The 144179-nt window shown below is 40.2% G+C and overlaps 1 protein-coding gene across 2 annotated transcripts; it reads right to left on the minus strand.

Moving 5' to 3' along the window:
- Positions 1-19528: 19528 nt before the first annotated feature.
- On the minus strand, positions 19529-98594 carry GPR149 (G protein-coupled receptor 149). Of its 2 annotated transcripts, XM_089672638.1 has the most exons (5): positions 98441-98594; positions 97239-98041; positions 80612-80804; positions 65600-66060; positions 19529-24934 (listed from the first exon to the last, which is right to left on the minus strand). In XM_089672638.1, the coding sequence occupies exons 1-5, from the start codon at positions 98472-98474 to the stop codon at positions 24365-24367; spliced, it is 2061 nt and encodes a 686-aa protein (XP_089528764.1). In that variant the 5' UTR covers positions 98475-98594; the 3' UTR covers positions 19529-24364. The 2 variants fall into 2 exon arrangements, with proteins under 2 accessions (XP_089528764.1, XP_089528763.1); XM_089672637.1 differs by having other exon boundaries at positions 97239-98572.
- Positions 98595-144179: the final 45585 nt, after the last annotated feature.

Consider the following 144179-nt stretch of genomic DNA (forward strand, 5'->3'; position numbering starts at 1 on the left):
CCCTGTGCCCTTGCCCAAACTCAAAAAAGCCTATGAAAAAGGTACCAGGAGCATCTCATGGGCCCCCCTACTGACCCCGGGCCCTCGGGCAGTCCTCGAGTTTCCAAATGGTCAGTCCACCGCTGCTCTGGACTATGCTGGTTATCGAGTCCTGAGTTAAAACTAGCTAAAGAATGCCAGACCAGAATAGACAGGGTTAACTAAAACAGCAGGAGCTGAATATAAACTGTATTACAATAAACAGGTTCACCTACACTCAGGGGCGGACTGACAACTCATGGGGCCCCCGGGCAATAGGGGATCATGGGGCCCCTGTGTCCTTGCCCAAACTCAAAAAAGCCTATGAAAAAGGTACCAGGGGCATCTCATGGGGCCCCCTACTGACCCCGGGCCCTCAGGCAGTGCCCGAGTTTCCAAATGGTCAGTCCGACCCTGCTCAGGACTATGCTGGTTATCGAGTCCTGAGTTAAAACTAGCTAAAGAATGCCAGACCAGAATGGACAGGGTTAACTAAAACACCAGGAGCTGAATATAAACTGTATTACAATAAACAGGTTCACCTACACTCAGTGGCAGACTGACAACTCATGGGGCCCCCAGGCAATAGGGGATCATGGGGCCCCTGTGTCCTTGCCCAAACTCAAAAAAGCCTATGAAAAAGGTACCAGGGACATCTCATGGGGCCCCCTACAGACCCTGGGCCCTTGGGCAGTGCCTGAGTTTCCAAATGGTCAGTCCACCCCTGCCTACACTGGAAGGTGACCACCCAGCTGTCTGACAGTATACATGTGAAATAATAACAATAGAACAAAGATACATATGTCACAGGGATCTAGACACACATTAAAAAAGCTGTGGGCAGCTCCAGATTAACTATTAGAACACAGGAATACTTGCCTAATAGTCTCTGCTGGTCTGGCCTGGGTGAAATACATCAGCTCCTGTGATCATTGTGACGAAATGCAGGTCTCAGACCACCGCCCTCTTCACCCACTTGTGATAAAGTCTGGTCAACCTCACAGCGCACTGTCACTTACACCACAATGCTCCGCTGGCTTGAGAGTTCTTAAATATGTAAAGGGCGGGGCCACCCGGGGACAACACGTGTGTGACCCCGGCCCTTGTGATGTCATCATCGGGGCATGCTGGGTCGATGATGTCTTAAGGAGCTGGGGCCACACACATGATTTCACTGGGTGGACCCGCCCCTTACATATTTATTTAAGAATTGTCAAGCCAGCAGAGCAGGCAGACGGCTGGGAGCCAACGTTGGGAGTGGAGCCTTTTTTTTTCTTTTTTCAGGTACCGGCGCAGGCATCGTGATTGACATCGGTTCTTCTTCAGGGGTATTGTTTTATTTTTCTTCTTTTATTAAAGGATTTGTCAATGGCTGTCTCCTGTCTGCTTTCACACTACACTTTTTTTTGTGTATGGGAGGAGGTACCATGTACCCTATACTCGTTCACATGGCGGGGCGGGATCTGGGGGGCCCCTTGTTAAAGGGGGCTTTCAGATTCCGATAAGCCCCCCATCCGCAGACCCCCACAACCAACGGCCAGGGTTGTGAGGAAGAGACCCTTGTCCCCATCAATGTGGGGACAAGGTGCTTTGGGGGTGGAACCCCAAAGCACCCCCCCATGTTGAGGGTATGTGGCCTGGTATGGTTCAGGAGGGGGGGCGCTTGCTTGCCCCCCCCTTTCCTGACCTGCCGGGCTGCATGCTCGGATAATGGTCTGATATGGATTTTGGGGGGGGGGGGACCCCCACGACATTTAAAAAAAAATTTGGCATGAGGGTTCCCCTCAAAATCCATACCAGACCCAACGGGCTTGGTATGGATGGGAGGGGGGACCCCACGTTGTTTTTTAAATTATTTTTTTAATTGCCGCCAATTCTTTCTTTTCCATTCAGCTGTCAGTGGGGAACCCAGCTGACAGCTGAAACATTAATGCATGGTTTTCACTACTAAAATACCGCATGACTTGATAAAATAATTAATGCGGTATTTTAATAGCATTTTTTGGTGAATTCTAACTTTTTTTTTTAATGCTATGCGGTATCCTACCGCATACTCGGATGCGGTAAGATGCCACTTAGTGATTTGCGCCCAGTGAGCCTCTCACCGGGCCCCCAACTGACCCTGGGCCCTTGAGCAATGCCAAATGCCTGAATGGTCAGTCTGCCCCTGCTGTACACACATTGTCACCACAGACAGGTACAGTGGGGCAAAAAAGTATTTAGTCAGCCACCAATTGTGCAAGTTCTCTCACTTAAAAAGATGAGAGAGGCCTGTAATTGGCATCATAGGTAGACCTCAACTATGAAAGACAAAATGAGAAAAAAAATCTAGACAATCACATTGGCTGATTTGGAAAGAATTTATTTGCAAATTATGGTGGAAAATAAGTATTTCGTCAATATCAAAAGTTCATCTCTTTGTTATATATCCTTTGTTGGCAATGACAGAAGTCAAACGTTTCCTGTAAGTCTTCACAAGGTTGGCACACACTGTTGCTGGTATGTTGGCCTATTCCTCATGCAGATCTCCTCTAGAGCAGTGATGTTTTGGGGCTGTCGCTGGGCAACACAGACTTTCAACTCCCTCCAAAGGTTTTCTATGGGGTTGAGATCTGGAGACTGGCTAGGCCACTCCAGGACCTTGAAATACTTCTTACGAAGCCACTCCTTCGTTGCCCGGGCGGTATGTTTGGGATCATTGTTATGTTGGAAGACCCAGCCACGTTTCATCTTCAATGCCCTTGCTGATGGAAGGAGGTTTGCACTCAAAATCTCACGATACATGGCCCAATTCATTCTATCCTGTACATGGATCATTCGTCCTGGTCCCTTTGCGGAGAAACAGCCCCAAATCATGATGTTGCCACTCCCATGCTTCACAGTAGGTATGGTGTTCTTTGGATGCAACTCAGCATTCTCTCTCCTCCAAACATGACGAGTTGTGTTTCTACCAAACAGTTCTATTTTGGTTTCATCTGACCATATGACATTCTCCCAATCCTCTTCTGGATTATCCAAATACTCTCTAGCGAACTTCAGATGGGCCCGGACATGTACTGGCTTAAGCAGGGGGACACGTCTGGCACTGCAGGATCTGAGTCCCTGGCGGCGTAGTGTGTTACTGATGGTAGCCTTTGTTACATTGGTCCCAGCTCTCTGCAGGTCATTCACTAGGTCCCCCTGTGTGGTCCTGGGATTTTTGCTCACCGTTCTTGTGATCATTTAGACCCCATGGGGTGAGATCTTGCGTGGAGCCCTAGATCAAGGGAGATTATCAGTGGTCTTGTATGTCTTCCATTTTCTAATTATTGCTCCCACAGTTGATTTGTTTACACCAAGCTGCTTGCCTATTGCAGATTCAGTCTTCCCAGCCTGGTGCAGGTCTACAATTTTGTTTCTGGTGTCCTTCGATAGCTCTTTTGTCTTCACCATAGTGGAGTTTGAAGTGTGACTGTTTGAGGTTGTGGACGGGTGTCTTTTACACTGATAACAAGTTCAAACAGGTGCCATTGATACAGGTAATGAGTGCAGGACAGAGGAGCCTCTTAAAGAAGAAGGTACAGGTCTGTGAGAGCCAGAAATCTTGCTTGTTTGTAGGTGACCAAATACCTATTTGCCAATTACAGGCCTCTCTCATCTTTTTAAGTGGGAAAACTTGCACAATTGGTGGCTGACAAAATACTTTTTTGCCCCACTGTATATGCAGAAATTTATCATATGCAGTAGAGCTCAGAGACAGGAATTCTTTTAGTTTGCATTAGAGCCTTAGAGTCAGTTTAGCACTTTTCAAAATATAGTTTAACCACTTGCCGATCGCAGATAGTCAAATGATGGCTACAATGCGGCTGGCCAGCCTAAGGAAATTACCGCCGATAACCGGCAATTGTCAGAGGACGGATCAGCACCGATCATCAGGGCACTGATGATCAGTGCCTTGATGATCAGTACCCAGCATTGCCACCCACCAGTGCCACCCATCTGTGCCCAGCTGTGCTGTCCACAAGTGCCCATCAGTGCCACCCACCTGTGCCCATCAGTGCCCAGCAGTGCCACCCACCTGTGCCCAGCATTGCCACCCATCAGTGCTGCCCATTAGTGCTGCCCAGCAGTGCCACCCAGCAGTGCCCAGCAGTGCTGCCAGTCAGTGCCGTCAGTCAGTAGCACCCATCAGTGCAACCTATCAGTGCCAATCATTGTTGCCCATCAGTGCCAGCTCATCAGTGCCACCTATCAGTGCCGCCTATCAGTGCCGCCTATCAGTGCTGCCTATCAGTGCCCATCAGTGCTGCCTATCAGTGCCCGTCAGTGCTGCCTATCAGTGCAGCCTCATCAACGCACATCAGTGAAGGAGAAAAATTACCTGTTTGCAAAAGTTTATAATAGAAACAAAGAAAAACTTTTTTTTTCAACATTTGCTCTTTTTTTGTTTATAACACAAAAAATAAAACACCCGGCGGTGAGTACATATCACCAAAAGAAAGCTCTATTTATGTGAAAAAAAATGATAAATATTTCATATGGGTGCAGTGTTGCATGACCGTGCAATTGTCATTCAAAGTGCAACAGCACTGAAAGCTGAAAATTGGCCTGGGCAGGAAGGGGGTATAAGTGTCCAGTAGACAAGTGGTTAAGAATGAAATGGTAAAAAAACACACAGATATTACAAAGTAACAAAGTGACAACAATTCAAAAGAGAAATGAAAAGGGAGTTTGAGGGAAACAATGTCCTGGTTTCAGCAAAGGTGGTACAGTGGCTCTCTCAAGTCCAGTTAGATGTTCCTTGGTTTGATGTTAAACAAGAGCTGTCAAAATGTGGAATCATTCCACTTTTCTTCACATCAAGGGAGTGTTGACAGAGACCATCTAACCAATCTTCTGGTCTAGGGGGTGGTTGCTGGGATGTCACCACATTTATGACCGTATCATGGCCTTCCCTTACACACAGTTTTATAATACTATTATTATCTTCTAATATGTACAGGTTGCATTCTGGAAACTGGTAGATTATTGTTCAGCATTATACTGTATTTTGTGTCCAGGGATACCAAACAAAGAGTATATTAAATGGGCCTGTCACCCAGGAGGTAGGAGACTGCTATCTGCCCTTCTGTATGCTCTAGTTTAAACATGTATGACCTCGATTTGATATTCCCCATTCAAATATATACTTAATAAAGTGTCATGCTTCTGTCTGATTTTATGAATTCTGTGTAGATTTTGTTAAATTGTGAACAGGGCAGAGGTCTCTGAAAGGTCGCCTCTGACCCTGACTACCTTTTTTTATGATACCCATTAGTTCTAGGTAGTCATTTTATGTACTCTTAATGGATTTGATTGTCGCACATAGTACAAGTGACAGAACTGAAGGATTTTGCTATAGTCTTATGATAGGTCAAAGGGAAGTGTTAATCCGTAGATTTTTTATGGTCAGCAGAAATTAACAGACATCCTGTCAGAACTTCAATTAGATATTTACAGCTCTGAGAAATGCCTGTGTACTGGTGTCGGCTGTCCCTAAGATAGCAGGCTCTTTGAAATGTGACTAAGTTAAAGTGATTCTAAAGGCTTATTTTTTTTAAGAAAAAATAACAAACATGTCTATACTTACCTGCTGTGTGCAGTGGTTTTGCACAGAGCAGCCCAGAATGCATGAAGGTAAAAACCTCGAGCCTTTACAACCACTTTAAAGCAGAGTTCCACCCAAAAGGGGAAGTTCCGCTTTATTGACTGCTCCCCCACTCCCCGTTAAGGATTGGCAGGAGTGAGGGGAGTAGGGGGGGGGAGAGCGGGTACCCGAAATTGACAGGTACCAGCTCCCCTGCGCCTAGGTGATTGTAAGCGGAGGTTGTCCTCCCTCCCTCCCCGTAGTCTTCTGGGATACGTGACAGGTTCCAGAAGACTACAGGACCATTCAGAAAGCACAGCGCTACTCAAGAAAGTGCAGTCTGCACCCGGCTATGAAGCCGCAAGCTGTCACAGCTGGTTGCCCACACTGAAGATGCCATGCTGGGAGCACAAGACAGCTGGTGAAACAGGCTTCAGGGAGGACATGGGATCGTGGGACAGGTGAGTGGCTGTTTTTAAAAGTCAGCAGCTACAATTTTTCTAACTGCTGACTTTTATTTTTTTATTTTCCCTGGAACTCCATTTTAAGGCTATGGAGGTACATTCCTAGGTATTTTCAGATGCAATGTGTAACTGTTCTACAAAACCACCGTGGCTGGCCTATGGTTTAACAACATGGCTGCCAGACATAGCTGTTTGTGTGCCCAGTACGTGATATCACTGTAATCATGTGGCTCAGTTCCTATCTCTCACTAATTCCTCCTTCTGGGGTTTCTGCCTCAGACACATAGAGAGAGGAAGTGATGTACATAATAATCTCTGTGAACATTAAGCAGCACAGACGTCTACAGACAGTAGAGGGCAGCAGATCTTTACATGTTTATGGCCAGTTTTAGATTTACTGCAGTTAGCTTTTTATATTTGATTATATACCTATAAAGTGATGCCACAATGCCATTTTTTCTCTTTTTACAACACTGAAGCTTATGAAACAATTATCACTGGCAAACCTTCCCACTTATCAGTTTGAGTATATCTTAAGAGTGTTTGTCTAATTTTCATACAGTATCTGAACATAATGGGTAATAAAAAGGCTATATATCTACAAATATCTGTGAGATACTGTGTATGGCCATTTCAAGCATATGTACGGGGCTGTGTAGGGGTTAATTCCAGCATTTGTGAACACTCAATGAACCATGTATTACTGTATCCAGGGACTTGCTACATTGGAAAATGTTTGTACGCTTACAGTTTTTGTGCATTTGACTGAAAAGAAGTATTGCGATGGGGTCATGCAGTGAGCTGAAAGTGTATCGCTCATCATCCTTGGTACTAGATATTCTTGCATAGGGCCACCCTAACAAAAGAAAGCTAACCTCTAATCATCCTACTACTCAGGTGGTACACCAAGAAATAAATAAATAATATAACAATTCAACTTTAGAATGACTGCACTTTTTTCACTGGCATCTGTGTAGTTACCTAGCAACCTTTGAAATTAGTGTATTTAGAAGCAAATGATATGACTCACATCTATCTCTACGCTTTGTGAAATATAATGTATAATAGATGCTATTTGTCTAGTTCCTGTTAAATTACTTATGACAGTGCTTAGAGTACTAGGTACAGTCCCTTAGATGAAAACAAATACATATTTTATTCATATTTTTCACTTCCACCATTTTCCCTTTCCAGACATTCAAGATATTGTATTTTAACAAACATTAAAGAGACAAATATTTCTTGCATGTTGTAGCAATTACAGACTGAGCAGTTTAAAGCCATTACTAGCTAGTGCCAGCAGAACAGATGATCAGTTTGATGTGAGGTATTTTTGTATTATTACGCTCTACATTAACAACATTGTAGTAGTTACAGTAGAAGCTAAAAGCCAACGTGGTCCTTTTATGATTGAGTTTCATCATGACTATATCCTTGGTCGTGGTGATTTGGTAATATGTTATTGGATATCTATTCCACATGGCATGACGTATAAAGCAGATGCCTCCACAAACAAACGTATGCTGCAGTAAACACCTAGAGAGCATACAGAATTCTATTTTATGCATTCACTGTTGACATATAAGGATAATTTGCAATATGGCCTAATCTTATCCATCTGCATGCTGCATTTGCTACAGGAAAAAATGGGTCATTATGGTCATGGTGTATGAAAAATGATATCTTTCTTTCTGACAATTCAATTAGACATCTGCACTAACAAAAGAAAATAATGGTTTTAAGTTAACTAAACCTGAAAGGATTGTACTGGTGCTTTTTAGTTCATTTTAAAATAACAGATGGGGTTTAACCTCTACATTGAAGAATATGTCATAATGCACCTTTCACTCATTTTATACAATGCCCATTTTACAGAGGGAAGGAGGTCCCACTTGGCTTAAAGGATAACAGGATGTTTAAAAAACAACTAAGGCAGCATTCAGTAGAACGTGAGATGCCTTGCAAGCAATAAATAAGGACCTTTTCACCCTTCATTTATACTGTGCAGCTTATGCATAGTGCTTACATTCTGTAGTGCTGCTAATCCCATAGCAAGTGCTAACAGAGTCTAAAAATGGAGAGAAAATAAATACAGTATGTGGGTTGCCATTGCTGTCCATTTCTAAAAATGCTTCTTATCTTGCGGTCATGCTGATTAGAGATGAGCGAATCGAACTTGGCGAAGTGGAATTCGTTTCGAATATTAGGAAAAATTCGATTCGCACCGAATCCAAATTTTAGCAAACTTCGGGTGCACGAATCGAATTTTCCCCGATCAGCCGGCAAAAAGTGTCACTGCAGAGAGCTCCGCTATTTCTGACAGTTCTCTGACAGTTCTGACAGTTCATTTACAGCGGTTGAAACATTGTATCTATTTGTTTCCATTTAGGATACAGATGTTTTTATTCGGAAATAAATAGATACAATGTTTCAACCGCTGTAAATGTGAAGGAACTGTCAGAGAACTGTCAGAAATAGCGGAGCTCTCTGCAGATACACTTTTTGCTGTACTGGAATTCTTCTTCTTTTCATTCTTCTTCTTCTTTTCATTCTTCTTCTTCTTCTTCTTCTTTTCATTCTTCTTCTTCTTCTTTTCATTCTTCTTCTTTTCATTCTTCTTTTCATTCTTCTTCTTCTTCTTTTCATTCTTCTTCCTCTTCTTTTCATTCTTCTTTTCATTCTTCTTCTTCTTCTTTTCCTTCTTCTTCTCCTTCTTCTTTTCATTCTTCTTTTCATTCTTCTCATTCTTCTTTTCATTCTTCTTTTCATTCTTCTTCTCATTCTTCTTTTCATTCTTCTTCTTCTTCTTCTTTTCATTCTTCTTCTTCTTCTTTTCATTCTTCTTCTTCTTTTCATTCTTCTTTTCATTCTTCTTCTTCTTCTTCTTTTCATTCTTCTTTTCATTCTTCTTCTTCTTCTTTTCATTCTTCTTCTTCTTCTTTTCATTCTTCTTTTCATTCTTCTTCTTCTTCTTTTCATTCTTCTTCTTCTTCTTTTCATTCTTCTTCTTCTTTTCATTCTTCTTTTCATTCTTCTCATTCTTCTTTTCATTCTTCTTCTTCTTCTTTTCATTCTTCTTCTTTTCATTCTTCTTTTCATTCTTCTTCTTCTTTTCATTCTTCTTCTTCTTCTTTTCATTCTTCTTTTCATTCTTCTTCTTCTTTTCATTCTTCTTCTTCTTCTTTTCATTCTTCTTTTCATTCTTCTCATTCTTCTTTTCATTCTTCTTTTCATTCTTCTTCTCATTCTTCTTTTCATTCTTCTTCTTTTCATTCTTCTTTTCATTCTTCTTCTTCTTTTCATTCTTCTTCTTCTTCTTTTCATTCTTCTTTTCATTCTTCTTCTTCTTCTTTTCATTCTTCTTCTTCTTCTTTTCATTCTTCTTTTCATTCTTCTTCTTCTTCTTTTCATTCTTCTTTTCATTCTTCTTCTTCTTCTTTTCATTCTTCTTCTTCTTCTTTTCATTCTTCTTTTCATTCTTCTTCTTCTTCTTTTCATTCTTCTTCTTCTTCTTTTCATTCTTCTTCTTCTTTTCATTCTTCTTTTCATTCTTCTTCTTCTTCTTTTCATTCTTCTTTTCATTCTTCTTCTTCTTCTTTTCATTCTTCTTCTTCTTTTCATTCTTCGTCTTTTCATTCTTCTTTTCATTCTTTATCTTCTTCTTTTTATTCTTCTTCTTTTCATTCTTCTTTTCATTCTTCTTCTTCTTCTTTTCATTCTTCTTCTTCTTCTTCTTCTTCGTCGTGCCCCGTGACTGCCCAAATGAGTGAAGTGTGCGGTGATTCTAAGATTGACGGCACTCATCTGCATGTCATACTGACTGACAGTATTATTTCTCTTCCCCAGCAGACTCCAAGGGCATTTAAATTAAAGGTACAGTGTTCTGCACTAATATAAAGGCTCTCTGAAGCCTAGAAACCCTTTTAATAAGTTAAATTCGCAGCGAATAAATTCGCATCGAATCGAATTTCTCCCGCAAATTCGGCGAATCGGCCGAATCGAATTTTTGAATAATTCGCTCATCTCTAATGCTGATCCTAAGAACCCTTGAAATAATGTTGCCAACCGAAATACATATACGTTGCGGTTGGCAAGTGGCTTACTGGAGTTATGGCTGAAGCTTTGAAGGTATTTTTTTTTCCAGCCAGTGACTGGCTTTCTAATGAAAGTGGTCCTAATGGTTAATGAGTCACTGCATCGCTTCCGGAAGCTGCGGGAGGGGACTGTTTCTCACCAGTGGGCCCGAGCAGGGGCGGAATGACAACTCATGGGGCTCCCGGGCAATAGGGGATCATGGGGCCCCTGTGTCTTTGCTCATGGGGCCCCCCACTGACCCCGGGCCCTCGAGTAGTGCCCGAGTTTCCAAATGGTTAGTCCGCCCCTGGGCCCATGAACAATCTGACTAGTTGAGCGGCTGGCCATAGAGGTGATCAGAGACCAGATAATCTCTGATCGCCTCTATGGCTTTGGAGGATGTGAGTGATGTCATGTCACTTCTGGTTCCAGGGTCTTGTAAACAAGGCCATTTTTTTTTTTTTAAAGCAAAAGATATTTTTTTTTTTATTAATCTTTTGCTTTTAAAGGTAGGAGGAGTGATTTGAGGTCTTCTTGACCTCAGATCTCTCCATACAAAGGACCTGTCATCCCTTATTTCTATTACAAGGGATGTTTACATTTTCTGGTAATAGGAATAAAATTGATAAAAAAAATGAAAGGGACAGTGTAAAAATATAATTTAAAAAATAAATAAATAAAAAATGAAAGCGCCCCATCCCTCCATGCTTCCATGCAGAAGTGAACACATATGTAGGCCATGCCCACATATGTAAACGGTGTTCAAACCACAAATGTGAGATATTGCTATGAACGCCAAAGTGAAAGCAATAAATATAGTGCTCTCCTCCTCTGTAACTTTAATTTTTTTTACAGGTTTAAACAAGCACTACCTTTGGAGATTTTTAAGTATTGTAGTTTGTCACCATTTCACGAGCGTGCGCAATTTTAAAGCATGACATGTTAGGTATCTATTTACTCGGTGTAACATCATCTCTTCTATCTTACCAAAAATTTGGGTTATCTATGTCTTTTTTTGCATTTAAATTCATTAGCATGTATCTTTTTCAAGATGTGTTTGAAAAACCGCTGAACCATGTGACATAAAATATTGCAACGATCACCGTTTTATACTTTAGGGTCTCTGCAAAAAAAAAAAATAAAATGTTTGGGGGTTCTAAATACTTTTCTAGCAAAAAATACAGATTTAATCTTGTAAACAGTGCCAGAAAAGGCTTGTTGGTTAAATCCTGGGGAGCTCCAGTTAAAATAAAATAATTGGGGTCAGAGGGAAGAATGTACCCTACATTATTATTATTATTATACAGGGTTTATATACCGCCAACAGTTTTCTCAGCGCTTTACAATATAAAGGGAGACAATACAGCAAAGATACAGTTCAATACAAGAGGGTGAGGAGGGTCCTGCTCCTTGGAGCTTACAATCCAAGAGCGGTCAGTGAAAAGAATGCTTCGCTTATGGTAGTGATCAAAATGCAACACTTACAGAAAACTATAACCACAGTTGGGGCTGTGCTGTTGGCTCTGCCAAGTGGTATCAGCCCCAGAATTATGCAGGCCCCATCAGATAGGAGGGAAATCTGCCAAAGCTCAAGGAACCCCTAGCAACCTCTAAAGGAACCCTGGTGTTCCATGGAAACCTGGTTCAGAATGCCTGGGCTAGTGGCTACATGCTTTTTCCAATTCAATGATTCAAAAAGTATCGATGCCAGGATAAGATAGCCAGGAAAACTGGTGGCTTTAGAAGGAAGTTAGCAATGGCAGCTTATATCTCTCTCTCTGTAACTACAAGCTCCCTTGAATTTTAGGCTAGCTTTTGTTGTAAACCCTGTCCATCACTCATAACATAAGTAGCATTGCTAGAGGTCTTGCAGCATAGTTGAGGAATTGGTGGGGGGCAGAAGGTATTTATTGTTTGCATAGAAGCCCATGACTTAGCTGATAATATTTTTTTTTATTAATGGGAAATTATATTTTCAAGGTAACCAGTGCTGAGAGGAGTATGAAGGCTGACACTGGTGACCTCCTTATGAAAATGCTAATTGCATTGCTGCATCTTACTTTGAGACTCTGACCCAGAACAAACATGCAGATCAAAGAAGTCAGAACTCTGGACTTGAATCACTGACTCAATAATTTCTAAAGCCAGTGCATCAATATGACAGCCAGGGAGCTAGAATTTCCAGCAAAGGAGGTCAGTAATGGGCAGGATCTGGTTTAAATCTATGCCATAACTGCCATCCACTGACCAGAGTGATGCTGGCCTTACAACTGTAGAATTCTGTTTCAAAGTTCAAACCAGAAAGCATAAAAAAATCACTTGTTCAGCTATTTGATGTTGCCTTCATGCACTTGACAGATTGAAGGTCATTCAGAACCATATCAAAGTTTTTATTTTTGAAAAATGAATGTTTTACTTCCAGAATAACCTTGACAGGTGCATATGCACATAAGACTAGTTATGATTTTTCTCAGGTGAGAGCAAACACAATGTCTAGAAATTAATTTGGTCACATTGGATACAACAAAAATTTGCTGGTCTTTCAATGTTTTTGCTCACTCTGGTTGAAATTGTTGAATCATCTCTTTTAATTCAATTTTCTAATGAAATTGTGCAGATGTAAGGCCAGCTTAAATCTATTTAAATACACATGCAGGCATGCACATCTTTCTGTTTATGCACATGCATGCATGGGAGTGCATACAAACGCACATCCAACTACAGAGAGATATAGTGAATTATAAACCTATAAATCATTGGTTTTAAACCGTAATGCACTATGTATGCTTATCTATTTTGACCCATATCATTACCATTGGAAAAATGGGAATAATGATAAGAGCTGTTTCTATCCTATGTTATCTGACTGATTTAGTCCTGTAAGCTGCATGGTCTATGAGGTGGTGGAGTGGTTCTATCACTCTTTCACTGGTGGTCGCAATTTGATAAAGAGTGGAGCATGGAAGGACACAATATTGAGGAATTGATAGTACTACACTATGTTATATAATTTTTTCTGGAGGGTACATCTTCTGTGAAGGGGAGGATGTAAAGAGGAAGCTGTGAATTGAAGATAATTTTCTGTGGAACTTGTTACAAGACGATTTAAATATAGATAGAGGGTAAGAGTAAGAATTGCAGACAAATAGAAGTGAATACATGGTGGAGTGGATATGCATGGATTTTGACACATTTTGAGAGTGTGATTCATTTAAGATAGTTGTGAGTGTATTAAGGATAATGCACTATGTGTGTCTATATGCATCTCTTTAAGGGTACCAAGTTGAAGATGAAGATTTTGATGTGAGAATTGCACACTGAAGGATAGTTAAAAAGAAGGAGAGTTTACATATGGTTATATGGGATATTCACTGTTTGGACGCTGTGAAGGACTTTTGAAATATAAACCTGCTTTAACAAGGCTGTCACTAAGTTATAGTCACATTAAAGGTACTGGAGTCAAACACAGTGACTGTCATGTCACATTATCATACATGATTGTGCTCCACCCACACATCACCTTTTAGAACATGACTGCACTTTGCATTTTACCTAAATACCTCTAGCACATTAAACATGATATTGTCGGACAACAGTAAAAAAACAAGGTAGAAGCCCTCCAAATTAAAAGCCATTACTGAAGATTTAATGCATGGTTCAGCGCACGACAAACCACATGAATTCTGTCACTGATGCATTTCATTTGCAATGATCTTATTCAGCTTAGTAGACTGTACAAATATGCCCATTGGGAGTTAAATGCATCAGAAGGGCAGAGTTCAAGTGTTTTTTTCTTACACTGAACCTTTCATTAAATCTTCAATAATGTGTGGGTATACATATATGTAGTGGAGTGCAGGACCTTGGATCCTATGATGCTGTCAAAGGTGCAGTTGGGAGCCAATACACATAGGATTTTTGTCATATACTATTTGCAATTTCCATTACTGTGCCTCTTCAATGACAGTCTAATTCTATTCACTCCGCCACTTAAAGTAATGAGGCTGTGTACACACTTGTATTGCAAAGTACAATAGCAACTGGAATAGGATTGCTCTCATTGGGATAAACGCACTGCCCATATGAGCCAACTGCCTTCAAAGAGAATAGTTCAGTTAGCATTACTTTTCTTAAGCAGATTTGTACTCTCTCCTTAAGCAATTACCCTGACTATTCATGGCTATATAAATATACCTTGGCTTATAGTAGGTTTACTATAAAGCCTACAACCTAGAAACGTGGTGGTCAATTTGGTTAAAGTGAAGGTCTTAAATATGGTCCCTGACAGGTCCAGAGGGGCCCACACTAGCTTGACTTCAACCCCATAGAAAATCTGTGGGGTATTGTCAAGAAAAAGATGAGAGACAGCAGATTCAATAATGCAGATAAGCTGAAGGCCACATCAAAGCAACCTGGTCTGCATTAACACCATAGCAGTGCCACAGGCTGATTGCCTCCATGCTAAGCCACATTGATGCAGTAATTCATGAAAAAGGAGCCCTGACCAAGTATTGAGTGCATACTATACTGTACATGGACATACTTTTCAGTAAGCCAACATTTCTGTAATAAAAATCCTTTTTTGTATTGGTCTTATACAATATTAAATTTTTCTGAGATACCGAATTTTGGGTTTTCACTAGCTATAAGCCATAATCATCAAAATTAATAGAAGGAAATGCTTGAAATATATCACTCTGTGTGTAATGGATCTATATAATACACGAGTTTCACTTTTTGAACTGAATTACTGAAATAAATACTTTTTGATGATATTCTAATTTATTGAGATGCACCTGTACATATTTTTTAAGTGACAGCTGGCAGTTCTAGCTTTAAATTCACTAGAAGCCACCAGATGCTCAAGGAGGACAATGGCACAGTAGGCCGCACACTTAGGACACCAATAAAGAGTTACCTGTAATTATATATATATAGGGATTGATTTACTAAAACCAGAGAGTGCAAAATCTGGTGCAGCTGTGCACGGTAGCCAATCAGGTTCCAACTTCAGCTTGTTCAATTAAGCTTTGACAAACAAACTTGGGAGCTTATTGGTTTCTATGCTGAGCTGCACCAAATTTAGCACTTTTGAGTTTTAGTATATGAACCTCAAAATATCACTAAATATTTAGCTTTAATGAAGCACAAGTCTTTATTAGTCAGTATTATTTAAAGTATATTTGGTTTTTGCTTTTTTTCATATGATATTTTCTTTGGTTCTAATGGTTGTGGAGTGCACTGATGTGTGATATCTTATGAAGACATATTCTAAGGATTATATCTTTATAGCAATATTGTCACTTATGTCAATAAAGTAAAACAGAATTTTCCTAGCTGCATACATATGCGCTGCTTGCCCATCTGGTAGGACAGATAATACTTATTGTTTTTTCAACAGTAGTAATGTATGCCATATGTAGCACCCTCCAAAGTAGGTGCTAGGATTTGTATAGTTAGGTTAAGCATAGCTGTGTTTCTTAAAGTGCTACTAAACCCACAACAGTAAAATCAGTCTGTATATGCGGTAAAGCATGCTTGTTCTACTCACTGTGGAACCTAAGGGGTTAATCCTCTGCATTGTGTAAAAAGGCCATTTGATCCTGTTTTGTCTGCTACTCCTCTTGTTCAGATGTCCACCTGATAAGACAGACTGAACCCGTAGCCACAGGCACATGCTCAGTTTAGTGTGTATTGCTAGGGGGTTTGTTCGTGGGAGAGTGCATGTGATCAGCACAGGGCCAATCAGCACTGTCCAGGGGTTTTGCATCCTCCTAGAGTAGAAAGAAAACTCCTCCTGCAAGCTTTAACCAGTGCTCTGCTGAAGTCACAAGACTGCTGATGAGAAAAGGCATTTCGCAGTTCATATTTACTAAAATAATTGCATTTCCATATTCTGTGTACTGTGGGAGACCAAATATAGTGAATGCAGGGTCCTGGGTTTAGTAACAATTTAACAGAGAGACTGTTAGGATAATCTAGTTGGGCTCTCTGCTTAACAGAGTGCCATGATGGATTAGTCAGGTCTGTTCATGATGCTATGGAGCTGCTGAGTTTGCCTTGAGTTCTGCTCACCTTCAGGAAGCTACGGAAGCCTTCCAGAACCTGGGGTGTAACTAGGAAAAGGAGCAGCATGAATATGGATACAGCCCTGGACAATTGCAGGGGAGGACAATCTTATTGCATGCTGGGAGTGGTATTTATTTTCTTTGAGCACATGAGTTCGGTGTCTTTCCTGGGAGAAGATTGAACCGAGACAGGCTTGCCTCACCTGGCACTGGCTACCATGCGGGCCTCAGGTGGTCAACCTGAGGGCCTTAATTTAGAGAGAGTGACCCTGGCTCTACAGTATGTTGACTGAGGGAGCTGTCTGCCAAAGCTCTGTCCCAATGGAGGGTTTTGCTTGGAAGATTGGAAGGAAGCTACCATTCTGTCCCTGGGCCTTGTGAGTATGGACATTGAGGAATATGGGGACTCTGTGTGCTTGCTAACCCCTAAAAAGGAAAGGGAACACTGGCTAGTGTTCTGTAGAGCTTGTCCAACTGTTGCTACTGCATAGGACTTTGTTCATCTATGTTACTTTTGGGCTGTCGTAGTCTGTTGTAACTGGCTTGTACCTGAGGAGCTCAGCAAAAAATGGGACTTTGTTCTCTCTTAAACTACTTGTTGCTACAAACTAAAGAGAAGTCTGCTATCTAATTTCAGCCAGGACTTCAGTAGTGCTTAACTAAGAGATCAGCTAGATGTCCTCAGTGTGACTAGGTCTAATTTTGGATTATCCTACTACATTCCCCATTCCTAGTCCCAGTTCTACAATAAAACTTCAAAAACAAACATCCCCTAGACTGGTCATTGAAGACAATGAGCAAGTGTGTGTGTACCTGGCTGTGGAAAATACTTGGTGCCTTATGAAAGACATCTTACAAAAGGGCTGTCCTTGTTGCCCAGGTCAACCGATCAGGTTCCTTCGTACTTTCTCTTTCTGCACTAGAAATAGGGAAATGATTAAGTATAGTGTCCAAACTCTAAAGTGTAATTGTACTGATTGCAAATAAGCTCCTAAAGATAGGGCACTCTATGAAAAAATTAAAGTGTTACTAAACCTACAAAAGTAATATTAGTCTGTATATGCAGTAAATCATGTTTCTTATACTCACTGAGGAACCTAAGGGGTTAGTCATCCGCATTGTGTAAAAAGGCTGTTTTATCCTGTCTTCTCTGATTCTCCCCTTCTTTTACTGCCACCAATCTATCTGCCATAGTACAGAGCAGCAGTGGCAAGTCTGCTCTGTTTGGTGTGTATTGCTAAACAGTTTTTTTGGGGGAGGGTGCATGTGATCAGCACAGGGCCAATCAGCGCTGTCTGGTTAGAGTCAGGGGTCATGCAGCCTCATAGGACAGTCAGAGGAGAATGAAAACTCCTTCTAGAAGATTAACCAGTGCTCGGTCGGACACTGATAGAAGTCACAAGATTGCTATATACTGCTGATGAGAAAGGGTATTTAGCCGTTTATATTTACTAAGATAATTGCATTTCCATGGTTTGTGTACTGTGGAAGACCAGATAGAGTGAATGCAGGGTCCTGGGTTTTGTAACACTTTAACTTTGTCAAGGTAGTCTGCAGTAGTGTTCTACCTCCTGTTTCTCAGTATTGGTCAGAGAAGCCACCAATTACATTGAGAGGTCAATATCAAGACACAGGAGGGAGGAGAGTGTGGAGAAAATTGCAGGCTTCAAAGATAAATCTGTCTATGGGTATTAGATTGATGTTGGACTTACCTCCAACTTCAATAAAATAGTATTTTTTAAATTTTTTTATTATATCACTAGACAAATGCATGCAGCTGGCAGAGAAATCAAAAACTGTAACAGTGCTAGAAAAAAGCAAAACCATTAAAGTATATTTAAAGCCAACACTTTTGTATAGCAGTATTAAACCGCAAATCAAAAATGTAATATATTGCAGCTTACTGCTTACTCATTAGATGTGATGGCTACATTAGTAATGGTTAGGCTTTTTCCCCCTCTGTTTTCACCTGGTGATCTGGCCAGTAAAACTCCTCCTGTATTAGAGTGCCCCCCACTCTGGATGAAGGAGCACAGGGGGTATCTTTGTATGGAGGCCTGGAGGGTGAGGAGTGTACTAGCAGACTGAACTCCACCTAACATTTTATAAGCATTTACAGCAAACAGTTGTTTTTTTTCCTTTTGGGATAAAGGGTTTACACAAATAAATAAAAGCAGATCATTGTAAGCACCCCTGCCAGTGTGGAATGGTTTATCTCATCCCTGTAATTGACACATCTGCAAGAAAGCTTGTTCTGTTGAAAAACAACAGATCTACTGATCAGATCACCAGATGAAAATAGAAGAAAGCCTAAAAAATAGAACTAATGCACATCTAAGAATTGGTAAGCTGCAAAATAATAAATGGGTTTATTACCGCTTTAGGTTTTGTATAGAGTGGGAAATGGTTAAAACCCCTTTCAGTTTTTTTTTTATTTTTTCTGTGTCCAGTCAGATAGATTTCCCTTCACTTTCTGACCTAGAAAAAAACAGAAGAGAGCTTGAGAGAAACATTTCTCCAAAGTCAGGGAAATTGACCCTAAGACAGTTGTAACTGGAACAGACATCTCTATGGTAAGATATTCCCTCTATTCCTGCTTCAGTGACAACTGTATAATTTTGGGAATCCCTTTAATCCCCGTACACACGGGCCAAATAACAGGCAGTATCGGGACATTTGGCCCATGTGTACGGCAGCTAGTTCCGACAGCATCCCACCGAACATCCAGCTTCTGTTGAAGGGGCATGACCGAAAAAGGTCTGCTGATCCACATCCAATCAGCGCTCTCAGCCAATGGCTGAGAACGCTGAATGGTGTGTTTTGGCAGGGGCTACCCCCCTGTCAGAACACACAATCGCAGCAGGGAGATTGCTGCACCAACATCGGATTGTTAGTACAGGATCTCCTCTTTCGCTGTTCAGTTTTTTTTCTTTTGTTTAGCCTACTGGGTTTAACAAAAATAAAACTAATAGCGTGTACTAGGCTTTACTTTGTGAACCAGTGACAATGGTCATCAGTACAAATAGAAGAGGTGAATTTCCCAGCAGGAACATAGATAGCAATAATGCCCTAACTATATAACTATGTTCCACTAACTGTCTAATTACCGTATCTGTCTAGTTATGTAACTATCTATCTCACTATCTAAGTTCTAACTATCCTCCACCAAAATTCCTGAATAAAATATGTTTGCTTTAGACACACTATAAGATCTGTGATTTACAAAATATTTGCATTGTAGCATTGCTCATCAGTTGACATAACAGGCATCAAATATAACCACGTTTATGAAATGCACATACAATAAAGACATTTTTTTATCCTGGGAAATAAATTGACAGATCAATGCAACAACATGCAACATACTTCAATTATGACAATGTAGGATTATGGAGTGCTTTGTATAAATGTTTGAATCATTTTGTATCTATACCAAATAATTTTTTTACATTTCATAGCTTCACATAAAAGGAAATAAACACACCACACAAACTTTTTTTAGTGCAAACAATGGTGCTGATTTTTGAAAACTGGAGCAAAAGTAAAGCTCTTGCCCTTGTCAACCTACCAGGTGTCATAAATTTGGCAAGGTGTTTCACTGTTTGCTCTACATAACATATCAACTTCTGCATTCATAGAAACATAGAAAAGTGTCAGCTAAAAACCATTGAGTTGTCCATCGAGTTCGCCCATTTTTTTTTTTTATCTCGTTAACTTTTTTTTTTTTAGCATAGATCTATCCTTTTCCTAAGCATGTTTGAAGCTATTTACTCTTGACTGGCACACTACCTCTGCTGTACGTTTATTCCAAGCATCAACTACTCTTTCAATAAAATAATACTTTCTGAAATTTGTTTTGAACTTTCCTCCAGTTAGTTTAGGATCATGTCCCCGTGTTCTTGATTACGGTTTCCTGTTATAAATACTGCCCTCCTGAACCTTATACACCCCCTTGATGTATTTAAAGGTTTCAATCATGTCTCCCCTTTTCGTTCTTTCCTCCAGACTGTACATGCAGGGGTGTATTTACCACAAGGCAAACAAGGCATTTGCCTAGGGAGGCATTTTTCAGGGGGGCAGCACTACCCCTTGGAAGAAGGGATGGAAGAAGGGACACACATGGCATGATGACCTGGTGGGTTTCATAATGGTGTATATACAACCCGACCCTCATTCCTGGGCATGTCCAGAGCTGTGAAGGAAGGTTAGTGTCTTTCTCTCTCTCGCCATGGGGGGATGGTGGCTGGTGTATGGGGGGCAGTGGTAGTGGAAGGCTCTCTTGGGTGGGGATCTGGGGTGTTGTTGGTCAATGTCAGTCTCTCCCTGTGGGGGGGTTTGTGTTGCCTAGGACAGCACAAAACTTAAATACACCACTGTGTACATGTTATACATTTTCTTTGCTCATATTTTTAAGGGTGCCCCCATTATGCTATGTTTATCTAACTGTATCTATCACGTAAATTGAATTAGAGCATGAGCCATGCAATGATGTTTAATATGAAAATCCAAAATACTGGTGTTTTAAAAGGGAATTCAAGCCTAAATAAAACACCCTGGTGCACCCGGTCTCATTCTTCTCCACAATGTAAACACAAAGGGCTTACTGTGAGTTGCAGCTTAAAGAGGAGCTCTGGTCTTGTTGAAAGTCAGAAGCTACAGTGATTGTAGCTGCTGACTTTTATTTTTTTTGTAGCCTCCCTAGCGGCCTGATTATGTCAGTATTTCTGTGCTCAAAGAGGTACATTTTTTTGCATGGAAATGTGTATTTTTTTTATTGTAGGCCTGTAATTTTTTTGGAATAACTCACTGAAATCTGTCTGAACAAGAGTCTAGTAAACATCCCGGGTATGTTAAAATTTGAAAAACGAAATAATAAATTATAATTTAATAAATAATCATAAAAAATAATAATATAATAATAATACATTTAATTCAATAATATAATCAAACAAAAAACACTGACATTTTAAATATAGCGCCAAGTTCGCACATCACTGAGCTTAGTCGCAAAATCTTTTTCAGTGTCCGATGACGAATTTCCCCACGAATCATTATCACTCAATTCTGAAAGTGGTTCTCATTTACTATCACTGTTCTCTAGCTGGTCTAAAACTGCTTTTGACCTAAAGGCACACTTTTTGGATGCCATGGACATTTCTCAGTTTCCAGGCAGAAAGAACAGTAAAAATGTAGGCAGGGCACAGGGCAAAGCACTAGGGACAAAATGTATGTGAAATGGTTTGATACAGTAATGTTTTACTATGTCATTTTAGTGTATTTAGTGAATGTCACTTTTTCACATTTTTTAATTTTCCGCCGTTCCATCCCCGTACGTCCTGACGTCGCAGGGAACGGAACCCAGAAGACAGATGCCGGCATTGGCCGGAGGACATGGCCGGGGACGCTGCAGGATGGACATCGCGGGAGAGCAGGACAAGGTAAGTGAAGAAGAGATCCTGGAGCAGCACTGCAAAGTATTCCCGAGTGTAGCTCGGGGTTACCGCTTGTGGTGCTGAAACTTTACCCCGAGCTACACTCGGGAATACCTCCAGGGAGGTTAAATAAAATTACATTTACCAGCCCAGGGATCAAGTGCTGTCTTCACTCGAACAGGTTCATCTCCAGTCTTCGGGTCCTCATCACCACCATGTGGACTATGGAAAGTTGGCTATGACTTCCTGTTGACTCACAGCTGGCTTCTGACTGCACATGTGAGAGTCAAACTGCACTTTGTGAATGTTACTGAGGCCTCATTGGACCTGTGACATATCCCAGGAGCTTGTGGTCAGGGGGGAGCCAAACTTTTGCTCTGCCCACCTTGGCAAGCCAACTGAACGTGGCAGCAGGTTCCTGCCAAAACTAGGTACCCACTTCCTGAAAAGTGCAAAGGGGAAAGAGGAGGGTAAGTGGAACTTCTCTTTGCAGGTAAGGTTTTGTTTTAGATAATGTAATTGATGTTCTTTGACCCTTTCAATGTTTCATTACTCATACACATCTTAAAATGCATGTTTTTGTTTAAAAAGTGCCTAAAACCCCAAAATGATATATATGTTTTTTAAAGCAAAGGAAAGTAAAAAGATGGTAGGTGCAATATTAGTTTTTCTAAGCACAAAGACAACATAGGGAGATATTTTCTAAAACTGGAGCACTCAGAATCTGGTACAACTGTGCATGGCAGCCAATCAGCTTCTAACATCAGCGTGTTCAGTTAAGCTTTGACAATAATACCTGGAAGTTGATTGGTTTCTATGCAAAGCTGCACCAGATTTTTCACCTTCCAGTTTTAGTAAATCCCCCCAAATATCTCCAATTGTTTTGTAAAGATAATACTGTGTGAAGTAAATTAGTACCAAATATGTCAAGTCTTAAAATTGCATTCTCCAGAATAATGGCGAAAATCTATGATAGCCAAAATTATGCATTAGTGATACATTAAAGCCTTTATACTGTAGTCCATCAATTTAGAGTGGCTCATAAATGACAACCCTAAAATTATTCCTCTCACTCTGTCATTGCAGAAACAACATCTATATATACAATTCTCACCCTTGTCTTTGCGTGACTGCATTCTGAATAAAGTAATAAAGCAGACACCTATGGACAGCAGCCGTGTCAGTCTGGCAAGATGGTAGTATTAACTAGCAGATTTGACTAACCAATTGATGCTGAACTCCAGCTAACACTGCATAAGCAGTTACAGCAAATAGTTTTTTTTTCCTTTTGGGATAAAGGATGATCAATGTAAACACCCTTGTAAGAGTTCAGTAGTTTTTCTCAGCCCTCTAACTGCTACTTTGTCTGGACAGCTTGGTCTGGTAAAGGAAGTTGAACAATAACAGACTACTAGCTGGATTGCCAGGTGAAAATAAAGTAATTTAGCCATCAATTGGTAAGGCGTATTTTAATGAATTTTTGTTTTGGGGCTTAATACGGCTTTAAATTCCTATAGTGTAAAAACAGTAAAGTAGCATTCAATGTATATTCTCCATCAGCCTTTAACCTACAGAAAATGGTTGATCAGATCTCTGTCCACTGTTTCAGGATCCACTTAAAGATTATGTACACCCCACATTTTGTAATCCAGGTTTGTACCTGCTGTATCAGTACTTGTATGAAAAAGTATCCTGTTCTCTTTGTATTACTTCCTTTGTGTGAAATCCCTGGTGTTCCTGCCATTCCCTCTGCTTTCCTTTGAAAAACTGACCATGCTAGGCAGGAGAACACCCCATGGTCAGTTCTCTAGCTGTGCTGTGTAGTCAGAGTGTTCTCCTCTAGTGATCAAATTTGTCCTGACACCCCCTCCTCCTGTACAGCCTTCACTGGGAAGATCAGTGTCATTATTTGACACCACTCCCTTAATTTTTCCTAAATGTCTTTTGATGATTTCAACAAAAAATACTCCAAGGGAGTTGGAGAGTCAGAAGCAGGGAAGGAAAGAGGTGGTGTTGGTGGTGGTGGTGGGGGGGGGACAAGTTCAGATTAGATATAGCCTACATGATTACTGAACCCATGAAGATTGTAAGAACCTAAGCATATAAAGCATGTATATGTATATATATATATTATTTATATAGAAGAATAAGGTATTTTCTGAATTATGACACAGATTCCCATATTTAAAATATTTAACTTTTAACTTTTGTAAGACATTAATAGTGGGCTTTTAAAGAATTTCTTATTCTCAATAGGGAATGTACTGCAATCATTTGAGGATTAACACAAATGGCTCTAATACTAAGTCCTTATATAATATTTATTGAATGTTTGTTTCATTTGTACAATTAATATAAACTGTGTTTTGCAGTTGCCTAAACTTTAATTTTTTTAAACTGTACAACAACTGTGGCTCACATGCAGCAGAGGCAGTTGTCATGTATCCTACTGTCCAATGATGAGTTGTTCCTCTAATTTACGGTGTCACAGTATTGATATTGGTATACTCTATCTGGTATAGTAGAGAACACATATGAAGAAAACTGACATTGGAAGGCTCTACTACTGCAACAAAATTAAGTGCAAAGCTTGTACAAAGAAAATAAACATTTTGTTGTGTCTTTACTTGTATTGACAAAGATAAAGTTGTAGTTGGTGTAGTTATACCTATTGAAACATTATTATTATATATGTGGTATGTTTCAACTGTCCTCACAAGCTTCTTTTTTCCTGTAGACTTTGTTTAACAGCTGTATTTCCTCTTGATAGCTTTCTCTCTCCACATGTTGCCGCTTACTGTTTTGTCGGTGAGCCTCCACTGTGTCTGGAATAGAGATGTTTATATCACTGTCTGGATTATTAGTTGGAATGAAGAGGGAGTAGGAGGCAGATTCTCCCAGGTCGCAAGACACAAAGCGGTTCTCCTTGCGGGAGTAGCGCAGGGAAGGAGAACGAGCTTGAGTTGAGGATTGGCTTATATTGCTGATAATTGAGACAGTGTCCATGGCTTCTTCATTGTCACATATCTCAAGAACCTCTAGATGGATCTTCACATTTGTGTCTGGAAACTGAGTGGGAGAGTCTTCCTTGCTTGGCTCATGGCCCACACTTTTTGACCGATACACTTCTATCTTCTTTGAAGTAGGAGTAATCTTTTGACCTTCACTGCTTACTTCGTAAGTAGACAAAGAGAGGGTTTTACCAGTAGGTGCATGAAGTGACACTGTCCCTTGGAAAGCACATAATGGTATGGCCAATGCTCCTCCAGAGCGCTGCAAAAGAAAGTTGTTTTAATAACCAGCAATATACATTTGTTAAGCAGAATGCTAATGTTTAGTAAGATGTCAATTATAATCAATATTATGCAGTCTAGATGTTGAATGACCTACCAATCAATAGTTGGCTTACCTACAATTTCTCAGCTACAAACGGATTCTTTACGTTAAAACATGGTAACTGTTCATAAGTAAAGACATACAGTAGTTATTTTGGATATTCAGCCAACAGTGTTTTCCAATAATTTATTATTGAAAATTAGATGTAGCTTAAAAGAAGGAATAGCTATAGAAAATATATTTATTTTCATGTCTGGCACTCTACAATTGAAGCAGTTATCCACTTCTCTGGATACATTATTGACCTCACAGGTTTCCAGTGGGATGGGTGTCGCCAGATTTACCTTAGGCAACTGAGCAGTGGCATGATGCCACAAACCCAGCCAGATATCCTCAGATGAAGGATTTGGGGGAACATAGTAAGTAACCATTCTGAATAATTGAAGCAGATTACTATTGTATTATTATGGTAAAGTATATAAATGGTTGAAAGGTACAAACTGCTACTTTGCCATGTTTTTTTCCCTGCACCTAGTGCAGACATATATTTCATTCTCTGTCCATTATTCTGCGTGAAGGATGATTTGCAGAAGAAATGGTTGATAGCCATGGGAGTAAATCTATGGTATAGGAATGAAACACTGCTGCTCTGTTTTTTCTGTACTATGTTTTACTACCAAACTAGTGACCAAGGTTATGATATCTCTATGCCTCCTAAACAGCATTTTCAAGTGGGATATAGGTTGAAGGCTAAAAGAGCACTTACATAATAGTTGAAGTAGCTCTGGTTTTAGCTGCTTTCAGTATAGCTATCCTACTTCGGGTATATACCTTGTATAGTGTGAGAAAGAATTTCCACATCATTGCATAGCACACCTCAATTGTAATTAGCTATGCAGTACTTCAACTCAATTCAAATGGAGGCTGATGCGATCCTCTACCTGACTCAAGGGGATGTGAAACACATGTAGTAAACGGGTTTCTACCCTCTCCTCCTTGTAACAGCAAATTTTTGTTAATTGGTTGCAAGAACTTTTTGTACATCAGAAATTCAGGCAATGGAAAGAGCCCATTGCTGTTATCTACAGTAGTTACCACCTATGCTGCCTGGCAATCACAAGCGTGATGGTACCAATTTCTCCCCCTTGTACTGTTCTCCTCTTTTCATCATCCCACCTCGAAATCCTACTAACTCCCCCATTGAATTGTACAAGCTTAGCCATTAAAGTGAACAGGGCGAGCAGAGGGTTAATCTTCTTTCAAAAAAACGATCCATAATATGTGAAAGCAATTGTCCAATGAGTTGCAGCTTGCAAATCACCACAAAGTTTGGTATAAGCAGAAAGTGATCAAGATGTATACAGGGAATAAAAATTATAAGATAATTTGTTTTCATATGCTCTTTGGATCTTTACTGTATCTTGTTGCACTTGTTATTTATTTCCTCAATATATTTCATAATGAAGCTTTCAAGTGTTTAATTGAGATGTCAATTAAGTTAAAATTTCAACAGGTTTGTGTGCAAATTGAATAATTCAACAGCTTTGGGATATATAGTTGAAAAAAATCTGAACTTGAATTTATGCATCTTGTTAGTATTTGTTAGCTTGCTTTATGTGCCTAAAATGTGGTTCTAACAGACTGGGTAAAATTCAAACTAATTCGCAAACCGGCACAAGAGACCAGAAACATTGTTATCATGTCAAAATAATTTTTGCAGACTTCATGTTTCATTTTTTACACGGTGTGGATTTGTGCAGGGATATGTTATGTATTGCAAAGAGCAAGTCCACTGGAGAGAGGAGAATATCTTGAGCTGTTAGAAGTCCATCATTGTTACTGCATAACACTGTTCTCTGATTGTGTACTGGATTCACAGAAATGAAATGTTGATTTGCTATTTGGTTTATAGGTAGATTTCCCAGGGTGAAGAAAAAGAAAACACTCACTAAGACATAACATAACATATATAATGCTGCACAAACCACTTTGAAATGTAATGTTGTTTAAAATCACCCTTCCATTTCAATCTGCAGCAAGCTATGATTTTTTAAACTGCCAAAAATGTTCCATATTGATCTTCTTGCCACCATGGTAACAGTGCTCTGTGTACAAAGCATTTGCCTTTGGTAATACATTGGCTCTGTATATAGAGGGATGCTCTGGATACAATCTTTTTTCTTATTAGAATGCTGAGGTTGATCAATGATTGCAGATTGACTCTCACTTAGCACTCAATTGAAGGAAGTTTGCTAAAATCTTTGCACTGTTCATAAAAGTATTTTTATCCTTAACAAAAGTGGGACTTTACTTGAAGGGCCCAATGAAACCTATCCACTTTGGTGCTTTGCATCACACATGGTAATGGCCGTCAAAGCACCAAAGCAGACAAAAAAGATACTTTTTGAAAAGCAGTGCACCGCAGAACACAAACTGAATGACAGTGCAGGTGCACCAATGCATGTAATGTTACCAAACCAATATAATGGGACCTAAAGGTTTCCTAAAATCACACCCTAAATGTATCATAAATTCATGGCAAACGCTCCACTGCATCAGCACAAAAAGCCAAATTAAAATGTTACAACATATTAGATTAAAAACAGAGGTTTTTATTGCATGCATTTCAAATACATGTGAAACCACCTTGCCACATCAAGGCACCTCTGCAAAGTGTGGTGGTCTTTAATGTTGCATAAATCTTTATTTTTTTCAAGCAGATTTCACATGAGCAGTTCAATAAAGAATATAGAGTTTCTGCTACAGTGAAATTTCACTTACAGTGAAATAATTTTGCAACAGAAAGTATTAATGTCATGTGTTGCTGTTGGAAATATTCCCTTACTTCTTGTCTGGTGCAACTCTAATCTCTCTAATAAAGCCCCAGATAGCAGCAAAATCCTGATAGGGGTTTTAATAAATAAAGAAAACATTTTTTTTAGGCATACATTTTAAATAATACTATTAATTTACATGAAAATAACATACCTGCACTATACAGCTCACCATAATGAACAACATTTTCTTATGTGTGTGTTGTGGTGTAAGAAATTCTGAAGGACCCTCTGCACACTGGTATACCCTTTCAAGCAAACTATGCAATAAATAGGGATATTTAGTTCACACATATTGCAATACATGCTTAAGCTGGCCAACTGCATCAAAGTAATCCCTCTATGGCCAGTCCTACTCTGCCCTGCCTACGCAAGTGCTACTGTGGACACAATGCTGGCATAGGGGAAAAGACACAATGGGGAGAGCTACAAGGTTCAGGTCTGGCTACTGACACAACAAACAAGAGATCCCTGTGCTCAAATCCATACAGCTAGTGCATGCATTTATCCATCAGGTGCTAAAGGGGTGTAACCACATTAACTCTAGAAATTCTGAAGGACCCTCTGCACACTGGTATATACCCTTTCAAGCAAACTATGCAATAAATAGGGATATTTAGTTCACACATGTTGCAATACATGCTTAAATGCATGCACTAGCTGTATGGATTTGAGCACAGGGATCTCTTGTTTGTTGTGTTGTGGTGTAAGGTCCCTTTCACACAGATGATCGGATCAGGTCTGCCTGCTAGTTTTTCAGCTAGACCTGATCAGATGGTTCATGTATCCCTATGCTCTACACCACCTACTTCCATTCCAATCTGGTCCGCTAAAAAAAAAACACAAGGGGATCAGGTCGAATGGCAGTTGGGTGTAAATGGACAGCAAACCCATTTACTCCTGGCCTCTGTGTGAACATGGATCTGTCATCCGCCTGATCTGCTAAGCTCACCAGGGGATCAGTGGACAGATCCCCTGCTGAGCAAATCGGATTCTGCCCCATGTGAAAGGGGTCTTATATAGTGCAAGTGCACTTTTTTCTTTCTTTCTTTTTTTCTTTTTATACTATACAGGTAAAACTCGAAAAATTAGAATATTGTGCAAAAGTTCATTTATTTCAGTAATGCAACTTAAAAGGTGAAACTAATATATGAGATAGACTCATTAGATGCAAAGCAAGATAGTTCAAGCCATGATTTGTCATAATTGTGATGATTATGGCTTATAGCTCATGAAAACCCCAAATCCACAATCTCAGAAAATTAGAATATTACATGCAATCAATAAAACAAGGATTGTACATAGAACAATATCGGACCTCTGAAAAGTATAAGCATACATATGTACTCAGTACTTGGTTTGGGCCCCTTTTGCAGCAAGTCCTGCTGAAAAATGAAGTCAGCATCCCCATAAAGCTCGTCTGCGGAAGGAAGCATGAAGTGCTCCAAAATCTCCTGGTAGACGGCTGCATTGACCCTGGACTTAATGAAGCACAGTGGACCAACACCAGCAGATGACATGGCTCCCCAAATCAACACAGACTGTGGAAACTTCACACTGGACTTCAAGCATCTTGCAGTGCGTTCCTCTCCATTCTTCCTCCATACTCTGGGTCCTTGGTTTCCAAATGACATGCAGAAGTTGCTCTCATCAGAAAAGAGGACTTTGGACCACTGAGCAACAGACCAGGTCTGTTTTTCTTTAGCCCAGGTAAGACGCTTCTGACGTTTGTTGTTCAGGAGTGGCTTGACAAGAGGATTACGACATTTGAAGCCCATGTCCAGGATCCGTCTGTGTGTGGTGGCTCTTGATGCACTGACTCCAGCCTCAGTCCACTCCTTGTGAAAGTCCCCAACACTTTTGAATGGCCTTTTTTTGACAATCCTCTCCAGGCTGCGGTCATCCCTGCTGCTTGTGCACCTTTTTCTTCCACACTTTTCCCTTCCACATAACTTTGTATTAATGTGCTTTGATACAGCACTTTGGGAACATCCAGCTTCTTTTGCAATTACCTTTTGAGGCTTTCTCTCCTTATGGAGGGTGTCAATGATGGTTTTCTGCACAACTGTCAGGTCAGCAGTCTTTCCCATGATTGTGATTCCTACTGAACCAGACTGAGAGACCATTTAAAGGCTCAGGATCCCTTTGCAGGTGTTATGGCTTAATTAGCTGATTAGAGTGGGACACTTTGATCCTAGAATATTGCACCTTTTCACAATATTCTAATTTTCTGAGATTGTGGATTTGGGGTTTTCATGAACTGTAAGCCATAATCATCACAATTATGAAAAATCATGGCTTGAACTATCTTGCTTTGCATGTAATGAGTCTATCTCATATATTCATTTCACCTTTTAAGTTGCATTACTGAAATAAATGAACTTTTGCACGATATTCTAATTTTTTTAGTTTCACCTGTATGTGTGCAATGGAGTACTTTTCAAAATGAATAACATCACAAAGCAAATGTATTAATCCAGCTTTAAGCCATTTCACTAAAATGTAACCATCAGCTGCAGCCATAGCAATGTAATAATTCATCCCAACACTGGCCACTATCAATTTTGACATGCAAGTATAAAAAAAAAAAATTAAAGTGGTTGTAAAGCCTGACATTAGTCCAGCAATGTGCGTGAGACCAGTGACACTACCGGGTCTCTCCCTCTTTATTGGCTGGGACACAGTAGAATCCGATTTGGTCAGCAGGGGATCTGTCCACTGATCCCCTGGTGAGCTGAGCAGAGCAGGCGGATGACAGATCCATTGTTCCTACTGCTGCTAATCACAGCCAGTGATGAGGGAACAGGGAAGAGGGGCCAAGCTGCACACTGTGAGTCTTATGGACATACAGAGGTGGCTCGGGAATGAGCACGCACAGGTGCCCCCAGAGCAGGTGGGAGGAGCCAGGAGTGCCGACAGGGGACCCAAGAAGAGGAGGATCGAGACTGCTCTGTGCAAAGCCATTACACAGAGCAGGTAAGTATAACGTGTTATTTCCAAAATATAAAAAGTGTACCTTTTAATGTAAAAAAAATACAAAATACTATAATTACATATATTAAAGCACAGCCCAGGAGTGCATTTTTTAAAGATTTAGAATTCATTCTGAACAACTACATCTTTGTGACATCACCAGCTCCTAGGCTAAAGGGCAGGAAGCACAAGGCTGTAGCAGGAGGCTTTTAATATGTATAGTTAATTTGCATACAAATCTAGTGATGAGGGAAATTAACAGTACTGCAAAGTTTATTTGTTGATGAAGATTTCCAATATTTATAATACAATATTTTTCAATATAATGTAGTTGTAACCTAAATATTGGTCTTATCTGCCTGGAGTTTAGCTTTAATAGGTAGTATATTCATTGACCACAATTTCTGCCACCTCAGCGGAGCAGGACTTTTGCTGTGCCTTTGTTGTAAGAATATGGCATATTTTCTCTCTTTCTGTGCAGTGCAACCTTCAGATCTATGTATCTTACATGTAATTTTTTCAAGCAACAAAAGCACTATGAAGAGTGATTTTGTAGCTGCTGGAAATTGTCTCTACAAAATTGCCAAAAGCACCATGAAGAGTGATTTTGTAGCTGCTTGAAATTGCTTCTACAAAATCTCCAGTATGACGTCGGCCCAATTAAGAAAAAAACTATGCACATTAAACGGTCACCCAGTGTTCACCATAATAAGTCACATTTCTAACTTTGCCACAGATGAAATAAGTCCTTATCTGCTTTAGTTGGATATTGATTTGACTTGTTGCCTACAGCTGCTTTTTTAGAATCCTTCCATTTATCTATTGACTCATTAAATTATACCTATACAGATATCTTCACTTAAAGCAATCTTTCCCAGAAAATGATTGTTCTGCAGAAACGGGTCACTTTGTAAATCCAGATAACATAAATGTCTGGCTATTACCTGCAAATCCCAATGTGTCTAGGCATTGTGCTAGTGTAATTTCTTGATCAGCCTGCAGCCTGCTCCAATCGTTTCATTTTGATAAAGAGTCACAGAGGAGAAACTTTCATCTGTATGCAGTCTCTGTTGCTCCTAAGCCTTGTACTTTAAATGAATCATATCATATACTCTTGAATTCACTTTGGACTTTGGTTGCAAACATTAGTATTATGTCACCCCAGTGTTTTCTTCCACTTTCTCTCAATCAATGTGACAGTCTGTCTGGAATAGCTTTCAGCTATTATGTCCTTTAGAAACTAGGACACAATTTTCACTTATGGGACACATTTATCAGTGCATTAACCGTTAACAAGCTCAGCATTACTGCATTTTGGCAAATGTTAAATCATAGAAACAGCGGCATAACAACAGGGCCTGGGGTGGAAGGGGATCCTAATAACCAATTCAAGTCCGGACACTTTTACCCCCTTCCAGTTCAGGCCAATTTTCAGCTTTCAATGCTATCACACTTTGAATGACAATTGCGCGGTCATGCAACACTGTAGCCTATGAATTTTTTAGCATTGTTTTGAGACAGATACAACTTTATTTTGGTGGTATTTATTCACCACTGGGATTTGTATTTTTTTGCTATATAAATTTAAAATCCCAAAATTTTGAAAAAAGTGTTTTTCTTATAAAATGTATTCAGCTATTCTTTTAGTAAAAATAAAATAACCCACTTTTTTTTTTTACATTTTTTTACATTTCAATTTTTTTTTTATATATATATTTTTTTTATATTATTATTTATGTTTTTTTTTTAACATACTGTCACCATAGCAGTACAGTGTCAACATCGTGACAGTGTACTACTTGTGGGGGGTTATGAAGATTTTTTTTTCTTTTTTTACACTGATTACTTTTACACCCATAAAGGCTGTAAAAGCAATAATTTCTCCTTTCTGGCTGCATTCTTGAAGCCATTGAGAAATACTGTGTGAGCTGTGATTGGTCACAGCTTGTAACATGGTACAAGGCTGTTGTGAATAGCCTTGTACCATGTGACCTCTGTGATCATTCACAGATTTCACACGTAGTAAGCAATGTGATGTCAGGAAGTAACATCTTGTTTACTACTGTTCATGTGATCACTGATTGGCCAATCAGTGATCACATGAATCGGGACTTCACACAGAGGTCTCCGGACACAGCGGGCACCAATCGCGGTGCCGTGCGCTCCCAGGGAGCATGAGCAAGCACAAATTTACCTTCTGAATTCATAACACTGGAGCTGGGATGGCATCAAGATTTATAGGCTGGGCACATATGTATCCAAATATTATTTAAAAAAGAAAAACTATGTTGTAAATTAGAGGAACTTGACCTTTTCCAAGGAAGAAGAAATTAAATATAATGCAAATAGCTATACACTATGTCCCTGGTATTTGGTTCTCCTTATTGCAGGTCTCTGGCTAAAATTATAAGTTGCCTTTAACCACTTCAATATCGGGCACTATTACCCCCTTCCTGCCAAGGCCATTTTTTCAGGTTTCAGCGCTCTCACATTTTGAATTACAATTGCACGGTCATGCAACACTGTACCCAAACTAAAATTTTATAATTTTGTTTACACAACTAGAGCTTTCTTTTGGTGGTATTTAATCACCACTGGGGTTTTTATTTTTTTGCTAAATTAACACAAAAAGACCAAACATTTTGAATAAAAAACAAGTTTTTCTTTGTTTCTGTTATAAATGTTTGCAAATAAATAATTGTTCTTCATAAATTTAGGTCAAGATGTATTCTGCTACATTTCTTTGGAGAAAATAACCCAAATCAGTGTTTATTATTTAATCTGTAGGAAAGTTATAGAGTTCACAAACTATGGGATATATCTGAAAATTGACCAATCCTAAAGTACTGACAGCCAATCTAATTTCTTGAGGCCCAAAAATGTCAGAACAGAACAGATATCCCCCAAATGACCCCTTTTTGCAAAGTAGACAGTCCGACGTACTTCATAAGAGGCATGGCAAATTTTTTGAAGTTTTTGGCATAATTTTTCGGAAAATGAAAAAATTAAAAAAATTATTTTCACAATTTTTTATTTTACATACTGTCACCAGTGCAGTACAGCATCAGCATATAACTGGCATGGCGGTGATCAGGGACACTGACTGGTGACAGTACGAAAAATAAAAGATATATTGTTTTCAATTTTGTTTAATTTTTTTTTATTTTTTTTTTTACATTTTTATTCTTTTTTTAAGATTTTTTTTCATATTGCACTATGACCAAACTAATATAATGTTACCATAGTAACATTGTACTACTTTGGGGAAGTGAGCAGTATTTTTTTTTTTTACACATATTGATTGATTATAGCAAAGAATTTCTTTGCTATAAGCAAGCATTTAATTGAATGAAAATGATTCATTCAGGTTTTTTTGTTGTAATTAGCTGTGATTGGCCACGGCTAATCACATGACACAGATGGGCTGTGATTGGCCTAGCCTGTGCATGTGATCACTGTGACCATTCACAGCTAGACACACTTGTATACAATGGATGGCATGAAAAGAAGCCATCCATTGTATACAACTGTCATATGACCTGCTGTGATTGGTCACAGCAGGTCACATGGTTCTGGCAAATGGGGCCTATACACAGATCTGTCATAAGCAGTGTCCGAAGTACATGGCAGCTGACAGATCTCGCCACAGCACAGCCCTGTGGGCACGTGCAAAGTACGATCTGGGAAGGACGCCATATGGCGTCCTCCCGGAGGTACGAAGTGTTCGCCAGGCCGCCATATGACCCTAAGCCTGGCGGCAAGTGGTTAAAATAAATAGCAAGTTACCTTAAGTGAACATAAAGTGAAACACACAGAGTGTTTGCTCTGCTTCTACTCTCACATCCTGTATATTTTTTAGAGGGACAATGGGACCTCTGGCTTTTGTCATTTTAGCAGCCAAGAGCCACACGTCTTTGTGGCCATTGGTATGGGCAGTTGACAATTTTCTTTCAAAATCATTTTTTTATTTTCTAAGGTCAAGTTTATGCATGCAAAGGATCTCAAGGGATGTTGGGAGAAAATCACCACTTCTGTCCGGTTTAAACTTCACTGATCATAGCAACTGGTTAAATATTTGCTTATATTTTCTAACTTCAGAAACATGATAGCATTTGAGTCCTAAGAGAAACATGCACGGGTGAGTCTATAGCACCTTGCTAAGGAGGTATCTGATAGAAGGGAGAGTGGACATTGCCAGCAGGAGACTGCCAAATAGGAGGATTTGCAAATATCATTGCACAGAGTAGATAAGTATACCAACTTTTTTATTTGAATAGAAAAAGTATCCTTTGGTTTCACTTTAAGGCTTTAAGACTATCTAACTTGGTTGATTTTAGCAACAGTTAAATCATGGCAAAATCTTAGTTTTTATGGAAAAAGGTATATCATATATAGTTATGATTTATTAAATGGGCTAGGCTCGTTACAATATTGATTTTTAAAACAAAGGTGCAGTTGTCAACTTAAATGATACATTTTATAAGCCTTTTAATAAATGTGCTAGTCATGGAGATTACTGTTGGTACAAAGTGTCGGTCTTTACTGTCTCAGAAAGCAGTAGTATATGCAAACCGTTACCCAAATCATTTTGAAAATGGTAACAGAAAATCTCTCCAAAGCAAGGGAATATCCCCTCTTATCCCCTCTTAGATAAGTGTCTTCTTAGCACTTTGCTAAGGAAAAATTGTTTCTAATTGCTAATCTATTAGTCAAATTAAAATGGAATTCAGAATAAGTAGATCAAAATATACAATGAACGTAAGGATTATTAGTTTTATTTATGTATTACTGTATTTGAGTCTGACTCACCTGCAGTCAGTTTTGCAAAGTGCTCTACATGCTACTACTTTTCAGAGCCAATGCTTTCAGCATTCTTTGAAACATGTGTGACCCCTACCCCAATTTTCTGTACTTGTTTATTATTAATAACCTCTCTGCCGCTACATTTTCATTAATAATTTTTAGATTTTACCACTCTTCACAGAAAACATTTTTTCCTGTCATGTGGGCTGAGGCTTTTAAATAAGCTGCCACAATGAACACCTTTTAAAAACTATTTTACCAGCATTAAACTATGTAAAAAAAAGTGAATTGTAATGCTGGGTGTCATTCAACCATGAAGATGACCAGTGGAGGAAGTAATATAGCAGTTGTAAATGTATAGGTTGAGAGAGACATGAAACAATTACTTCGAATTGGGCTTTAAATTTAAAAATGTTATACATTTTTGATAATATTAACCCCTTGATGCCAACGTAACACAAATATGCGGCTTCACAGAACTGGGCTATTTTCCGTGGGGCTGCATATTTGCGTACCTGTCTTTCTGCTGGGAGTGTGCCCCCTTGTTTTTTTTTCTCTTTATGAATGGAGGAGAGAGATACATTGTATCTCTCTAACTGCTGGCATAGAGGGAAAAAATATTAGTAAAAAAAAAAAAAGATAAATAAATAGATATAAAAAATAAAATAACAAATAAAGAAAAAATACCTGGATCAAGGTTTGATCTAGTTCAGTGCCAGGGTAAGTGTTTGGGTCAAGGTCAGAGTCAAAGGTCAAGGTCAAAAGGTCAGGGTCAAAGGTCAGGATTTATAAAGAAAATTGGCGTCAGTGTGTTTTAGGTAAAAAAAAACCAAAATGTGCACTATTGTTTCTGGGCTTTACTACGGGTACAAACAACAAATAACATACACATAAATGGTATTGCTGCGATCGTCAAGAGCTGGAGAATTTATTGTGGGTTGTTCTTTGGTGGTAGGTTATGGTAGTAACAAGAAACACACAGCTAAATTTAAAAAAAAAAATTTAGTTTTACTATTTTGGGCCAGTTATCCTTTGATAATAAAAAAAAATCAGGTGATTTCCATTGCCATTTACCATCAAATGAAAGTCCAATTAGTCCTGAAAAAACAAGGTATAATTCATCTGGATGTACAAAGTAGTTGTGATGATATATGCGGTTTTACTAACACATGCCAACCCTGCAAAATTGTGTTTAGGCATTTAGATTTGTTTTACCCTTCGGCATGAAGGGGTAATTAATATTGTGCTATATTTGGTAGTTATTGCAGGATATCCTTGCTTGCCATAACTCCTGAGAACTGTCTTGTTTAGCTTGACTAAAGGCAAGCAATTATCCTCCAGGAGCATTCTCTGCACCGTTGAAATCTGGGTTGTGGGCAACCAAGAGATAAAGTGTAGCCAGCTGGAGGAGCTGGCTGAGCTTCCTATGCCTGCTCTCATCCCCCTTCCCCTGCTGTTAACAGTGCAGAGCCGGGACTGCTGTGTGCTCTCAGCCCTCACTTCTCTGATGCAGCTTCCCTCCACTGTAATCAGAGCGGCTCTGTGAGAGATTCCCCCGTTCACTCCTTTACCTTCCCTCCTGCAGTGACAGAGATCCAATCAACAGTTGAGAACACATTGCACAGGAGCCACTAAGGATTATGGGAAATGTAGTCCTAAAGGGGCGCTTTACAATACAAGTGTTTGGGCTGCAGAACTACAAGGCCTCTTGGGTGTGGGGACCTGGAGCAGTGCTGACCCATCACTGGGGTGTCTGCGCCCACACCAGGGACCAAAGGACTGAAACACTGAGAGTTCTCCTGCCATGCCAGAACCCAAGCCTGCAGGAACCTGTTGTCATATGTGCCTACAGCCAAGGGGAGCCAGTGAGGAACTAGTCATGAGGACTGGGACTTCTGGCACAGCTGATCACCAGGCATATGAGACCAGGCCAGTCACCTGTCAGAAGTGGTGAGGTGAGCGGAAATACAAACATAATCCCTTGCTACACACACACAGTTGATGAAACAGAGAGTGCTCTTTACTTAGCAGCCCGTCGGCCATTTAATTACACACTCTTAAAGGGACAGCTCTATGTGCACCACCCCACAGAAGGGCCCCCACAAAAGCCAGCCAACACTTCGTCAGGGTATTGGGGCTGCATCCATAGTGTGCACACAAGTACCCTTTCCTTTTTCTGGGTTAGTTGAGGCTGATACTTTAACCCTGTTTGCACTGGTTATAACTTGATTGAACATTGCTATAGTTCAGTTGAACTACATCTTATGGGTTAGTGTTCACTTTACCTAATATGGCATCTTTGAATTTGCCTGTTGACTCATTTATGATTTGCTTACGTGCATTGCCTTTATACATCTGTTTAATCTACCATCGGTTGCTTGTGGTCTATTTATGTGTTCCATTATAGAATGATAGCATACCAAAGCTAAGTCACTGAGGTGTGGGCAGCCTCCAACCTACAACCAGGTGTGTCAATGGGGACCAAGCAGCTTTAGGAGTCATGGCAGAGCAGAGAACCCACCATCACCAGTGGTTCCTGCATGAGTAAGCACTACACATGGGAAAACCATATTGACATACCTGAGAACTTTCCAAATTTCAGCTGGAGACTTTGAGTAATTAAAAAGATTCTTGGGTCTCAAGACCACTAAATTTTCTTGCTGGCTCTGGCACAGAAGTACTACCCATCTGCTAAATGTACAGTTTCACAGTGTGACACAAAATAGTATTTCCTTCAATACAGTCTACTCACAGCTGCTCCACCTTCCAACTGCTCAAAGGCACCATAAACACACAGTACCCTGCCCAAGATTGCTGCCTACAGTCACTTACTTGTACTCCTGCTTGATGATCAGCTCCTTCCTTTCAGCCTGTTCTGCCCCACTTGCAGAGCAGTTTAACAAGGCTGGAGGTACAGTAAATGGCAGCAGCTGCAGAACAGCATACTGCCTGAGAGAAGCAGCTGTTTGGCTGTGGGAAGGGGTAACAAGAGTGACATGGAGAGAAGATGTAGGTTATGATGGGGCTGCAGATAAGAATCAAATAATTTCATAATGTAATGCTAATAAAATACTATATAATTTAATAAATCGTTTTCAAATGATGCACTGTTAGCCCCATATTTTGCAGAGTTACATTATGTGTGCTGCTATTAAACCATTGCTCAATTTCACCATGGTTCAGCGAGTACATCATGGTTAGCCCCTTCCCTTGGGGTGCCACTCTCTCCACCAGGGGCAGACTGACAAGTCATGGGGCCCCCGGGCGATAGGGGATCATGGGGCCCCTGTGTCCTTGCCCAAACTCAAAAAAGCCTATGAAAAAGGTACCAGGAGCATCTCATGGGGCCCCCTAGTGACCCCGGGCCCTCGGGCGGTGCCCAAGCTTCCAAATGGTTAGTCCGGCCCTGCTCTCCACTTCAATCTCAGGCTCATCAATTTTGGAAAGTTCCAAGGTGTGTATATCAGCAAAGTAATTTGCAGGCTTACCATTTCATTGATACATGCAAACAGATATATAGCCAGTTTGTTACCTGCCAACAAATATGCATTTTAGTCTTTTCAGGCTTGAGATTTATGCTGCTCTGTTAGACATCATAGCCAGGTTGGTGACTTGCATTTACTCTGCTGCAGTGAAGCAATACGGTTTGGACAATTACTTGTCTCAGGTGATTGGATAGTGAAGTGGGAGCAAAAGACCAACAAGGTTACCTCTCTTCTCTAACACCCTGTCAGCATGTTCCTTGTTAGTATATGTGCAGCCTGTAGAGATTTACTGGCTTCTAGTGCTGCAGGATTACAGGAAGTTGATTTCAAGACAAATTCAGGGATTTACAAGAGTTCAATTTAAAAATACAATGCATTAATTGATGTTATCTTATCATTTCCAGGAGTTCAGCTTTAACATAGTCTGCCAGAATGGGAAATGGTAGTGCTAGGTTTTGTATTATTTGAAAAAAAAAATACATTATTATCTAAATATAGCTGTCATAATTACCTGCTTATATTAGCCTCCTCTCAGTAGCATGGAGATTGTGAGAGTCAGGATTCTGAGACATTCAGGGCTCTACTGCTCTCTACAATGCTATTTGTCTTATTCCATGAACATGCGAGACTTGTAGGAGAGATCACAGAGACAACCTCCTTAGTAGACTGCTTTTCCTTCATTCCTCACCACTTTACCTCATCTACAGCGGCCCTATATATGTTTTGAAGTGTGTATTTAGCTGTCTGCAGTTCACCTAAACTCCCTTGTAGCATCAATATAAAAACATCTGTACCAAAGCATCAGAACAGCTTTTCAGATGGAATATTTCTGTCACACCTCTTGACTACAGATGGCGGTGGTTTACTTTTAAATTACACACTCTTCACACTCTTAGCAAAAAAGATCACTAGAGAATTGCCTTAGATGCAATAAACCATATAATTTAATAATATGCCTTCATACTATTGGGTACTCCACATTTGCAATACCAAAAATGTATTTACTGTGTATTGTACTTATCAACTTCAGAATGTTAATTGTGTAAACCAATATATTTTTTATCATTTGTATTGTTATATGGTGATCTACATTGTTCCTACTTTTGGCTAAAGCACAAAAAATTCTAGTGATAGAAATACATTTTCAAATTTAGGGTATTGAGGTTTTAGGTATGCAGGTAGACATACAGTTGTGTTCAAAATAATAGCAGTCAGACATCACTAACCTGATCAATCACTGTTTTTGGTAGAAATGATATTTCTACATGGCAAATAATTTACTAGCAGGTGTAGTAGGGTAATAGAAATCCAACAGACCCAACAGTCATGACATGCATGCTGCTGATTCTGTGTAATTGAATCACTAATTGAAAGGGGCATGTTCAAAATAATAACAGTGTGGAGTTCTATTAGTGAGGTCATTCATTCTTTGAAAAACAGGTGGCAATTATTGCCCTTATTTAAGGAAGGAAGGCAGCAAATGTTGTTCATGCTGGTTACAGTGCATTTCTCTCTGAAATTCTGAGGAAAATGGGTCGTTCCTGACATTGTTCAGAACAGCGTACCTTGATTAAAAAGTTGATTGGAGAGGGGAAAACATATAAAGAAGTGCAGAAAATGATAGGCTGCTCAGCTAAAATGATCGCAAATGCTTTAAAATGGCAACCAAAACCTGAAAGATGTGAAAGAAAGCGAAAAACTACCATCTGAATGGATAGAAGAATAGCCAAAATGGCAAGGACTTAGCCAACAATCAGCTCCAGGAAGATCAAAGAAGGTCTAAAGTTACCTGTGAGTACTGTTACAATTAGAAGACGCCTATGTGAAGCCAAGCTATCTGCAAGAAGCCCCCGCAAAGTCCCACTGTTGAAAAAAAGACGTGCTGAAGAGGTTACAATTTGCCAAAAAGCACATTGACTAGCCTAAAGAGAAATGGCGCAACATTTTGTGGACTGATGAAAGTAAGATTGTTCTTTTTGGGTCTAGTGGCCGGAGACAGTTTGTCAGACGACCCCCAAACACTGAATTCAAGCCACAGTACACTGTGAAGACAGTGAAGCATGGTTGCGCAAGCATCATGATATGGGGATGTTTCTCATACTACGGTGTTGGGCCTATTTATCCTATACCAGGGATCATGGATCAGTTTGAATATATCAGAATACTTGAAGAGGTCATGCTGCCTTATGCTGAAGAGGAAATGCCCTTGAAATGGGTGTTTGAACAAGACAATGACCCCAAACACACCAGTAAACGTGCAACATCTTGGTTCCAGACCAACAAGATTGACGTTATGGAGTGGCCAGCCCAATCCCCGGATCTTAATCCAATAGAAAACTTGTAGGGTGACATCAAAAATGCAGTTTCTGAGGCAAAACCAAGAAGTAGAGAACTGTGGAATGTAGTCCAATCATCCTGGGCTGGAATACCTGTTCACAGGTGCCAGAAGTTGGTTGACTCCATGCAACACAGATGTACAGCAGTTCTCAGAAACAGTGCTTATACAACTAAATATTAATTAAGTGATTCAAAGGAAAGCAAAATCTTCAAACATTTTTCAGTTTATATAGTGAATGTTTGAGTTTGTAAAGAAGAATACAAACACTGCTATTTTTTTGAACAGTCAAATATTCACTTTTCTTCAATTTTTTTTAGAGGAACAACACAAATGTGATATATTTTTCTTCATGTTTTGATTTGGAATAGAATGTGTAGTGTTCCCAATGCATTTGTGTGTATGGGAAAAAAAAGCTATTAGAAGGATTTTGAGCTTTATTTGCTTTTTTCAACACACTGCTATTATTTTGAACACAACTGTACATGTCAAGGTATGGAATGGGTTTTGACTGAACCATCGCACCTGGTCTGATGTGTGAACCAGTCCTCAAAGATTTTCCACATGAGTGACTTTAAATACTAATTTCTTCTGCTTCTTAGATTTAGCTTATTTAGCTCTTAAATCCCAAAAGTGTCCAGACAGTTTGCCTAAATAGCTATTCAGAATTTGATGTTGACCCCTTACTTCAATAGGAATGAACGAAAACCCAACCATTACAAGCATGCTCAACTTAAGGTGGAGATTACTGTAAGTATTGTGTGCCTCTGCTTTTATTACGCTCTACCTAAAATTAAGAAGACTTCGGTAGAAGTCTTTTCATAAATGTTCCTAAATATTTAAAGTGGTATTAAAGTCCATGTTTTTTTCAAAATCACATAAAACTAGCATAACTCAAATGCAGTTGAATTCATTTTTTATTATTTCCTACTCAGAGCTCCCTTTTTTCAATTGTCCCCTGGCCACGCTGCTATATTCCCATCTTCTGTGCCACCAGAACCTATGGAGTCCTATGTAAGGCTTTGCTATGTGGGTGTTTCACACATCCAGCAGGAGTGGTGATTGACAACAGCTCCCTTTCGTGCTGGCTGAGCATGCAACAGCTGCATGTAGAGTTCTAGTACAAAGCAGGAGAACACACATTACAGAGGACTCCATACATCTTGGTGGAACAGGGGGCACACAGAGAATGGGAATATACAGTTGTGCTCAAACTTTTGCATACCCTGGCATACCCTGGCAGAAACTGTGAAATTTTGGCATTGATATTGAAAATATGACTGATCATGCCTAAAAATGCACTTTTATTGAAGGATGGTGATCATATGAAGCCAATTATTATCAAATAGTTGTTTGGCTCCTTTTTAAATCAAAATGATAACAGAAATCACTCAAATGGCCATGATCAAAAGTTTGCATACCCTGGAATGTTTGGCCTTGGTACAGACACACAAGGTGACACACACAGGTTAAAATACCAATTAGAGGTTAATGTCCCACATCTGTGGCTTTTTAAATTTCAATTAGTGTCAGTGTATAAATAGTCAATGAGTTTGTTAGCTCTTACGTGGAAGCACTGACTAGGCTAGATACTGAGCCATGGAGATCAGAAAAGAACTGTCAAAAATCCTGCATAACAAGGCAATGGAACTTTATAAAGATGGAAAAGGAAATAAAAAGATGTCCAAAACCTTGAATATGCCAATCTGTTAAATCACCTATTAAGAAGTGGAAAGTTCGGGGATCTTTTGATACCAAGCCAAGTACAGGTACACCAAGAAAGATTGCAGCCACAACTGCCAGAAGAATTGATCCGGATACAAAGGGAAACCCATAGGTAACCACAAGAAAAATACAGGCTGCTCTGGAAAAAGACAGTGTGGTTGTTTTGAAGGAGCACAATATGATGACACCTGAACAAAAATGAGCTGCATGGTCGAGGTGCCAGAAAGAAGCCTTTATTGCATCAATGACACAAAAAGGCCTGGTTCAGCATGTCAAGGTGTTGTCAGGCATATTGTAAGTGGGCTTTTTTGTGGCATTGGTGCAGTAAATAAATAAATAAACTGGTGCAGCACTACCCTAAATATAATCATATAACACAATATATAATACAATAGGCAAAAAAGTTGTGCAAAGTGAATAAATACCACAATAACTTATAATCAGTGAATTGATCTATGGTGAGTAATTAGACGTGGCCTCGCCCGGTATCAAGTGACCACAGAACGTCCAAATGGGACCATAAATGTGAAAAATAATAGTAAAGTGAATCCCTAAATGGGATCAATATACTTGAATATAGGGGACCTGGCTGCTTCTCTTGATTACTGAGGGGGATATCACCAGTCTGGTGAGTGGAACCTAATTATAGAAGATCCCAGGTCTGAGTTCCAATAAGCGATTTGGCCCTTGTAGGGTCGCTTCAAGGAGGTGAGAGGGCAATTTAGCCACACATGGATTATTTCCAATCGGTGGTTATGCACATCCACAATATCACTTGCACCTAAAGCGTTTGGAATACTTTAGGTGTTCATGCACCTTTTTGACTTTTTTTCTTCCTTTTGCTTGGACTATTTTATGTGATGATTCATGTTGATGCGATTGTATTATTTATCACATTCTTTCAATTTTAATTGTTTATTCAATTTAATTTCTTGATATGTTACCACTGCACCTGTCACCATTGTAAAATGTGATCCCAATTTAGGGATCCACTCAGTGTCACCTTGTTGTATGTATATGGTTTAATTTAGCCATTTTTTTTCCTGGTCACTACTCACATGAGTATATTTAGGGATTCACTTTACTATTATTTTTTACATTTATGGTCCCATTTGGACGTTCTGTTGTTACTGGTTCCTGGTCTTGATACCAGGCGAGGTCACGTCTAATTACTCACCATAGATCCCTGAGAGGATCAATTCACTGATTATAAGTTATTGTGGTATTTATTCACTTTGCACAATGTTTTTGCCTATTGTATTATATATTGTGTTATATGATTATATTTAGGGTAGCGCTGCACCAGTTTATTTATTTATTTGTTTCCACTTGGTATATGGTTAGGTGTTAGAAGCTCCCCCGTAATAGATTTATTGCTTAAATAGTAGCACAGGAGGTTATTATTGTAATTGGTGCAGTAAAAGCTTCTTTCTGACACCTCGACCAAACAGCTCATTTTTGTTCAAGTATCACCGTATTGTACTCCTTAAAAACAACCACACCATCTTTTTCCAGAGTAGCCTGTATTTCTTTTGGGTTCTATGGGTTTTTCTTTGAATCCCGGACAATTCTTCTGTCAGTTATGGCTGCAATCTTTCTTGGTCTACCTGACCTTGGCTTGATATCAAGAGATCCCCAAACTTTCCACTTCTTAATAAGTGATTTAACAGTACTGATTGGCATACTCAAGGCCTTGGACATCTTTTTATGTCCTTTTCCATCTTTATATAGTTCCATTACCGTGTTACGCAGGACTTTTGACAGTTCTTTTCTGATCCCCATGGCTCAGTATCTAGCCTAGTCAGTGCTTCCACGTAAGAGCTAACAAATTCATCAATTATTTATACACTGACACTAATTGCAATTTAAAAAACCACAGATGTGGGACATTAACCTCTAATTGGCATTTTAACCAGTGTGACACCTTGTGTGTCTGTACCAAGGCCAAACATTCCAGGGTATGTAAACTTTTGATCATGGCCTTTTGGGTGATTTCTGTTATAATGATTTAAAAAGGAGCCAAATAACTATTTGATAATAATTGGCTTCATATGATCATCATCCTTCAATAAAAGAGCATTTTTTGGCACGATCAGTCATATTTTCAATATTAATGCCAAAATTTCACAATATATGCCAGGGTATGCAAACTTTTGAGCACAACTGTAGCTGCATGGCCGAGGGACAATTGAATAAGGAAACTCCAAGGAGGAAATAAAGAAAATGAAAACAATTAAATGCATGTAAGGCATGTTATTTGATTTAGGAATAAAATGACTTTAATACCACTTTAAGAAGAAAAAAGTTTTGAGATTGCGTAATATAAATGGAAGCTTTGTCTTAAACAAATGACCTACTTAAATGTATTTTAACATTCAAGCTGAAGGCTTTAGGCCAACTTAGTTTGGAATCAGTTTTTATAAACGAGTAAATTATTTGTACTGCTATCTCTTCGCACAGAAAACCCAGTGCATGGATTTACAGAGAAGGAGGAAAATATGTTAAGAAGGGATATTTGTTATTTGGTATGGTGACTTGCTGGCATGCAGTGAAAAGTTGCCCTTGTGAGAAAAGAATTGACTGATTTTAGTCCAGTCTGACTGATTGTCGTGCCAAATAGAAGGAGGCATTCTGTAGCTCTGAGGACACTTACAATAAATTGAGAATTACTATAAATGTCTGTCCAGCTTCACATCACACTGGGAAATGAAAGTGTCTTCTTGTTCATCTTATTTCATTTGATATAACATTGGAGAGCTGGTGAAATGGGCCCATTGAGAGCTGCCTCCTGAAAACGACATTCTGTGCTGGGCAAATAAAAAACTTGTCACATTTAATTTAGAATCAATGTAATATATTTATAATTCTTTTCTCCATTTATGGTGCATATACACATACAGTACACAGTGATGTCTGTATGCATGCTGGGGCTACATCATAATTGTTGTTACTAATAGACCACACCAGTTAAGGCCTTGGCACTCTGGACACACGCATGCACATATGATCTATTCTCAGAACATGGAAATTCTGGTTTGGAGGAACATGTCACACACACAAACATCAACATGTACAGCTATTCACTTCTATGGCCAGTTGTACCCACCACCTCCCCCAGTCTACAGAAAAATGCCAGGATTTTACACTAGGCATATTTTTAAGCCTTACAATTTCATATAGCTACAAACAGTGATCTCATCTAAAACAGCTCTGAAAATATTACACTGACTTAACCCATAATGCTTTACAGATGGAAATGAGCAAATCTGCTCAGGTTCAATTTTCCAAAAATTCAGCAAATTCTGTCTGAAATTTGGCGACCCAAGCAAAGCAGCAAATCTTACTGAAATCTATAGAGGGTGAATACTGTTTGAAAATACTGGACATTTTTAGCAATAGTAGGCACGTCATTGACAAAAAAACACATTGGTATCTGGGCACTATCATAGGAAGCATGTACCAAACATTTTCTGCCTGCGTGGGTTTCCTCTGTCTAAAGACATACTGGTAGGTTCCTGTTTAAAATTGCCATAGTATGCGTATGTATGAATGTGAGAACAATATACAGTATATGTAAAGCATTGCATAAATTGTTGGCACTATATAAGTATCTGTAATAAATAAAATAAAATGTATTTTAACCCTTGCACTGCCAGAGTCATTTTTCCATTTTCTGAAAGCAGACACCCTAGAGAATAAAATAGTGGTTCCAATTTTTTAAGTCACACAATATTATCACAAAGGTCTAGGAAACTCAAAATTTCAGTAAAAAACACACTAAAGTGAATTTTAGGGCAAACAAATGCAATAAATTACCCAATATTTTGGTACAATCCAAATGCACATGTTCCTGTGTTAAAAATGGCTGTATGTATAAGTGGGTGCTGCAGGTACCATCGGCTGGAACCGAACAGAATCAGCAAAGGAGAATGTCACCAGCACACTGAGGATCACCAATATGGGTCCAAAAGATTTAATGAACGATCACATAGTTACAGCAAGGCAACATTTCGGAGTCTCGCAGGACTCCTTCATCAGGCATGTGGTCACATGAAGGGGTCCTGCGAGCCTGCGAAACATTGCCTTGGTGTTATTATGTGATCATTCATTAAAACATTTGGACCCATATTGGTTATCCTCGGTGTGCTGGTGACATTCTCCCTTGCCCAGTAAATAGAAACCCAACAAGCCAAACTTTAGATTTGTGTCCGCCTATGAAATGGCAACAAACTTCAGTAGCGTATATTTTTTATAGGTGACGCTTCAAAAGCCCCTATATGTCATCAGTTTAGCGTTATGGAGTAGGTCTTGTGCTAGTATTATTGCTCTCACTCCAGCGCGCACGGCAATATGTAACATGTGTATTGCAATCTACATTTTCACGCGATGTTCATTTACGTTTGTAAGTGCGTATATGTGGGGGGGGGGCTTAGAATTTTTTTGGGGGGGATGTTATGTGCTTGGCTGTAACTTTATTTTTTTTTTGCAATTAAAAAAAAAAATTTTACTTAACTTTTTTTTTTTCATCACATGAGGGAAACAAAGTCCCCTACGTGATGATTTTTAGTGGCAGCTTCTCTTTATTGAGACATGCGGGGTCTCACTTGACTGTCTCTTCTGAGCTCCACTAAATGTATTGCAATGCAGATCGCATGCAATACATTGCTTCTCGGCTGTGCTAACTGAGAAAGTGACTGGGGTGACTCGGAAGTGATGTCACACGTCGGCTTCTGGGTCACAGAAAGAAGGGGAGGATGTTCATCAGCTCTCCTCTCTCCCCTCCAATAATTAAATGAGCAAATAAAAAAATATATAGTGTTTTCTATCTGCAGCACTGTAGTTTTCTGTAAAATGAAATGCAATATGGCTACCTGGAGGCGTTCTGTACATCTATGTACAGAATGCCCCCTGAAAATGTCACTTCCACCTTGTGTGATTGGCTGACTAATTTTCACAGAAGGCTGCACTAAGATACAAGTCACATTTTGTCATCCACTGCAACAAAAATGTCATTTTTGGTGCAATACACCCAAAGGGAAGACATTTCTAGAGCCCTGTAGGTGCTCTAATGATTGATAATTATAAATCACTCCCCTACAGATTCACTGTGGACACAGACAAACAGTTATTTCTTCATACTGTAATAACAAAAGGTAGGAATCTGCAACAAAGTTTGTTAAAATTCTTGCAACATATATGGATCACCCAGAGGGGAAGGTTTTTTCTCAACAAAAGTGGAGTTACTTTTTTAACCTTTTGATGCCAGCGGTACACATATAGCAAGCCTCTCAGCAGGTGGGCCTCAATGGGTCTATTTATCAATGTTTTAACCCAAGATCCACACATGTTTATATGTTTATATAAGATTCAACTATAAAAGTGAATCTGGATGAAAGTTGGATGAAATAATGATAAATAGACCTCCTTTGTTTCCTAAAGCGCTGTGCAACATAAACAACTACCATTATTTTAAACAAGTTACTTGTTTTTACTTCTTTATCATTTGTTACATCTTGGTACAGCTGATCTTATACTTCTTTGCAGTCACTTCTTGTCCACATGCACACACATTCAGTAATGGCTGCATAGTATTTCACAAGGTAAGTTTCCCTAAGCTGGCCATACACTCTTCGATTTTTTTGTTCAGCCCACTACTGTGGTGGACGGAGTTGGCTACACACTGATCAAGCAAGGATGGCCCCACATTGAGCACAATTCGGCCAATCCCTGCTGAACTAGCTGACTTTTGGTCAGTGTGACCACCATTAGAAGCTCATGTGACAATGTCACAACATGGAATCACAAATGGAAACTGGTGATCCTGCTAGAAACAAGGACCTTCAATGGCAGGATTACCAGGTAATATTTTAACCACTTGACCTTCAGAAGGATTTTCCACCTTCAAAACCAGGGCAATTGTTTTTGCTAATCAGCACTGTGCTATTTTAACTGGAAATTACTCGGTCATGCAACACTGTACCCAAATTAAACGTACATCATTTTAAATCACACAAATATAGCTTTCTTTTGGTGATATTTGATCACCACTGGGTTTTTTATTTTTTGCTTTGCAAAACAAAAAATTCAGACAATTATGAAAAAAATATGTTTTCTTAGTTTCTGTTACAAAATCTTGCAAACAAATAATCTTTTTTCATAAATTTATGCCAAAATATATTGTGCTACATTTCTTTGGTAAAAAAATAACCCAAAGTAGTTTGTGTAAAAGTCTACAAACTATGGTATATATATTTGAACATTGATCAATCCTGATGGCCTATCTCATTGCCTGTGGCCCTAAAATGCCAGGACAGTACATAAAACCCCCCCCCCAAAAAAAAAGAAAGAAAAAAAAATCCTTTTTGGAAAGTAGGCAGTCCAAGGTATTTAGTAAGAAGCATTGCACGTTTTTTGAAGTTTTAATCTTTTGACAAATTTTTTAAAAGAAAAATAAAATGCGTGTTTTTATATGCAGCATCACATGATTTGTGTAGTGTTTTGTTTTGTACGATTTTTTTTTACATGCTGTCATCAGTAGTTTCATAGTGGCACTGTACTACTCTGGGGGAGGGGAGGTGATCAGGGATTTTTATTGCTTATAACTGTGATCATCACTGTTATAAGTCATAGTTGTAACTGTCAGGAATGGCTTTCCATTCATGAGAGCTTGCTTACTGTTGTGATGCTCTGATTGGCTACATCTAATCACATGGTACAGGGTGCCAGGACCCTGACCCTGGACCAATAACATCATCACAACAGTAAGCAAGCCATTCATGAATGAATGACAGTTTGCTTACATAATATCATGTCATCGCTATGATTGGTCATAGTGATCACTTGGTACTGAGAACTGTGATCACGGGATCACATCACTGTATGCATGTGTTAGGTGATATAAGGGTATATTGCCTAGCCTGTAACTGCCACCCATCCACCTGCAGTATACTGTATGTACTGTGGGCGAGCGGCAAGTGGTTAACGAAAGCTGCAGATTTAAAAATATTGAAAATTACTTTGGAAAGCAAATAATATGTTGAAGCCTATATGAGGTTTTAGTGTTTTGAAATAAATACTTTAACCCATATTTTCTCCTAGAATTGACTTCATCACACCTAACAAAAATGACTTGGCTTTGAAAGTCTACACATAAGGTTTATATCAGCCCTTGTAAATAAAGACTAATGGGGGCCATAGATGGGTCGAAAATCGGCCGATTTTTCGGCCGAAAATAAAATTGGCCGATTTTCGGATCGTTAGTGGGCTATTTATTCGGCCGTTTTTCGGTATTTTGGCAGATTTTTTTTTATCGGTAAAGTTGGAAAAAAATTGGCCGATTTTCGCGGCAATGATGGGCAAATCGGCCGATTTTTTACCGATAAAAAAATCTGCGCATGAGCAGTGACCTGCAAGAGGAAGACAAAAAGAAGAAAAAGAAGAAGAGGATGAAGAAGAAGAGGATGAAGAAGAGGATGAAGAAGAAGAAGAGGATGAAGAAGAGGAAGAAGAAGAAGAAGAAGAAGAGGATGAAGAAGAAGAAGAGGATGAAGAAGAGGATGAAGAAGAAGAGGAAGAAGAAGAGGATGATGATGAAGAAGTAGAAGAGGATGAACAAGAGGATGAAGAAGAAGAAGAGGGTGATGATGAAGAAGAATAAGAAGAAGAGGATGAAGAAGAGGAATAATAATAAGAAGAATAAGAAAAAGAGGATGATGATAAAGAAGAAGAAGAGGATGATGATGAAGAAGAAGAGGATGAAGAAGAAGAGGATGAAGAAGAAGAGGAAGCAGAATAGGATGATGATGATGATGATGAAGAAGAAGAAGAGGATGAAGAAGAGGATGAAGAAGAAGAAGAGGATGAAGAAGAAGAAGAGGATGAGGATGAAGAAGAAGAATAAGAAGAAGAGGATGATGATGAAGAAGAAGAAGAATAAGAAGAAGAGGATGATGATGATGAAGAAGAAGAAGAGGATGAAGAAGAGGAAGAAGAAGAAGAAGAGGATGAAGAAGAGGAAGAAGAAGAATAAGAAAAAGAATAAGAAGAAGAGGATGATGATGAAGAAGAAGAAGAAGATGATGAAGAAGAAGAAGAAGAAGAAGAAGAAGAGGACGAAGAAGAGGAAGAAGAAGAATAAGAAGAAGAGGATGAAGAAGAAGAAGTAGAAGAAGAAGAGGATGATGAAGAAAGAGAAGAAGAAGAGGATGATGATGAAGAAGGAGAAGAAGAAGAAGAAGAAGAGGAGGATGAAGAAGAGGATGAAGACGAAGAGGATGATGATGAAGAAGAAGAAGAGGATGAAGAAGAGGAAGAAGAAGAGGATGAAGAAGAGGATGAAGAAGAAGAATAAGAGTTTGAAGAAGAGGATGAAGAAGAAGAAGAGGATGAAGAAGAAGAAGAGGATGAAGAGGAAGAAGAAGAGGAAGAAGAAGAAGAGGATGAAAAATAAGAGGAATTCCAGTCCGGCAAAAAGTGTCCCTGCAGAGATCTCCGCTATTTCTTTGACAGTTCCTTGACATTTACAGTGGTTGCAACAATGTATCTATTTGTTTCCGAATAAAAACATCTGTATCCTAAATGGATACAAATAGATACATTGTTGCAACCGCTGTAAATGTCAAAGAACTGTCAAAGAAATAGCGGAGCTCTCTGCAGGGACACTTTTTGCCGGCTGTAGACGGGATGAAAATCGGCCGATTTTTTTTACCATTGCTGGTAACGTCGGCCGCTTGAACGACCGATTTTTCGTTTTTTTAAAGAAAAATCGGCCGTTTTTCTCCCCGTCTATGGCCTGCATAGAAATCAATCAGCTTCCAAGTTTTCTTGTCAAAGCTTAATTGAACAAGCTGAAGTTAGAAGCTGATTGGCTATCATACACAGCTGTACCAAAATTTGCACTCTCCAGTTATAGTAAATCAACCCCTATATGTATCAGGGTTGTGTACTGAGACTAACAAACATTTCTTCAGGTCTGTAAAACAACTTCTGGTGTCCAAAATAATACTTTTAGTCTAAATTATTACTATTTTTTTTTTACTTTTCCTAATTCCCATAAAAAGTAAAATACCAAGAAAGACATGGATGATTACACCACTGACATACAAAAGACCAAATGTACAGTACCTCTTAAGTAAATGGTAACACGGAGGCCTTAGGCTGGACAAGAAATTGAATTTCATTGCCTGAGGCAAATAGTGTTTACAGAAAACAAATTGTCACTGTTAAATGTTCCAAAATATGGCTCCCTGCATGGATACAAATGTATCTAGTACATCACTATGCTGCGATGACCACTATAGAAGACAGTGTTGTGGACAGATGATGATAACAGACAGCCTGGCACATGCCATGATTTTTATTATAGAAACAAATTAGCTATAATAGTTTTATCTGTTGTGATAGAATGATAGCATCTTAATGATAAACATAATTCTCAATCCATGGATAATATTGAATATGTTTAATAATAACAGCAATTCCTTTTTTTTGTCCATAGTACATATTACTTTTTATTGCCCACCTTCAGGCAGTTGTCCCTTATCAAACAGGTATCTTATTTTTTATCTAACAAAGAAACATAGATCAGCATATGAAATGATTCCAAGCACAGCTGAAGTCTTAAATATCGAAGTACCATTTCTCTGCAGTGAATAACATTCCAGAGGAGATAAAAAATTAATACGCATCTATGATGTGGTTGAGTTTTTGCCTTTAGGCCAAATTCTATTCAGTGTACAACAGATAAGAGACAATGTCATTTTAACTGACTAAAATCAAGATTCTTTAGTACATGCAAATTACTTTGTAAATTGGAAGTGTTCTTTGAAAAGCTTAAATTGAAAGACATTTGTATTGTCTGTTGAGAATAATTATTTGAAATTTAGAATTGAACAGAGCTTCAACCATTCTGCAGTGATGGTACCTTTTGACTCCAAAACTGATTAGATGGATCTTATGAATTTTTAAATTTTTACTGGGTGTTGTTAGTGACACCAGACAAATGGGTCAAAGAGGTCAGCATCTGTTAAAAATACATGTGCTATACTTATTACCATCTCCACTGGAATCTTCCAGAGTTACAAGCGGTATTAAATCCAAAAGCAAACATTTATAGCAGCTTACCAATTCTTCGATGTCATGTCTGCATTCGTTTTCTTATTTAGGCTTTTTTGGGGGGTTTTTCACCCGGAGATCTTGCCAGTAAGTCTGTTGTTTTTCAACAGAACAAGCTGTCCTGCAGATATAGTAGTTAGAGGCTTGAGACAAACCATTTACCACTAACAGGGATGCCTACAATGGTCAGTGTTGTTTATTTATGTCAAACCCTTATCTCAAAAGGAAAATCAACTGTTGCTGTATCTACTTATAAAGTGTGAGCTAGAGTTTGACATCAATTTGTTAGCATATCTAAATCTGCTGGTACATCTAACACACCCCTCCCTAGAGATTAACAATACTGCTGTCCAAAGGTGTCTCTGCTACGCCTATATTCATAGTGGGGGCAATCTTAGACCTCACGCACACTGCAGCTCAAAGAAGCTGTCCTTGCAGGTGTTTGAGCTGTTTTGAGCTTTTATTTTTTTTCCGCCTGTTCACTCCACTCCATGTTAACCAATGTAGCTATGCACACTATAGGCATTTTCAGGAGTTTAGTGGCAAGGGATATTACAGGCAAAAAAACCTCATCACTTGTGCATTCGGGAAAGCATAAAAAATGGTCTAAGATGAAAAAAAAAATGTGCATTAACGCACATTAGCACGCATACAAAAATGTGGCTTTTTTCTGTTTTTTTTTTATTTTGAAAACAACTATAACTCAAAAACATTTTTAAGCTTCTCAGTGTGCCTGAAGCCCAATACAGGAGGTATGTTATTGGCCAGATCATTAGGTGAAAACAGAGGGAAGAAAGCCTAAAAAAAGCAAATGAATACAACCACTACATCTAATGATTGGTAAGCTGCAATATATTCCATTTTTAGTCTTATACTAATATTGCTTTCAGCATCCAACATTTTCTGGTATGTTCTCCTTGGCCACTGCATCACTAGTATTTCCCTTCATGCCTGCAGATGAATATCAGTCCCAAGGAGCAGCCAGATACCCTGGTGGTGACTGAGCCAGAGGGATAGGGAGACAGCATTTGGGGCTCTCTGCCACATAAAGTCTCTGACACTCCCTGAGGTTGAAGAAAACGAAATGCCGTTAGGATTCATACGTGTGGGCATTTGTAAAAAATGGTAGTTAATATTTTTAGGTGCCTACTGTATGCAGCTTAAAGCGGAGTTCCACCCATAAGGGGAATCTCCACTTGTCTGCCTCCTCCCTCCCTCCGCTAGCACATTTGGTACTTTTTCAGAGGGAGCCAGTACCTGGTTTTGACAGGTACCCGCTCCTACTTCCAGCTCGGTTCACCTCGAGTTCGACCCCCCTCCTGTGCCCGCAGCCTTCTGAGACACTTCACAGGTCCCAGAAGACTGCAGCCCATTCACAAAGCTCAGTGCGCTTCATGCATGCACAGTAGGAAACCATCTGTGAGGCCACAGGGCTTCACTGCTGGTTTCCCTTAGTCAAGATGGTGGCGCAAGCACCTGATAGCCAACTGAAGAATCGGCTCGGGTGAGGACACCGCTGGATGTCTGGACAGCTAAGTGGGGGGGGGGGGGGGGTAAAATCAGGGCCATCCTAAGCAAAGTGCTGTAAATATCACATATAATGTGTAAAAAATATCCTGTAAGCATTTATGGGAACTTGTTTACTGTTCCTATTAATTTGCAATGACAGCAGCTAGGAGCCCAAAAAATGTTGCAGCATGTGTGTCACGGTCCACCCCCCTCCCCCCTTGTCTGATGTCCCTCTGCTCCCTCTCCCTTTAATCTACCCCTCCCTCCCCCTTTGCAGATTCCTTGCGTCCTGCGCAGCCTACATAAAATGCTGTGCAGGACAGGAGGAAATGCCCCCTGTGGTGTGGGTAGCATCTCTCGGGGCCCCCCCACCAGGAATCCCCGGCGCAGGCCGCCGAGGTGTCTCTGCATGTCCCCCCAGTGGGCGCAGCGCAGGCACGAGGTTTCCCGCGCTCTGCGCCCGCCGGAGGCAAAGGTCGCGCTCCCGAAAGCGTGGCCAGAGTCCCCGCTGAGTCCCCGTGAGCCTGCTGTTGTCCCTGGAGAGCTGAACCGTGTCTGCTGACTGCTTGTCCCTGGAAAGCTGTGTGAGGTCTGAGCCAAGGTCAGACCCCACAGCCAAGACCCCGCTGAGACCCCATGAGCCTGCTGTTGTCCCTGGAAGGCCGAAACCTGTCTGATGACCACTTTGTCCCTGGAAAGCTGTGTGAGGTCTGAGCTGAGGTCAGACCCCACAGCCAAGACCCCGATGAGTCCCCGTGAGCCTGCTGTTGTCCCTGGAAAGCTGAACCCTGTCTGCTGACCACTTTGTCCCTGGAAAGCTGTGTGAGGTCTGAGCTGAGATCAGACCCCAGAGCCAAGACCCCGCTGAGTCCCCATAAGCCTGCTGTTGTCCCTGGAAAGCTGAACCCTGTCTGCTGACTGCTTTGTCCCTGGAAAGCTGTGTGAGGTCTGAGCTGAGGTCAGGCCCCACATCCAAGACCCCGATGAGTCCCCGTGAGCCTGCTGTTGTCCCTGGAAAGCTGAACCCTGTCTGCTGACCACTTTGTCCCTGGAAAGCTGTGTGAGGTCTGAGCTGAGATCAGACCCCAGAGCCAAGACCCCGCTGAGTCCCCATAAGCCTGCTGTTGTCCCTGGAAAGCTGAACCCTGTCTGCTGACTGCTTTGTCCCTGGAAAGCTGTGTGAGGTCTGAGCTGAGGTCAGGCCCCACATCCAAGACCCCAATGAGTTCCCGTGAGCCTGCTGTTGTCCCTGGAAAGCTGTGTGAGGCCTGATCTGAGGTCAGACCCCACAGCCAAGACCGCAATGAGTCCCCGTGAGCCTGCTGTTGTCCCTGGAAAGCTGTGTGAGGCCTGAGCTGAGGTCAGACCCCACAGCCAAGACCCTGCTGAGTCCCCATGAGCCTGCTGTTGTCCCTGGAAAGCTGAACCCTATCTGCTGACCGCTTTGTCCCTAGAAAGCTGTGTGAGGTCTGAGCTGAGGTCAGACCCCACAGCCAAGACCCTGCTGAGTCCCCGTGAGCATGCTGTTGACCCTGGAAAGCTGAGCCTCATGAGGTTCCCTGTCTGCTGACCGCTTTGTCCCTGGAAAGCTGTCCCTGTCTGCTGACCGTGTTGTCCCTGTCTGCTGACCGCTTTGTCCCTGGAAAGCTGAGCCCCACGAGGATCTGTCTGCTGACCGCTTTGTCCCTGGAAAGCTACCCCCTGTCTGCTGATCGAGTGTCCCTGGAAGCCGCATGCTGCTGAGTGTCTGCAGCTGCCTACCATGAGTGCCCAGATTACCCTTGCCTGAACTGCCCCTATTGTGTGCCCAGATTACTGCTACCTGAACTGCCCCATTGAGTGCCCGGATCAGTGCTGCCTGAACTGCCCCTATTGTGTGCCGGGATTCATACTTGCTCGGACGGCCTATTACGTGTCTGGAGTATTGTAGCTACCTGGACTGCCCCCCTGAGTGCTCGGGCCATAGCTACCTAGATTGCCCTATCGTGGGCCGGATTACAATTATTTTGGGCTCCTCCCCTCTCTTCCCCTTTTTAGGTACCTGGACGCTACCTTCCTACCTTGATTGAGTGCCTTCCATAGTTCAATAAAGCTTTGTGTGTTTACCATCTTCTTTGTGTGTTCTGTCCCGCCTACACTTCCTTCACAATGTGTCTTTACTGACACAGAGTGATGTTGGCACTCTAGTAAGCTTGTGTACACATTGATGTTTACGTTATAATTATTGACACAAATATTTTGGATCTTTGCATAACACACTGGGAAATGAAACCCTTATGTATGAACCCTTTTTGACAAAAGGCTTAAATTGTTTGTTATTCCAACATTTCATATTCCTGAAATGCACCGGTTGTACCATGTACTTGTGTTAAAACATATCAGGTTCTATTTGTATTGCTTCCTTTGTGTGAAATACCCAGTGGTCCTACCACCCCCCTGCTTTCCTATATCAAACTAACTATGCTAGGCATGACAGCACATCCACCCCAGTCTGGTCAGTTTTCTTCTTTGTATTCTGCTTGGGAACACAGCCTGCCTGTACTGCAGTGGTCAGACTTGTGCTGACACTCCCTCTGCACAAATATTCACTGGGAATATCAGTGTTTTGCTATTTCTCTGCCTGCTGATGACACACCCCTCCCTGCAGTCTCAACCCCCACCTCTCTAGGCCTCTTATGTAGCTGAGAACAACGGTTAGGTGGTAACTTTTAAAAAAAGAAAAGAAAAGTAGTATGTATATATATATATATATATATATATATATACACACATATACACACACACTATATTACCAAAGGTGTTGGGACAACCCTTCAATTCATTGGATTCATGTGTTCCAATCACCTCCATGGCCACATGTGTATAAAATCAAGTACCTAGGCATGCAGACTGCTTCTACAAACATTTGTGAAAGAATGGGACGCTCTCAGGAGTTCAGTAAATTCAAGTTTGGTACCGTGATAGGTTGCCACCTGTGCAATAAGTTCATCCATGAAATTTCCTTCCTACTAAATATTCCACAGTCAACTGTTAGTGGTATTATAACAAAGTGGAAGCAACTGGGAACAACAGCAACTCAGCCACAAAGTGGTAGGCCACGTAAAATGATAGAGCGGGGTGAGCACATGCTGAAGCGCACAGTCTGCAGAAGTTGCCAACTGTATGCAGAGTCAATAGCAAAAGACTTTCAAACTTTGTGTGGCCTTCAGATTAGCACAACAGTGCATAGAGAGCTTCATGGAATGGGCTTCCATAGGTGAGCAGCTGCATCCAAGCCTTACATCACCAAGTGCAATGAAAAGCGTCGGATGCAGTAGTGTAAAGCACACCACCACTCGACTCTAGAGCAGTGAAGATGTGTTCTCTGGAGTGACGAATCACACTTTTCTGTTTGGCAGTGCGATGGATGTGTCTGGGTTTGGTGATTGCCAGGAGAATGGTACTTGCCTGACTGCATTGTGCCAACTGTAGTTTGGTGGAGGGGGGATTATGGTGTGAAGTTGTTTTTCAGGGGTTGGGCTTGGCCCCTTAGTTCCAGTGAAGGGAACTCATAAGGCTTCAGCATACCAGGACATTTTGGACAATTTCATGCTCCCAACTTTGTAGAAACAGTTTGAGGATGGCCTCTTCCTGTTCCAACATGACTGCACTCCAGTGCACAAAGCAAGGTTTATAAGGACATAGATGAGTGAGTCTGGGGTGCAGGAACTTGACTGGCCCACACAGAGTCTTGACCTCAACCCGATAGAACACCTTTGGGATGAATTAGAGTGGAGATTGCAAGCCAGACCTTCTCATCCAACATCAGTGCCTGACCTCACAAATGTGCTTCTGGAAGAATAGTCAAACATTCCCATAGACACACTACTAAACATAGTGGACAGACTTCCCAGAAGAGTTGAAGCTGTTATAGCTGCAAAGGGTGGGCCAACTCAATATTGAACCCTACAGACTAAGACTGGGATGCCATTAACGTTCATGTTAGTGTAAAGGCAGGTGTTCCGATACTTTTGGAAATATAATGTATGTACGGATGTTTTTCCTTGCATTTCTATTTTTAAACTGAATGGATTGTTTTAACAGGTGAGAATTCCTATACAGTATAGTTTAATTAATTGTATACTGAGGGTATCATCAGTAAAAAAGTGTTAATTAATGAGTGCCTATCAACTGTAATAATTCTTGTTGTGCTAAACTACTACATACTGTATATATCTTATTCCTGGTCTAAGAATGTAGGCTTGCTTTTATGTTTTTTTTTCTTAACTTCCTTATCACTCACTATCATAATCTTAAATGACTCATCCCAAGCAACGTTAAATTAAGTGATAAGTAATAATTTATCATTTACAAGCCTTCAGAAAATGGGTTAGGTTCACATTATTATACAGTAAATTTTTTTAATCAACCCACTTCTTTAATCTCTAGGGATCCTACAATACTTTTAAAAATAAATGAAGTATCTCATATATCTTGTGCTGTGTAGAACCACACAAATGAACTGTACACATTAGTGTCTCCAGTATTTAGCAAATTTGCTTAGGTTACTTCATGAAATGGTAACTAGAGATGAGCGAATCGAACTTGGCGAAGTGGAATTCGTTTCGAATATTAGGAAAAATTCGATTCGCGCCGAATCCGAAAATTAGCAAACTTTGGATGCACGAATCGTATTTTACCCGATCGGCCGATTTTCATCCCTTCTACAGCCGGCAAAAAGTGTCCCTGCAGAGAGCTCCGCTATTTCTGACAGTTCTCTGACAGTTCCTTCACATTTACAGCGGTTGAAACATTGTATCTATTTGTTTCCATTTAGGATACAGATGTTTTTATTCGGAAAAAAATAGATACAATGTTTCAACCGCTGTAAATGGGAAGGAACTGTCAGAGAACTGTCAGAAATAGCGGAGCTCTCTGCAGATACACTTTTTGCTGGAATGGAATTCTTCTTATTTTCATCCTACTTCTTCTTCTTCTTCTTCATCCTCATCCTCTTCCTCTTCTTCTTCTTCATCCTCATCCTCTTCCTCTTCTTCTTCTTCTTCATCCTCATCCTCTTTTTCATCCTCATTCTCTTCTTCTTCATCCTCATCCTCTTCTTCTTCATCCTCATCCTCTTCTTCTTCATCCTCATCCTCCTCTTCTTCTTCTTCTTCATCATCCTCATCCTCTTCTTCTTCTTCCTCACCATCATCCTCTTCTTCTTCATCATCATCCTCATCCTCTTCTTCATCCTCATCTTCTTCTTCTTCATCATCATCCTCATCCTCTTCTTCTTCTTCATCCTCATCCTCTTCTTCTTCTTCTTCTTCCTCATCCTCATCCTCTTCTTCTTCATCATCATCCTCATCCTCTTCTTCTTCTTCATCCTCATCTTCTTCATCATCATCCTCATCCTCTTCTTCTTCTTCTTCTTCATCCTCATCCTCTTCTTCTTCCTCATCCTCTTCTTCTTCTTCTTCCTCATCCTCATCTTCTTCTTCTTCATCCTCCTCATCCTCTTCTTCTTCTTCATCCTCATCCTCTTCTTCTTCTTCATCCTCATCTTCTTCTTCATCCTCATCCTCATCCTCTTCTTCTTCTTCTTCTTCATCCTCATCCTCTTCTTCTTCTTCTTCATCCTCATCCTCTTCTTCTTCTTCTTCCTCTTCTTCTTCTTCTTCATCCTCATCCTCTTCTTCTTCTTCATCCTCATCCTCTTCTTCTTCTTCCTCATCCTCATCCTCTTCTTCTTCTTCTTCTTCTTCATCCTCATCCTCTTCTTCTTCTTCATCCTCATCTTCTTCTTCTTCTTCATCCTCATCTTCTTCTTCTTCTTCATCCTCATCCTCTTCTTCTTCTTCTTCATCCTCATCCTCTTCTTCTTCAATTGAAGCTGCTTCTGCTTCGCCACTCTGCCATTGGACTCTTGATAGTCATCTCCCCACACTGCTGCTGGGGGGACTTTTTAACATAGGCCTCTGTATGGCCTTCAATTTAAGCTGCTTACGCTTCGCCACTCTGCCATGGGCCCCTGTACCGCCTCCTCATGCTGCTGCCAGGTCCAGAGTGTGTCATGGGTCCCTGTACGGCCTCCCATTGCTGCTGTCTCCATCGCCACACTCTGCCATGTGCCACTTTCAGGTCTCCTCACACTGCTGGTGGGTTCCATTTTGTCATAGGGTGCTGTATGGCCTCCCATTGCTGCTGCCTCCACCGCCACACTGTGGCTCCACACTCTGGTTTTGGCCCCGTGACTGCCCAAATGAGTGAAGTGTGCGGTGATTCTAAGATCGACGGCACTCATCTGCATGTCATACTGACTGACAGTATTATTTCTCTTCCCCAGCAGACTCCAAGGGCATTTAAATTAAAGGTACCGTGTTCTGCACTAATATAAAGGCTCTCTGAAGCCTAGAAACCCTTTTAATAAGTTAAATTCGCAGCGAATAAATTCGCATCGAATCTAATTTATTCCGCAAATTCGGCGAATCAGCCAAATCGAATTTTTGAATAATTCGCTCATCTCTAATGGTAACATTATGTGGATTTATAAATAAAACAGTACAGCATTAAATGCAGATCAAGCATTTCACATTTAATTTATTGTCACTGTAATTGGAGGAGGACCTGACTTGTTGAAAGCAAATTCAGTTAGAATTTTCAGTGCCCCCACAGCCTGGATCGGCTGCTTGTTTTTTCTGGGGCTGAGGACTAAGCTCATACTCACCTGACCTGCCAATCCTTTGGAAAATCAAGCTCTCCCACGATCCAGCGGTGGAGTGCTCCTGTCTGTAGAGCGTGCATTGAGCTTGCTGACATCAGGAACAGCCCATTTACAAGACTGCTGGACTATGGGGAAGGGGGGGGTCGGGCAGGAGCTGAAAGGACCGGTCTTGTGTGGGGAGGATCGGTGGGTCAGGTGAGTATATCTTCAGTGTCCTCTCCCCTAGAACAAAACAAGCATTTGACCCGTGCAGTGCTGGCACAGGCCCACTGCATGGGCCAAAAACAATTACCCAGATTTCTGCTTTAATGTTCTTGCAGTACAAAGGATTGACACAATTACTAAAGTATATCTATGGTCAAAATGTAAAATCATATATTCATTTCCACTTTGCAGTTCAATTATTAATCTGACCAATCTTGACATTTGTAAACTTTACTTTGTGAAGATCCCCATACATTTACTTCCTTGAATTCTGTGACACATATTCACTATGCCCTGTGGTTAGGCACGGCTCTGTCACATATTTCACAGAGCCTGCCTTCTGAACTACATAGGTGGTGAGAGGAGGAGTTTCAGGAGGCGGAGTCAGCACAGGAAGCACTGCTGGAAGGCAGCAAGGTACCATGGGATATGTACGCCTTAGAAATTGAATGTAAACAGCAGAGGAGAAGCTGCAAAGCATACAGGGAATCCAGGAAATTGTGTAAAGAGATGACTAGCAGACAGGAGGAGAAAATACATTTTCCATGTGCTCTTTTAATGGATTGTGAATAATGACTATTGTTTGTATTGTTATTACAATACTGATGTTGTAAAAAGAAAGTGTATGCTATGACATAGATCTCCTTTAAGACTGAAAGCAACTATCTTTTGAAACCCAATTTTTTTTTTGAGGTTTAGGATAGACTATGGACTGGTTAAAACCCCTGTTACTGTTTTTCTCTTTTGATGTCTTTGTCCATATTGGGGAGCATTTTTTTTAAATTCCTGAACCAGATACACAACAGTAAATGAAAGGACATTTCTTTCTAAGATCAAATCCCCTCTTAGGCTGGCAGATCAAAATTCAGCTGGTTTCAATTTATATCCATCTATGTGCAGGCTGGTTGGCCTGTCAGATTTTTTCTTATGATCGCTGCCAGCAGCTATAGCCGCTTGCAGTGATCATTGTATTCTGATAGCGGGGAAACCTCCCGCTGTCAGAATATAATAGTGCAGCGGGAGGAATTCCACCATCAACACTGACTGTGTTGATGGGGGAATAGAGCAACCATAGGTTGAAGAAAAGAAAATGGCATAGTATATGGCCTGCCTTAGACTGTCTCTATGATATTTACTTAATCTCTCATTGTGGTGATAACCGGAAAATTTGGATTTCCCATCGTGTTTGGTTTCAGTGATAGTAGTGACCAGAACAAATAGAAAGGGTGAATCTATTCAGTGGGATTAGAGAAAACAGTAAAAGCATAACAAATGTTCTAACACTTTATTGCTCTTTTTGAAACTAATACAAATGGATTTAGCGTATAGCTTAGTTCATATATCTAGCTTACATAGCTTAGACATACATCAAGGTAATGTTTCAAATCTCAAGCCAGTTTACAATGTGAAATTTATGTTTTGTAAAAATCCAAGACCTGTAGGTAGATCCTTCTGGCAAATGCTATGCAGTATGGTAAAGTAGCCCAAAGTCTACTTCGTAAATTTTGTATATTAACCATATTGTTTGGCATCTAAAAGATTTATTGTGTGATCCCTAGAAATGTTCAGAACATTTTTAGTAAAGCTTGTAAACATTGCCTTTTGCCTTGTCTAATGTCACTAAAGGAGTGTAGGCAAGAAACCAGCACGCATAGTCTGAAACCTAGGTCAGTAGACACATTGGGGTATGAAGACAGCAAAGGCAACGGAAGCCATCAGTCAGTCAAGCACCCTGTTGTTAAGCATGTACCTGTGACAAATGGGACATGCTCTTGTAGCAAGGGACTGTTGCTGGCATATCTCCCCTGGTGGTCCATCTCCCATAGTGCTCAGAGGTTCTCAACCTGTGCACTAGGTAAAGCAGAGAAAGTTAAGTGGATGCATGCATGGAGCCACACTAGGTGCATGACGAGGTTCCATTCCACTACTGGGAGTATGGTAGTGGAGATACGCTGGGCAGGTGGAGTGGGCATAGGGTCAGTGTGTCCCTCCTAAATGTAACAAGTTACAGTGAAGGTGTACATTGACACGGTATGGAGAGAATTAACTGGAGAACAGTTTAGAGGTTCAAGTGTACCTGGCGTACAACACAAAGCAAAGGAACCCCATGTGTGAGGCAGTGACCCTGCTCAAGGTTCCTAGCATAGCCCAGAAGAACCCACTCTAGGGTACGCTCCCTATGTTATCCATACTTGGTGCCCAACGATGTGGGGAGCATGGAGGAAGTACCACCCACCTAACCTCTGATGGCCTACAAAGAGGATATCGGAGACAAGCAGCACAGAAAAGCAACAAAGGATGCAAAGAAGAAAAACTCAAGTATTTTATTTAAAAAAAATAAATTGTTTGATACATGGTGCTTTTACCGAGCTTCAAACTTTGTGCTACAAAACATTCAAACCTACAAAGCTGCTCTGTCATAAAAACTGGGATGCAGCAGAAAGCTAGAAAAGTCCCACAGAGTTTTCTTTGCTCAGAGGAGCTAAAAAAATGAATGTATGAATGTGATTGAAGGAGATCCAATTACTGTATGTGACTTTGACAAGTCACATGGAAGGGCTCTCCTCCCGGCTTTTTTTGCTTTAGTGTTCCTTCATTTTTAATATACTCTGCTGGCTTCAGATCTGCTTTATAAATGTGCAGTATCTAGTGTTCTTTACAGCAGGGGTATGGTCACACTGCTTAAATGTACCTTTAAATGTAAATCAGTTATACACCTTAATTGCAGACGACTTTACATAAGTTAAATAATTATGCAAAAGTAGAAACAAAAAAAGTGTGAAAAATGTAACATTACAATATTCAAAATAGAATAGTATAACTAACATTAAATAATTATATAAACCTCAGATAATATCAGAATTAAAACAAAAAGTATAACATAAGATTCATTAAAAACAAGTGGTCATATCAGTACACTGTACGATCTCTCATGAGACATTGTACCTATCCTTTTGAAATCCATGGCAAAATGGCGCCCACGGATGCGCGCACACATCTTTTGCATACTTTCCATTGTCAATAAAATGGCGCTGGCGTAACGCGCATGCGCCATTTTTCCTATAAATTTAGACAGTGAGCGTCATGGCGGTATTGGCATCCCCTCTGAAGACGTTCATGGCACGAAATGCGTAAGGAGCAGCCAATACGCCGTGACGGCACGCCGCCAAAGCCAAGTGAAGGTCCGGTGGCCATCTTGCTTATGGATGGTTAGTCCGGTTTTCACTACTGTGTCTTTCTTATCATTTTCAACGTTTGGATTTGCAAATTCTGGAATAAAATACTTTTATGATTACCTAATACACTATGGGCACTTTTCTATTTCTCCCTATGTGGAGCGATTGATTTATAGAGCCCACCCGATCCACTATAGCATCCAGGGGAGGGAGTTCCTGTCATACAGGCTGCTACACCCATCCATCCCTTAAAGGGGACCTCTGGCTGACTGGATTCCATATTGCCCAGAAGTATCTGATGTATCACACACCACCCAGAGGGAGGATTATCCTTGACCTGGCTCATTTCCATTTCCTAAAGGGGACCTCTGCTGATTGATTTAATGTGTAATACCATTACGCATCTGGTGAGTGCGTATTCTTAGCCCACTGTCATATTTGCACAGATTGTCACCTGTGGATTATTACTATTTTGATGACATTTATTAATTTTTATGTGGACTGTTTTTATTGATTCATTTTTAAGCGCTGCACTCTCTTACTTTATTATTACTGAGGTTTTTATTTTGGTTACCTTTTAATGCTACAGCTGCTTTTTTAGAGAGCGCTCTCTTTTCCTCCTTAATAAACCTGACTTCTACTCTTCAATGTAAACTGTGATTTTTTTTTAATCCCACTGGACTGAATAGTTACCATTATCAAGTAAATACACCATTTTTGGGTAGTGTTAGAGTATTACCTGTCGAGGTGTCCTTTCAGACTTGCTTCTGCACCACTCCCAGTCTGTAAGTTCTGGCTTACGACTTTCTTCGTGTGATAGCCTCCTCTCTTGGCCTTCATAGAACACAGACTTGTCAAAATTTCTAATATCCTCCCTTTTGAAGACACCAATTTTCTCAGAAAGCAGACGACCGATGGCCTTGTCTTTTCCTTGGTCAGGTTTTGTCTCTGGGTTGAGATTTCTAAGCATACTGATGTCTTTCAGCATGGAGCTGTCCTGCAGACCTATAGTGCTGAAATCCAGCCCAGCTGAATTGAGGATTCTGTCACAGCGGGGGTCATTTGTGTTGTCACATTCATAGTTGATTAAATTATGGTAGGATATGGAATTTTCTGCAGTTTCATGATTATCCTGGGATATCTTGTAAATCCCATAGCCTTTATTGAACGATAAATTGAAATCAAATCCTCTTCTCTTAACTGGGAAACACAAGATAAAACATGTCAGTAAACGTTTTGTGGCTTTTTCTACCTGCTTACAGGACTACACTAAGCTAATTCCTGAACATACAATGCATATAGTATATATGTTTTAAAATTCTTGTGTGTTAGGGCTGTATAGTTTAACTATATTTTTTTACCAGTACACAAAGTAACCATCATCCAGAAAGGTTTCTGTGTGTAAAGACTATTTTCTGGCATACAACAAGCTTTCTGTCAGTAACATTTGAAGGCTTAATTTACAATTGCGGTCAAGAAAAGATAAAAAAAAATAGGCAATCGAGCTGTAGTTTTATCACCCTTCTTAAACTGCTGGATAGTGTTGTACATATGTGGCAAAAGATTGTACCCATTGCTGTGTTCAATGGGTGATACCCTGCCAGACACACACCCATTCAAGTGTATGGTGCTTGTCGGCAATGCCAAAAACACTAAGCTTGTGGTTGCGCCATTGGTATTCCCTTTCAAAAAGCTCATTTAGCTGTAAAAAAAAGGCATTTGGGAGTTGAGAGTATTGCCTTCTGAATGTCTGTCTCTTACTCCTGTGCTTTTTTGTGAAAAGTGATCCACAGACCAACGCAAGTGTAAACAAGCCCTTACTCTGCATGAGTTTTCCAACATGCACCATAAACTCCTTACTGACTCTGTATGGATACATAATGTTTATTGTAACTGCTGTTACCATAGCCAGAACATCACATATACTATGAAAGGTATATGTGATAGCACAGTTCTCTGCAATTCAGCTTTTTTCAGGCCATATATATTAACAAATATAGTACTTGCATTGTTCTGTCAAGGTTGCCTTACTATGCACATGCACCTTGCTCATTGACTTGACAATGAATTAGCAGTTAATTAAAATCAAGTGCTATTACTTTGTACTGTTTGGCCAGTTTTCTCAGGACACTGAGAAATTTCCCATGTGACTTAGTAATTCTGTTTACAGTTTTTTGATTACATAACATAGATATCAATAGACAGTGGTTATACTGTAAAAGGCAAAAGAAAAATAAGGAGAAGTAGAGCCAAAGCTTTTTTTGGCTGTTCTTCTCCTATGGATCACAGGAGTGCAGTTTGTTCTCCTTTGACCCATTTTCTAGCTGATAGCGGGCTAAAGTCTGCTGTTGGCTGACATCACAGAGCCGGTTCAGGCTCTAAAAATATCCCGACCATATGGTCGGGATCCACCCAGATGCCTGGACTGGCAGCTGGCTCAACCTCTCAGCAATCTGTTGAGAGCCTCACTTAGCCGCTCGTGTCCCCTCCCGATGCTTCAATGGTAGGGTAGAGCAGAGAGCCAGAGACTGACAGTCACAGCTCTCTGCTCAGGGAGGAGGGGATAACAGTGATCAGAGGTGTTTGATTGCTCAGTTCTCCCTGCAGAGCCAGTGGGGGAAAGACGCAGCATCAGATCAATGCTCCATCCACCTAGGTGAGTACAAATGTTTGTTGTTTTAAATGTCCATACTTAAAGTGTTACTAAATCCACAACAGTAACATCAGTCTGTATATGCAGCAAAGCATGCTTGTTATACTCACTGTGGAACCTAAGGGGTTAATCTTCTGCAGTGTGTAAAAATGCTGTGTGATCCTGACTTCTCTGATCCTCCCCTTCTTCCAGTTCTCCCCTCTTATCTCATGATAGGACATATCATGTGGAGTCAATCTGTACATGCTCAGTTTGGTGTGTATTGCTAGAGAGGTTTTCCTTTTTCCTTGAGAGAGTGCATGTGATCAGCGCAGGGCTAATCAGCGCTGTTCAGACAGAGATCAGGGGTCCTGCATCCTCCTAAACAAAACTCCTCCTACAAGCTTTAACCAGTGCTCTGCTGAACACTGATATAAGTCACAAGACTGCTCTAACTGCTGATAAGAAAGGTATTTAGCAGGTTATATTCACTAAAATAATTGCATTTCCATGTTCTGTGCACTGTTGGAGACCAGATATAGTGGATACAGGGTCCTAGGTTTAGTAACACTTTAAGGTTTCATCATCAAAGTTGTACTGTTAATATTATTTGACAGGATTTATGTAACTTCAACAGTTTGCACCCAAATAAAGGGAAACAATACAGGGGCTCTGCTCGTGTGAGCTCTCCATATATGTGTAAGTTGGTTTACTATAAACCAGTATAAAACTGCTTACTGCTGTCTCATTGTAATAGATTTTAGGTGGTCCACACATGTCTCAGTTGTTCTGGGAATATGAATTATGTTCTTTATGTTATCCTGACTAATATACAGTGTATCTCTCTCTCTCTCTATATATATATATATAGATATAGATATATAAACACAATTGTACCATATGTGTCTGTCTGAAAATGTCAAGATGAGATTACTCTCAGAAAAAAAAGATCAGCTGTCATGTTTTTCTGTACTTTCTGATTGAACCTAGGAATATAGTGCAGATACTGTGCCTCTATGTATGATAATGTATTATGGGATGCTAAACTATAAGATAGGGGTTTGGGTATTGCACTAAGCAACAGGATGTAGAAATGCTACTAATTCTTCAAACTGCTCATTGATGTCTAGTGGTTCAGCAGTGCATGGTTCTGCAGGTCTACTGTATCTAGCACCTTGGCATTTTAGCAATATCCAGTGTAGTCCAGAAGAGTAAAGTAGGGTGGTTGTGGCATAGCATGGTAGAAAGAGTGATGCCGGGATTGCAGGCAAATCATGCAGGAGCCATGGACAGTAGTGACGGATCCTGTATAGGCGTTTAGGTGATATATGTTGCACCTCTCGTAGAATAGTTAATTAACTGCCTGAATATTTTAGAAACCACAAGCTTCCCTGCATAGGATCGGGGTTTTTTAAAAAAACAATTATATTGTTCAGTGTGCAGTAACCCACAGCAAATAGTTTTCAATGTGAGCAGAGAATTTGAGAAATTATTTATAGGTAATGCAGTTATTACAGAGCAAATGCTTTACTGCCTAGCAGTCCCTGAAAATGTTTAGATTTGTTTTACTGAACAAAGGCTTGAAACTTGTAGTTTGGGTGTGTTGGCTGGATGCTTTTTCCTAATTAAAAATAAGGTAAGGACAGCATAAAAAAGCAGGTGTTTTTGGTCTCAGTTTCTGATTAAGTACTTAGCATGTTTTTTGGACGAAATGTATCCTTTTAGAATACATTGTCCTAATCCATATTCATCCCTGTTTACAGTGTTATTACAATGCTTGTTAGCCAAATCTAATCCATTTAAAGTTAATTGATCTCTCTTATCACTGGTTCTAATTAAGAAAGGGGAGACACATTTCTAAAGCAGTAGAATTTAATAGGTGTAATAATCTTTGAATGCATTTTTACCGTATAAATAATATTAGTAGATAATACTAGAAAGCAGGCTAAAAGCTTTTTAAAAAATTCAAGTCAAATATGTAAAACCAGGATTTAAATTAGTTTGTATTTCTTCCAAACCCTTGACATAGTTTTTAGTTTTACCGATGTAATTAATTTTCCTTTAAAGTCATTTTAACCTCAGACATGTAATATGAAAAAAGCATATCTCTTTATAGTGTGTACTTGTCTTAGTCCTGAGCACTACTTGCCATTTCTGGCTGCTGCCTCATTCCTCTGCTATTAGCATGAACCATTTCCAACAAGGTTTCCGGACACCAAGAGAAAAATGGTGATGAGGAAGGAGCTCCAGCAGACTGACAGCCTCAGCTCTGTTGCAGTGAGCTGTGTGGAGGGGAGAGTGTCCCTTCCCTCCAATCAGCTCTCAAAGCTCCCCTCACTGAGCTCTGCAGAGTGTGACTTCAGCTGTCTTCCCCCTTTTTTCTGAACACTCAGACAAGCTTTATAAATTCTGTACTTTGATCGGATGTAGAGAAAAGAATACTGCAGATAGACAGGTACAACTTATGTAGGAGGATTTTTTCATCTCTGTGTATCACCTGAGGCCATTATATGCACTGGGTATATGTAAAGGTGAACAACTACTGTAAACCAAGTAGTCACAGGGCAGTTGGAAGATGAATCAAGCTTGTAGTGTTAGTGCCAGAGCTTAAAAGTCCAACTGCCGCCTCCTACCTCCTAGTCCTTTACCCTCCCCCCCAAGGTCCTCCTGCATTTACTTTTTCATTTTTTTAATACTTACTATTTTAGATGTCTTCTCTAAGTCACTGATTGGACTTTTATACCCCCTATGTTTTACTGTTAATCAAGGTTTATTGATAATTGCTTACTATTAGATTCTGTTCAAGCTCTGAGAAGGGAAATCTAGCCATTTCTTGGGGAAATTGGGCTTTACTGCACCAATGCCACACAAAAGCCTGGTTACATTATGCCAAACAACACCTTGACATGCCTCACTGGGCTTTTTTGTGGCATTGGCGCAGTAAGGGCTTCTTTCTGCCAACTCGACCACTCAGCTAATTTTTGTTCAAGTATTGTCATATTGTGCTCCTTGAAACAACCACACCATCTTTTTCCAGAGCAGCCTGTATTTCTCCTGAGGTTACCTGTGGGTTTTTCTTTGTATCCTGAACAATTCTTCTGGCAATTATGGCTGCAATCATTCTTGGTCTACCTGACCTTGGCTTAAGATCAAGAGATTCCCAAATTTTCCACTTCTTAATAAGTGATTGAACAGCAGTGACTGGCATATTCAAGGCTTTGGATATCTTTGTATATCCTTTTCCATCCTGATAAAGTTCGGTTACCTTGTTACGCAGCTCTTTTGACAGTTCTTTTCTGTTCCCCAAGCTCAGTATCTAGCCTGCTCAGTGCATCTACATGAGAGCTTACAAACTCATTGACTATTTATACACAGACACTAATTGCAATTTAAAAAGCCACAGATGTGGGAAATTAACCTTTAATTGCCATTTTAACCTGTGTGCCACCTTGTGTGTGTGTACCAAGGCCAAAGATTACAGGGTTTATCAGGGCCATTTCTGTTATCAATATGAAAAGGAGACAAACAACTATGTGATAATAAATGGAATCATATGATCACTATCCTTAAAGAAAAGACAGTTTTTTTTGGCATGATCAGTCATATTTTCAATATAAATCCCAATTCTCCTCAATGTCTGCCAGGGTATTCAAACTTTAGAGCACAACTGTGTCTCATGTAAAGGCACCACTAGCCCCTATGCAGATTCTTCCTCAACATAGTGAAAATACATGGCGGAGAATTAATACAAATCATGTGATTAGGGGGATTCAATATTAAAATATACCAATTATTATGATGCGTTACAGTTACAGATTCCTAAGGCATGATTTCTGGTGGTTTTCTTTTTTTTTTTTATCCCCTTCTGTCTTCCATAAGGCATACATGGGCTGACACTAGACATCATCTGTGAGTGAAGACATTTAGCATGCTGGAATTCTAATAAATGTTTCTATACATGTATTTGAATGCAAATGTTATCCTCAGATATGCCTTCCATATGTTTCCAATGATGCAGGCATATGGTTGTGTATGAAACACATCATAGAACTTCCACAATCCACTTGTAACCATTGCTATTGCTTGGAAGAGATTTTTGATAGACCACTAATAAAATATGGAATGATTATATGGTATACTGTATATGTCATGTCTGAGAGCACTGGGGTTGATTTACTAAAACTAGAGACTGCAAAACCTGGTGCAGCTCTGCACAGAAACCAATCAGTTTCCAGGTTTTATTGTCAAAACTTAATTGGACATGCTGAAGTCTGAAGCTGATTGGCTACCATTCACAGATGCACCAGATCTTGCAATCTCCAGTTTTAGAAAGTCAACCCACTGTGCCTTCGTACTCTACATGGGAACATGTATTTTAAATACTGAATTGTATATGTCATAATAAAATTAAGCTTTTTATAGAAATAAAGTGGGTTTTTTTTAATGGTTGACACCTAAAAAGCACCCCATAATTTATTTTCTGTATTTTTACATATCAAATATGGCATGTGGTGTCCTTATCTTTGGACCATTACTACCTAGACTTTATATTTAAGGGAAAACAAATAAAGCAAATATCAAGTAAAACACAGCAGAAATGGGGTAATGGATCGTTAGAGGATTTATGTCTCTACTTTAACATTATTGCACTGAGGTGATATTAAACAGGACTATCCACTTCACTTTATGTCTCAGACATATGACATCAAAAGGAGACAAAATACACTCAACATTCTCACCATAAATTTAGCTTTTGAAATGAATCTCTTAGCCAAAGGTCTTGTTTTCCATGTTCATACATAAATCTCTTGATTATTTGCTTTACAGTGTAGAGTGTACTGCACTGTAATTATCCCAGTAACATGATGATTATAGGATGACCAGGATGCATGTTAATTTCTCTTTTCTTACAAAAAAAAGAAAGTAATGACCTTTTAAAGCACAAGATCTTATCATTGGAGGTCATTTCTTCTTCAGAACTGTGAACTTTCTGTCCTAATATATAAATAATTAAGTTAATATGTTTTTTGCCAGTACAGTGTTGATTTATGTCAGCAAACATATTTTAACCACTTGCCCGCCAGAAGATCGTACCCCTTTCCTGACCAGGCCATTTTTTGCACTGTGTTACTTTAACTGACAGTTACACAGTCATGCAACGCTATGCCCACATGACGATTATATCATTTTTTTCACACAAATAGAGATTTCTTTTGGTGGTATTTGATCACCACCGGAGTTTTTATTTTTGTGCTATAAACAAAAAATTACAGAAAATTTTGAAACCCCCCCCCCCAATATTTTTTACCTTCTGCTATAAAACATATCCAATAAAAAAATTTAATCACCTGCCCTCCAGAGGATTTACCCCACTTCCTGACCAGGCCATTTTTTGCGATACGGCGCTGAGTTACTTTAACTGACAATTGCACTGTCATGCAACCCTGCACCCAAATTAAATTCATGAATTTTTTTTTTCTACAAATGGAGCTTTCTTTCGGTGGTATTTGATTGCCTCTGCATTTTTTTATTTTTTTGCACTATAAACAAAATAAGACCAACAATTTTGAACATAAAACTATATTTTTTACTTTTTGCTATTAAACATGTCCAGTGAAAAAATTTTAAAAATCAAATTTAGCCATAAATTTAAGCCAAAATGTATTCTGCTACATGTCTTTGCTAGAAAAAATCCCAATATGTGTAAATTAATTTTTTTTCATGAAAGTTATAGCGTCTGCAAATGGTGGTATACAGTATATACTGGAATTTTTCTTTTTTCAAACTAGTAATGGTGGCGATCAGAGACTTATAGCGGGACTGCAAGACTGCGGCGGGCATTCTGACACTGGGGGGAAATAAATAACTGTTACTCCACACGATATGTCTTATCAGGTGATAAGAAGGGGACACTGGAAGAAGGGAAGGATCAGAGAAGTCAGGATTAAACAGCCTTTTTACAAAATGCCCTCTGTATTAACCCCTTAGATTCCAAGCATGCTTTTCTGCATTTACAGACTGATTTTACTGTTGTGGGTTTAGTAACACTTTAAGCATCTATATCCGTATTTTACTTACCAGAGCCCTCATTCGATCCAGCAGCACATCCATCTAAAGCTCTTCTCTCCCTTCCCCTTCTGGGCTCACAGACTTTGATGAGGCAGCTGAAGCCACTGGCCAAAGCCAGTGATGAGGGAGTGGGGGGCAGGTCACTGCTGAGACCCCTACATTGTAAATGGATGGTTTGTTTCTGCGTCCCTAACCAAGAGGTGCGGTGTGCAGGTGGGTCAAAGCCTATGAGGACACATCCTAACATGACAGGTGTGTGGGTGCGGGTGAGTGGCCACAACTGCAGACAGTCTATGTTAGGGGCCATTACCCATACCTCCACTCATGTTACATTAGGAGGAGCTGCTGTGTCCGTGCAGCCCCTGCATCCTCATAGGCTTGAATGGACTGCTTGGATGCAGCATCTGCCAGCTAGGGATACATAAACAAACAGCCTGCTTTACAATGTATGGGCCTCAATGCCTTAGAGTCACTGACCTAAAACAAGTATCTTTGTCTTGCTTTACGCACACTTTAATTGTTGCATTCTTGTTCCTGGAATAGTTAAAGTGATTCTAAAGGCTTATTTTTCTTTAAAGAACAATAACAAACATGCCTATACTTACCTGCAGGGTTTTGCACAGAGCAGCCTGGATCCTCCACTTCTTGGGACCCCCGCTGGCGTTCCTGGCCTCTCCCTCCTGTTGGGTGCCCCCACAGCAAGCAGCTTGCTATGGGGACACCTGCTGCTCCATGTGTCCACTCAAGCACGGAGCTGCCCACTCTCTCTTCTCATTGGCTCACTGGCTGTGATTGACAGCAGTTGGAGCCAATGGCTCCCACTTCTGTCTCAGCTAATGAGGAGAGGGAGTCCCAGAATAGCTGAGACTCCAGTTCACATCACTGGATCAAGAGGGGGCTTAAGTGTGTATTAGGGGGGCTGCTGCACAGAGAAGGTTTTTTACTTTCATGTATAGAAAAACCTTGAGCCTTTACAGCCACTTTAATTACAAAAACTGATCAGCTGTCGTTTAACCCCTTGATGCCGACGTCACACAAATATGCGGCCTCACAGAACTGGGCTTTTTTTACCTGTCTTTGTGCTCAAAGCAGGCCACACAGCGTGCTCCCAACACAAAGACCAGGGTGTCACTGAGAGCCCTAACGAGCGGAATGCGGGACTCCCGATTCCGGGTCACATGATCATTGTTATAGCCTCTGATTGGCTATCACAGTGATTAGTCACAGTACAGCCCTCCGACTTGTTTTTTTTCTCTCTGAATGGAGGAGAGAGATACATTGTATCTCTTTGTTCTTGCATAGAGAAAAAAAAACTGTTTGTTAACCAATAGCCGCCTGGCCAATAGCCTTTTGGCGGCCGGGAAAAGGCTGTGGATTTCCGGGTGGACGCTATATGGCGTCCTCCTGCACATGCAAAGTTTTCGCGCTTGCAGAGCCGCGCAGCGGCGTGATCTGTCACCAGCCGTGTACTTCGGACACGGCCGATGACAGATCTGAGTACCGGCCCCCGTTGCCAGTACCATGTGACCTGCTGTGACCAATCTCAGCAGGTCACATGACAGTTGTATACAATGGATGGCTTCATTCATGCCATCCATTGTATACTAGTGTCTAGCTGTGAATGGTCACAGAGATCACATGCACATGTCATGTGATTAGCTGTGGCCAAATCACAGCTAAGCACAAAAAAAAAAAAAGCAAAAAAAAAAACCCTGAATGAATCGATGTCATTCAGGTAAATGCTTGCTTATAGCAAAGTAATTCTTTGCTATAAGCAAATTGTGTAAAAAAAAATAAAATACTGATCACTTCCCCAAAGTAGTATAATGTTACTATGGTAACATTGTACTACTTTGGACATAGTGAAATATGAAAAAAAATCTTAAAAAAAAGAAAAATATGTAATAAAAAATTAAAAATAATACAAAAATAAAAAAAGTAATAAAAATTTTTTTTTTTTTTTTTCATACTGTCACCAGTCAGTGTCCCTGATCATCGCCATGCCAGTTATATGATGACGCTGTACTGCACTGGTGACAGTATGTAAAAAAAAAAAAAATAGTGAAAATAATTTTTTAAATTTTTTAATTTTCCGAAAAATTATGACAAAAAAAATACAACTTCAAAAAACTCGCCATGCCTGTTATGAAGTACGTTGGACTGTCTACTTTGCAAAAAGGGGTCATTTGGGGGATATCTGTACTGTTCTAACATTCTTGGACCTCAAGAGGTTAGTCTGGCTGTCAGTACTTCAGGATTGATCAATATTCAGATCTATACCATAGTTTGTGAACTCTATAACTTTCCTACAAACTAAAAAATACATCCTAATTTTGGTTATTTTCACCAAAGACATGTAGCAGAATACACCTTGGTCTAAATTTATGAAGAACAATTATTTATTTGCAAACTTTTATAACAGAAACAAAGTAAAACGTGTTTTTTTTTCCAAAATTTTTTTGTTAATTTAGCAAAATATAAAAACCCCGGCGGTGATTAAATACCACCAAAAGAAAGCTCTATATGTGTGAAGAAAATGATAAAATTTTAGTTTGGGTACAGTGTTGTATGACCGTGCAATTGTCAAAGTGTGAGAGCGCTGAAACCTGAAAAATGGCCTGGGCAGGAAGGGTGTAAAAGTGCCCGGTATGGAAATGGTTAAAAGAAAATATAAAGAAATAAATATAAAAAAAATAAAGAAAAAATACCTAGATTAAGGTTTGATCTAGTTCAGTGCCAGGGTTAGTGTTTGGGTCAAGGTCCGGTTCTTTTTTTTATTGGTATTAGTGTCACTTGGTGTCAGTTCAGTGTGTTTTAGATAAAAAAACGAAACAAAATGTGCACCATTGTTTCTGGGCTGCAGTACATGTACAAACAACAAATAACAAATACACATGAAAAATTATTTTGGGTTGTTCTTTGCTGGTTGGTTATGGTAGTAACAAGAAACACACAGCTAAATTTAAAAAAAAATGTTTTTTTTTTCTATTTTGGGCCAGTTTTCCTTTGATAATAAAAAAATCAGGAGATATCCATTACCATTTACCACCAAATGAAAGACCAATTTGTTCTGAAAAACACAAGCTATAATTCACCTGGATGTACAAAGTAGTTGTGATGGTACGGTTTACTAACACATATTAAAGTTGCAAAATTGTGCTTAGGAGTTAAGATTTGTTTTACCCTTAGGCATGAAGGGGTTAAGGAAGAGGTCAGCACTGTCAGCCTACATATTTATTTTCTGACAGGTTTCCTTTAAGTCAATCAGTAAAAAATATTGCTTAAACCACCCATACATATAAATGAAGAACATCAAACTATATTTTTGTTATATGAACAAACAAGTCATTTGTGTGATGCAAGCATGCATTTACACTGTGCATGACTCCAGCGGGTGTTCTGTTCTTTGCTCAAACTTTCTCATACTTTGCTGTGTTTTGCGGGGGCCACTTTCACTGGTGTTATAACTGAGTATTGTGAGCCATGATCGAGAATACTCTTCTGTATGACATTACTGTATTAGAGAGTCTTTCTGTAATGGTTATGAGTCATGCTATACATCATGTGCTTGTAAAAGTGCTCTTGTATACATAGCATCAGCAAATAAGCAGGAGCAAGCAGTGTCACATAATCAGCAGGGTAATTCAGTACAAAATGTCAGTGGAAGCGCTGGGAAATAACCTGATAAAGAAAAGGTAACTACATTTTACACCACAATTAGAAGGTTTTTTGTTTGCTTGTTATAATAGCATTATTAATTTGCTTTCATACAGTTTGCCTCTATTTTTTATATATAATATGTCATTCGTGGGATTGAATGTCAAAGTTGCAATCGAGAATATATATGTTGGGCTAGTTTATTATTATTATTATACAGTATTTATATAGCACCAATAGTTTGCTCAGCGCTTCACATTACAATGGGAGACAGTACACGAGACAGTACAGTAACAATACAATTCGATACACGAGGGGTTAGCGGGCCCTGCTCTTTGGAGCAGGGGCAGACTGACCATTCGAGCACTCAGGCACTGCCCGAGGGCCCGAGGTCAGTAGGGGGCCCCATGAAATGCCCCTGGTACCTTTTTTATAGGCTTTTTTGGGTGTGCTTTGAGTGTCGGCAAGGACACAGGGGCCCCATGAGCCCCTATTGCCCGGGGGCCCCATGAGTTGTCAGTCCGCCCCTGCTTTGGAGCTTACAATCTAGGAGGGAAGTTTACCACCTAAAGCAGAGCTCCAGCTGTTTTTGTGTTTATTAAAGGTAAGCAGCTATAAAAACTGTAGCTGCTGACTTTTATTAAACATACACTTACCTGTCCCAGGATCCAGCAATGTGCTCACCCACGCCATCCCTTCTCTTCTTCTTCTCTCCACGGCGCCGGCATCTCAACTGTGGGCACCAGGCTGTGACAGCTTGTGGCTTCACAGCCAGGTGCCCACTGCACATGCATGAGTCACGCTGCACATCCTGATTGGTCTGGCAGTCTTCTGGGACCTGTGAAGGTTCCCAGGAGACTGGGGGAAGAAGGAGGGTGCCAAACTTCCAGCTCACTTTACCGTGGTGAACTGAGCTGGAAGTGGGAGCGGGTACCTGTCAAAACCAGGTACCTGCTCCCCCCCAAAAGGTGCCAAATATAGCAGTGGAGGGGGGAGGAGGCAAACAAGCAGAGCCGCCCCGTAGCAGATATACTGCTACAGGGCGGCTCCATGGCACAAAATCACATATTTATACATGATTTTGCATTTCCGGGTAGGCGTGCGTAACCCTACCAGTGCCGCTATTGGCTGCTGGATATATTAATCACTGGGTAAACAACACAGATCTCTCTCCTGTCAGTATGGATATGCTGCTTTGTTTCTCTCTGCAAAGCAGCATGTCTCCCAAGTAAAACAGCACACATAGTATAACACACAAGGCACACTGTTAACCCTTTGATCGCCCCAGATGTTAACCTCTTCCTGCCCAGTGTCATTAATACATTGTTAGTGCTTTTTATTAGCACTGATCACTGTATTAGTGTCACTGCAGATGTCAGTGGCAGTTAGTCAGTTAGTCAGAATGCCCACTGCAGTCCCACTATAAGTCGTTGATCGATGAAATTACTAGTATAAAAAAAATAAAAATAAATCTTCCAGTATACATACCGCCATTTGTAGACGCTATAGACGTAAACCAACTGATATAAAGTTATTGGGATTTTTTTGTTTAGCAAAGACATGTAGCAGAATACATTTTGTCCTAAATTTATGAAGAAATTTGATTTTTACATTTTTTTATTGGATACGTTTTATAGCAAAAAGTCAAATATTTTTTTTTTCCAAAATTGTTGGGTTTTTTTTGTTTATAATGCAGAGGTGATCAAAGTCCACCAAAAAAAGTTCTATTTGTGGGAAAAAAGGACATAAATTTCATTTGGAGCAGCATTGCATTACTGTGCAATTATCAGTTACAGTAACACAGCAAAGTATCGTAAAAAATGGCCTGGCCAGGAATGGGAGTAAATCTTCTGGAGGGCAAGTGGTTAAACTTGCTGTTGGGGGCATTAAAGACAAGTTGCTGAGCTGCGTTTTTAGCATCCTCAACTGCCTCCCCCCCCCCTTAACCGCAAAGGCATCAGACAGGCATCAGACAGGGGTTTTCGCATGCCAACTCTGCAATGCTATGCTCTGCATCCCCGTCATGTTTGGAGGCAGTATCACCACCAAACATGACCCATAGAAGTTGCAATATGTTGGTGCCACATTTATGGGGTTAAAACAGGTGGTGAAAATACATCATATTGCCTATTCACAGCCTGTCAAATATATCTAAAAAGTGAAAAGGCAGACTATAGACTATAGCAGTATGTAGTAGTATGTAGGATATAGTACATAGTAGAAATGGCAACATCATTTCCCTGCCCTTACAGTGCCTGTGTCATTGTGTTGTCCATGCTGATCAAATACATGCCTGTTTTTTTACTTACTTGATCAAGTAAATCTAGAACGCATAATGGAAAGGGAAGGTTAGAAGGCCATCTTGCATCACTGGCTGCCCCCAAAAGCTAAAACCCTGAAGTTGCTTGTTTTTACATCTTCTAAATGGCACTGAGGGTTGTTTACACCAGAATGCAGATGTTAACACACACATTGCCATGCAATCAATCTCCATGCATGAACACTGTCACATGATGGAAATGAGAAGATTAGAAGGTATTAACCCCATGTAAGTACTGGCATTCACCAATATGGAACTTACACAGGGTTTAGACTCAGGGCGGCAGGCAGATAACGCTTAAGAAAATTTAATTTTGTCTTGGATTGGAAAAGTTAGTTTTTTTATGAGAAACTGTAGGCCAACACACCTAAAATGCATTGGTAAAAACAAGAATACATTTTCTGTTGTCCATACATTAATCAAGTGCTGGAAAATTGAGCAAAAAACATGACTATGCATCTGGCAGGGCTGGGACCTGTATTTGCTTTGATGAAAATGTAGGTCAGCCTGTATGCTGATCTACTGAGAATGCAGGTCTACCATTGAACTGGATATTCCATTATTCAGCAGCCTGTAGGGCAGATTAACTAAGCTACAGATTTATCTCAGCATACCCCACTCTACCCCTATCTCTCCTTTTTGTTACTTTTTTGCGCCTCTTGGAAAGTTTCACTCTCTTGATGTCCTGGTAAAAGGCTGTCACCAAGACAGGAAGTGAGGGGGAAATTTCCTCAATGGAGCATTAAAAACTAACAGAGGTTCTAACCCACCCCCTATTCTATTTAAACAAAAAGTCTAAGATGTAGAAATAATGAAATCATACAGTACCATAGCAAACCTGAAAAATATGAACAGTCATATTCCCTAAATGTGAAGACATTATTTTGTTATTAGCTACAGTGTTAACTGTAATAGGTTCAGTATCACATGAAGAATCCCATTAATTGTAATAGAAGAAAATGATGAGCACTATCTACAGTATATTCCCTGAACAAATGGATATGCTAAGACATTGTAATATTGATAATCATTTTTCATACAACTATCTAAAATAAACAGGACTAGTGTCTGACCTTGGCAATCTTCAGATGACATTGAGTACGCACTCCTCTTGCAGTTAATGATGCAGCCACATGGGAGATGACTCCAGTGCTCAGACAGAACAAACAGCGGAGTGGTGGTGGCAGCTAGCAAAGTCAGAAGAAAACTTAATGTCTCAAAAGAATGACTCTGAAAGCCAACAATGTGCTGGACAGCCATCTGTATCTGTAAAGCAGAGATTCATACAATGAACTGTCCAATCAACAATCATGCAGCAAAAAATAAAGTACAATAATAGATTAATTTAAATATAAATATTAAATGGTAGCAGGTACTGTATATCTCTTATTTGGGTACCTGCATGGAGATAATTGTGTCCAAGGATAGCTTTACATAAAATAAATTGTATTTACAGATTGAATGCGAAGGTCGATATTTTTCTTGCAAATTTCTCTAAGTTGTTGGAAAAAATTTATTTGATGATGTGAGCAAAGGATGTTATAGGGTTTGTATACTTAAAGTGTTACTAAACCCAGGACCTTGTATTCACTATATCTGGTCTTCCACAATACACAGAACATGGAAATGCAATAATTCTAGTAAATATACACTGCTAAATACCTTTTCTCATCGGCAGTTAGAGAAGTTTTGTGACTTCTATAAGTGTCCAACAGAGCACTAGTTAAAGCTTGTAGGAGGAGTTTTCATTCTGCTCTGACTGTCCTATGAGACTACATAACCCCTGACCCTCTGTCTAGACAGTGCTGATTGGCCCTGTGCTGATCACATGCACCCTCCCAAAGAAAAAGAAATCTAGCAATATAGACCAAACTGAGCATGTGCAGAGTGACTCCTAGAGCTCTGTACTATCAGCAAATGGATTTGGGACAGCAGAAGAAGGGGAGGATCTGAGAAGACAGGATCAAACAGCTTTTTTACACAATGTGGAGGGTTAGCCCCATCTGTTCAACATTGCGTATAACAAGCATGCATTACAGCATATACAGACTGATTTTGCAGTTGTGGGATTAGTAACACTTTAGGCGAGATGTATTGAAAGTGGTGGAATTGCTCACTGAGTGCTCACCCTAGCATGGCATTCAGATAAACAAAGGCTGAGGTTTCAATAAAGACAGATACAGCAGCTAGTGTTAAATTAACAGTGGCACAGCATTTATTTGGCTTAATATACTATTTTCCCAAGTATCAGAGAGGGATTGGCATGCATTGGAAATACTGTATGGTGCATATAGTATTTCCAATGCATGCCTATCCTTCTCTGATACTAGGTGCTAGCACTCTACTTCAGCACCTGTGTGCAAACAGCCAGTGCTATTACCATACCCACCTCCTTCATATACATGTTATTATGATAATCAAATATTGTACAATGTCTTACAGCAAGAGGTAATCTTTAAAATGTGAATGGAACTCCCCTCTTGTTGTTACCAGAAACTATTGCAAGATCTTCCCTAACCTCCTGTTCTGTTATCAACTCTGAAAAGTTTTATACCCCCTCACTTTCTGTACTGGTGTCAGTGGTCATCAAGACAATCAGAGAGGCTGAATCCACCAAAAAGGGACACAGATAGCAATTAATAGGTGACTGAATATAGTTTAAAAGTACTCCTTCCTATAAATAACATACTATTACACCAATTTACATATAGCTGGCTTAACCAAATAAAAAGTTTTATAGACTAACTGTTTTTAGATTTATACTTACAAATTAAGTTATTTTTATAATTAATTAAAAAATATATGCAAAATAAAATAAACCGAAATAAAACAAAAAAAATGAAAGAAATATGCTCCATTTTTTTGCATTTTTTTTTATTTTGGTACATTTTGCTACTATGTCTATAATAAAGTTGGTATAACCTAATATTTGTGAACATACACGTGAAAACAATGCAGTTTATGACCCTTAATAATTTTCCTCTATACAAACCAACACAAATCTCACAGGGGTTGTAAGCCTTTCCTGTTCTATCCAAAACTAGAAAAAAAAGTTTTGCGCTCACAGATTACAGAGGAGCTTATCTCTGTAATCTCTGAAAAAAATGGGCAAAGGACTAGTCACTTGTCTGTGGTCTCTAGCATATTTTTTCTCCATTACTGACTTCTCATGCCTTGTTCTACACTGTGAAGGGGACAATCTTGGTGAAGGAAGTGTTTTGTTTCCTCATCTCAGATCCTCCAGGTTTTGTTTCCTCATCTTGAAGCCTCATCAAGAGTGCCCCACTACGTCCGCCCTTTCCTCCCAGCTCTTCCATTCATAGAAGCCGGTACTACAGCTTCTATGAATTAGAAGTGATCTAAGAATGGAGTGGGCAGAACTTTTATCCAGCTGTCCTCCATTCATAGATTCTGTTTCATTCATAGAAGCTCTAGTACCTGCTTCTATTAATGGATGAGGGGGGCAGAAAGGGTAGGCATAGTTGGGCACTCTTGTTGATTGCCCGTGACAGTTCCCTTAGTTCTATTAACTCCCACCACACTGGAATATTATGGCGAAAGGGGTGGGCAGTGGAAATCAGATTAGGAGGATTTCTGCTGAACAAGGTCACAACAGCACAAAGGTTCACATCTCACTGAAGGTAAGTAATGTTCTCTGACTGAGCCAAATCCTCCTTCGTTTGTGTCTCACATGTTCCCCCTCCCAGACACTGCAGCTCACAGGAGGGTTTCAGAAACAGGGTCAGTCCAGGAAGCAGTGGGAAGCTCTAGGTAAAGCCAGGAGCTGATTGACAAGCTACAGTACTGTGAATAAGCAGTGACAATATTGATAACCATCGCTGCTGCAACATTATCCCCCCTCCCCCCCGTTGTGGCAGCAGACACAGCTTACATGAGAGTGGTAAGTCTGCTCTAAATTCACCAGCAGTGCAGCATCATTGCCACACCATCACATGAAGCAGCATTAGGTGGACTTCGCTGGCAGAATCAGCAGGTTATTGTGGGAAATTGCAGAAGTATTAACAGAAAACTGTAAGTGCAGATGCACTTATTACATGCTGCAGTACATATTTTTTAATGGGAGGCCATAGCTCTACATTAAAGGATGACGTTGTCTCAGGCTACTTTTACACATCACTTGGCAGATAGAAAAAATAACATTAGTACTGTGCTGTTAACACACTTATGTAATGTATAACAGAAATGTGACAAGCGTTGTTAATTGCAATGATAATATGAGTTGCTTGTTAGTGATGTGGATAATTATGTTTTAGAGATTCCACAAACACATTATAATCACTATATTCATTTCTAAACTCACTAAAAAATGGAAACAAACAATTATGGGCTTCGAAATACACATTTGTATAGGTCAATTATAGAAACAGCCTGCATCTAAGATCTAAGCAGGGTAGGACCGGGAACCATTGGTTTGGGGAGCAAACACAACCCACTAGTCCATTCATGGGTAATTAAAGTGTGCCATGGTGCTGCACTCATTTATGAGCATGATGACAGGTTTGAATTCCTAAAGTCATGGTTAATGATGACACACATTATCAAATCTTTCAGCATCAGCTTCCTTTGTTGCTCTCAGCATTCTTTCACATGGCATCTTGGAGCCACAAAAGAGTTGGTGTTGGAAGACTTCCCCCTCTCCAATGCTGTGATTGCAGATGTGAACAAGGAGCAGGTAATTACACTGTTCAACAGGTAAAAAGTTTTGGGCATAAAATTAGCTAATCTTACATAATTTTGGGGTGCTGAAAACTAAATTGACCCTAAAAAATGTTGATTGGCTCTAGTTTCCATGATATATTCACCCATCTAATGACGTAAGCCATTCAAAATTATGATGCAACTTCAGCTGCATATTGCGCAATTGATACTGGTGACCAATAGAAAATTGCATGTATACTGAGATGATGCAATATTAGCCTTTATAAGTATCTGTAGCTGATTGTAGTTCGACAGCGTCTTTACATTTCGTTTTATGATTATATAGGCTACTCAGTAATGCCTCGAACTTGTGTGAATAAAGCAGATAATTTCTGCTATATCTGCGGTGAAATAACTTTTATCTCACAAAAAAGGAGGATAACAGGAATGATTAAGAAAGCCTACAACTTGTATTTTGGCTGCAAGATAGGAGACCAGGACAAGAGCTGGGCATCACATATATGCTGCAATTCTTGTGGGACGGCATGCCTTTCGCTGTGCCAATGATTTGGAGAGAGCCAACAGATCATGTTAGTAATTGTTACTTTTGTATGGTGCCTCCAATTGTAAAAGGGCTAAATAAGAAGAAAAAGTTATCTGTGCACTATCCAAATATTCCATCGGCAATACGTCCAGTTCCTCATGGATAGGGGCTACCAATTCCTAAAGCACCAGAATCCTTCGTGGTTGAGTCAAGTGAGGAAGAACCTGAAGCGTGTAGTCACGTGCAGTTGTAAGAGATAGCCCTTTCCTCGAATACAAGAGAAAAGCCAAGAGAAGCAAAACCGACACAAACTGAAGACAAAACTAGTGAGAATCCTAAGTATTAAAATGATTCAACTTAGCTTATGGCTATAATTTTTCTTGGTAATCCTATGCAATATATTATGCCATTTAGGCTTTGTTATGTAGTCAATATCACTTGCTTTATATTTGTGGAAAGACATCTATCTATATAATTATTGTGCATTATGTAGTCATTACGCCTATAGTAGAAAACTTTCCGTTTACAGAAAAACTAGAGCCAATTGACAAATTTCATTGTTATATTTGAACTCAGAATGTGAAATTCATTAAGAAATGGATCCTTTTGTTTCCAAAACTGGCAAAAAATAAAAATTTGTTGAACAGTGTTATATGCACCCAGGGCCACCAGCCCAACATATCTTATTAGTACTGGACTGATAGGAGCAAATGTCCACCTGCTCCCAGCCCAGTCCTTCCTTGGATATAAACACCATCGCAGGAACTAGGTCAAAAATCTGGTACCATTAGGTACCTACATTGCAGTAGTTGTGTTATGGTTGCTAGTTTTTAGGCAGGTCAGGTTGAGTTAAAGGAAAAGTATGGGATAGGCCAAATAATTCACAAATATTATCATAATCGTGAATCAGCTGTTATTTCTTTCCTTTGTCCTTTTTTTTTCCAGCAGGGGGCACTTCATCTGTCATGTACGTCCCTATAATGGTCCATTTGTTGTTTGAAAGTTTAGAGGGGGTGGTTACAACTTCAGCAATCTGCCCCTCCTTCTGTCTCTCCTCCACTGGGAGATGTGGCCACACCTACTGAACAAGCAAACACCTGAACAGTAAAAGAGTTCAGGCACTGTGCTGGATCTGGGGGAGGGGGGGTGTTGGGAAGGGCTGTGCCCCCACCCCGATCAACCTTGGAAGCTCTTCACATCCAGTATTGATGATGTTGGATCTGTGCTGTCTGTTCTCTCCCTCCTTACCTCCCCCTCTCTCACACAACACACAGCTCATATTGATTGTCCCACAGACAAGCTCTATCTCAGTGGTCCCCAACTTTGCTTGCTTTTGAAGGGGAGGATCTGAGAAGACAGGATCAAACTCCCCTGTGGCCCTCACCATCACAGGGACTAGGTCATAAAACTGGTACCATTAGATACCTACATTGCAATAGTTATGTTATGGTTGTTAGTTTTTAGGCAGGTCAGGTTGAGTTAAAGGAAAAGTATGGGATAGATTAAATAATTCACAAATTTTACCATAATCGTGAATCAGCTGTTATTTCTTTCCTTTGTCCTTTTGTTTTTCCAGCAGGTGGCACTTCATCCGTCATGTATGTCCCTATAACGGTCCGTTTGTTGTTTGAAAGTTTAGAGGGGGTGGTTACAACTTCAGCAATCCGCCCCTCTTTCTGTCTCTCCTCCACTGGGAGATGTGGCCACACCTACTGAACAAGCAAACACCCGAATAGTAAAAGAGTTCCGGCACTGTGCTAGATCTAGGGGTAGGTGTTGGGGAGGGCTGTTCCCCCCCAATTCCCCTAGGAAGCTGTGCCCATTGGGCTCTTCCCATCCATGTACTGCTCACAGTCTCAGTATTGATGATGTCGGATCTGGGCTGTCTGCTCTCTCCCTCCTTCCCTCTCCCTCTCCCTCCTCTCCCTCTCTCCTCTCACACAACACACAGCTCAGATCGATTCTCTTACAGACACACTCTATCTCAGCGGTCCCCAACTGCGGCCCTTTGGGCACGTTTGCATCCACTGATACCAACAAAAGGGGCAGTTAGTGCAAAGACACACCATTTACCACAGACAGGGCTGCTTACAATGGTAAGCTTTTATTCATTTATGTAAATCTTTTATTCTGAAAGCAAAAGAACTTGCTGTAACTGCTTAAAAAGTTTTATCTGGAGTTCAGCTTTAACTTGCTAGTCCAATCAGCCGTAGCCTCCCTAGCGGTCTGATTATGTCAGTATTTCTGTGCTCAAAGCGGTACATTTTTTTCCATGGAAATGTGTATTTTTTTATTGTAGGCCTGTAATTTTTAGGAATAACTCCTAAAATCTGTCCGAACAAGAGTCTAGTAAACATCCCAGGTATGTTAAAATTTGAAATACGAAATCATAAATTATAATTTAATAAATAATCATAAAAAATAATAATATAATAATAATACATTTAATTCAATAATATAATCAAACCAAAAACACTGAAATTTGAAATATAGCTCCAAGTTCACACATCACTGAGCAAAGTCGCAAAATCGTTTTCAGTGTCTGATGACGAATTTCCCCACGAATCATTATCACTCAATTCTGTAAGTAGTTCTAATTTACTATCGCTGTTCTTTAGCTGGTCTAAAACCGCTTTTGTCCTAAAGGGACGCTTTTTGGACGCCATGGACATTTCTCAGTTTCTAGGCGGAAAGAACAGTAAAAATGCAGGCAGGGCACAGGACAAAGCAGTAGGGACAAAATGTATGTGACATGGTTTGATACAGTAATGTTTTACTATGTGATTTTAGTGTATTTAGTGAATTTTACTTTTTCACATTTTTAAATTTCCCGCCAGTTCCGTCCCTGTACATCCTGACGTCGCAGGGAACGGAACCTAGAAGACGGAAGACGGCCGGAGCACATTGCAGGGCACACTGCTGGAGGGACATCGCGGGAGCGCAGGACAAGGTAAGTGAAGAAGAGATCCCGGAGCAACACTGCAGGGTATTGCCAAGTGTAGCTCGGGGTTACTGCTTGTGGTGCTGAAACTTTACCCCAAGCTACACTCAGGAATACCTCCAGGGAGGTTAATCTACTAGTGCTTCCAACACTACTATCTTCACAAGGTGACAATGCTGCTGTCCAAGGGTATCTACATTACTCCTCCAGAGATAGGGAGAATGAGGGAGCGAGGGCATTCTAAGACAGGAAGTGTGTTACTACAAAAACTAAAAGATAGAGCACCAGCTTAGTGTATTATCTTTATACTATTTGTGGATTAAACAAAAGCAAGTGTTAAACTCACAAACACCAGTAAGTGGCTCCGATGAAGAGGGGCTCTCCTTGAAACGCGTCAGCCATAATATACCTGGGTGGCTATTTCCCATGATAAGGAACATGTGCAGTGGGCCTGGTGATTTTGGGGGTGGAATGTGGTAATTACTTGCACTTACTGGCATTTGTGTCTATAACACTTGTTTTTATTTAATTATTAAATGATATGAAGATATTGCACTAGGCCAGGGTTTCTCAACCAGGGTTCCATGGAGCCCTAGGGTTCCTCCAGAGATTACCAGGGGCTCCTTGAGCAATGAGTAATTTCTGCCACTCAGATAAGTTCCCACTAACACCATTGATCTTTTAGCTCTCTTTAAGGGGGATAATTCTTCCCAGTGAACAGAAGTGTAAGGAGCATTTTTCCCACTGACCATCACACTAATGTATCATGAGTTGTAGATGTAAGACTTTTTAGCAGGGCTTCCCTAAGACTGGAAAGTTCAAGGGTTCCTCTGTTTTGAAAAGGTTGAGAAAGGCTGCACTAGACTGATGCGCCCTCTCTTTGTTTAGCAGTGCTATGTGTATGGGAACTTCCCCAGCTCTAAGAGGGCAGCAAGGCCTGGTGACCTCACATATCTTCAAGGTGGAGGAGGAAGAGTTTACAGACTTCTGAACACCACACTAGAGTGCAGGAGGTTGCTTTGAAATATTAAGAAGTGTGTTACTAACTGGTTCATCAGGAGGAAGTAAAGAAAAAAAAAGCCCCAAGAAACGAATTCAGCCACCAAATCTAAAGAGTGATAAACTGCTACAAAATATTTTTGTTTTCGGTTTAGAAATGCTTTAAGTTGCTCCATTTTTAGTCCTCATGCACACTGGATATTTTTACAGCGGCTGTTTTTAGCTTTTGGCATTTTTTTCTACAGCCAGTAAACTCTCCAGCATGTTATCCTATGTGTCCATGCACACATAGACTGTAATCAGCGTTTTTTGCCAGAGACATTTTTTGGCTGGAAAAAGATCCCAGAACTAGTGAGTTTCTAGAGGAGTTTTTTAGCTGTAAAAACGCTTAACTCTGAAAAACGCGTCACAATGCAGTAAAATGCAGCAAACCAGCATATTTGGACTTTTTTTGAGCAAAAAAATTTTCTGGGGGGTAAAAAACGCTAAAAACACAAACGTAGAAAAACATGGAAAAACGCAGCAAAACCCAACTAAACACTAATGCAAAAACATAAAGTTGTAAAAGATCGCATTTTTAGCTTGACTTTACACAGCTAATGCTACCAGCATTATTAAAATGCCCAGTGTGCATGAAGCCTTACAGTTGTTAATAAAGTAGAGGTTTTGTGCAATGCACACCGAACCCAACATTCTATATTCTTATTGCTTTTTCACACTTGCCTGATGAGGTGTTACTATAGCGATTCAATTATTGCTGAGTAAATCCATTTAATCCATGTTGACAGACTGGTTTCGTTAGCCGGCACAGTTACTGGTGGCTAACGAAAAGCTCCCGAGCTCTACTTACGATCGGGAGCTTTCTGATAATGTGACCACTGTGATAGCCAATCACGGAGATCACCTTATCACAAATCCTGCCCTGCCTCCAGGCATCTGAAACCCCTTAATAGTCCAGGAGGTGCCAGCACAAATGGGTAGAAATACATGGGGTACTCAACTTTTTGAAGAGTGAGGGCCATGTAAGTGATTTGGTAATCAGTTGCAGACCACCATAATGAAATAAAATGGTTTTGAATTTAGAATTTTTTATTTTAAAAGATTAATGAACAATTTCCTCCTGCAACCTCTGAATGTTGACGGGATGGAGAGGAGGAGAAGCCAGTAGTTGAAGACGGAAAGTGGAGAGGATCCGGTCCTGTATATGCTGACCCTCCTGTCCAAGTTTAAAAAGAATGTGACAGGGAGGCCATAAGGGCCCCCTGGAACATGGAGTAGGGTTGCCATTGCAACCCCTGACAGTACACCAGTGGTTGGGGAGGTGTAGTAAACCACCCCCCAGACCACAAATGTAAATGAGCCCTAACTGTCCTGAGCCCCCTATAAGGCTGCTGTCACACTGATACGCTGCGGTTTACCCTCACCGTGCACGTGCTGCTTTCCTCAGGGTTAGCTGAGGTTTGCCATAGATTTCTAACATATCTTGCGGGTGTGGTGCACTTTCTGAAAGCGTACCAAACACGCAGGATATAATAGAAGTGCACTTTCCTGGTATGAGGTGGAGAGCCACATCAGAGGGCTCCAAGAGCCACAGACTGAGCACCCCTAGGTTAATAAATGCAAAAAATACCTGTTGATATTGCCAGAAATCCTGAGAGCTGATAACCTCCTGTGCTCTCTCCCTGTACTGACTGTTATTATTTACTGAGAACTACAGAACCATGTGACTGTTATGGACAATAGGAAAGGATGGGGGTTCTGTAGTTCTTTCTTGTTTCTGTTGTCATGTTACAGAAGGGTGAGTGATTGTCATCCTAGGACTCCAAATGTGTGACTGGCAGGATCATTAGGTGAAAAAATAAGAACAAATGTATTCCATTTTTTTTCTGGTTTAGATATGTTTAAAGTGTATGTTACCCCAATATTTCATATTGCTGATATGTGTATGTTGTACCATGTACTTGTGTTAAAAAGTATCCTGTTCTCTTTGTAGTTCTTCCTTTGCATGAAATACCTGGTAACCCTGCCAGTCCCCTTGCTTTTCTATTTCAACTTGACTGCGCTAGGCATAGAAGCTGGAACACAGGCTACTTGACTTCCAATGGCCAAGACTTGGGCTGACGCCCCCCTGCACAGCTGTTCATTGTGATGATCAGCGTATCGCTTTCTCTGCCTCTTGCTGATATGCCCCCTTGCAGTCTCCACCTCCAGGTCTCTAAGCCCCTTATGCAGCTGAGAACAGAGGACATGATCACTTAAAAGAAAGAAAACAAAAAGGTATTTATAATTTTTTTTTTCATATATGCAAAAATGTTTTGCCTTGCATTTCTATTTTAAATTGAATGGGTTCTTTTACAAGGTGAGAGTTCACATATAATTTAAAAATAATAATTCTGTCTGTAAACTTGGTCATGATCAAGCCATATTGGTCTGAAAATGTATCTGCAGTCCCCTTTTGCTGGCTTGTAGGGTTGAGATTTACACATACCATGGAATTCTCTTTTGCTATACAATGCAAGTCTGGATAGTTGTTTTATTGCTTTTTCTTGAACTTTAGCATGGCCAATCATAAGGTCTGTTTAAGTAATTTATCTTTGATTTAATACATTTCTGGGCATGTAATTACATCCCTAGCAATCCAAGTTTCTGCTGTATGACTTGCCGGAAGTGAGGTCCTAGTGGGGGGCCCTCTATGCCACCTAACCTGCGTATGTCTATGATCTGTTTCTTCTAATAAGACCCCCCATCTAACAAAATGTTTTTTTTTTCTCTGTGGTCTGCCACTTTCTCTTCCCCTTGAGGAGCAAGATCTGCCAGATCTGCCAATAAGAAAGGCCCTCCTTGTGAAAAGCATTGATGTAAAGAAAGAAGCAGATACCAACCAAAGGAGACATATTCTTTAAGTGCCAATTGACAGCTTAATTAGTTGTTAGCTGCAACTCACTGGCAAGCTGGTTTTTCTGTTGAATAGCAAAATCTACTACCAAGCTATCAATAACAGGCACTGCAATGCAAAAACACTAATTTTGTGTTCGGAAGTCAGCACTTATACAGTATACACATGTTTGAAGGTTTTAATACCACTTTAAGGTGGAAGTTAACCCTATAATTCCCATATATCACATGCACCTTGATAAAACACGTTTGAATTCTGCCCACATTTATGGCTGTCCAACAATCAGCATTGGAATCTACCTGACATTTACCAGTGATACTCATGGTGGTGCTCAGCCCCCTATGCTTTCTACATCTTCTGATTGAGAAGTCTGACTAGAAAATGCCCCTTTGTGCACCAATGCTGTCAAAGACATAAATAGCACAAAGGAGGCTGAGCAACACCATGAGTTGAATGGTGTCACTGGTAAATGGCTGGTAGTTTCCAATGATGGTTGCTAGACAACTGAAAGGTGGAAATAATTCAAACATGGCACTATACATTTTTTAAGGGACATGTGTTATATGGCTGTATTCATAGAGTAATTTTATGGTGAACTTCTAATTTAAAGATTACTTCCATTTTTATCAATGTGTTCTGTTCCCCAAGGGATCAAAGTATATGTAGTACGTTGTCCCATCTTCTAATATACTGTTTGAGGCTAGCTGTGAGGTTGGCTAGATCACCCATCCTCCTCCACAGCCATCTGACAATGCAGCAAGGGGATGGTTGCTTTTACAGATTGCACTTTTCTCCATTTCCAAGCACTTGTCCCTTGCCTGAAACATTTTAGCTGGTAAGCCCCCCCCCCCCCCCCCAGCATTCCTCATGATACTCCTGTCTTGGACAAATGCTTGGAGACAGAGAAAAGTGCCATCTGTCAAAGCAGCCATCTCTGTGCTTGCTTCATTGTTGAATAGTCATGGAAGAAGGAGGGGTGCCCTGTATCCAACTTTATAGCTGTCCTTAGACAGCACATAGGAAGATGGGAGAAAAGGCTACATGTACTTTGTCTCCTGAAGGGGTGGACTGTCGAAGAAGAAAATGCCCTGCCATCAATGGGAGTTAGCAATACCCCATCATTAATTATAATAGGAGGAATAGTACCCGATTGTTGGTATCAGTTGGAGAATTAGTGCACCATCATTAGTATTACTGGCAGGACTAGTGTCTCATTCTTGGTGTCATTGAGAGGAATGGTGCCACATCATTGACATCAGTGGGAAGAATAGTGCCCCAAGGGCCAGATAAAGCTAGCAAAAGGGGTCACAGTTTGGAGACCACTGCATTAATGTCATATCGATACTAATACTTTTAGAGGCTCCTTGTCTCTTTTGTCTTTTTCTATGTTGTGGATATGAAGATAAAGGTAGGGGTTCTGTAGTTAAAGAAGAACTCCAGACGAGGCAAAAAAATCACCCATTAGTACACCCCATACAAAAAACACTAAACAGTTAATGACATTTTGAAAATCCTTACCATTTAGGAGAAAAGTCTATTTGAATTTTCATGACCTCATCTCTGTAATTCAAAAGATAACAGCAGCTGCTCTGCCAAGGAGGAAGTGTAACACCACGGATTACATCATATCCTCTCCTCTCTCTCTGCAGTAACAGGAAACTACAGTTCCATCAACCACAGGGAATTGTAGTGAATGTTGGCAGCTACACTAGGCATGTACATGGTGAATGTGCCTGAGAGTCCTGGTCCACCCACCATTGCAAGTGGAGCTGAATTACATCACTGCTTCCTGGAGAAAGAACTACAGAAGCGATGTGCCAAGACCAGTGGCTGGGGGAACAGGAGGCATAGCAGCCACGGATCTTTTAAACAAGAAACCAAAGAGAATGAAAGGTTTGATTTGAAAATGAATAGGCTATTTCAGAAAACTACTGAGTGAACCAAAGGATGTATGACATATTCAGTGAAGGTAGGAAATCAGCAACAAGGACATGTAAAGATGTTTTTGCCTGGAGTTCTACTGTAAGCAAAGGACAGCTGGTCAGGGTTGACCCCAATTCTTTAAGATTTCAGTCCAGAAAATACACAATTTTCTCAGCCTAAACCAGGAACTATTGTTTTTCAGTATTTGCAGGGAGTTTAAAGGGATAAAATATGGGAAACGTGTATGTATGGCAGAAATATACTGCATTGTCTAGTGAAAATGTACATAAAAAGTCGGAGCTCTCTTCTGATTTTTTTAAAATACCATGGTATTTGCAGTGCAGTTGCCACCCTTATTAAATGTGATACAGCCCTCTTTATGGCTTTCTCCATTATACACCGTACACTAGGTCTTGAGGGAATCAGATTGCCTGTGCACTTGTTTGATTAACCTTTTTTCCTCACAAAAGACTTCTGCTCGCATTAATATGTATCGCTTCATCCCTCTCTGACAGATGTGTAGTTAATAAAACATATATTTCCCCCTGCTCACTGCCATAGCAATGCCTCTATGTGACATGTCAAGGTTGTAGACACAGAAAGTGCTAAATAGCTTTCACTTTCAATGAATGTGATAAGGTAGCATGACAAAAAGTTTTTAACCCTGTCATATTCTTCTGTATGGCCACACAAGCAGCAGTTTAGACGTTACTGTAACCCACATATGTGAAATAACTGGTAATTAATGTGAGTGATGGCGCAACAGATGTACACAGCATTTACGCATTTCAAGCAAAAGTTAGTCACTTGACAAACAGCCTTAAAGGGGCTCTACTTTTATCTCCCTTAACTATTATTACAGGTACTTGTATAGTTTACTACTTTTTCACTGCTTGCTAACAGCAGGCTCCTTGTCCTGCTCAGGTATACACTTTCTTGGTGGACTAAAAATGTACATCCACTATCAAAACATTATGTGAAGAAAGGAACATTTGTGTGCTCAGGCGCACAAACCTAAGGGACTCTGCCCATGGCAGTGGGTGCATGTGCACGCATTAGCGCCAGAAGGGCTATTTAAACTGCATTAGTGCAGTGTGTCAGTAACCTTTGGTTTATTACGTTTCCATGTTCCTCGCATCACATTTTGTTTGACCTTCTATAGCTGACTGGACTTGATTCTGACTCTGCCTCTGCCTGAACGCCTCTTGTACCAACTCCTTGCTTGTCCCTGAATTAGACTTCTGCCTGCTCCTTCTGCTCATCCGTTCTGCTGTTACTGACCTTGGCCTGACTCCTGACTACTTTCCTGCATGCCATCTGAACCTGATGCAGCAACCTCCTAGTTAGCTAGGGGGAGCTATAGTCCTGATTGATAGGGAGGAGGGCTGAGTAGAAGTCTTGGTGTAATAGCCAGAAAGTCAAATTGTGGTTAGGAGCTGAGAGGCTCTGCAGGCCAGCCCCTCTCTAGGGCTTTGGAGGAAGGGCCTAGAGGCAGTGGGTGGATCTGAGGAGTGGCTTGCACCCTTGAGTGATTCTAGCCAATCCCCAACAGAAGGCTGGGACACCCTTAACAGTGTTAGAGACTACTCAGCTTGGGGGAAGGTTTGAGTGGAAGACAGTGAGGAAGATATGAGGCTGAAGGCAGGAGGCTGCAAGGAGGCCCAGTGGGATGGGACCTACCTGCAGGCCTGGAGCTGGGAAAGAGGAAAGCTCAGAGTTTCACTGGCCCCCAGACCGAGGACCACCTGTATGGCAGGGAAGGAGCTGCCCAGCTGAGAGGCCTGGTAGCAGCCACCAAACCACTAGCAGTGAGTACCTTGCACCCCGTGGCCAGTTAGTGGAAGTAGCACTCTGGTGGGAAACCAGATTCGCTGCCTTCTTAGGACTATCCACTTTTAAAATAACAGACACCAGACCCCCTGTTCAGGGATACCTCCAGATTACTGGGTGAAGAAAATTAGTTCATCTAGGGTCTGGGGTGGTACATTAAGGAGATGCTGTCTAGCTCTCCAACAGAGACTGTGCTGCAGTGAAGACTTGTTAATAGTTCCAGAAAGTTGTCCTCAATTCATCAGTTTCCTTGGGCATCATTTACACCCCTAACCCTATCCCAGTTCAAATACCCTAAATAAAAAAAACAAAAACAAAAGTTCAAGGACTGATCTCTGACTATGGATGTAAGTATATGTGAAGATGCATGTTGCCCGGCTGTGCAGGACTACATGGGGACCCAAATCTTCTAGTAACTAAGGGAGTAGTGCTACACTGATCTGCACGCTGCTTGCCGACCTGGACTGTCTGGCTGTTCCTTGTTGCCATCCTGCTCCTGTACCAGCCGATCTGTGCTTTTCCCTGTCTCTAGTCCTTCTGCCTGTGTGTTTCGGTCCTGCCATCCCTACTTTCCAGATGCACATCAGCACTGCCAGTGAGAGACTTACCAGGCACTCTGTGCTCTGGTGTTCCCTTTCACCTTACTGAAGATCCAGAGCCAGAGATGTAGGAGAAGCCTTCCCCAGTGCTTCAGACTCCACCACCAGATACGTTACACACTATCAAGGCAATAAATATAATATACAATTTACAATATATATGTAAAGTGCTGCGTAAATTGACAGCGCTATATAAGTACCTGTAATAAATAAATAAATCTATATGTGTTTAAGGACATGCCATGAAAAATTGATCATTGCAGTTCTGGACAGAGAGGAAAGGGGGATATTATGGAAAAGAAGATTTACCCTGGGTCTACACAATGATCCATATGAGGGATGCACCTATGGTTTAAAGGAGAACACCTTTTCAATTTACCAGAGTCAACATGTTTCATTAAAGCATTGGTCTTTACCATGATTGAAGCTGCAGAATTTCTTTTGATCAAAGAAAAAAAAAAAGGAAGGGGGACATTGCGAAATGGATGATTGATCTATATGTCTAAGTTAGCAAAAACAACATACAGCATTTCATTATTAAAGAATAGGTTTTGACCATGATTGGAAGGCACAAAAATACTTCAGTCAAAGCATGAGTGGAAAGGGAGACATTGTGAAATGGATGATTGATATGCGTGTCTACGCAATGGGATCTATATCAAGGATGAACCTATGGTTAAAAGCAGAACACCCCTCCAGGTTACAGATTCAACATAATGCTTTGTTACAAAATACTGTAGGTCTTTACCATGATTGGACGCCACTGAAAGCCTTGGGCAAAGAAAGAAAGGAGAGAGAAACTTTTTAATGGATGACTGACCTACGTGTCCATATAAAGGGATCTGTATCAGGGATGCACCTATGGTTAAAAGCAGAACACCCCTTCAAGTTAACAGACTCAACATAATGCATTTTTAGAGAATAGGTCTTTATCATGGTTGGAAGCCACATAAATACATTGGTCAAAGAAAGAAAGAAGAGGAGAACATTATTGAATGGATGATTGACTTATATGGCTACACAAAGGGATCTATATGAGGGATGCACCTGTTGCTTAAAGCAGAACACCCCTTCAAGTTATCAAGTTGACATAATGCATGATTACAGAATAAGGTCTTTACCATGTTTGGAAGCCACAGAGATACTTTGGTTGAAGAAAGAAAAGAATTGAGGACATTATAGAAAGTATGATTGATCTATGTGTCTACACAAAAAGATCTATATGAGGGATGTACGCATGGTTTAAAACAGAACACCCCTTCAAGTTAACACAGGCAACATATTTCATTATTAAAGAATAATTCTTTACCATGATTGGAAGCCACAGAAATACTTTAGTCAAAGCAAGAATGAGAGAGAATCGCTTCTGAGCATACAATACTGTCATGCTCCTGCTCCCTCTCAGGCTGTGTATACCGTGCTGATCATCGCCCAGGCTCCTCTTGCACACAGCCTCTGAGCTCACACAATTCTCATTGAAATTCTTCAAGGTTTTGCTGGCAGGATTACCAGGGGACACAGACGAGTCATTGCTGCCCAGAGGTGTACTGGGGGTTAGATAACCTTTAGCGATATCTTTGTAGTTCAAATAAAGTAGCTGTTCTTGGCTGTCCGAACAAAGCAACTGGTGGGTTAGGGGAACAGAGAAGACTGTCAGAACACAGAAGCAGATGGAGTACAAAGCAAACAGAAACAGCACGTAAGAGCTACTGCAGTCTATAAGGCATCCCCAGGAGGTGGCATCAAATGCTCCCCAACCACAAAAAGGCAGCACGCTTATCAACAAACTAACAAGCCATGTGCTTAGAATTGTCCATAACATTTTCATAGGGATATTTTCAGTTTTGTATTCTCCCAGTTTGGCAGATGTACAGAAGTTATAGGAAATAATGATAGATGCCTTTAAGTTACTGGATACCCCCTGAAACAGGTAGATGAAGGCAGCAGCAGTGCACAGGGGCTGGGATAACGGATTGTTCGTCCATTGTTTCAGCATGAAGATCGAGGCAGGTACCACACTCAGTAAGTCGTCCACAGACAAGGAGGTCACAAGCACAGACAGAGTAGTCTTGCTCTTTATCTTCAGCAAGGACACCAATGAGTAAATACTGCCTGCAAGGACGATAAGGGTCAGAGTCAGTGTCAGACAAAATAGAAACACATTTGGAGTAGACTGTGGCTTTGGCGTCTCTGTAATGAACCTGGAGCTGTTTGTGTAAATGGCAGTTGTTGCCACGGACATCGTGGTAGCAGAAGTCTGTATCCTTCTAATGTATAACAGGACACCCTTGTAAAAAGGCTGCCATAACAATTCTTCACTTTTCTAATCCCTCTTCATCCATCAGCAAACTTACTTTGTACTCCTTAAATTGGCAGCTAGCGCGCTGATGTTTTTAATGTAGTTAGCTCCACTCAAGCCACAGTTTACATCCACTAGAAGAGAGGATTCACAGGAAAAGAGCACTGAATTAAAAAAAGGTCTTATCCTTTCCATTAAAGTTTCTGTTCCACCTGGTGCAGGTTGTGGAAGGCAGCAGCATCTCATCAGTGTAGGATCCTGCAGAATAAGCGCGGGTCAGCAGATCAGGTGCAGCAGGCTAGCCGGAGTGCTGGGCACAATCAAAGCATGTTCTCTGTGTGAGGCTGGTAGTAGAGTGAGATGTTCTTTGAATCAGTCTCTTCTGTTCAGAGCTGCAAGAGGGTGGAGTCTGCTTCCACTTCTCAATAGGAAGACAGAAGGAGACATGAGGCTGATTTTAGCAATCTTCACGCAACAAATACATTTAACTTTGCAAAAGTACATATCAGATGTTGTGTAATATAAGCAATTTATGTTCAGTGTACCTGCAAATAAATGTGTACTGTTTTAATATAATAGATTTGTTTTATCATTTGCTTGTATTCGGATGACATTTTTTTTCACAACAGAGGCTTGAAATAACGGTACATTCTCCTGTCAAATAATCAGGGAATAAGAAACATGCATATCCAAAGTAGTGAAAATGATCATCATTTTCATTTATATTACAATGAAACAAACCTTTCAAGTGATTAAAAAATGGTTAGTTAAAATACTGGTTTTAATGACCATAAAGGTCACAAATCTCCTAGATTGTAAGCTCGAAAGAGCAGGGCCCTCGAACCCCTCGTGTATCACATTGTATTGGTATTGTTCTGTCACATGTTCTGTCCCCCTTTGTAATGTACAGCGCTGAGCGAACTATTGGCGCTTTATAAATACTGTATAATAATAATAATAATAATCTGTTGTGTGCACTAAACAAACTCAGATATTAGGTATATCTCAATGCAGCACTTAAAAATCCCTAAATCAGTGTCCTAAACCAGTGCAATATATTACAAAATTTCATGTATATAAAGATTCCTTTACAGAAAGTGCATTATTCATATGGACCTTTTACAATGTGCAAACCATCCAATTTAAGAACATCAGTTACATATATGTGCAAACAAATACATATAAAGTGCATTAATCTGACCTTTAAACTGTGCAAACCATGCGTATCCTAATAAAATATTTAAAAACTCATATATTACCTTGTAAATGTGGCAGTGACATCATCATTGTATAAAACAAAAAAAGTGAGATTGCCTGTGAGCCACTAGGAATGTGATATATATAAAGTGTGAAAGCTATATATTACTAGAAAGTGAGTTCGCTGGCTCCTCTTTTACACAGAGGGCGTGGCACCATATATTTATTTATCTTGACATCATCACTGTGCTGTGCTGTACAGTACATAGCCTGTTCAGAGAGAAGAGCCGTGGGAGAGACCTAATGCAGCCTAACACCCAGGTCACACAGATCCGAATTTGAAACCATGCGACTTCCAGTGAAGTCGTATGATTTCAAAGTCGGATGGTATTCCAACTTGAGGTGCAACATGCGTCTTGCAATGTCTATGCAAGTCGCACGTAAAGCAGTGCATGCACTGACAAGTCGGAATCAGTTCGATATGATCGCTGTAATTGCAGACAATAGGATGTGACTTGCTATGCAATTTTCAAGTTGCAAGGCATGGCACATCGCATGCCAAGTCACACCTTGTGTGACCAGGGTCTAAACCACAAAAACTTTTGTTTACATATATATATTTCTTAATTACCATAAAGGTCACAAATCTTTTGTGTGCACCAAACAAACTCAGATATTAGGTATATCTCAATGCAGCACTTAAAATCAGTGTCCTAAACCAGTGCAATATAATAAAAGATGTAATGTATATAAAGATTCCTTTACAGAAAGTGCATTATTCATATGGACCTTTTACAATGTGCAAACTATCCAATTGAAGAACATCAGTTACATATATGTGCAAAAAAATGCATATAAAGCGCATAAACCTGTACCTTTAAAGTGTGCAAACTATGTGTATCCTAATAAAATCTTTAAAAACCCATATATTACCTTGTAAATGTAGTAGTGACATCATCACTGTGCTGTGCTGTACAGTACATAGCCTGTTCAGAGAGAAGAGCCGTGGGAGGGACCATGCAGCTCTACCCACTACAGGCTGCCTGCAAAAAAGTACAGGAGGGGATGAGACAAGGCCAGTCACCCAGCACAAGGAGAGAGAGCAGCAGTGAGCAGTCTTTATTACAGGAAGCTCCTGTACAGAGGCAAAGTTGCATACTGGATTACTGCACAGATCTGGAAGAAATACTCAAAGCACACCAAGATTCAAGTAATATTACATATGATTTGTATTGAGGCAAAATTTTCCTATCTTAAAGTTTAGCTAAAAAGTGATATTAAAACCTAATTTTTTTCACAATTTCAACTGCCCATTTAAACATTTCCTTAGAATGTCTGTTCTTCATATTTCATAACTTTCCTTTCCACCAGTTTTATCTTAGATGGGTACTGAGGAGCGCCTAGTACAAATGCTCATAACACTTAAAGGTCCTTTTTGGTTCTTCATTAAGAGCTTCAAACACAAACACAGTCAATGTATTTCAGGGGACGTACCTCCTCCTTCTCCAGGGCATGAACAGTAAATGTTATTAGAATCTCAATGGATTCATATTTTCACAGTACGCGACCTGTTTGGAATCACGTTTAGGGCTCCCAACACCATCTTACCCCCTGGGGCTCTTCTTCTCTTTTTCTTCCATTTTCCCTTTATCACTCTTTTTCTGCCTCTATTCTGTTCTTATTGTCTTTTTATCTATTGCTCCCTTCTTCCCGTCACTTATATAGCGGTGACATGCTAATATATTGTGCCCAAGTTTTCATATGACCTAATTCCACAGTGCTTTCATGTGTTAACTTCTATTTGAGGTTCCAGTTTACAGATATCATTGCCCCATGCCCTATGGGGCTTCTTAGCTCCTCTCTTACTTAGCTACCAGTTGGCTTTCCCCAAGCTGGCCATTGCTTATGCTTTTAGTTACGTGCTTCTGGCTGTTTTCCAGAGTTGATCTCGATGTTGTATTGCGTACATTTCTCTTTATTGGAATTGCTCCTTTGCAGATTGTTGACTGTGATCCCTGTGATGTGCCTTCCTTGTTCCTCTTTGATTTTTTATGACATCTATACTCTTGTACTTTTTGCTGTTTTATTTTTTCAATGAAACATTTGAAGGAGAATCACAATGGTTTGCACTAGAGGACCAATGTAGGGCTTGATAAAAACTCCTAACTGCACTCAAAATGGCCGACTGAGTTTGTCTGGTCATTTCATTACTACCCCCCTTTCTGGTTTTAGGGTGACTCCTTTCTCTTTTAGGGTTCTAGTGAGCCATACGTGCATGTGCACTCTCAGGAATAGGACTATATTTCGAAGTGAGTATGCTGTCTGCCCTGACATGCACAGGTAGCCCAAGATGAAAACAAACAGAAGCACCTCTGCTCCTCTTCTCAGGGAAAGTGATTGATAGGGGCTTCTGAGTGCATACAATGTCCTCACCTTGGGCAATTGTCATCAATTACATTTTTCCACCTTACAACTTCCTGTTCTAGTGTGCAAATGCTCATTCATTGTACTGTATTGGTTAGCAGTGTTGTCATCGTAGGACAGGAAATGTTTTAGGACTACAGATCACCTTTCTTTTAACTATTCCCCATACATGTGGGGAATGTTCTGTAGTCCTAATACATAACATTTCTGAGATAATACTGCAGAATGCACAAGACACATGACAAGTCTGGATTTCTGGCAGGTTCAGCAGGTTTAGAAGAAATATACAACAATGCCAGTAATGACATTTATAAAAACCAAAATTGAGGAAAAAAGAAAAGTTCATTGTATACTGGGAATACTGTACATATACTTTGAGCTGGGAAAACAAGATGGAAAGTAAATGATGAGCATATCTGTATGTAAAATACAGTGGTACAAACATCCTCAAAATACACAAAAGTGGATGAATAAGTGCAGACTGCAGCATCCATATATTAATTATTTGGGTTATAAAGAGGTGAATGGAGTGGCACACATTGGCCAATCAGTGATCACATGCAAAGTAGTAAGCAAGATGTCACTTGTGAAATCTGTGAATGATCACAGAGGTCACATGCTACAAGGCTATTCACAACAGCCTTGTACCATGTGACAAGCTCTGACCAATCACAGCTCACACAGTATTTCTCAATGGCTACAAGAATGCAGACAGAGAGAAAGAGAAATGATTGCTTTTACATCCTATATGGTTGTAAAAGCAATCACTGTAAAAAAAAAAAAATCTTCATCACCCCCCACAAGTAGTACAGTGTCACCTGGGTGACACTGTACTGCTAGGGTGACGGTATGTAAAAAAAAACAAATAATAATATAAAAAAATTAAATAAAAATGTAAAACAAAATGTTTCAAAATTATAGTTTTTGGTTATAACTAATTTGGCATATTTTTTTTTTTTACTAAAAAGATAACGGAATATATTTTGGCCAAGATTTATGATGAAATATTATTTATTTGCAAAATTTTATAAGAAAAACACTTTTTACAAAATTTTTGGACATTTTCATTTATATAGCAAAAAAAAAAATCCCAGCGTTGAATAAATACCACCAAAATAAAGCTTTATCTGTCTCAAAACAATGGTAAAAAATTCATATGGGTACAGTGTTGCATGACCGCGCAATTGTCATTCAAAGTGTGATAGCGCTGAAAGCTGAAAATTGCCCTGGACAGGAAGGGGGTAAAAGTGTCCGGACATGAAGTGGTTAAAAAGGGTATCTACTCAAATTCTACCATTTTACAAAACTCTGGTTTGGTCACATCTTGAGTGTGCAGTCCAGTTCTAGTCACCAATCTTCAGGAAGGGTATGCTTGAACTTGAGAGAGTCCAGAGAAGGACAACATAGCTGATAAGGAGACAGGAGGACCTCAGTTATGAGGAACAACAACAAACATTAAAGCTATATTAAACCCCCCAAAAACATTTGTTATATTGCAGCTTACCAATTCTTAGATGTGATGACTGCAGTTGGTTTTATTTTGAAGCATTCTTTTCTTTATTTACACCCAGTGATCTGGGCAGTATGTTAGTTGTATTTTAACAGGACAAGCTCTCCTGCAAATGTAGCAGTTAGCATTTTGAAACAAACCATTTATCACTGACAGGGGTGCTTAAAATGATCCTCTTTTATTTATTCATGTAAAATCTGTATCTTAAAAGGAAAAATAACTGTTGGTGTAACTGCTGTGTATCTAAATCTGCTAGTACAGCTAAAACACTAGTAAAGCCTAAAAAAAGAAAACTAATGCAGCCACCACATCTAAGGATTGGTAAACTGGAAAATATTATAATCTTGGTTTTGGGTTTAATACCTCTTTAAATGTATTCTCCATGGAGAAGAAAAACTAAAGACAGGATATGATGGGTATGATAGCAATATACAAACCTTTGAATAGTGACTGTAGCATTGGGAGAAAACTAACCTAAGGCCTCTAAAGAAGATACCCGTCCACGCCGTGAAGTTGGACAAGAAGCAGCTCAATCCTAAACTGTGTAAGGTGTTCTTTATTAGAGCAGTAAAGATGTAGAACTCCCTTCCATTGTTGGTGTTGTCAGCAGTGAGTGTACATAAATTTAAAAAATTCTTAGACATGTTTCTTAGTGAACACAATGTGCAGGGATATTAAAAATGGTAGACACACACACACACACACACTGGATGTACTGATGTCTGTATTCAACCTTACCAACTATGTAACTATACTCACATACTTTTGACCCCATAACATACGTCCATCATTTAAATATTACTGAAAAGCATTCAAGTGCAAATTCTACATTTGAAATGAGCAAGGATGACTTATTATTGCATGTAACAAGTGTATATATACAGTATATATATGTGTGTGTGTGTATACATATATATATATATATATATATATATATATACCCTTATAATGATGGTCTGATGAGAGTTTCAGGGGGGAGTGGAGTGCAGTTGGAGCAGTGGCTGCCAATGAGAGTCTCTGTGTGAGGCAGATGCTGTGTGCATCAAAAGGACTGAGACTGTGTGCGTTAAAGGACTGAGACTGTGTGCGTTAAAGAAGTCCAAAGCTGTGTGCCAAGAATAGCCAGTGGTCTGGGAGACCCATACCAGCAGAGGTACTGCTGACCAGCAGTGCTAATGAGGAGTAGCCAGGAGGCTTTGCATTTTCATTTGTATTTACAACTGGAGAAGACCCTCTGTGTGGGAAAGCTTATGTTGGACTTCTGTTTTTGTTTCTTGCCTTTTAATAAACATGGGCTACCAGGCACTTAAATAGAGTTTCTGACTAGTGTAAACTCACTTGGAAAGCATCTACCACTACAGCTAATCATCCCCCATGTCCCAAAATAAATAAATAAATATTGTGTGTGTGGTGTGTGTATATATACTGTATATATATATATAGTGCTCACCCTCGAAAGGTCCCAAGCTAGTGTAGTAGCAGCCAGGCAAACAGCAACAGTCACTCTTTCTGGGTCAGGGAACAGTCTAGGGGTTTGTCTTTTTTCTTTTGATTTATTCCTGAATAAACTTGCATTGAATTCAGAGAGCTGTGGAATACACCAGCAACACTGTACAGGATCAGGAGGACACTCCACTTTGTCAAAGCTTCTTAGTTGAGCCCCTCTAGTAGCAGATAAGGGAATAAGTAATTCTTGAGACTCTGTGAGAACTGTCCCAATCTGAGCAATCTCTGGCACTGGTGCACAAATGATAGTAGCAGCACACAGTGACTAGGATCCTGCATTCAGCTCTGTACTCCCTGTATACTTAGATGCCTCCTACCAATATCAGCAAGACATTTCTCCCATGAACTCATCAGACCAGATCCCCAGTGGGCTCCTCCTGTACAGGGCTGCCTCGGACCCAAGGGGATTTATGTACTCCCTCTGCTACCTACTGGGCACCCTCTCCAGGGATTGGCTGAGGCAGTGGGAAGCAGTCAAACACACAGCCAGGGAAACCCCCAACAACCCAAAGCACTCACTGCTCCACTGAGCAGAAGGGAGCCAAAAAGAACTAAATCTGCCTAACCATCCTAGCAACCTACCTCGGAAGGTGCTACATATACTGTACACAGGGCTTTTTTTCAACGTGGGGGAATGCAGTTCCGGTACTTCCAGCAATGAATGTATCTAATGGCAAAAGGTGCTGGGCTGTGATGGAAGGTCTTTTGATACTGGCTTCTGGGGTCTATTGTCACAGAAAGGATCTATTTTTGTGTGTGTGGTATGCTATTGCTGCTGGGGAGGCCTACTGTTGCTGGTGGGGTATCTGTTGTCGACGGGGGTTCTACTGTTGCTGGGAGGGATCTACTGTTGAGGGAGGGGTCTATTGATGCTGGCTGTAGGGAGATCTGTTGCTGCTGCCATAGGTCTATTGCTGGGAGGTATTTTGTTACGGTGGTCCATTGTTGCTGGGGGGGTCTATTGTTACGTGTGGACCTTTTTTTGCGGTAGGGGTCTATTTGACTGTTTTCCTTGTTATTATTAAAAAATTTAATGCAAATTACTTAATATATTCTCTGAAAAGGTTGGTACTGGTTGGTGGCTAGGGGTTGGAACCAAGGAACAGTGTTCGCAGGTGGGTATGGGACGTAGACAAGGGGTAACTTGGAAAGCAGGAATTCCTGCACCTATTATCTGAGAAAAAAAATCCCTGACTTTACATATTTTTCATTAGTTAGTCCATTAGTTGTCCTTCAAGCCAATTTGTCAGGTTAAAAGATGCAGTTGGTGTATATAAATAATAATTTGATATACTGATACATTCACTAATTTTTACTTTACAATAATATATATTCTAAAGGAATATAAACCCATTGACAGCTAGTACTTTTTCACATAATCCTTTTTGCTTGGAAACATGTGCTAATGTACTTTAGGTCACCTTTTGTATCTGCTTACGGAGTCAGAAATAAAGAATCTGTACTAACTGACTGATATCCTATTCCTAACTCTATGCAATTACGAACACACCAGCCAATACCTAGTAATACTCATCAGTGTCACACTTTCCACAAATATGAACTGTATGAACCTGTAATATAATTTTGACACTGCAAAACATTTTTTTGATCAATTCCAATGCCTTCTTTTTAGGAGCTTCAGTTATATTTCCTGCTCACTGCACAGTTAAATAAGAACTAGTAGCATAGTTCTGATGCTGTAGTTACAAAATGCTTTTACCAACAGTTCTGAAGACCATTCTGGCTGTACGTTGCCAGTTAACAGACTTATATATGTAGCACTACCCCCTTGAGGGCTGCTGAGTTGTTTTTGGGTTCCCTGTCTCCCTGAGCCTTGGAATCCCAACCCCTGCTGACACCACCTTGAACCTTTGACCGGAGGACCCTCTGACCTTTTTACCATAAAGTAGCCTCACACACAGGTTAGAGTGAATTGACACTTGATTGTTTTTAGATCAAATGGTGAGCATGGTAAAATTAAGCACAATAAGATAAGAAAATATATGCAAGAAATTACAGTTACCACTCTTGATAAACTCAAACAAGGGTTGCAACAAAGCACACTCAAATCAGTTCTTTTGTATATCCTGCAATTCAGAATTCAAGTAACCTCAGCCCTGAGATGTTTTCTCCCAAGTGAGCAGAATGGGAAACAATCAAATTGATGGACTAACTCACATTGGGTCCTCAGGTACTGGTGGCTGGGTTTAATTCTGAAAGAGGAAGAGCTATGTAAAAGAATGGACCAATGTCCTTTTAAACTGCAATGTTCAATCCTCTGTTTGCTTGATGGGGCCCTAGTTGATGCACATAAAAGATTCAAATTTCTCTTGATGCAAGGGTGGGAGTTCTCCAAAAGAAGGTGAACATAAAGTGAAGGAATCTGCTTTCTTAACTGATGCTGAATTAGATTGGTGTCCCTTTTACACTCCCCGGGCGAGACCATAGGATTAGGCTGAGATTGGAATAAATAGGGAGGGGGCAGAACCTACTTCTGTAGAAGAATGGGAAGGTTCTCTGGTGAGTGGTGAAAACTGTCTGAAGCACCAAGGCAACTTGACCCACCAGGTGCAGATATTGTCGTAGGCTCTTGTGATTTATTAAATTGAGAGTGTGTAATAATTAATAGGCCGCATGGCAAGATGGGCCAACCAATCTAGGTCGTAACACTTGTAACTTGTAGGATGAAGAATACTAAGATGAAAATGGAGTAACTGAGTTTAGCAATGTCTTTTGTAACTTAGATAATTTGGCGCATGGAGCTCTTTCACCCGATCCAAGGCTGAGGTCAGGTAGCAGATAGTCTCTCTGCAGATGGGGGCCCCCATGCTCTCCGGATTCCTCTGAAACTAATCACTCCAGAAGATAACAGCATTCTGGTCTGCCTGTTCCCTAGGTGGCCAATCCAACTCTCCAGCGGTCTGCTGCTCTTCCTCCCTCCTTCACACTCTGCTGTTCTGACCCAGCCCAGACCTTCGGCATCCTGCACAGCTTTCCTCTCCAGCTCTCACTGTTTACCTCCCCCTCCGGTTCCCAGACTTTGGTATTTATCTGCCCCCATCCATCAGCCAGCTCCTCTGGAAAATGTAGATTGTCAGCTCCACAATAAACAGTGAAGTTCTGCTAGAAGCCTACAAGTACCACAAAGCTCTTCTTTGGCAGAGTCTGTCTAACTGGGCTGCAGAACTCTGCCATCTTGTGGTGTGTCCATTTAACATCCTGTGCCCAATATTTCTGCAGGGTGTTACATATAAGATGTTACAGAATAAGCCAAAAAGTCAAGAACCAACTATATTGGGCTTTACAAGCTTGTGTTAACAGGTAAATGCAGCTTTTTTTCAGCTGTGTTCTATGGAATTAAGGTTTTGTTTAAGATGCTTCTGAGATCATTTACAGTTCATCTCCCTCTCATCTGCATTTGACCTCCTTCTACGCTGCATCAATCACCTTCAAGCTACTTTTGTACTTCCATTACTTGAATGAGGAGAGAAGCTCTGAGATGAAAAAAACCATTGGCACACGCCCATAAGATAAATACATTATGGTTTCAGTGTACAATTTCCTTTTGATTTACCAATAGCTACAGCTACAGTATGTAGTGTGGGTGACCACTTGACTACAGACAGCAGAAGCACTGAAGATTTTTCTCAGTTTATCCTACTTCCCAGTGGCTCTGCAGCCCAGTATTCTAATCTGTAAACAGCAGGAGCTCCAGAAGTCTCAGATCCCTCTGCTACCACCAGAACTCAATGATTGCACTCTCAGTCTCACCCTGCACAGAAATTTCCAGCTCATGGAACAAAAATCTAAGCACCAGCAGACTGAGAGTAACCGTTATTGGGATAGCTCTGCAGTCAAAGTAGTTCTAAATGCCATTTTTCCCCCTAAAATAAGAGGTTTATACTTACTTGTTCTGCTCATTAGTATTTCACAGAGCGGTGCCTTATCTCCTCTTCTGGAGTCCCCCACCGATGCTCTCCACTCCTCTTCCTCGAATGCCCCTATAGTAAGCCATATGCTATGGAGGCACCTGTGCCAGTTTGTTCCTGAGCTGGACTGTGTGCGTCCAAATTGAATTTCCCCATGGGTCCAAACATAAAGAGGGGGATATAATTTGTTCTCTTAAATGTTAGTTTAACATTAACCTAATTAAACTATGGGTGGAGACTATGGGTGGAGCTAGAAATCAAAACATTGCTCTGGAAGCACAGGGGACGTGTGATTTAGGTTTGGTTCCCAGCTGCTTATTTGGAAGAACATTCCCTTTCTGAAACCAAATTCTTCTGTCCCTCTTTCCTTCTCAGTTATCTCTCTTTTTGATCTGATGTGTCATAGACTTCTATAAAAAAAGGTACAATTTACAAACCATAGTGTTACACCGCACTAAACCTTTCAACCAACCACTACATCATTGCATTTATTATTCAGAAAATCCATTATAAAGAAAATGTAGTGGATAAGAAAGTCCTTGTAGGTTTAACCAATACATTTTTGCATAGTAAGTCTTCCAGGTCCCTATGACTAGGGAAGTGGCAGAGGTCATTGCTTTTCTGATAAAAGGTGTCCCTCTTTCTCATCTCAGAAATTGGGAGGTATGAACTTATGGGGAAGTAAGATTGGGCTTCAAGCTTTGTGTAGTGGAAAGGTGTCAATGGGTGGAGGGGAATTATAATAGTGGTGATAAAATAACATTACATTAGAAAATAAAGTGAGCAATAGTTGCTTGTATATTGAATATTTACTGAGAAATTGATCATGAGATAAAATAATGAGTTGAAGTGTAACTACAGTTGTAAATTATTTCACCTTTTAATCCTGCCAGTAACACATTTCCTGTCTGGAGGTATTTAGGGAGATGTAGTGATGTCACCCTAGTATGAAACTACAGGTCACCTCTTCATCCCTTCTTTTTCATAACATGGGAGGGGAGTGTTTTATGGTCCACGGAGGGCTGGGAAAACACTGCTAGATGATGTAATGGTTGTGCACACTGGGCACATGAAAACTGTATGCAACATCCATTTTGTTCCTGTCCAAGTTCATCTTGGCCATTTTGTCAGAAGCAGAGGCATAGCCACAGTGACCTCTTCCCTCCATCTCCCTTCTTTTTCAGTTCATGGAATACACAACTGTTAGCATGGCTGGATCTAGGGGAGTGATGGGGTGGGCTATGCCCCCCCCCAGCCAACCGCTCCCCCCCCCCACCCCAAATGCTCTGCCTGCCTGCTTGCTGAATCATACTGTGCAGACAGCTGTACCTTCCCTTTCCTTGTGGTTTTGTAAATTTACTACTAAATGTGCTGCCCAGCTACATCAATGATTGGGTCAGCAGGCTGCCTGTATCACTCCCCTATCCTCTAATTAGCATCAGGATCTTCAATCTTTCCCAAGGCAGCCGGAGTTGGTGGGCGGGGTTGGGGGTGTGGCTGTCTCCTCCCACAGACTCTTTCATGCTGGCTGCTCCAAAGTTGAAGAAGGGGAAAGGGGAGGAATGGACACATTGGGAGTCTTCATCTCCAGATATGTGGTAAATGACTGAGCACACTATCGCTATCACACTGTCAACCCTAACTTGTCACTGTGCTGCCACTATACTACCCTAATATGATACTATGTTGCCCTAATCTGTCACTATACTGCCCTAATATGATACTATACTGCCCTAATATGATACTATGTTGCCCTAATCTGTCACTATACTGCCCTAATATGATACTATACTGCCCTAATATGATACTATGTTGCCCTAATCTGTCACTATACTGCCCTAATATGATACTATACTGCCCTAATATGATACTATGTTGCCCTAATCTGTCACTATACTGCCCTAATATGATACTATGTTGCCCTAATCTGTCACTATACTGCCCTAATATGATACTATGTTGCCCTAATCTGTCACTATACTGCCCTAATATGATACTATACTATTATAATCTGTCACCATACTGCCTTAATATGTCACTATTCTGCCCTAATATGATGCTATGCTGTTATAATCTGTCACTATACTGCCTTAATATGTCACTATACTGCCCTAATATGATACTATACTGTTCTAATTTATCACTATACTGCCTTGATATGTCACTATTCTGCCCTAATATGATGCTATACTGTTATAATCTGTCACTATACTGCCTTAATATGTCACTATTCTGCCCTAATATGATGCTATACTGTTATAATCTGTCACTATACTGCCTTAATATGTCACTATACTGCCCTAATATGATACTATACTGTTCTAATTTATCACTATACTGCCTTGATATGTCACTATGCTGCCCTAATATGACTCTATGCTGCCCTAATATGTCACGATACTGCCCTAAATGATACTATACTGCCCTATTCTGATATTATGATACCCTACTCTGGCACTACACTGCCCTAACATGATACTATACTTTCCTAATCTGTCACTATACTGCCCTAACATGATACTATGCTTTCCTAATCTGTCACTATACTACCCTAACATGATACTATACTTCCCCAATCTGCCACTATGCTACCCTTATCTGCCAGATTATGCTTCCCTAATCTGACACTACACTGCCTTAATATGATACTATGATAACCTAATCTGACACTATGTTGCCCTAATCTGTCACTATACTGCCCTAATATGATACTATACTGCCCTAATTTGTCACTATGCTACCCTAATATGACACTATACTGCCCTAATATGATACTATACTGCCCTAATCTGTCACTATGCTGCCCTAATCTGATACTTTACTGCCCTAGCCTGACATTATACTGATCTCAGCAATCTGTGTGAGGATAGAGAAGGAGGTGCTCTACTGCATGTGCCCAAACTGTGTGCAGTGCAGGAATGGGAGAAGAAGCTCTGCTGAGTTCCCTGCCAGCAGAGACCGCATTCCTCAGCCCTGGCAAAAGTGACCCATGTCTTCTGCCCTGCCAGGAGTGACCACTGTCCTCTGCCCTTCCAGTTGTGACCCCTGTTCTCCACCCTACTAACCCCTGGACTCAGCTCTGCTGTACCTTATCCTCAGCTCTGCTGACCCCTGTGCTCCTTGCTGCTGACCCCTGTACAGAGGCGGACTGACCATTTGGAAACTCGGGCACTGCCCTAGGGCCCAGGGTCAGTAGGGGGCCCCATGAGATGCTCCTGGTACCTTTTTCATAGCCTTTTTTGAGTTTGGGCAAGGACACAGGGGCCCCATGATCCCCTATTGCCCGGGGGCCCCATAAGTTGTCAATCCACCCTGGCCCCTGTATACTGCCCTACAAACTAATGGCCTCTGTATACTGCCCTACAAAGTGTTAACCCTATCCTCTTCGCTGATGACCTCCTGTACATTGCCTTACAGACCTCCCATCCTCTACCCCCCCTGACATTTTGTATTGCACCCCCACATCAGAAAGGTTAGATCTGGCCCTGTTAGCCATGCCAGAACATTCATATCATGTCTTTCAGAGGCAAAATGCAGACCCTCTCGTGCCTATTACCTGAATCTACATTTCAGTTTCTAAACTCTAATAAAACTGTCAGACTCAACAGACCTGAGTACCTTGAGTTTCAGGAGTCATAACTCATGAAATGATAACAGCACAGCCATAGTAAGAAAATATTTACTGTCCTTGGGTAATTTGTAACATTTAAGTCCAAACACCCCTATGTCAGACCATATGGGGAACCAATGGAACCCCTTATCCCTACTAGGTAAAGTAGACCACTGAAACCTGTCATATTTATATTCATTCCAAAGCTAATTTCACACTGGACAATAATATACATGTTAGCAGACTGTAACCTGTAGGTATTCAGAGATATTAATACGAAAACTGTATCTGGGACTTGGTCATAAACGTAATGACATCCCAGCAACCACCCCTTAGACCGGATGATTGGTCTGATGGTCTCTGTCAACACCCCCCTTGAAGTGAAGAAATGCAACCACATTTTTGGAGCTCTCATGTACCATCAAGCAGATGAAGACCTGTCAAGTTATGAGAGCCAATATATAATCTTGCTCATGGATTGAAGTCTGCTGAAACAGGACTTGCAAGTATTATTCATTTTTCACCTTTTTATATTTTTGTTGATTCCTGTCTCTTTGTTTCTTAGTAATATCTTTTTGTAAATAGTTTATTTTTCACTTTTTCATTATTAAACCATGTTTTGAAAAGTGTCTCTTGAAGAGTGCTACTCTAGTGTAAATCTCTTAATACTCCCGTCTGTGGTGACAGTGTGGGTCACAGACATTTATTCTAAAATAAATTGTTCAATTGTTATTGTTAATCTTGTGAAATTTTCCTGCTTTTCAGTAAAAGCAGGCGGTTGCAGTTTAAAGGGTTAATTTCTTGGTTAACTTAATGCAGTGACAATCACTTTCAGGCTGCTGGCACAAAGATTATGATCCTGCAAACTAGAGTATCTTTGTGCAGGGTGAGGCTGAGAGTGTCATTGTTGTGTATCAGTGATAGCGTGGTGTGAGGTCTACCAGTCATTTGTCATGAGTTGATGAGAAGGGAAGTGGTCTGACACCGTGTTTGTCACAGGTGATAAAATGCAGCCCAAGCAGAGAGGTTTTCGGCTCACAAGATTTCTGGCAGGATCTATAGGTATTTTTTATTTGTGGTTATTGAACAGATATAACAAAATACTTTTATGGAATGTTTAACAGACCAAAAGGTAACATATAAGAGAAGTTCAAAATAGGGTGAATATATATAGCACGTTATATGACTGATGCTGGTTCTGGTGCAGCAAGATAGCATTTACATATGATTGTTACTGACGTGATTGGTAATGCTGTAGACAGGGTTCATTTTGTCTTATCACTTTTGCACAAACTGTGCACAAATTATGGCCACAAACTGTTCATGCCCAGTACATCAACACCCACCCACTACTAGAACATGAATGAGATGGTTTTGGCCTGGGCAGACTAAAGGACAAAGGGACCTGTAATTGCAGCTCTCAGACCTGACTGTGCTTTGTACATGATATTTAGGGCAAGAGAGGGGGTTTGAGACTGCATGTATTATCATTTCAGTTATCGTTAACTGATCATTCATGTTTTAAAGAAAAGGTTACTTTCTAAGACCTTACAAAACCAAGACCTTTTTAGATGTTTTTTTTTTTTCACAAACCAAAGATCTCCAACATTTAGCCTATATAGTAGAGAACATAATTGTGAATCTTTCTCCTTACAATATTAATTGTAGCATAGTATGTATAAGATGAATAACCACTTGCCCTCCGGAAGATTTACTCCCCTTGCTGACCAGACCAGCGCTGTGTTACTTTAACTTCCTCTCTAGCTCCCTCGTCACCTCCTCACACGCTCACCTCCAGGACTTCTCCAGAGCCTCTCCCATCCTCTGGAACTCACTACCACAGTATGTCCAGTTAGCCCCCACCCTGTCTGCCTTTAGGCGATCTTTGAAAACTCACTTATTCAGGGAAGCCTACCCTACCTCCACCTAAGAACAGTACTTGAATCACCTCTGCCAAATCATCCCCCGCAGCTATCACCTTTTGTATCATCTCCCCCTTCCTTTAGATTGTAAGCTCCACAGGCAGGGCCCTCATATTCCTTCTGTACTGAAATGTATTGTAATTGTACTGTCTCCCTTATATTGTAAAGTGCTGCACAAACTGTTGGTGCTATATAAATCCTGTATAATCCCGACACTGTACATAAATTAAATTTATGTCATTTTCCCCCACAAACAGTGCTTACTTTTGGTAGTATTTGATTACCACTGCATTTTTTATTTTTTGTGCTATAAACAAAAAAAGACAGACAACTTTTTTATTTTCTGCTATAAAATATTTCCCATAAAACATTTAGAAAAAAATCACATATCTTCATAAGGCAAAATGTATTTTGCTACATATTTTTGGTAAAAAGTCCCAATAAGCATATATTGATTATTTTGCACAGAAGTTATAGCGTCTACAAACTATGGGATATATACTGGATTTTTGTTTTTTAATACTAGTAATGGTGATGATCAGCAGCTTATAGCTGGACTGCAATATTGCGGTGGACATTTTTACACTAACACTTTGTGGGAACCAGTGGCACTAATGATCAGTGCTAAAAACATGCACTGACATTGTACTAATGACACTGGCTGGGAAGGGGTTAAACATCTAGGGCAATCAAAGGGTTAACTGTGTGCATGTGCCTAGGAAGTGTTTTAGTGTACTGTGTGTGCTGATTTTAGTAAGGGAAGGGATGAGTCTTATACCTTGCTTTGCAGGGACACAAAATCCATCACTTCCCCTGTCAGAACAGAACTCTACTTTGTTTACATAGGCAGAGCTCCATTCTGTGACTCTACCCGACGATCGTCAGGTGCCAATGGACATCCGTTCACCGACACTTGCAGATTGGCTTCTGCTGTAAGTGTTCACAGTGGAAGTGACCTGCCGCCAATTAGGCGAAAGTGCAAAATCAAAGAATTATATTTATGATTTTGCACTGGAGGGCCACCCTGTAGCAGTAAATCTGCTATGGGGTGGTTTTTAAGTGGATAAAGTTGTGTTATTTGCAAGAAAGAATGACGATTCTCTAAAGGAGTGCAATATTTTTGTGTATATATTTAGTTCCATATTTGCCAAATAACCACATGAGTTTATTTCTAGTTAGCCCTGACGTAAAGTGGTACTTCACTCTCTTAATCAACATTGATTTTTTTTTAATTCTTATGCTGCTTGTATTAGTAAATAGATAGGGAAATGTACTTGTTTTCAACTTAGGCAAATTATATCACATATCCCAGGAGTCTTCAGGAAAGGAGGAGGAGCTTTCTCAGCTAAGCATGCCCTTCTGTCTGCATGGCTGAGCTAAGGGTAGACGGATTCCAGGAAGTAAATGACATGAATCATCTGCCCTTACTTAAGATGTTTACAGCCAGACATGCTACCAGGTATTTTTGAAAGTAATTTCTCAGCAAAATAAAGCTTGGATAGGGGAGTTTGCTTTGAATATTAAAAATGAATTAAATATTGTTTTTAATGTGTGGTGCACAGATGGAATTTATTTCCACTTTAAAATAGACCTTTTAGTAACTTTACAAGTCTACTTTACAGCTGAAGTTTAGGCATGGTCATTTTTACATAGTGACATTGGTTCAGTGTATGCCAATATACTGTAAGTATGTATGTGCCATACCTGTGGGATCCCAGGGGAAGCTGGAAACCCCCAGCTTCTAGATCAGGATGCCCAAACTGTGGCCCTCGGAGCCCTCTGGTGAAGCAGAGCCTCAAACCAAATGCAGAGGTTGTGTTGCACTTTCTGAAAGTGCACCACACCCACAAGATATAATAGAAGTCTATGGCAAAGCACAGCTAACCCACAGGAAAGCTGCATGTGAAAGCAGCCCTATAGTGGGCTCAGGACAGTAAAGTCTCATTTATGTTTGTGGTTTGGGGGTTGGGTAGTTTTTACCACCCTCCAACCACTGGTGTAGCATCAGGGGTTGCAGTGGTGACTCTGCCTCATACTCCAGGGGGCCCATGTGACATCCATGTCACATTCTGTTTATACATGGGCAGAAGGGGCAGCGGGGGCAGCATACACAGGAACTGATCCTCTCCATTTAGCAACCGCTGAAAGCCAGCTTTTCTCCCACCCTACAGAGGCCATTGAGCAGTTGCAGGAGGAAAATATTCATTATGCTATTCAAAATAAAAAAAAATTAAGATTCTGAACCATTTCATTTCATTGTGGTCCAGGACCTGTATCAAATCACTTAAGTGGCCCTCGCTCTTCAAAAGGTTAAGTACCCCCGTTGTAGATCCTGTACCATAAAGTGTACCTTAAATGGCATCCTTGTGAAATGAGCAACCTGGAAGATAGTGGAGATCACTGTAGTAGCGGTGCCTCCCACAGGGATCCCACAGGTATGGCATATTCACACTCACATTAGTCCAAGCTTGACCAATGTAACTATGTAAAAATTGCCATACCTAAACCTCAGCTTTAGTAACTTCCTGACATGTTACAATATAAAACTACATTATCATATTTTTTTTTCTAACTTAAAGTGTATCTAAACCCACAACAGTAAAATGAGTCTGTATATGCAGTAAACCATACTTGTTATATTCACTGTGGAACCTAAGGGGTTAATCCTCAGCATAGTGTAAAGAGGACGTTTGATCCTGTCTTCTCTGATCCTCTCCTTTTGCTACTGTCCCCAATCCATCTGATGATAGTACAGAGCTCTAGGAGACACTCTGCACATGCTCAGTTTAGTGTGTATTGCTAGAGATTTTTTTTTCTTGCATGTGATCAGCACAAGGCCAATCAGCGCTGTCCAGACAGAGGGTCAGGGGTTAAGCAGCCTCATAGGACAATTGGGAGAGACTGAAAACTCCTCCAACAAGCTTTAACCAGTGCTCTGCTGAACACTGATAGAAGTCACAAGACTGCTCTAACTGCTGATGAGAAAAGGTATTTAGCAGTTTATATTTTTTAAGATAATTGCATTTTCATGTTCTGTGTACTGTGGGAGACCTGATATAGTGAATGCAGGGGCCTGGGTTTAGTAAGACTTTACCGTGGAACTTCACCCAGGGGAAATTCTGCTTCTATGCATCCTCCCCCTACTCCACTGCCACATTTGGCACTTTTTTAGGGAGGAGCAGATACCTGGTTTTGATAGCTACCCACTCCTACTTCTAAGACAGATTGCCGTGACGATCTGTAATGACGTTTGTCCCCCTTTTTCCTCCCGCAGATCCCAGAAGACTACGGGACCAGTCACACAGTGCAGCCTGGCTCTCACATACGCAGTAGAAAAACCGTCTGTGAAACTGAAAGGCTTCACTGTTGGTTCCCCTTGCCTAAGATGCCGGCACCTGCACCCAAAGCTGATTAAAGAATCAGCTCGGGTGAGGACATAGCTAGATCCGTGGACAGGCAAGTGTCCTTATACTAAAAATCAGCAGCTAAAGTAATTGTAGCTGCCGATTTTTAATTTTTTGGAGAAGACTGAAGCTCCTCTTTAACTAAACAGCAGTTCCAAGTTGTTTTGCTTAGGCTGAGATAATGTCATCAATCTGCTGCAGGCAGAAAAACGTGTTTCCTCTCTCACTCCTTTCCCCTAAATGGCTAGATTGTAACTTTGTAGCAGATTTCATGGTAAGGACAGCAGCAGGTAAAATGCCGGTTTCAGGCATTTATTAACAAAGCCAAGAAATTAACAGTATCAGGACTTACAGCCTCTTAGTAACTGGTTGCCGAACCTGGACAAAGAACAAAGATGGCACCATTCTTCTACTGAGTAACTCAGATTAAAACATTGTCACAGGGAGCACTGTGAATTCTGAGGGGTAATGAATAACTATGTTACACATAAATTGACATGTAGACATTTAACATGAAAAAACATATGAGATGTTTGATCCACTTTAACAAAAGGTTCATTCTATTATGCAAGGGAGGAACAGATACAGGAAAAAGACTTAGGCTGGCAATTTTTCCTTTAGAATTACCAAAACCAATATATATAATATGGAGGTCAAACCTAAACACTTTCAATTTGTATGCAGTCAGGCAAGCCCTTGCACTACATAGTTGAAGGTAAATCTAAAGGAAATTGAATAAGAAAATTGTATAATGTATGGCCAGTCCTAATTTGGGAACTCTGAACTTTCTCTGATACTTTTCTGTAAACCATTTCCATCCAATCTGATAAAACCTTGCAACGCATCTGGTTTTTTCTGGTCAAACACTTGTTAACTGAAAGGTAGATTAATTTTCCCATCACTTTGACAGTTTTTTTCCAGATTGTTTTATTCATCTGCCTTGCATCAATACATGACAAACACTACACAAATAATAGAGAACAGGGCTCAGTGACAGGGATCTCAGAAGATAAGCCACGGTTTTCTCATGAAAAATTTCAGTGAAGATGTTTCAATTTAAAATGTCATGGTAAGCTGGGTTCTTGACGCATATGTACTTATTCAGTTAAACAGTACAGTACATGCCTACTTAAAGCTATTGGAGGAGTGATTAAACATATTATCTCTTCTGTACCAGCTTTTGTTCTGTTTTGTAATATAAAGAAAGAGCTATCAGAAAATGCAGAAGAGAGTATAGGGAAGCAGGTTTTTTTATTTAAAATCCCAATTTCTACCTGGAAGATTGAGAATACTACACAATTCTTCACACAGAGAAGTCCTTTCTCCATTTGGCTGCATCTACAGCCACTGTGGTTAACTCTTGCAGCTTCCAGATTGCTCAAACCCTTTGCAGCTCCTCAGGGAACCATATCCAGACTTCTACACATGGCCCCTTTTGGGCCAGCCTGTAAGTCAAGGGTAATGGCAATCCATATTTCTGTGACTTAGTCCTGTTGAACCCGAAATGGGCAAAGCTAGTACTCTCCTGGGAAGGAGCCAATGTATTAGAATGGTGTGTCCAGGGCTTTGCTGCTTCCTCTGTGGAGTCCTTTTTTTACCCAGACTCCACCCAATTTCTAAGGGTTGTTTCTGGACTCTGGGCCCCTGCCTTGTGTTCATAGCAGTGAGTGGCATGAGTTCCTTAAGCCAAATGTTGCAGGGATGCTGAACCCCTTTTTAGGTATGTATTCAGAACATGCTACACCACCTGCTATTTTTTTTCTGTGTGATAATTGTGTTGCATCTTCTGAGACACATTTTTTGTATTGCATCTTTGGTGCAACATTTGGATGGGCAGTAACCCCGTAGCCTGGGTGCTTTCTTGAACACATGCTCTGCTACAGGACAAGGCTCTCTAGCAGCTTTCTGTCATGAGATGCAGAACAGGGGGTCAAATGGGCTAAAGTTCAGGCATTCATCTTAATGCCTGAACAGCCAAAGTTCAATCCAAATATAGGTTCGGAAGCAACCGCTGGCTCATCCATAGTCTTTGCTGATGCCAGCTTCAGTCATAAGGTGTTTCAAGTCATTCCGTATGTAGGGATCCTGATTCCCATGATTTGGGGCTGTTGGCATTGTTTACCATGTTAACCAGCCCTGAATTGTATTGCTTGGGGTCATCCCCTGGTCTAGATTAATGGAAGCTTGTATCCTGTACTGCACAATTAGGAAATACAGATTTTTTGCTTACTTATTATGACACAGCCCTTTTATTGCTAGCTAAAAAAAAATTAACATTACTGGAAGTGGGAAGGGTATATGAGCTGTTCCAATGGCTTTGTTTGCCATTTTCCTCACCTAAAGGTTGCAGCAAATAACCATGGTCTTGATTATTGGAAGCCTGTGTCCTGTATTGTACTCCAAGAAATTGATTTTACAGGTACAGTAAGTAAATAATCCTTATTTCTCATAGTTTTTTGGTTCACTCTGATTTTATTGAAATGCAATACAGAGAAAGGTACATACAGACATGTCGTATGGAGGTTAAATATTGGAGCGTGATGAGAAATTGTCAATATAATAGATCACTCTGGTCACATTACAGTCCAATCACTTTTACATAGAAAAGAAAGGGGCATAGCACCATCTTTGGCATCAATTGTGAAAACACAGTTTTCATATGTACCTAAAAAGTATACGAGCATTCGGTATTACATACAGAAAGTATATGTGGAAGGGATCACGTCAGAATATATGGTAGTGATGCTGTATGTGATGGGTAAATTCTAATCTCAGAAAAGTTAACAGAGTAGGAAAGAGGTTGGGATGGACAGGTCAGGATAGGAGGATAGAATTAGGGTAAGGATACACCTCGCCATGGCATTCGATTTGCAATGGCGGGAGATGACTGCCCTGGCCGAGGCCACTAAGTATCTCAGGACATCTTTTTTTATAGATTTGAAGGGTCCAGGCAGTGTGGAAAGAAGGGCTACCTCAGGAGAAGGTTGAATGGAATTTGCCCTCAGTTTACAGTATAAATCGAAAGTGTGTTGCCAAAATCTCCTGACGGGGGGACATTCCTACCTGATGTGTAGCATAGTACCTTTGGAGGCCTGGAAATGCCAGCATATGTTTGGAGTGGATGGGTAAAACCAATGGAGGACCAAGGGGCATCTATACCATCTGGTTATTAGTTGAAACCCTTTTTTTAAATTCTTGGTGGCAAGAGAAATGTTGTGGGTTAAGAGAAAGCACTTTTTCCTATCTGAAAGAGGGATAGTATGATGAAGCTCCACTTAACAAACTAGTGCGTATGGAAGGAGATCAGGAGAAGATGTGTTCAGAAGTAACAAATAGAGTTGAGAGGCTATATGAGTAGGAGGGTCTTCATATAAGAGCAAAGATTCAAATTTCGTTGGTTTAGTAAAGATGTCTAGTATGGAAGGGAAAGAACAGACTTATGAAACAACTTGCTGTCTCTGTAGCCACTGTGATGGAGTATATGGAGGTGCTACAGAAGTAGCATCTGTTGTCAAGGATGGATACGCCTAAAGGATTGGGGCGAGTCTCCTGTGATCTTGTTTGAGCTAAGCCCCAAATCCCATAACATGTAGAGCCGGTGGAAAGACAAGGGTCCCAAAGAAGCCCTTAGGATAGGTGGACGGGGTCCACAGAAGAGCTTGGAGGGCAATAGAATTCAAATAGCCTTCCAAATTTGAACAGCTTACAAGAAGGATGATGAAACCAATCCAGGATTCGGGTGAGTATAGCTGCTTTGTGAAATAGAGAGGCATCTGGAACTTCTACCCCTCCTTGTGTCTTCGGAAGAGAGAGCATTCCCATATGAATTCTGGGATGTTGTGAATAACGGAGTTTCTGAAAAAACAATGCGGGGAGACAGACCGGAATCATTTGAAACAAGTAAAGAAAGCAGGGGAGAACATCCATTTTCAAGGCATTTACTCTACCTAATCACAAAAGCCTTTTAATAGCATAGATGGTAAATCCACTTGGAATGTCTCTGTTGGTATCTGGATCTGTAAATATTATTATTATTATTATTATTATTATTAAACAGGATTTATATAACTCCAACAGTTTGCTTTACAATATAAAGGGAGACAATACAGCAACAATACAGTTTAATACAAGAGGGTTAGGAGGGCCCTGCTCCTTGGAGCTTACAATCTAAGAGGGAGGGACTGGTGATACAAAAAGGTAATAACTGTGGGGGATGGACTGGTAGGAGGATTAGAAGATTTTGTTATCAGCTGAAGGCAGGATAGGCTTCCCTGAAGAGATTGCCTAAAAGTGGGCAAAGTATGCAATAGTCGGATAGATTGGGGTAGAGAGTTCCAGAGGATGGGGGGGCTCTGGAGAAGTTCTGCAGATGAGCATGGGAGGAGGAGACAAGGGAGCTAGAGAGCAGGAGGTCGTGGGAGGAGTGGAGAGGACAGTTTGGGTGATATTTGGAGACAAGCTTGGTGATGTAATTTGGGGCAAAGGTATAAATGGTTTTATATGTTATTGTTAATCTTTTGAATTTTATTCGTTGGGCAATGGGAAGCCAGTGGAGGGATTGACAGAGAGGGATGGGAGATATGGAATGGTTAGTAAGGGGGATGAGTAGGTGCTTGCTATGGGGGCACTCAGCATTAGGGAGGGACCAGGAGCACCGTCAGGGGACCCAAGAAGACAAAGATTGGGGCTGCTCTGTGCAAAACCACTGTATAGAGCAGATAAGTATGAAATGTTTAATATTATTTTTAAATTGCCTTTAATATCGCTTTAATAAAAATAAATTCACACACTTTCTTCTTTGTACAATGCATTTAAAAGGTACCTGCTGTTGGTGTGAACCAGACCAAAATATTTCATATTTTCCAATAGCAAGTTTTTTTTTCTAAATTCTAAAAGGCCATGTCAAAAAGGCTATTCAGCATCTGGTGACAGATCACCAGTGGCAAAATCACAGAGGAGAGGTAACTATTTTCCCTAATGAAGCTTCTCCCATGCTGGCCCAAAACGCTGCAGAATCTCAGCTGCTAGTGATCAAACAGAAAGGGAGAGACATCCTTGCTGGTGCATCCAGTGCAAGAGGTAAGTGGTCTATTAATGATCCTGACATCAGCCTATTACAGTGATAATTAGCTACATTATATGGAAGTTTAAACATTTTTAGAAGAGTTGAGGGAAGATTGCATGACTACTTTTATTCCTCTTATCTAAATACAGTAGATCAAGATTTGAGAGAGATGATAGGATATCAGAAGACAGTATTTTATTTGAAGTTATGTGAAATTGGAAAACACACAGGAAAAATGACTGTGGTATTGTCTAATCTACATTATAATCTACAGGACAGGATGCGCGAGGAAATCTTCCCAATAGGGGCTTTAACCATTTCCTGTCTACCTTGTAAAACTAACGAAACAGTTATTCCTTTAGATATACTTTAAATAGATTTAAGGATTAAAGTGGTTGCACAGGCTTAAGGTTTTTTTTTTATTATTTACCTTAATGCATTCTATGCATTAAGGTAAAAATCCTTCTGTACTGCAGGATCCCCGCCCCCCTTTCCTTATACTTACCTGAGCCAGATTCTGATCCAGCAATGTGCATGAGAACAGAGGTTCTTGCTGCTGTCTCCCTTTTCAATAGGCAGATTGATAGCAGCTAGAGCCATTGGCTCTTGCTGCTGTCAATCAAATGCTGTGACGCAGACAGGATGGATCAGGAGTAAGTCCACAAGGTGCCCCCATAGAAAGCAGCTTTCTATGGGAGCACTGGCAGAAGAGGAGGTGCCTGGAGCACCATTTGGAGACTCCAGAAGAGGAGAATTGGGAATGCTCTGTGCAAAACCATTGCATAGAGCAGGTAAGTAACCTTACCTGCAGTAAGGTAACACATTTATATAATCTGAAGCTTTAATGTTACTGTAAAGACATTTTGTGATTTGTGATTTTTTTCTGTGGAAATATTCAGCTCCAACTACAAAGGACTATGTAACCTTCAGCTGACAATGATAAAAAAAAAAAACAAAAACACAAAAAGCATAATCCCCTCAATTCTTTTGTGTTCTACTGCAATCAGCTGTCCTTGGTACACAACCTTCACAACAACATTTTATGAATGTGTTACTTGTCCTTTGCTTTTATAGGGAAGAAACTTGGTAATAATTCCATGCTTACAAAATACTATAAAATTTAAAAAAGACATTGTGACCTCTTTAAAGGGACATCTCCTGTATGTAGTACATTCCCAAGATGTAAAAATGAATCTGATGTATTTGTTTCTGACAAATATATGAACGAGACAAAGAATTAAATTTTTTTCTCTTTTTATCTTTAACAGTCCATTACAATCAAAGTGAGGTTGGCTGAAAGGGAACAAAAGCCCTTCTACAAAAGTCAGTGGCTTTTTCTGCATGAATGCAGCACGTCACACAGTAGTTCTCTATACAGCAGAAAGGCTTTGCTCTATTGCCTTCACCAAGAGGTAACCTGACTGCTTGCCCCTCTAACGTTTTCGCACTTTTTATAGTGAGCTTGATGATGCTGCTCTGACTTTTTTGGGGAAACAATGCCACTTGTCAAATACAGGGGGAAAGCAAAGCTTTACCTAGCAACTTAACACGGACCTTACTAATGTCTTATTTTGATTAAAAGCAACAAATCAAACACTATCACATTCTGTAGCTAGTCCCTACATCTATTTAAAGTGAACCTTCACACATCAATAAAAATGATCATCGTTAAAATCCTCCCCCTACCTGTAACACAAGTACACATAGATTTTTGTTGAGGGAGGAGGTAAGCAGTACCCTTTTCTGTAGATGCTTGCTCCCACTTCCACATTCCTTGCTTAGGCAAGGATGATGTAGCCTTTGGCTTGTCTGCAGGCTCCTGGGATACATATCATACAACCCAGGAGGCTTCAGAATAGCTTCTCTCAACAGTTGGTGATTGCACACATGCACATCAGTGCTTCAGCGGGAGGTGGCTATGAGTGATGATGAAGTGACTGCCTGTTCCTAAATTTATAATGGCAGTGTATAAGCTGCTAAGAGAGAACAAAACACCTGTTACTTCTGACAGTCAAAAAGCATGTCACTCACTCTATGTGCCATGCTAGATCAATCAACAAGCACAACTGCTTTTGCATGGGGGGGGGGGGCTGAGCCCTGTGCAAGCTATGACTAAAGACACTCAGTCCTTACACAAGGTGGCTTTTGCTCCTAGCAGCAGCTGAAGAGTATGGTGGGGGAGTGAAGAAAAAAAGTAGTATGTGTTTTTGAGGGAGAGATGGGAGCATTAAAATGTTTTGCCTTGTATGTGCAGAGCAGATGTTCACTTTAAACAACCATTTGAACCATTTATGTAATTACCAGCATGCTGATTTTTTAAGATATTCTTTGCTAACCCTTTTCTAACAGCTGCCCTTTAAGTGGGCTTTAATGTCGAGAGGTGGAGCAGTTTCCTGGTCAGTGATTAGAAATGCATCCAGGCACATACACCCTAGGGCTGGTTCTTCCTCTAGTGTGTTAGTAGAATTTATTCGGACAATAATTTTGTAGCACACCCTTGGATGTTACTTGGCTAGATATATAGGTTCAGCTCCTAATTGAATCTGGTGACACCTCCGATTATACCCAGAACACGTCGACATTTGAAAAATATATTTTTTATGGGCTTTATTGAAGAAGACAAGCCCTGCAAAATAACTAGCTGAATTAACACAGGAAATGTACATAAAATACAGATACCACTTCACATAACACAGTTAGTAAGAAATCACTATTCACTCTCCAAAGCCTCCAGTAAATGACTGGTATCACACAGACTAGGATGGCATATGAGGGTGACACTGAGACATGAAATAACAATAACTGTTAATGAGGTATATCAGCTTATTAACATTGGCTGTAACAGTACTATCTAAAGCAGAAATGTACTACCTAACCACTAGCCAGTGGGATGAAACTTAAAGTCTCTCAACGTTGGGGCCCTTTAATTAATGGAAGATCGCTCACTCTCTGAATGGGAGAGTATTTGTAATCCAGGGGTAGCAGGATAGCAAAGTCTCCTTTAAGCCCGAACCTCCCAATGAACATTACAATAGAAAAGATAGAGAACAACACTCCAAAAATGTCTTTACCATACAATAGAATCCTGATGTATTGACACTTGCGCAGTAGGTTTAGAGCAGCAAGTCTCTGTAGTGATTTGGAACTAGAACACGTCCTTCAACCAAACCAAGTTTTGAGGAAACATAATATCCAGTAGTATACAGTGGCAGAATTCTCTCAATCAGCAGCAGGAATAGCTAATTCTGAGCAGCTTGGGCTTTTCAGGATCTGTGTTACTCTGAGGATTAAAGGGTAGGCTTTCTCATAAACATTCTCCAGAGATGAACAGCAAATGCAGCATTATCAAAATTCCCTTTCATCACAGAGTACTCACTGTTTCTGGACTGTCCTCTAGGTAGCATTAACAGTAATAGAAATCCTCTCTCTCCTATAGAAGCTCCAAACTTTGAGAGACACATGCACTTGAGTGGCTGTAATCCTGAGGGTCATGCAGCATAATCCTTGGTTTGCACACTGCCCTTCTGCAACAATTCCTCTGGGTACACACACCCAGCCCAGTTTATGGTTCTAGCAGCACAAAGAGTGAGACCTTAATGGCTTTACACAAGCAGCCCGCGCTCCATGCGGTCCCAACCCAAAATGTCTCCTTCCCTACATGTGTCTTTCTTAGCCCCCTTCCTCTTCTCTTCCTTCCTCAACAGCCAATCATAAGTTCAGCTACAGCAGTGCTGCTATGGATGGATCCTTCTCAGTCCTGTTTTTTCCTGTCTGTTACTCACAAAGAGAGAAAAGAGAAAAAAATGCCTTGCAGCTGCTGTTTGAGATTTAAAGCAACCAGCACTCTGCTACAATTTATTTGCAGACTGCAGAAGGGAGGGAAGGTGAGGAAGCAGAATACCCTAGTGGTGCTCTGTCATTAAACTCACACTAACATCTGATAGTCTTCAAAATACTCTCTGGGCCCCAAAAGCTTTTCTGACCCATAGAAAATGCATTGAACTTTGGCTCCTTGGGGATCAAGGTCCTAGTGGTGCCTTTATATGCATTTCCTAAAAAAAGAACTACTAAAAAGATTCCTGTGTTAATTCCTACCACTTCTCTCTGAAGTAGGGGAAAGCAGCAGGTGCTTTCTGAAGACTTAAGTACTTCTTATTCTTTAGTAGACCAGCATTTTGTAGCAATGTCCCAGAAGGGGAGACCCCTTTAACCTTTAACTTTTAACCTATAACCCCTTTTGACCCAAGCCCAGGGGACATAGAAGTCAGCACAGCCATTGCTATGAGCAGAAGGCTAGTGATGCAAGAACAGTCTGATAGGTTTGTCCTAAATAGTTACCACCTCCCTAGCCCGCACCACTAAGTTAAGCTCTTTAGTGATTGGCTGGGCAGATAAATGTTCATAGTGCAGACTGTATACCCTTCAGGCACAGTCTAATGAAGTATGCTCAACAGCAGCTGGAAGAAGCAATAAACAAACTAAACTTAGGAATACCCAGAAGTGAAGGCACGTTTGGGTTGGCTGCAGCCTATCTGCTCTTGCAGATCACAAATATTAAGAGCATTTACTGCATATAGCGGGGTGCCTACCTATAATACAAGATGATTGCAAATGTATGCTCTCTCCAATTTTGTATTCAATATTAGATTTCTCTAGAAACCCTAACTTAAATATTGTTAGACTCATCATCCAGGTCCTTCAGGCTCCCACCTTTTGCCTCTCATTCATATTAAACAAGAGATATTCCAGATAACCCCTGTGTAATATAATTGTCTTAGTTATATGCTACAGATACAGCTTGTGATAAAAATGTAACCTCCTCATTTCAGGATGAGGTATTTGTGCCAAGGTTTGTACAGCCTACAAGAGAACTCTGCTGCATTCTCGTTTGGCCTGGTCATTTAAAGCAGAAAGGTCAGATTTTCTGTGAAATGTAAGTATACATGTAGAAATTAAAGCGCATACATCTCAAGAGTCCCCAGCTGAATTAGGGTTAACTGACAGTAAAATTATGAAATGCATCCTGGGCATCATACTTATCTGCTTGGGAATTTAAAGTGTCTATAAACGCAAATCATACATTATTTAGTGCGTTCTTTTGCTGACCTGTTTTATCATCTACGTGTTGTTGCTAAATGATAACATACCAGATAATTCTGTCAGTTTCATCCTATTCTTGATTTATGGCGACAATGTTATCCATAGGCCAGGGGTGGACTGACAACTCATGGGGCCCCGGGGCAATAGGGGATCATGGGGCCCCTGTGTCCTTGCCCAAACTCAAAAAAGCCTATGAAAAAGGTACCAGGGGTATCTCATGGGGCCCCCTACTGACCCCAGGCCCTCTGGCAGAGCCCGAGTTTCCAAATGGTCAGTCTGCCCCTGCCATAGGCAGCTCTCACTCTCAGTGTTGTCACTCCTGGTACTTGATCCCATGCCTAGTCTAATGCACAATGTGCCTTTACATATGCCCAGAAGCAAGTACACATGGACTTCATAGGAAAGGTAACAGTTTCTATTTAAACTAGCCTGATTTTTTAGTTTAGAATTTTGTGAAAAAGATGAACAAAAATGCATCTAGATATATCCAGCTGGACAGTGGAGGCAGGAAAGAATCAATGTTTAAATGCTGTAGTCAAATTTCCCTTGTCACATAAATATGTCTATTATACTGTAGTTTATACATAGTTCTATTATAGTGAAGCAGTAGGTGAAAATTACTCTGCTGTTAAATTTCTGAAAGGATGTTTTGTATGACACTAACAAAATATAATTAAATTATCTTTTCTCATGGCTGCTTTATTGCAATACTTGTGTCTATGCGATGCAAAAACAGTGTAACTTCCTTGGCAAGTAGTTCATGACTGGCATGAAATTAAAGAATAAAAGCAGCCTTGGCAGAACTATGATGATGTTTCGGGGCAGACACTTCCTGAGCTCAAACTGGCACATTGTCACCCACTGAAACCATATGGTGCTGTTGCTGGAAAATAAAATAGCAATAGTTAGCATAAGAATCTTGGTATTGTAGACTGTGATGCTCAATTAGATTTCAAAAGAGAAGCCTGGACAAATCACAAAATCCGGGAATGAATGTGTTGTGTAATTAGCAGATTTCATTTTTTGGAGAAGAGGAATAGCTTTTTAGGCAGAAAAAAAATGATAAAAGTTATGTTACCAATACAAAGGCTTCTATCCAATTAAAAAAAAACAGATATACAAGTAAAAACAAAATACATGCAGATTCCAAATTATGCAGCTGCCCCTGTAAGTTGGAAACAATAGTAATAAAATATTCTGAAATAAAGAGAGGCGCATGCTATATTTCTAATAATACATAAAAAAATACATAAATACAGATTTGTGCAGAGTAGAAAACAAAAAGATGAGAAATAAAATAAAAGTAAAAATCTGCCAGAGTGTATAACCCAACACCACACAATGATGTAAGTCCTTCAATGGATGTGGGATCAACCCAATCTCCCCAACTCTTCATCACTTGTTTCCAAAAACAATGCACACTCACCAGTGGTTTTGACCCCTTTTTACAGGTAGGTCAAACAGTGTATGATTTCCCAAGGGTGCTTTAGATCAAGAAGTGGGTTCCGTGTGCTTCTTCAAATGATCAGCTTAATATGGCATACTGAGTAATGAAGCAGGGAACATCCATTAAACAACCAAAGAGAAAAATTCCCAGCTCAGCTTGCCAACCAGCCTGCAAACAAACCGAATTAACCTGCCTAACAGTATGCATTAAAAACAGGGGTTTAGTTAGCCATTTGCAAATGCGGAAGCCACAGAGCCTCGTCACAGCACCCTGATATTCTTTAGTTCCTAATTCTACAAATTTTGAGAGCCCCATTGTAGAGGCACATGTATTTAATGGATAGACCAATTAACCTGTCTAACAGTATACGTTAAAAACAGGGGTTTGTGTCGTCCTTCCATGTGCTCCTTACTGTGATGGCCAGCTATACACTGGGGCATACTGTTAGACAGGTTAATTTGTTTTGTTTGCAGGCTGGTTGGCAAGCTGAGCTGGGAATTTTTCTCTTTTCTTGTTTGGCATGCATCGCCCTTCCATGTGTACCTTGCTGTGTAGGCCAGTTATAGACTGGGGCAGTGGCCATTTTTTGTACTGTTGAATTGTTGGTGAGGGGGCGCACTGGACACCTTAGCTGTCATTGTGCTACATGCTGGGTGTCCAGTGCGCTCCTGTACCTTTAAGGAGGGGTGGGCTCCCTCAGGTCCACCTGCCTTTGGTCTATCCATTAAGTACATGTGCCTCTACTATGGGGGCTCTCAAAATTTGTAGAGTTAGGAACTACGGAATATCGAGGTGCCGTGATAAGGCTCTGTAGCTTACGCATGTATTTGTAAATGTGTGCTAACTAAACCCCTGTTTTTAATGCATACTGTTAGACAGGTTACTGCGGTTTGTTTTCAAGCTGGTTGGCAAGTTGAGCTGGGAATTTTTCTCTTTTTTTGTTTGACATGCGTCACCCTTCCATGTGCTCCTTGCTGTGAAGGCCAGTTATAGACTGGGACAGTAGCTATTTTTTTAACAGCCATTAAAAGCATCTAAGTGTAGTATTTATTTATTGTATTTCACATAAAAAAGTTAAAATAATGCACTCACATAACAAGGTTTACTGGCACCAGTGTATACAGCCTATAATGGATGTTAGTCACTGTACCACCTCCATTGGCCAGCATATGTTCCAAGCCTCCATTCCATGGGCTAGGCGTGACGTCATATGGGACCAGGAAGTAACGGTCCCAGCGCTTCTACGTACATTTCACCAGAGTGGCATCTTCAGGAAAAAAAATCATAGTTCAGTCATGGTTTTTTATCCTATAATAACTTCAAAAGTCTCTCACGGAGACAATCATTTTTGTGTGTTGTGATCACAGTTAGTCATCATGAATTTAATAATTCTATCCCAGCATCTTTGTGCCTAGATGCTGTTGACTACAGATCCTTATAGTTTTTTTCTAAATTGTTTGAATCTTATGTGCAGGAATTCGTAGAGCTTGTATTAATTAAACACAACATTCACAGTCCAAAATTCCAAGGCAGAGTATAACTGCAGGGGGTGTAACCTGGATAGGCCAGGGTCTTGAGGTCATAAGGTTTCTGTATACCTTTCACTACTCCTTACTTAGAAACAGAGCCCTCGTATTAAGTTTGAAAAATAGTTTTTATCTGTTTCCTTTCTGTTTTCACTCTAAAAAAAGAATAATAAACATGGATGTAAGTAGGACCTCATCACTGTTTCATGTAGCAGAACCCTGCAGCTAGGGCCCTTCCAGTAAACAAGGCTATCCAAGGCATATTCTGTATTTCACAACCGCCCAAGCCATGCAGACTTGCTTGCCTACCAACACGTGCATGGAAGCTGGTTTTAGACCATCTTGTTATCCCCTTGATCCATTTCCATAACAACCTCACATGCTCATGGGAATCCAACCAAACAACCCAAGCCCATGACACCCAGGGGAGCAGGTTACTTGACAAGTGTTTCATTAAGGGGTTTTCTCTCAATCCTAATCACCACTAGTTCCTGGACCAATCAGGCTTAGCCAAATATTCGCAGTTAGGCTTCTCCCCAGATATTGGCTGTGCACACTGATTTACACTCTAAAGTTTACATCACATCACATGGGAAGGTACTTGTTTAATTTAAACATTTTACTAGAAGCATAGTTAACCACGTCCATACAGGGCACTTTTACCCCCTTCCTGCCCATGCCAATTTTCAGGTTTCAGCGCTCTCACACTTGTAATGCCAATTGCATGGTCATACAATACTGTACACAAACTAAAATTTTATCATTTTCTTCACACAACTAGAGCTTTCTTTTGGTGGTATTTAATCACCACTGGGGTATTTATTTTTTGCAAAATTAACAAAAAAAAGACCAAAAATTTTGAAAAAGAAAACACATTTTTCTTTGTTTCTGTTATAAAAGTTTGCAAAAAAATAATTGTTCTTCATAAATTTAGGCCCAGATGTATTCTGCTACATTTCTTTGGTGAAAATAACCCAAATTAGTATTTATTATTTAGTCTGTAGGAAAGTTATAGAGTTCACAAAGTATGGGATATATCTGACAATTGATCAATCCTGAAGTACTGACAGCCAATCTAATTTCTTGAGGTCCAAGAATGTCAGAACAGTACAGATATCCCCCAAATTACCTCTTTTTGCAAAGTAGACAGTCCGACGTATTTCATAACAGGCATGTCAAGTTTTTTGAAGTTGTAATTTTTTTGTCATAATTTTTCGGAAAATGAAGAAATTTAAAAAATTATTTTCACTATTTTGTTTTTTACATACTGTCACCAGTGCAGTACAGCATCATCATATAACTGGCATGGCGGTGATCAAGGACACTGACTGGTGATAGTACAAGAAAAAAAAATTGATAATTGTTTTAATTTTTTTTTATTTTTAATTTTTATTAAATTTTTTTTCTTTTTTAAGATTTTTTTTCATATTACACTATGACCAAAGTAGTATAATGTTACCATAGTAACATTGTACTACTTTGGGGAAGTGATCAGTATTTTTTTTTTTTTTTACACAATTTGCTTATAGCACAGAATTACTTTGCTATAAGCAAGCATTTATCTGAATGAAATCGATTCAGTCAGGGTTTTTTTTTGTGATTACAGTGATTTGGCCACGGCTAATCAAATGACACAGCTGGGCTGTGATTGGCCCAGCTTGTGCATGTGATTGCTGTGACCATTCACAGCTAGACACACTTGTTTACAATGGATAGCATGAAAGGAAGCCATCCATTGTATACAACTGTCATGTGACCTGCTGTTATTGGTCACAGCAGGTCACATGGTACTGGAAACGGGGCCGGTACACAGATCTGTCATCGGCCGTGTCCGAGGTACACAGCCGGTGACAGATCTCGCTACAGCGTGGCCCTGCAGGCATGTGCAATGCACGTTTTGGAAAGGCCGCCATATGGTGTCCACCCGGAGGGACAAGCTTTTCGCCCAGCCGCCATCTGGCTATAGACCAGGCGGCAACTGGTTAAACAGTCCATAACAGTCCACTTCTTCAATAAAATATAGTCAGGCTTTATAGATACCACACAAACAACCTAAAAAAAAAATAGTTTTTATTATTATATACACATAGTACTTTGCAATGTAATGTTTCTCCGACAGCCTCTCCAAACTAAGGAATTGAGTCTGTCAAGGATGGCAGAGAAATGTTACAGTAGGTTGTCAAATACAACATACTATATGTATACAGTATAATAATAATAAAAGATATTGGTTTTATTAAAAAATAAAAGTTGTTTTGCATGATACCTCTCTGGGTGGACTTGTGTCTCCTTCATGGGATATGTTTTGGGGTACAGTGTGCAAGTCTCTAGAAAGGACACCTGTTTGGAATTCATGCAAAGGAATTTTCCCCCAGGGGCTCACATTTGATTTTTGTTTCTTTTCAGCACTCTGGAAAATGTAGCTTTATTATACAAGCAACTGAATTGGCTCTGCATTGTATCTCAGCAGCATCTTGTTTATCTCATATCAACATTGTGGGTGTAGTTTCTGATCTATCTGAAGCCTAATAACTATTATACCATGTGGAGCAACATCAAAAACTTGAAAATATTGCTGCATGAAAAAAAATAGGTTGTTGTGTATGGCACCTCTAAAGTCCAACTACATTTTATTGAAAAGTGTTTTGTAAATGTAGATATGGTATTCACCTGGCGCAAATTCTAGATTTATGATAGCTTACAACAGTGGGCATTGCATAGTTCCAGAAAGATGTTATTAACTCTTTAAAGTACAAACAAATGGTAACATTCTAGGAAGAAGGTGTTGTTTCCATAATGTGCAGAAAAGTGGAAGGAGAGAGCATCGTGGTACTCACGATTCCTAAAGTCCCATGCAAGGGTCACAGCCCTCAGTTCCTAACCATGTCAAAGGGGGAGAGGGCATACACAGCTCTCCTGCTATATCTTAGCTCTTTACAGGCCACTACCTTCTAAAACATTACCATGCCTTAAGTATGGGACATGGTTTACTCTCTGTCTACAGCATGGGTTATACATTTATTAATATTATTATTATACAGGATTTATATAGCACCAACAGTTTGCGCAGCACTTTACAATATAAAGGGAGACAATACAGGTACAATACAATAAAATACAAGAGGGTTAAGAAGGCCCTGCTCATAAGAGCTTACAATCTAATAGGGTGGGGCAAGTGGTATAAAAGTTTATAACTGTGGGAGATGAGCTGATGGAAGTGATAAAAGTTCAGTTGTTGGAGGTTTGATAGGCTTTAAGAGATGAATTTTCAGGATCCCCTGAAGGCAGCCAGAGTAGGAGATAGCCAGGCAGACTGAGCTAGAGTGTTCCAGAAGATGGGAGAAGCTCTGAAAAAGTCCTGGAAACAAGCATGAGAGGAGGATACAGAATAGCTTGAGAGCAGGAGGTCTTGGGAGGAGTGGACAGGATGGTTTGGGTGATATTTGGAGACAAGATTGGTGATGTAGCTTGGGGCAGAGTTGTGAATGCCTTTGTATATAGTTAGTATTTTGAACTTAATTTGCTGGGCTATCGAAAGCTATCAGAAGCCAGTGAAGGGATTGGCAGAGAGGGGTGGCAGACACTGAGCAGTTAGTAAGGTAAATGAGTCTGGGAGCAGCATTCATAATAGACTGAAGAGGGGATAGATAACAAAGGAGTGAATGAGTAGCTTGGTGGTTTCATTAGTTAAAAATGGGAGAATTTTAGAGATGTTACAGAGGTGAAGTCCACAAGCTTTTGACAGCGATTGGATGTGGGGCCGAAAGGACAGGTCAGAGTCTAGGATTACAGCTAGTACCCTGGCGCGAGGGGAGAGATTTGTATTATTGATCTTGATGGAAAAGTCACGGAGGGCGGCACGAGCAGGGGAAGCGGGGGGGAGGGGGTTCGTTTAAGAAATGGTGCGACAACCATGCTGATATGTCAACTAGTAAGTTAGTAATGAGAGAGGAGACTGAAGGAGTGAGGTGAGGAGTAGAGACATAGATTTGGGTGTCATCAGCATAAAGTTTGGTAACCTCTTCAGCATTAGTAGGTTCAAAAGACAAAATGGTTGACTGTACTGTTAGACAGGGTATGTTAAGCAGGGTAGATATCTGTACAGTATAGGTGTCCTCACGTATTGCATCGATCTTGCTTTTAAAGTGATTGGCAATCTCTTGGGCAGTGAGTGAGTTGGTGGGTAGAGGGGGCGGGGGACAGAGCAGAGAGTTAAAGGTAGAAAAGAGCTGACGAGCACTGGATGACAAGATATTAATAAGAGTGACAGAGTAGGTTTATTTGGCAGCATGGAGGCAGGAATTGTATTTTAGGAGTGCAGATTTAAAAAGGTGAAGTCCTGCAAGGATTTGGTTTTATGCAACTGCCATTCAAGAGTATGGCAATGTCTCTTGAGATTTCTTGTGTCATCTGTTTGCCAAAGTTGTTACGGTCTGGGTCTGATTCTTCATGTAGTTAGAGGAGCAAGTTCCTCCAGCCAGGATGAGAGTGAACTGTTGTAGACAGAGGTGGACAGGTAAATCAAGAGATTTTTTCATTGAGGTGGTCAGTAGCAGAATAGAGAAGAGAAGGGTTAAAGTGGTGAAGGTTTCTACAAGTAATCGTTTGCTACTTGGAGGGATAGGTGGTTGGAGACAAGAATACTGTGAAACTGATGAGGTTGTGATTAGAGAGAGAAAAGGGGGTGTTGCGAGGTTGCAGAGAGTGCAGAGATGGGAGAATACAAGGCCAAGGGTATTACCATTGGAATGAGTGGAAGTGTGTGTCTATTGTGTTGGGTCAAAAAGGGAGGTTAGGTTGAGAAGTTGAGATGTAGCCAGGATGTTAACATTTACAGGGATGTTATTGTTGCCAAGAATGATAGTGGATATTTAAAAGTAACTATTGCTTCATCGAGATATGACTAATGAGGATAATGGGTATACCTGGCTATGTGATAATAGGTATTCCTGGCTATGACTAATGAGGATAATGGGTATACCTGGCTATGTGATAATAGGTATTCCTGGCTATGACTAATGAGGATCATGAGTATACCTGGCTGTGTGTAGCTTGATGTGTTTCTTCCCTGACCAGCACTATCTCAGAAGGATGATTCTGCTGTTGTCACTAAAAGGCCCCTAATGTACAGTTACACCTCCTCCCTGTGTTCCAACTATTTAGGATCTCAGCTGGACGCACAGAGAGGAGCCACTACTGCAACAACAGAAGTGATTTTAAATACTTGTTTGTACTGGATATGTTTGTGCTTTATACATATATGTGTAATCAAAAATGATTTTTTCTTTTGGTAACAAAATTTCAAAAGAGATCTCTCTATTTTTGGGAATTTTGTTTTTGATTGATGGTCAAGTAGGAGTTTAACTCTAATTATGTGTTATTAGTTTTTCATTAAAAAGGTGAAATGAATTTGGATGCCCAGCCTCAACAGTTTTTTGGAATTTTTCTTTTCAGTTCTGTTAATCATTGTTTGATTCTCTGGCACCCAGATTTTCAAAGAGAAAAACAGGTTATATGTGAGCATCTTTTCCTCTCACTCACCAGCCATGTTGCAGTATCTAAGTGAGAAAATTACATTCTACATTGATGCAGACTCTCGGAATCCATAATTTAGACTTTTTTGTACAATATACTTCTGTATGGAAACATATCTGCAATTACAGATTTCATATTTTCTGAGAATCTGTTCTCTAACTGGTTTCAGATCTCCACAGTTACTACAAAGCCCCCACATATGTACACTCTTAAAGTGGAACATTACATTAATGCGGTGCCTGGTTTCAGAGGTGGAGTACCATTTTCAGACTGCTAGGGGTAGAAAGAAACCCCCTAGCAACTAAGGAGTTCCTAACTTATTATCGTCTCATTATATACTGTAACTTCTCATTATAGAATTGTATACTTCTTGAACATTTAATACACTTAGACAACAATAATAGCAAGGCAAATAACTCCCTTACTGTACATAAAATGAGGGGATACTTTTATGGTAGTGCTGGATAGCTGTATATCACCTAAATGTCATTGTAAGTTATGATAGATGTTTGTTTTTTTATTACTGTTATTGGTTCTAACCATATTAAAACTAGAAAAGTGGCCCTAAAGTACAATCCATGTCACTTGGTTCACAAATATTGTCATGGGACCCACATGGAATAGAGGGATCCACATGGAATGCTAGAGGGGACCCACTAAAATGTTTGTACTTTCTAGAGATCTACCTAGCAAATTCTTATATGGTTATGAATGGATCAACCTATAACCAGTGTGCTGGTATAATCCTTATGTCTTCATGTGTGTACCTGGTTCACCAGAAGGCTTCCTACCCTTCCCAGTTTCTTTGTAATGTTTCTAGCTTTATAAGGGGGAATTATGGTCTATCCTTATATTTGATGGATAAATTAAGGTCTTCTTATGGTTGGCTTTTGGTGTTTTCTATTGGCCTGAGCTGGCTAGCTAGGCCATTGATTATGCAGCTTATGTGTTTATTAAATTAATATTTATGGTTGATAACCTATTTAGGTCACCATTTATTAAAGTACCACAGCCTTTTGGCCACTTTAAACCAAAGTTACGGTGCCTGCATTTATTACCTGGCCCATATTTTCTTAGATTTACATTACTAAATCCTTTAAGGTTGGTACACGTTTTCTGAACAGCAAAATGGGAAATTTAAAAAAAATGCAGAACACTGTCCATTTTTTAACTTTAGGGCTAAAGGGGGCAGCTGTTTTTTACTACTCCAGAACAGCTAGTGTGAACAAGCCTTTCACTTCCAGTCTTCTGCTGAGATAAGAGCTACACAACATTTTAATGCAGCAGCAAAGCAATCGCTGAACAGTGGATATTGAACAAGCTATTAGAGTAATCAAAATACAAAAGTCTAAATTAACCTAATTCTACCATAGATTTTGTGAGAAATGGTTTAAAATTAAAATGTTTTATAAAAAATATGACTTGCTAGGTTAATGACATTTTGAAAATAGGGCAACTGGAGTTAATTCATTTGAGTAAAACAGTGACACGTGACTGAAACAGAATAAATTCCACATTTTAGAAAGTAAAGTCCGAAGCCTGTCCTTATTTTCATTGGGATAGCAATATGAAACAGTCCATATAAGCAAAAAAAATCCCAAAACTATACATGAAAATTGAACAGTTTTATTTACAAGAATGGGCCAAAATGCCTCTAAGCCACTATGAAATTATACTCAACAGCTACAGAAAGCTTTTGGTTGAGGTTATTATGTTGGCATAAACTTCAGTCAGAAGCTTTCTGTAGTTGTTGAACAGAATTTCATAGTGACTTAGAGGCATTTTAGAGGCACTGTTTAGATTTATTATTTATGACTACCATAATGGTCCAATTACATTTTAACCATTTAGTCAGAAATTCAGAAAATGTCATGGTTTCTTTTTCTTACAGCTCTAGCTAACTAATGCAAAAGTATTTACAAAAGCAAGCAGGAAGGCAAATAAATGCAAATATCAGTTTGGCTCAACTCCACCTGTATCTGATATGACTTGTGTTAGCATACATGTGATAAATGTATACCATTTAGCTGAACCCCTTTCCTATCAAATCTGAGCATTAAGAAATTCCTATGGAAGTCTTGATGGGGTGTGAGGTGCATGCTAATGATATTTATCCATTTATTCAAAAACTGTTGTTGCTAATGAAAATTTGATGTGTTTGAACAAAAGAACAAGCTTTTTGTTTCAACCTTATTGGCACATCACAGAAAAACATGATATATACACAGCACAGCTAGTTGTTTTCATCTCAAGAAATGGTAAGATGTTCCAAACACTTGTTACGATGATTTTTAATATAATCACTCTGAATACAGGACGAAGAGGGCAGGAATCTTCATCAAATTGGATCAGCCACAACATGTGGTTCCAACAGATTTAATTAGTGGGCTACACTACAAGGCCCTGCTTGGCTTTTCACTGTAATTGATGTGTGCTTGGATTCCAATCTTGCAAATCTGGTCACTAACAGGAAAGCAGAGTCATGCTATGAGACTGAAGAATGAAAATAGGACTGAAAAAATCAACTGAAGCCTCTATATACTGTATTTGCTTTATGATAACGGGCCCCAACAAGCCACTGTTCATAATCCTAACACTGGATAATATGACATTTTCTGTTTGCAATAGATAAAAAACTTACACATGTCGCATATACAGACCTGAAGAAACGTAACTACCAGTTCAATATTCTGGATGACACTGAGCAACTGAATAATGATTTCAAATTCATTTATACATGTAACTCCCTAACTAATAATAATATTTAGCTTTGATAGGTTGTAGCAGATGGAGAAAGCAAGATCAGAGTTAAAAGGTTGAGTGGGGATTTAATGTATGCCAGATGGCTACAGATTGCTATTAATAGCAAGATTGTTATACAATAGGGCCATATATCCATTGCCTACTATTCATGTTTTGAATATTAATACAATTCTGCTTATGAGTGGACAGGCCATAATTGTTTTGGGGCCACTCTAAAAGCTAGGCTGATAATGCCAAAACTCAGGTCCAGTGGGAAATGCTCATAGAGTTACTAGGGTTAGCTGTCCACAAAGACAAACATAGCTATATATAGTAGGTCTGTTCTGTAATCTACTGCAACCAAAACAGTCATCAGTGCACATAGGTCAGTTTATAGGGGCCAATTAATTGGTTTACAGACATGGCATTACAATTACTGATACAAAATTAATCTCTTTATTACTAACTAATATTGCTTAAGAATGGAATCACATTATGTGCAATGACAAACATTAAATGCAATTGCATTGTCTTACAGTATGTTATAAATTACATTGTGCTGCTGTGCATTTTTCTTTTTTTTTTGCTTAGCTGGAGCCAAATTATATTTTTTTGTATTGTTGTGACGTGTTGTGGCACAAAGTGCTGTGCATAAAGGCAGCATGTGCTATTTACACCAATTAAAAACAATGTAAGCACCCAATAAAAGCAATGTAATTTTACTTGAAAACAACAACTTCAAAACAACTGGAATTTTTCAATACTTTATCTTTTTATTCAGTTGCGAAAATCATCAAAAGCATTCAAAATAGTGAAAGAAAAAAGTGAAAAAAGTGTGCCAGTGCTAGAATGGGTAAGTTTGGGAAATTAACAATCTGGAGTTTCTTAGTGGGTGAGTATATTCAGGAGAAGCATGTGGAGGGTATGAAAGCAGACAGCATATGCAAAAGCATGGAGAGGGTTTGACAGCAGGCAGTATATGTGGAAGAGGAGTCTGGAGGGTTTCACAGAAGGTGGTATGTGCAGGAGAGGAATGCACAAGTTATTATTATTATTATACAGGATTTATATAGCGCCAACAGCTTGCTCAGCGCTTTACAAAATAAAGGGAGACAATACAGCAACAATACCGCTCAATAAAAGAGGGTTAGGAGGGCCCTGCTCCTCAGAGCTTACAATCTAAGAGGATGGGGCTGGTGGTACAAAAGGTAATAAATGTGGGGGATGGACTGGTAGAAGGAATAGAAGATTCTGTTAATAGCTGAAGGCAGGATAGGCTTCCCTGAAGAGATAGGTTTTCAGGGATCGCCTACAAGTGGGCGGAGTAGGCGATATAATACAGGGCAGTATGTACAGGAGAGGAATGCAGAGGGTATAACGGAAGACAGTATGTGCAGGAGATGGGTGCTGAGGGTATTACAGATAGAATTATGTGCAGGAAAAGATTGTGGAGGGCATTACAGGGAGGAAATATGTGCAGGAGAAGATATTGGAAGGTATGACATTGGACAGTATGGTCAGAATAGTAGTGTGGATTGTATAACAGTGGACAATAGAAAATCATATGACTTACAAGTAATAGTCACTGATCTTTCTAAATTTACAGTATAATCACTAAAAACTATGGTCATAGCCATACAGGTTAATGCAAAAGATGTAGAAATGTGCCTCATAATGCATTTGGCACCCAATTATAGTAATTATGAGTAAAAATAGAGCGGCAGCATGGAAATTGAGCTCTTCACACAAATTTTATTAAGGTGTATCGGATTTTAGATCTTTGTTTCACCCCAAGCTTAGACAGTGGTCAATACATCTTCACACACTAATATTCTTTATTATATTTTTATTTTATCTAGTAATATTTTAAGGGATCTGCTGAAGTCAAATATTTGATTGCAAGGCCAAAATTAATCTATTCATTTTACATATATTCCTATTCTAGTCATATAAAACTGTTCCTCTTCTTTGACCATTGTTTAACATCAATTTAATTTTCATTTTAATTGATATTTACCTACAGTATGTGTAAGAAGAGCCTTATCTCTTTAGGTTACTTAATAATCACATTATATAAAAAGAGGATACAGTGGGTGAAGCCCTTATATAAACCCTTTTGACTTTGAGAATTAAAAAGTAAAGATCCATTTAGCTTCAGACTATAATAGTTTCAAATTTAAATACTGTTTTCTAGGGCTCATTTTTTCTACCTAAAAACCCCAAAGTTTTAAAATGTCAACTTTTCCCTCATGTTTTTCCTACATATTTTTCAGAATTGGTTTGCCCTTTTAAGGCAAATGTAATCTATGGGGGAGATTTACTAAAACTGGAGTGTGCAAAAGCTAGTCTAGCTCTGCATAGAAACCAATCAGCTTCAAGGTTTTATTGTCAAAGCTAATTGAACAAGCTGAAGTTAGAAGCTGATTGGCTACGATGAACAGATGCACCAGATTCTGAGTGCTCCAGCTTTAGTAAATCCCCCCCCCCCCCCCCCGTGTTCTAAACCCTCTCTCTTAATTATCTGATGGTTTTACCCACATACAGAATGCGACCACAGGACTGGTCTGAGTATGTGGAGAATTTGCCCTTAAGGTGAGTTAACTTCTTGTCCTCAGTCCATTAATGGTCCAGCAGGGCTTCATGTTTCCTATTTTTTGCCCTTTAGTAACCAATCCTCACAATTTTCTGATGACCATGGCCTTTGGTCATATATACCAGTCCCATGGTACTATAAAGGATTTAGTTTATATAATTGATCTGGTCTTACAAACTTCTTCACAGTGGGTATTGTACAGACTTTACAATGTCCACAACGATGGGAGCTTTTTTGGTGGTTTTGGTAGCCTTTTTGTTCCTGATATTAATTTCTCTATTCTGATTCACTGACAAGTGATTATGTACCAATTTATATCATATATTTATTCCCCTATATTGCATAGTTAAAGTAGAATTCCAGGATACAACTAACTACTGTTAAAACTGCTCTCACCTTCCTATCCCCCCATAACACCTACAGTGAGGAACAGACGTATTTGAACACCCTGCGATTTTGCAAGTTCTCCCACTTAGAAATCATGGAGGGGTCTGAGATTCACATTGTAGGTGCATTCCCACTCAGAGACAGAATTAAAAAAAAAAATTCAGGAAATCACATTGTATGATTTTTAAAGAATTTATTTGTCTTGCACTGCTGAACATAAGTATTTGAACACCTAAGAAACAGCAAAAATTCTGACTCTCAAAGACCTGTTACTGTGCCTTTAAAAAGTCCACCTCTACTCCACTCATTAATCTAACTTAGTAGCACCTGTCTGAGCTCTTTAAAGACACCTGTCTACCCCACAGTCAGTCAGAGGCCAACTACTACCATGGGCAAGACCACAGAGCTGTCAAAAGACACTAGAGACAAAATTGTGGACCTCCACAAGGCTGGAAAGGGCTATGGGGCAATTGCCAAGCAGCTTGGTGAAAATAGATCAACTGCTGGAGCAATTGTTAGAAAATGGAAGAGGCTAAAGACGACTGTCAGTCTCCCTTGGACTGGGGCTCCATGCAAGATCTCACCTCGTGGGGTATCACTGATGATAAGAAAGGTCAGGAATCAGCCCAGAACTACAAGGGAGGAGCTGGTCAATGACATGAAGAGAGCTGGGACCACAGTTTCAAAGATCACTGTCGGTAGAACACTACGCCGTCATGGTTTCAAATCATGCATTGCACGGAAGGTTCCCCTGCTCAAGTCATCACATGTCCAGGCCCGTCTGAAGTTTGCCAATGACCATCTGGATGATCCAGAGGAGGCATGGGAGAAAGTCATGTGGTCAGATGAGACCAAAGTAGAACTATTTGGTCTAAACTTCACTCGTCATGTTTGGAGGAAAAAGAAGGATGAGTTGCATCCCAAGAACACCATCCCTACTGTGAAGCATGGGGGTGGTAACATCATGCTTTGGGGGTGCTTTTCTGTGAAGGGGACAGGACGACTGCACTGTATTAAGGAGAGGATGAATGGGGCCATTTATTGGGAGATTTTGAGCAACAACCTCCTTCCCTCAGTCAGAGCATTGAAGATGGGTCATGGCTGGGTATTCCAACATGACAATGACCCGAAGCACACAGCCAGGATAACCAAGGAGTGGCTCCGTAAGAAGCATATCAAGGTTCTGGAGTGGCCTAGCCAGTCTCCAGACCTAAATTCCATAGAACATCTTTGGAGGGAGCTGAAACTCCGTGTTGCTCAGCAACAGCCCTGAAACCTGACAGATCTAGAGGAGATCTGTGTGGAGGAGTGGGCCAAAATCCCTGTTGCAGTGTGTGCAAACCTGGTCAAGAACTACAGGAAACGTTTGACCTCTGTAATTGCAAACAAAGGCTTCTGTACCAAATATTAACACTGATTTTCTCAGGTGTTCAAACACTTATGTTCAGCAGTGCAAGACAAATAAATTCTTTAAAACTTCTGTGGATGGAAGAATCATACACTTACCTATTTTCTAAGCCACTGCAATCTGGTCACATGATCAGCTAGCAGCAAACATCAGGAGGGAGGATAGAGCCAACCGATGGCCAATAGTAAACCTATGGGTGATGCTAGCACTCAGACATTCCAGCCATTGTCAGAGCGCTCTCTCCTATCCCCTGTAGCTTACACTGGCTGACACAAGGGAGATCATGTGACCGGACAGGTCTGCAGCCTGAGAATAGGTAAGTATATGCATCTTTCTTCCACAGGGTAGTTAGTATAAGTGTTAAAAGGGGGGGGGGGGGGGTAGGAGCAGTTTTAAGATCAGTTATATCCCTGAATTCCACTTTAAATTCTCAGCACCATTCTCATGTCTTTATCATGTGGTAAAATTGCTCAATATTTATTTAATACTTGAAAAATCTTGTCCGACTGTGTGGAGAATTAGCCCCTAGTGTGAAATAACTTCTTGTCCTTAGTCCATGAATGGTCCAGCAGGGCTTCATGTTTCTTATTTTTTGATCTGTATTAGACAGCCCTCAAAATGTTCTCTCGGTACCCTTTTTCCCTGA

The sequence above is a fragment of the Staurois parvus genome, unplaced genomic scaffold (assembly GCF_062004578.1).
Source record: "Staurois parvus isolate SC_StPar_1 unplaced genomic scaffold, SC_StPar_1.0 ptg000131l, whole genome shotgun sequence".
Lineage (NCBI taxonomy): Eukaryota > Metazoa > Chordata > Amphibia > Anura > Ranidae > Staurois > Staurois parvus.

Excerpts from the sequence above, each read along its gene's own strand:
- GPR149 (XM_089672637.1), bottom strand. The coding sequence starts at position 98,171 with ATGTCCGTGGCAACAACTGCCATTTACACAAACAGCTCCAGGTTCATT. Across the intron at positions 66,061-80,611 it reads GTCATCTGAAGATTGCCAAG|TTAAGAGAAGAGGATTTGAT; the intron begins GTCAGACACTAG and ends TGTGTTTCCCAG. Across the intron at positions 24,935-65,599 it reads CTGAAAGGACACCTCGACAG|CGCTCTGGAGGAGCATTGGC; the intron begins GTAATACTCTAA and ends TTTCTTTTGCAG.